Source organism: Pseudophryne corroboree, chromosome 3 (genome assembly GCF_028390025.1).
Source record: "Pseudophryne corroboree isolate aPseCor3 chromosome 3, aPseCor3.hap2, whole genome shotgun sequence".
NCBI classification, from domain to species: domain Eukaryota; kingdom Metazoa; phylum Chordata; class Amphibia; order Anura; family Myobatrachidae; genus Pseudophryne; species Pseudophryne corroboree.
In genome coordinates, this window is record NC_086446.1 from 372,239,417 (window position 1) to 372,361,312 (window position 121,896).

The 121,896-nt window shown below is 44.8% G+C and overlaps 1 protein-coding gene across 2 annotated transcripts; it reads left to right on the forward strand.

The window, feature by feature from the left end:
• Positions 1 to 65,939: 65,939 nt before the first annotated feature.
• On the forward strand, positions 65,940 to 121,614 carry MPP2 (MAGUK p55 scaffold protein 2). 2 transcript variants are annotated; one of them, XM_063959895.1, is made up of 13 exons: positions 65,940 to 66,030; positions 69,280 to 69,378; positions 73,437 to 73,528; positions 73,824 to 73,976; positions 74,981 to 75,130; positions 75,218 to 75,445; positions 75,774 to 75,905; positions 76,750 to 76,855; positions 86,953 to 87,021; positions 106,886 to 107,047; positions 112,092 to 112,294; positions 114,228 to 114,356; positions 116,505 to 121,614. In XM_063959895.1, exons 2-13 carry the CDS (start codon positions 69,342 to 69,344, stop codon positions 116,679 to 116,681), a joined length of 1,638 nt encoding a protein of 545 aa, XP_063815965.1. In that variant the 5' UTR covers positions 65,940 to 66,030; positions 69,280 to 69,341; the 3' UTR covers positions 116,682 to 121,614. The 2 variants fall into 2 exon arrangements, with proteins under 2 accessions (XP_063815965.1, XP_063815966.1); XM_063959896.1 differs by lacking the exons at positions 65,940 to 66,030; positions 69,280 to 69,378 and adding an exon at positions 72,208 to 72,534.
• Positions 121,615 to 121,896: the final 282 nt, after the last annotated feature.

Below are 121,896 nucleotides of genomic sequence, written 5' to 3' on the forward strand. Positions count from 1 at the left end.
TAGTATGTATGTATAAAGAAGAAAGAAAAAAAAACCACGGGTAGGTGGTATACAATTATGGACGGACTGCCGAGTGCCGACACAGAGGTAGCTACAGCCGTGGACTACCGTACTGTACTGTGTCTGCTGCTAATATAGACTGGTTGATAAAGAGATGTAGTAGTAGTATGTATGTATAAAGAAGAAAGAAAAAAAAACCACGGGTAGGTGGTATACAATTATGGACGGACTGCCCAGTGCCGACACAGAGGTAGCTACAGCCGTGGACTACCGTACTGTACTGTGTCTGCTGCTAATATAGACTGGTTGATAAAGAGATGTAGTAGTAGTATGTATGTATAAAGAAGAAAGAAAAAAAAACCACGGGTAGGTGGTATACAATTATGGACGGACTGCCCAGTGCCGACACAGAGGTAGCTACAGCCGTGGACTACCGTACTGTACTGTGTCTGCTGCTAATATAGACTGGTTGATAAAGAGATGTAGTAGTAGTAGTATGTATGTATAAAGAAGAAAGAAAAAAAACCACGGGTAGGTGGTATACAATTATGGATGGACTGCCCAGTGCCGACACAGAGGTAGCTACAGCCGTGGACTACTGTACTGTACTGTGTCTGCTGCTAATATAGACTGGTTGATAAAGAGATGTAGTAGTAGTATGTATGTATAAAGAAGAAAGAAAAAAAAACCACGGGTAGGTGGTATACAATTATGGACGGACTGCCCAGTGCCGACACAGAGGTAGCTACAGCCGTGGACTACCGTACTGTACTGTGTCTGCTGCTAATATAGACTGGTTGATAAAGAGATGTAGTAGTAGTAGTATGTATGTATAAAGAAGAAAGAAAAAAAAACCACGGGTAGGTGGTATACAATTATGGATGGACTGCCCAGTGCCGACACAGAGGTAGCTACAGCCGTGGACTACCGTACTGTACTGTGTCTGCTGCTAATATAGACTGGTTGATAAAGAGATGTAGTAGTAGTATGTATGTATAAAGAAGAAAGAAAAAAAAACCACGGGTAGGTGGTATACAATTATGGACGGACTGCCGAGTGCCGACACAGAGGTAGCTACAGCTGTGGACTACCGTACTGTACTGTGTCTGCTGCTAATATAGACTGGTTGATAAAGAGATGTAGTAGTAGTATGTATGTATAAAGAAGAAAGAAAAAAAAACCACGGGTAGGTGGTATACAATTATGGACGGACTGCCGAGTGCCGACACAGAGGTAGCTACAGCCGTGGACTACCGTACTGTACTGTGTCTGCTGCTAATATAGACTGGTTGATAAAGAGATGTAGTAGTAGTATGTATGTATAAAGAAGAAAGAAAAAAAAACCACGGGTAGGTGGTATACAATTATGGACGGACTGCCGAGTGCCGACACAGAGGTAGCTACAGCCGTGAACTACCGTACTGTGTCTGCTGCGACTGGATGATAAATAATGATATAAAAATTATATATATATCACTACTGCAGCCGGACAGGTATATATTATATAATGACGGACCTGCTGGACACTGTCTGTCAGCAGAATGAGTTTTTTATAGAATAAAAAAAAAAACACCACACAAGTGAAGTCACACGACGAGTGTTTAACTTTTTCAGGCAATCACAATATAGTATACTATACTACTAACTATACTGGTGGTCAGTGTGGTCAGGTCACTGGTCAGTCACACTGGCAGTGGCACTCCTGCAGCAAAAGTGTGCACTGTTTAATTTTAATAATAATATGTACTCCTGGCTCCTGCTATAACCTATAACTGGCACTGCAGTGCTCCCCAGTCTCCCCCACAATTATAAGATGTGTGAGCTGAGCACAGTCAGATATATACATAGATGATGCAGCACACTGGGCTGAGCAGTGCACACAGATATGGTATGTGACTGAGTCACTGTGTATCGTTTTTTTCAGGCAGAGAACGGATATATTAAATAAAACTGCACTGTCTGGTGGTCACTGTGGTCAGTCACTAGTAAACTCTGCACTCTCTACAGTTCTACAGTACTCCTAAGCTCCAGTAAATCAGGTCAATCTCTCTCTCTTCTAATCTAAATGGAGAGGACGCCAGCCACGTCCTCTCCCTATCAATCTCAATGCACGTGTGAAAATGGCGGCGACGCGCGGCTCCTTATATAGAATCCGAGTCTCGCGAGAATCCGACAGCGTCATGATGACGTTCGGGCGCGCTCGGGTTAACCGAGCAAGGCGGGAAGATCCGAGTCGCTCGGACCCGTGAAAAAAAACATGAAGTTCGTGCGGGTTCGGATTCAGAGAAACCGAACCCGCTCATCTCTACCTGAAATGCTTTTTCAAAAGTAGGCAAGTATGGGTTAATGTGCTAAATTAAAAATAAGAATTTACTCACCGGTAATTCTACTTCTCGTAGTCCGTAGTGGATGCTGGGAACTCCGTAAGGACCATGGGGAATAGGCTGGGCACTCTAGAAAGAATTATGACTACCTGGTGTGCACTGGCTCCTCCCACCATGACCCTCCTCCAAGCCTCAGTTAGGACACTGTGCCCGGACGAGCTGACATAATAAGGAAGGATTTTGAATCCCGGGTAAGACTCATACCAGCCACACCCATCACACCGTACAACTCGTGATACTATATCCAGTTTTACAGCATGAAAACAACAGAGCCTCTCAACAGATGGCTCAACAATAACCCTTTAGTTAACAATAACTATTTACAAGTATTGCAGACAATCCGCACTTGGGATGGGCGCCCAGCATCCACTACGGACTACGAGAAATAGAATTACCGGTGAGTAAATTCTTATTTTCTCTGACGTCCTAGTGGATGCTGGGAACTCCGTAAGGACCATGGGGATTATACCAAAGCTCCCAAACGGGCGGGAGAGTGCGGATGACTCTGCAGCACCGAATGAGAGAACTCCAGGTCCTCCTCAGCCAGGGTATCAAATTTGTAGAATTTTGCAAACGTGTTTGCCCCTGACCAAGTAGCTGCTCGGCAAAGTTGTAAAGCCGAGACCCCTCGGGCAGCCGCCCAAGATGAGCCCACCTTCCTTGTGGAATGGGCATTTACAGATTTTGGCTGTGGCAGGCCTGCCACAGAATGTGCAAGCTGAATTGTACTACAAATCCAGCGAGCAATAGTCTGCTTAGAAGCAGGAGCACCCAGCTTGTTGGGTGCATACAGGATAAACAGCGAGTCAGATTTTCTGACTCCAGCCGTCCTGGAAACATATATTTTCAGGGCCCTGACAACGTCTAGCAACTTGGAGTCCTCCAAGTCCCTAGTAGCCGCAGGCACCACAATAGGCTGGTTCAGGTGAAACGCTGACACCACCTTAGGGAGAAACTGGGGACGAGTCCTCAATTCTGCCCTATCCATATGGAAAATCAGATAAGGGCTTTTACATGATAAAGCCGCCAATTCTGACACTCGCCTGGCTGAAGCCAAGGCCAATAACATGACCACTTTCCACGTGAGATATTTCAGATCCACGGTTTTTAGTGGCTCAAACCAATGTGATTTTAAGAAACTCAACACCACGTTGAGATCCCAAGGTGCCACAGGAGGCACAAACGGGAGCTGAATATGCAGCACTCCTTTCACAAATGTCTGAACTTCAGGTACTGAAGCTAGTTCTTTTTGAAAGAAAATCGACAGAGCCGAGATCTGTACTTTAATGGAGCCTAGTTTTAGGCCCATATTCACTCCTGCTTGCAGGAAATGCAGAAATCGACCTAGTTGAAATTCCTCTGTTGGGGCCTTTTCGGCCTCGCACCATGCAACATATTTCCGCCATATGCGGTGATAATGATTTGCCGTAACATCTTTCCTGGCTTTAATAAGCGTAGGAATGACTTCCTCCGGAATGCCCTTTTCCTTCAGGATCCGGCGTTCAACCGCCATGCCGTCAAACGCAGCCGCGGTAAGTCTTGGAACCCACAGGGCCCCTGCTGTAGCAGGTCTTGTCTGAGCGGCAGAGGCCACGGGTCCTCTGAGATCATCTCTTGAAGTTCCGGGTACCACGCTCGTCTTGGCCAATCCGGAACCACGAGAATTGTGTTTACTCCTCGCTTTCTTATTATTCTCAATACCTTTGGTATGAGAGGCAGAGGAGGGAACACATAAATCGACTCGTACACCCACGGTGTCACTAGAGCGTCCACAGCTATCGCCTGAGGGTCCCTTGACCTGGCGCAATATCTTTTTAACTTTTTGTTGAGGCGGGACGCCATCATGTCCACCTGTGGTTTTTCCCAACGGTTTACCAGCATCTGGAAGACTTCTGGATGAAGTCCCCACTCTCCCGGGTGGAGGTCGTGTCTGCTGAGGAAGTCTGCTTCCCAGTTGTCCACTCCCGGAATGAACATTGCTGACAGTGCTAGTACATGATTCTCCGCCCATCGGAGAATTCTTGTGGCTTCTGCCATTGCCATCCTGCTTCTTGTGCGGCCCTGTCGATTTACATGGGCGACTGCCGTGATGTTGTCTGACTGGATCAGCACCGGCTGGTGTAGGGATTTTGCTTGACTTAGGGCATTGTAAATGGCCCTTAGTTCCAGAATATTTATGTGAAGGGAAGTCTCCTGACTCGACCATAGTCCTTGGAAGTTTCTTCCCCGTGTGACTGCCCCCCAGCCTCGAAGGCTGGCATCCGTGGTCACCAGGTCCCAGTCCTGTATGCCGAACCTGCGGCCCTCTAGAAGATGGGCTCTCTGCAGCCACCACAGTAGAGACACCCTGGTTCTTGGAGACAGGGTTATTAAGCGATGCATCTGAAGATGCGATCCGGACCATTTGTCCAACAGGTCCCACTGAAAGATTCTTGCATGGAACCTGCCGAAGGGAATTGCTTCGTAAGAAGCTACCATCTTTCCCAGGACCCGCGTGCAGTGATGCACCGATACCTGTTTTGGTTTCAGGAGGTCTCTGACTAGAGATGACAACTCCCTGGCTTTCTCCTCCGGGAGAAACACTTTTTTCTGGACTGTATCCAGAATCATACCCAAGAACAGTAGACGTGTCGTCGGAACCAGCTGTGACTTTGGGATATTCAGAATCCAGCCGTGCTGGTGCAGCACTTCCTGAGATAGTGCTACTCCCACCAACAACTGTTCCTTGGACCTCGCCTTTATTAGGAGATCGTCCAAGTACGGGATAATTAAAACACCCTTTTTTCGAAGGAGTATCATCATTTCCGCCATAACCTTGGTAAATACCCTCGGTGCCGTGGACAGTCCAAACGGCAGCGTCTGGAATTGGTAATGGCAATCCTCTACCACAAATCTGAGGTACTCCTGGTGAGGATGGTAAATGGGGACATGCAAGTAAGCATCCTTGATGTCCAGGGATACCAAGTAATCCCCCTCCTCCAGGCTTGCAATAACCGCCCTGAGCGATTCCATCTTGAACTTGAATTTTTTTATGTATGTGTTCAAGGATTTCAAATTTAGAATGGGTCTCACCGAACCGTCCGGTTTCGGCACCACAAATAGTGTGGAATAGTAACCCCGGCCTTGTTGAAGTAGGGGTACCTTGATTATCCCAATAAAAAGAATTAATAGAGGCGCTCATAAATTCCACACTCCATGTATTCACAGATTCAAAGAACAACCAAAGAATCAATTAAATATAAAAAGAGGGTATACAGTTTTTATTTTTCACAATAATTGATAAAAAACCTTCTGGTGTAGATAATTATTAATAGTAGCTATCGTAATTACCACATGCATATGTTTATAGATATAAAATTGCATAGGTTATCTATGCTTTAATCAATTATATGTATAACATTCAAATTTCCACTAAACTAAAATAAATTAAAATAAATTAAAGTTCCAGGTAATGTCCCAGTGACTGCACGTTTTGGGTGTGCACTTCAATCAGAATTATTGTATAAATGACGGTGTGGAATTTAAGGTATTACCTCTCCAGAGGGGCTGGTGAACCCGAGCGTCCCCGGGTGAGTCCAAATTTTGCCCTGTAGATAATACAGCTGGAGGGTGCGTGAGATGAATAACGTCTCCACTTGCTGCAGAATTTGGCTCAGTTACCTGATGTTCCAATGTAAGCCGTGCAGGCAGGAGCATACGGCAAACGGAAAGCCAATCTGGTGTAAGCCGTCCACAAAGATCAAGCAGCACTGTGATATTTCTTTCGGACTGCCTGGACGTGCACCGTCCGCCGACAGTCAGCAGTGTAGAAAGATGGTGAGGCCAATTTTAGCCGCCGTGCAGATCCCACAGTTGGATTATCTTCAAAAAGAGTAGTCACCTCTTACTGCCGCTGATAGAATACAGGCAGGGGGATCTGCGTGCCAAAGGTACCTGGATAGGTGTTCAGTGGAAAAGACGTGGGGGAGGAGTCCTGACGCGTTTCGTCACGTGACCCGTGACTTTCTCAAAGATGACTCCTACTGCAAAGTGCATAGTATTTAAAGGGCTCTTAATTGGGCCCATACATGTGGATTTAATCAATTTAATAATACACAGATGGTTACACACAACTAGTACTTGATTCTCTGGTTGTTAAAAGACACCTGTATCTTAGGTCATCTATAACAAATATAGTATGCTAATATAAAACATAATTTTGTACACATAGAATAAAATAAATACAGATAAGAATAAAAAATAAAATAAAAAAAATTAAATAAAAAGCAATGGCGGAGTTAACTAAAAAATAAATTGTCATAGGCACTTAACAAAGTAAAATTGAGACCAATAAATTTAAATCCAAAACAAAAAAACACAGAGAAATAATACGATATCTGTCCTAGCTATATTAATCAATGCACGATGTGAGTGCTAGGATTTACACATATATTAGAGTCCTGGCTCCTTATATATACACCAAGATTTAGTTATCTCTAATAACATTCCAGATATGAACTATATATAGTAAATTATGGATAAATGAAGAGATAGTTGTTCCTAAATATATCATTAGCAATTATTAACCTGTCATATCTCTAAATTATTAGTCCATAACTATTGTAGTCATATCTTGAATTGAAGTACCACAATAATCAGCATTAAAAAGACCATCAGAGATGATACTTCCTACCGAATCAATACTTTTAAGACCTGCAAAAAATAATAAAAATAAAAAAGAGAGATACCAGGGAGACCATGATCAATGAATACACACAGTGTGCATAAGGACACTAAGACTACACTATCAACAGAGCTATATGACCCCTATTATGGTTACATAGGCGCAAAGCACAACCAACTTTTGATTGTATTCATATAGCCTGAAATTACTATAACTAAATGGGTGGGACATGTTATTAATCTATCTCGATACACTCATTGAGACCACCTGGAACAAGTGACCTCAATTTGTGTATCCAGAAGTTCTCTCTATGGCAGAGCCTGCCAAATCTGTCTCCCCCTCTACAGGTGGGGCTGATGGTCTCAATGCCTATTACTTTAATGCCTTTAGGATCTCTATTGTGAGAATATAGAAAATGCTTAGAGACCCCATGATTCACAAAACCTTTTATAATGTTTCGTCTGTGTTCTAAAAACCGAACTTTTAGCTTCCGTGTCGTTCTCCCTATATATTTAAGCCCGCAAGGGCAAATTAACATATAAATAGTGTATTCACTATTGCAATTAATAAATGATTTTATTGCAAATTCTTCTTTCTGAGAAGATTCAAAAAAATGTGAATTGTTCTGAATATATAGACATGTGGTGCAATTTCTTGCGCCACATCTATAACAACCATTGGGTCTACTTATAAGCCAGGGGACTGACGAATTTTCTAACTTCTTATCCGTCGTTCTCTTATCAATAAAGAGACTCGGGGCGAGATGATGTCTCAAATTTTCTGATTTTTTAAATATAACAGACGGAGAAGGACCTATAATTGGTTTGAGAATCTTATCTGTCAATAAAATGGGGAAGTTGTTAGACAAAACCTTTTTGATTTTTCCTGAAGCACTGTTATATTTAGAGAAAAAATGCGGTATATCCTCTTTGAAGGATACATTCTCTGTCTTATAACTAAGAAGCTGTGCCCGATCTAATTTATTGGTTTTTTCTAACGCAGAATTAACTAGATCTGCAGGATAACCTCTATCTTTAAGTGCAGTCATAAGTTCAAAAGCTTGTGCATCAAAATCTTCCTGTTTACTGCAATTGCGTCGTAATCGGCGTAGTTGTCCTGATGGAATGTTTCTCATCCAGGGTTTAAAGTGCATACTTTCAAAGTGAAGAAAGTTATAATTGTCCACTTCTTTTCTGAAAGTCTTGGTCACTATATTCTCTTCCAATATAGAAAGAGTGATATCGAGAAAGGAAATGGACCTTCTATCTGTTGTGCCAGTGAACTGTAAATTAAACTCGTTATTATTAAGAAGTGAAGTGAGATTAGTGCAGAGTGAATAATCCCCATCAAAAATGAAAAATAAATCATCTATGTAACGGCCATAGAAGACGAGGTCCGCACCCAAGTTCCTCCCCCACACATGGGCGTCTTCAAAGGCGCCCATGTATAGGTTGGCGAAACTGGGCGCGAACCTCGTCCCCATGGCCGTCCCCAGTGTCTGTAAATAATAAGTGTTATCAAAGAGAAAATAATTGTGCGATAAAATAAACGATATTGAATCTACAATGAATTTTTGCAATTTTTCCGATAAAAACTCGGATTTCTTCAAATATTGTTCAATAATGGCTACCCCATTGATATGGGGAATGTTTGAATAAAGTGCACTGACATCACAAGTGACAAAAAAATATGTATCTTTCCATTTAATTTCAGAAATTAAATTTAAAAAAGAAGTGGTGTCTTTTATGTGAGAACGTAGTGAAGTAGCTAGTGGTTGCAAAAAAAAATCAACAAAATGTGATAAATTAGCTGTGAGGGACCCAACACCAGAAATAATAGGTCGACCCGGGGGTGTGGTAAGTGATTTATGAATTTTTGGAAGGTGATAATATGTGGGAGTGATGGGATGTGAAGGAATCAAATAATTCATTTCCTCTCTCGTCACAACTCCATCATTAAATGCATCCTGTACCAACATGGTGAGAGAATTCAGATAGACCTTAGTGGGATTCCCCATCAATTTAGTGTAAAAGTTGGTGTCACCCAACTGTCTTTTTGCCTCTAAAAGGTAATCAGCTGTATCCTGAATAACGATACCCCCTCCCTTGTCAGCTGGCTTAATAACAAGGGAGGGGTCTCTCATTAATTTCTGTAAAGACTTTCTTTCTCTTATATGTAAATTCTGTTTGTATTTAACAATTTTTGCCTCCCTGGAACATAAGGCATCAAGATCATCTAAGGTCTTTTTATAGAATATGTCTATCTGGGGGCTCTTAGAGTGCAGTGGAAAGAATTGAGACCTATTTTTGAATTTATTATGTCTCTCACCGGATCTAACTGTACTAAATAACGGCGTCAGACCTGAAGAGACATTGCTCTCTAATTGTAATGACTCAAGTAATTCAATGGCAGTGTAATCTTGATCATCTAATATAATAGATGAGCCTGTTATTTGCATTTTGTCTAATTTCTTAGAAGCAAAATATCTTTTTCTCGTTAATGAACGAACGTATCTATTCAAATCAACAAATAAATTAAACAAATCTGGAGGTTTAGTCGGGGCAAATTTAAGACCACGACTCAGAAGTTTATGGTCATCCAGACTTAGCTCTGTTGAGGACAAATTATATATGTTGGATTTTTTCAATACTTCAAGTCTCTCTTTTTTCCTCTGCACTCTAGACCCTCCTCGTTGGCCTCTATGCTTGGGTCTCTTCCTCTTTTGGGGGTATTTATACATAATGCATTGTACCTGTTCTGATGGTAATATGGGGACAGAGCTTTGTCGTTTTGTCCCTGTTGTTCTAAAAAAACTGAGCTATTTTTATATGTTGTTTGTATTGAATTTACAGCATTGGTGTTGAGACGGAAATTTTGTTTCGGCCTCACCACAATTGCTTCTGCTTGATACACATCCTGTGTATTTTGAGATGATCTTTCTCTTTGATAATTATCAGATTGTCGTCTCTGAAAAGAACGTGAATTAGAGCGATTGGTCTGTTGTTGCCTCCAATTTGATTTGCTTCTAGGTCTTCCTCTATAGTTCTGTTTCTTATTATATGTTCGTACCTGATTACTAGTGTAATCGTCATTATCTCGTTCAAACTTACGGTTTTTCCCATCTATAATATCCCTCTCAAATACTTCTAGTTTATGGTTTAATTTTTGATCATTATGCTTATATTGTGGGTGTTCTGAATGGGTTAGAAATAACTTTTTAGTTTCCTCTATTTCTTTGGAAATTAAATTAATTTTGTCACTACGGTAGTTTATGAGTAAACCCATCAGGGAAAAAGAGCACCCATCAAGTAGGGTATCCCATTTTTCCTTTAAACTAGGATCATCTATAAAGGATAAAGTTTTAAATATCCTTAATCCTCTAGGGATTTTTTGGCTTTTGACATATTTTTGTAAAGTTACCATATCCCACCAGTGACGTGTCTCAGCCTTTAACAAATCCTCCAATTTATAAAACAAATCATTAAATTCTTTATCTCTGTCTGTTGGTATTGTGGAAGAAATCATGGTCTCACTGGTATCATTGAGTTCCTCCACATACTGCTGTCTCCTTTTGAGACGTTCAGAAAAACAAGTTAACTCCGCCATTTGTTAATTAATAAACAATATAAAAATTTTTTTTTATATATAAGTAACCAATTACACAATAATTTAAATTCAATTTACACTGGCTGCTGCAAAAACAACGCAAAAAACCATACAAAACAAGTGAGAGAGAACCTCTTTTGCTGCGCCTGTGTTGAACTATAAACGAATCAATCTCAAATGAGATGAACCTGGAACTGATAGTGTGAATATACGTTCGCCGCTATAAGGAGATATGCGGAACTCCTATCAAATTTAGCCCAATAAAAAGAATTAATAGAGGCGCTCATAAATTCCACACTCCATGTATTCACAGATTCAAAGAACAACCAAAGAATCAATTAAATATAAAAAGAGGGTATACAGTTTTTATTTTTCACAATAATTGATAAAAAACCTTCTGGTGTAGATAATTATTAATAGTAGCTATCGTAATTACCACATGCATATGTTTATAGATATAAAATTGCATAGGTTATCTATGCTTTAATCAATTATATGTATAACATTCAAATTTCCACTAAACTAAAATAAATTAAAATAAATTAAAGTTCCAGGTAATGTCCCAGTGACTGCACGTTTGGGTGTGCACTTCAATCAGAATTATTGTATAAATGACGGTGTGGAATTTAAGGTATTACCTCTCCAGAGGGGCTGGTGAACCCGAGCGTCCCCGGGTGAGTCCAAATTTTGCCCTGTAGATAATACAGCTGGAGGGTGCGTGAGATGAATAACGTCTCCACTTGCTGCAGAATTTGGCTCAGTTACCTGATGTTCCAATGTAAGCCGTGCAGGCAGGAGCATACGGCAAACGGAAAGCCAATCTGGTGTAAGCCGTCCACAAAGATCAAGCAGCACTGTGATATTTCTTTCGGACTGCCTGGACGTGCACCGTCCGCCGACAGTCAGCAGTGTAGAAAGATGGTGAGGCCAATTTTAGCCGCCGTGCAGATCCCACAGTTGGATTATCTTCAAAAAGAGTAGTCACCTCTTACTGCCGCTGATAGAATACAGGCAGGGGGATCTGCGTGCCAAAGGTACCTGGATAGGTGTTCAGTGGAAAAGACGTGGGGGAGGAGTCCTGACGCGTTTCGTCACGTGACCCGTGACTTTCTCAAAGATGACTCCTACTGCAAAGTGCATAGTATTTAAAGGGCTCTTAATTGGGCCCATACATGTGGATTTAATCAATTTAATAATACACAGATGGTTACACACAACTAGTACTTGATTCTCTGGTTGTTAAAAGACACCTGTATCTTAGGTCATCTATAACAAATATAGTATGCTAATATAAAACATAATTTTGTACACATAGAATAAAATAAATACAGATAAGAATAAAATATAAAATAAAAAAAATTAAATAAAAAGCAATGGCGGAGTTAACTAAAAAATAAATTGTCATAGGCACTTAACAAAGTAAAATTGAGACCAATAAATTTAAATCCAAAACAAAAAAACACAGAGAAATAATACGATATCTGTCCTAGCTATATTAATCAATGCACGATGTGAGTGCTAGGATTTACACATATATTAGAGTCCTGGCTCCTTATATATGTAACGATTTCTAGAGTTCTCTGTGTGTACGTGCTTGGAAAGATGTCAGCTGAAGCCAGGTGAAAATTAAGTAAAGTTTATTGTGGAAAAAGTGGTGGTAAAAATAAATATAAACTGGATGCTTGATTACATGGAACAAAACACGATAAATGGAATATTTCAGGTTAAACATAGATGCAAAATAAACATGAAGAAATCCGGGTTTAAATCAAGCAGGGGAAAAATAACATACCAAAAATGAAGTGATCAGGCAGGAATGGAAACAAACTGCAAATAATAGTCCAGAAATGTAGATGTTGAACTGGCAGGGTAAGAAGTCCAGAAGCAAGGCACATGCGTTTTAGCAAACTGCAGGGAAGTCTCCAAGAAGCAAATAAGGCAGAATCTGGACAGGGTTACTGGAGAGAGCCCAGTCTCACTCCATACGGAACCGCAATGATCTGCAACTAAGTGCCTGTGAGCTGGAGTTAAATAGCAGCAGGGTGTTGGGCTCCAGGTGCACACAATCAGGTAATTACCCTGCAGAGGCAGTGTGCAACTGCCATTCAGACCTGAGGCAACAAGTGAGACCCCTAGAGGCAGGAATGAGGTAATGCAAGGCAAAACAAAACACAAATATTCCTAACATTATCCCCCCCTTAAACAGGCGGATTCCAGACGCCTCAAAGTTCACCTTCTCTTCTTTTTTCCTTTTTTCTTTCTGGGTTGCCTAACCCTATTTGAAGGTGTCACAAAGACACTATTAGGCAATACAGGTCCATCAAAAACGAGTCTCGGATCATCCAGAAGCTCACTCTCAGAGTCGGAGCCACCACCCAGCGGTAGAACTGACCTCTTATTTTCCTGGATGGAATCAAGAGCGGATGGTAAACTTGTAGATGTTAAACTTGCCGAGCAATCTGCGTGAACACCTAGAGATACCTGCCCACATCTGAAAAACTGAGGGTGCTCCCCAGACTGCAAAGGCAGGTTCTCAGAGGGGCACACCTTAGTAGATTCATCTAGGAGCGTGAGGACAGTTGGTGGACTGAATCTTTCGGTCACAGCCTTGAGGAAACCGGGCAAATCTTGTAACACTGGATCTCCCTTATCTATAAGACCATTTACCCACTTCAAGGCCCTCCCTCTGAATCTCATACATACGTTAGCAATGATATCAATAGGGGACAAGTCATCAAAACTCAGATAATATCTGAAGAGAGCTAAACAGTGAGAGATATTTCCATAAAAGTAAGGCAGATCCTCGGGCAAATCTTGGATCTCGGGCATGGCAGGCACCTCTATCTGGTGTTGGACAGGCGGAACCCCCTCCTGGGGCTGGACAGGCAGAACCCCCTCCTGGGGCTGGGCAGGCGGAACCCCCTCCTGGGGCTGGGCAGGCGGAACCCCCTCCTGGGGCTGGGCAGGCGGAACCCCCTCCTGGGGCTGGACAGGCGGAACCCCCTCCTGGGGCTGGACAGGCGGAACCCCCTCCTGAGCTGGACAGGCAGAACCCCCTCCTGGGGCTGGACAGGCAGAACCCCCTCCTGGGGCTGGACAGGCAGAACCCCCTCCTGGGGCTGGACAGGCAGAACCCCCTCCTGGGGCTGGACAGGCAGAGCCCCCTCCTGGGGCTGGACAGGCCTTGGCCGGACCTCTGGCAAGGTGGACACCTCTCGGACCTCTGGCAAGGCGGGCACCTCTCGGACCTCTGGCAAGGCGTGGACCTCTGGCAAGGCGGGCACCTCTCGGACCTCTGGCAAGGCGAGCACCTCTCGGACCTCTGGCAAGGCGTGGACCTCTGGCAAGGCGGGCACCTCTCGGACCTCTGGCAAGGCGGGCACCTCTCGGACCTCTGGCAAGGCGGGCACCTCTCGGACCTCTGGCGAAGCGGGCACCTCTCGGACCTCTGGCGAAGCGGGCACCTCTCGGACCTCTGGCGAAGCGGGCACCTCTCGGACCTCTGGCGAAGCGGGTACCTTTCGGACCTCTGGCGAAGCGGGCACCTCTCGGACCTCTGGCGAAGCGGGCACCTCTCGGACCTCTGGCGAAGCGGGCACCTCTCGGACCTCATGCCGTGAGGCAAGGGCAACGGGGACCTCATGCCGTGAGGCAAGGGCAACGGGGACCTCATGCCGTGAGGCAAGGGCAACGGGGACCTCATGCCGTGAGGCAAGGGCAACGGGGACCTCATGCCGTGAGGCAAGGGCAACGGGGACCTCATGCCGTGAGGCAAGGGCAGCAGGGACCTCATGCCGTGAGGCAAGGGCAGCAGGGACCTCATGCCGTGAGGCAAGGGCAGCAGGGACCTCATGCCGTGAGGCAAGGGCAGCAGGGACCTCATGCCGTGAGGCAAGGGCAGCAGGGACCTCATGCCCGAAGGCAAGGGCAGCAGGGACCTCATGCCCGAAGGCAAGGGCAGCAGGGACCTCATGCCCGAAGGCAAGGGCAGCAGGGACCTCATGCCCGAAGGCAAGGGCAGCAGGGACCTCATGCCCAAAGGCAAGGGCAGCAGGGACCTCATGCCCAAAGGCAAGGGCAGCAGGGACCTCATGCCCAAAGGCAAGGGCAGCAGGGACCTCATGCCCAAAGGCAAGGGCAGCAGGGACCTCATGCCCAAAGGCAAGGGCAGCAGGGACCTCATGCCCGAAGGCAAGGGCAGCAGGGACCTCATGCCCGAAGGCAAGGGCAGCAGGGACCTCATGCCCGAAGGCAAGGGCAGCAGGGACCGACACCCCTCCTGGGGTCGCAGGGCCGGACACCCCTCCTGGGGTCGCTGGGCCGGACACCCCTCCTGGGGTCGCTGGGCCGGACACCCCTCCTGGGGTCGCTGGGCCGGACACCCCTCCTGGGGTCGCTGGGCCGGACACCCCTCCTGGGGTCGCTGGGCCGGACACCCCTCCTTTCGAAATTTGAGCACCACAGTGGCATAACTGAGCAGAATTTGGCACTATGGCAGAATGAGGAAAGCTCTTTTTATGTTTGCGAGCAGGACATAACTGAATAAAATGTCCCGACCTGCCGCAATAAAAACAGAGCTTCTTATCCCTTCTATGTCTCCTTTCTTCCTCAGAGAGACTGGGTCGTGGAAAACTCCAAAACTTACCTTTGCTTACGCTAGAAAAACAGCAGCCAGAATTGAGAGTACCAGACTGATCTTTTCCCCTTTTTTCCTGCGTCTCCTTAAAGGGAGCAGGTAACCTTACTGAATCTTCAGGCAGAGCAGACAGTATCTCTGAAGATAGGATTTGAATACCCTCCAGTTTCTCTCTGAAATCCACCAGCAATGCAGAACTCAAAAACGGCAAAAACTTGAGAGGCAGGGAACCTTTCTGAAGTGAAGCCATTTTATGAGATTCAGCTGAATCAAAACAAAACTCCTGCACACGTTTATTTTGGCAGATCATTCTGTAACGATTTCTAGAGTTCTCTGTGTGTACGTGCTTGGAAAGATGTCAGCTGAAGCCAGGTGAAAATTAAGTAAAGTTTATTGTGGAAAAAGTGGTGGTAAAAATAAATATAAACTGGATGCTTGATTACATGGAACAAAACACGATAAATGGAATATTTCAGGTTAAACAGATGCAAAATAAACATGAAGAAATCCGGGTTTAAATCAAGCAGGGGAAAAATAACATACCAAAAATGAAGTGATCAGGCAGGAATGGAAACAAACTGCAAATAATAGTCCAGAAATGTAGATGTTGAACTGGCAGGGTAAGAAGTCCAGAAGCAAGGCACATGCGTTTTAGCAAACTGCAGGGAAGTCTCCAAGAAGCAAATAAGGCAGAATCTGGACAGGGTTACTGGAGAGAGCCCAGTCTCACTCCATACGGAACCGCAATGATCTGCAACTAAGTGCCTGTGAGCTGGAGTTAAATAGCAGCAGGGTGTTGGGCTCCAGGTGCACACAATCGGGTAATTACCCTGCAGAGGCAGTGTGCAACTGCCATTCAGACCTGAGGCAACAAGTGAGACCCCTAGAGGCAGGAATGAGGTAATGCAAGGCAAAACAAAACACAAATATTCCTAACAATATATACACCAAGATTTAGTTATCTCTAATAACATTCCAGATATGAACTATATATAGTAAATTATGGATAAATGAAGAGATAGTTGTTCCTAAATATATCATTAGCAATTATTAACCTGTCATATCTCTAAATTATTAGTCCATAACTATTGTAGTCATATCTTGAATTGAAGTACCACAATAATCAGCATTAAAAAGACCATCAGAGGTGATACTTCCTACCGAATCAATACTTTTAAGACCTGCAAAAAATAATAAAAATAAAAAAGAGAGATACCAGGGAGACCATGATCAATGAATATATCTATAAACATATGCATGTGGTAATTACGATAGCTACTATTAATAATTATCTACACCAGAAGGTTTTTTATCAATTATTGTGAAAAATAAAAACTGTATACCCTCTTTTTATATTTAATTGATTCTTTGGTTGTTCTTTGAATCTGTGAATACATGGAGTGTGGAATTTATGAGCGCCTCTATTAATTCTTTTTATTGGGCTAAATTTGATAGGAGTTCCGCATATCTCCTTATAGCGGCGAACGTATATTCACACTATCAGTTCCAGGTTCATCTCATTTGAGATTGATTCGTTTATAGTTCAACACAGGCGCAGCAAAAGAGGTTCTCTCTCACTTGTTTTGTACCTTGATTATCACCTGCTGGGAATACAGCTTGTGAATTGCCGCTATCACCGCCTCCCTGTCCGAGGGAGCAATCGGCAAGGCAGATTTTAGGAACCGGTGGGGTGGAGACGCCTCGAATTCCAGTTTGTACCCTTGAGATACTATTTGAAGGATCCAGGGATCCACCTGTGAGCGAGCCCACTGATCGCTGAAATTCTTGAGGCGGCCCCCCACCGTACCTGGCTCCGCCTGTGGAGCCCCACCGTCATGCGGCGGACTTGGAAGAAGAAGCGGGGGAGGACTTTTGCTCCTGGGAACCTGCTGTTTGTTGCAGCCTTTTTCCCCTACCTCTGCCTCTGGACAGAAAAGACCCGCCTTTTCCACGCTTGTTTTTCTGGGTCCGAAAGGACTGAACCTGATAAAACGGCGCCTTCTTAGGCTGTGAGGGGACATGGGGTAAAAATGCTGACTTCCCAGACGTTGCTGTGGAAACTAGGTCCGAGAGACCATCCCCAAATAATTCCTCACCCTTATAAGGCAAAACTTCCATGTGCCTTTTAGAATCTGCATCTCCTGTCCACTGGCGAGTCCATAAGCCTCTCCTAGCAGAAATGGACAATGCACTTACTTTTGATGCCAGCCGGCAGATTTCCCTCTGTGCATCTCTCATATATAAGACTGAGTCTTTGATATGGTCTATGGTTAACAGGATCGTGTCTCTGTCTAGTGTGTCAATATTCTCTGACAGTTTATCTGACCACGCAGCGGCAGCACTGCACACCCATGCTGACGCAATAGCTGGCCTAAGTATAATGCCTGAGTGTGTGTATACAGACTTCAGGATCGCCTCCTGCTTTCTATCAGCAGGTTCCTTGAGGGCGGCCGTATCCGGAGACGGTAGTGCCACCTTTTTAGACAAACGTGTGAGCGCTTTGTCCACCCTAGGGGGTGTTTCCCAACGTGACCTATCCTCTGGCGGGAAAGGGAACGCCATTAGTACCTTCTTAGGAATTACCAATTTTTTATCAGGGAAAGCCCACGCTTCTTCACACACTTCATTTAATTCATCTGATGGGGGAAAAACTACGGGTAGTTTTTTCTCCCCAAACATAATACCCTTTTTAGTGGTACCTGTATTTATATCAGAAATGTGTAACACCTCTTTCATTGCCTCAATCATGCAGTGAATGGCCTTAGTGGGCATCAGGGTAGACTCATCGTCATCGACACTGGTGTCAGTATCAGTGTCGACATCTGCGTCTGCGGTCTGATGTAGCGGGCGTTTCAGAGCCCCTGATGACCTTTGAGACGCCTGGACAGGCACGAGCTGAGAAGTCGGCTGTCCCACATTTGGCATGTCGTCAAATTTCTTATGTAAAGAGTCTATACGTGCACTCATTTCTTTCCATAAGCACATCCACTCAGGTGTCTGCCCCGCAGGGGGTGACATCCCTCCTAAAGGCATCTGCTCCGTCTCCACCTAATTATCCTCATCAAACATGTCGACACAGCCGTACCGACACACCGCACACACACACAGGGAATGCTCTAACAGAGGACAGGACCCACAAAAGCCCTTTGGGGGGACAGAGTGAGAGTATGCCAGCACACACCAGAGCGCTATATAATGCAGGGACTAACTGAGTTATGTCCCCTATAGCTGCTCTTTCTATATAACTGTATACTGCGCCTTAAATTTAGTGCCCCCCCTCTCTTTTTTACCCTTTTCTGTAGTGTAGACTGCAGGGGAGAGCCAGGGAGCTTCCTTCCAGCGGAGCTGTGAGGGAGAATTGGCGCCAGTGTGCTGAGGGAGATAGCTCCGCCCCTTTTCCGCGGACTATTCTCCCGCTTTTTTCTATATTCTGGCAGGGGTATTTTCCACATATATATCCTCTGGGGCTATATATTGTGGTATTTTTGCCAGCCAAGGTGTATTTATTGCTTCTCAGGGCGCCCCCCCCCCCAGCGCCCTGCACCCTCAGTGACCGGAGTGTGAAGTGTGTGTGAGGAGCAATGGCGCACAGCTGCAGTGCTGTGCGCTACCTTGGTGAAGACTGATGTCTTCTGCCGCCGATTTTCCGGACCCCTTCTTGCTTCTAGCTCTGTAAGGGGGACGGCGGCGCGGCTCCGGGACCGAACACCAAGGACTGGGCCTGCGGTCGATCCCTCTGGAGCTAATGGTGTCCAGTAGCCTAAGAAGCCCAAGCTGGCTGCAAGCAGGCAGGTTCGCTTCTTCTCCCCTTAGTCCCTCGCTGCAGTGAGCCTGTTGCCAGCAGGTCTCACTGAAAATAAAAACCTAATTTCTATACTTTCTCTCTAAAGGCTCAGGAGAGCCCCTAGTGTGCATCCAACCTCGGCCGGGCACGAAATCTAACTGAGGCTTGGAGGAGGGTCATGGTGGGAGGAGCCAGTGCACACCAGGTAGTCATAATTCTTTCTAGAGTGCCCAGCCTCCTTCGGAGCCCGCTATTCCCCATGGTCCTTACTGAGTTCCCAGCATCCACTAGGACGTCAGAGAAACATGGTTGTGTAGATGGCCATGGGAAGAAGTCCCCATATTTGATACCTTACACTGAAATTTGCAAATTCAACATATATTTACCTATCTCAACATATTCACAGGAACGACACAACAACGCCAGCAGGCATAGGTTCAGGTATATCGGAGTGAAGAGGACCTGGAAATTATTTTGGAGCGAGTGGAGGAATTTCCTGCAGAAGAGCAAACAACACAGGCATCCATTACAGAAAGACAACCCACTGTCCTGGAAACCCAGCATATACAAAGCATACCACCACCCCTACTGCCGACCAACTTGCAAGGTCATTAGACACTTTTAAAACAAAACAGCTTGATTTCATGGCCACCCAAAGCCAACAAATGCTCCACATGCAGGGCTACCTTAAAAATATGTGCCAGCAACTACATAAAGTAGCACACACTGAAAGAGTAGCTGAGGGTACCAGAATCCGGATGGCAACATATCTAGATACGAAGCTATCAGAAATTATTAATGCACTAAGGGCCCAAACAGATGCCATTAGGGCACAAAATGAAACAATTGGGGCCAAAACAGATGCCATAAGGTCACAAACAAATGCATTAGTTTCCCTACACACACACCTTACTGCTGAAGGCCAACCAATAATTCTGAATGCACCTTCAACTATAAGTAGTGTCTCAAGTACATCTATAAGTACCTCTCCTACTGCTACCCCACGCCGGAGTGTAAGAACAAGGGGTGGGGTCCCAAAAGAAGGCAAGTCTGCTTGCAGCGGGTCACAAAGCAAAAAATAATGTGCCTCAACATTTAAGATGAAGGATTCTGTCTTTTTTGTATTGTGTTTTTCTATATTTGTAATGTTTAAAATTTGGGACTTGTAATCTTTGTACCCAGGTGCAGGGCCGAAACTAGGATTTTCGTCACCCGGGGCAAGGCAATAGTTTGCGCCCCCCCAGAAAAAAACAAAACAACAACAGTAAAACAAACTCTGTCAGACTAAAATATCAGATTGACAGGAAATTTGAAAAAAGGAGATACTATTGGACAATATTCTCCTATGTGCATCAAATGCCCTACAGTATGCATCATATGCCCTGCCAGCGTGTTCAACTACATGATCCACTGTGTGTCTCCATACATTGCACTATATCATAACACTTCATCACTGCACTACATTCTCCCACCCACTGCACTATGGGGGTAATTCCAAGTTGATCGCAGCAGGATTTTTGATAGCAATTGGGCAAAACCATGTGCACTGCAGGGGAGGCAGATATAACATGTGCAGAAAGAGTTAGATTTGGGTGGGTTATTTTATTTCTGTGCAGGATAAATACTGGCTGCTTTATTTTTACACTGCAAATTAGATTGCAGATTGAACACACCCCACCCAAATCTAACTCTCTCTGCACATGTTATACCTGCCTCCCCTGCAGTGCACATGGCTTTGCCCAATTGCTATCAAAAATCCTGCTGCGATTAACTTGGAATTACCCCCTATATCACTATACTACATCCCCTACACGCTGAACTACATCACTACACTACATGCCCCTATGCTCTGCACTACATATCCTATATGCTACACTACATTACTACACTACATCCCCTTATATGCTACACCACATCAGTGCCCTACATGCCCCTATATACTGCAATACATTACTACACTGCATACCCTATATCAGAGGTTCTCAAACTTGGTCCTCGTGGGCCCACACAGTGCATGTTTTGCAGGTCTGCTCACAGAATCGCAAGTGAAATAATTAGCTCCACCTGTGGACCTTTTAAAATGTGTCAGTGAGTAATTAATACACCTGTGCACCTGCTGGGTTACCTGCAAAACATGCACTGTGTGGGCCCACGAGGACCGAGTTTGAGAACCTCTGCCCTATATGGTACACTACATCACTACACTACATCCCCTTATATGCTACACCACATCAGTGTACTACATGCCCCTATATACTGCAATACATTACTACACTACATACCCTATATGGTACACTACATCACTACACTACACCCCCTTATATGCTACACCGCATCAGTGTACTACATGCCCCTATATACTGAAATACATTACTACACTACATACCCTATATGGTACACTACATCACTACACTACACCCCGCTATAAGCTACACCAAATCCCCCCATCTGGGAGGCAAAGTGGAGCTTGATACTGCTAACTGAGAGCACAGTGCGCTTGTATAGCTTGTACAGTGCACTGCACGCTAGTCGCAGCACTGCATGGCAAAGAAGAGCGTTTAAGACAGTAGCCAGCATAGAAGAGATCCCAGGTACTGGAGCTCACCTGCGCTGCATTGGAGCCAGCTGTGGGCAGACAGGTGGGTCAGAGACATTGCCAAGGGTGCTGTCTGGTGCCTCACTGGAGCAGCACAGCACTGCCGGTAAAAAAAAAACCTACAAAAAAAAACCCTGTTCCTCTGTAACTTCTTGGCACCCCCTCAAATTCTGCACCTGGGGCGCATGCCCCCTTAGACCCCCCCTAGTTACGGCCCTGCCATGTGTATGCACAACAATTACTTTACAGTAAAAAGTTTTGGAAACCACACATATGCATTTTGAGTTGACTAAGTAATTTTAGCGGTACATTTGGCAAATGTAGGTTGTTTCTTACTGAAAAAAGCAAGGCCAATGTGGAAGCACGTACATAACAGAGTATGGGTTAAAATCCATGTCAATACAGGTTGAGTATCCCATATCCAAATATTCCGAAATACGGAATATTCCGAAATACGGACTTTTTGGAGTGAGAGTGAGATAGTGAAACCTTTGTTTTCTGATGGCTCAATGTACACAAACTTTGTTTAATACACAAAGTTATTAAAAATATTGTATTAAATGACCTTCAGGCTGTGTGTAGAAGGTGTATATGAAACATAAATGAATTGTGTGAATGTACACACACTTTGTTTAATGCACAAAGTTATAAAAAATATTGGCTAAAATGACCTTCAGGCTGTGTGTATAAGGTGTATATGAAACATAAATGCATTCTGTGCTTAGATTTAGGTCCCATCACCATGATATCTCATTATGGTATGCAATTATTCCAAAATACGGAAAAATCCCATATCCAAAATACCTCTCGTCCCAAGCATTTTGGATAAGGGAGACTCAACCTGTACTAACATTTAATCAATGTTTAAGATTTACATATGTAAAAACAATAACTTACCAGCATGTATGTATACAAGCAAGCAGCAGATATGGGTGAACTTCTTAGGGGTGGGCCACATTACCCTACATATTTGGAGCGGGGGGGGGGGGGGATCTATGTTAATGGACATTGATTGTAAGAAATATGGGGTTTTTTGTTTTTAAAATGAAGCAAGGAAATTCGAGCAAATTACCTGAGAAATACCGTTGTATATTCTCATTCTGAATCACATCCCACGACTGCTGCAATGCCTTCCTCTGCATAATTGTCTTGGACCAGGGCAATGTTATACAGCATGCAGCAAGCCTGGATGATCATCGCTACTTTGGCTGGTTGAAACGACTTTTCAGCACCCCAAAAGTGTGTTCCACAACATTGCGGGTGGCAATGTGTGCATCGTTATATTGGTGCTGTGAAGGGCCTTGTGGATTATGCGGAGGTGTCATGATCCACGGTAGACACCCATACCCTGAATCCCCTACAAAACATAAGTTGTGGTTGTAAATGATTAATTACAGTTGTTTTTAAGCATTTGTTACACATTAAGGTATAGTTAATTACCAGACCCTAACAGTCAGTTATTACTACACATAAGCACAATCATTAGAGGAATGTAAGTTGACTTCATGCACAAATAAGTATGTTACTGACCAAATAAGCACACCATTATGGGTCAGGGTCATGCTGCATTGTTAGACATTAAAACAGTACTTTTAAAAGGACATATTAGGAAACACATTAAAAGATAACTTGAATGTACCTACCAAGTAGCCATCCCTCAGGCATGGTGTGGTGCTGGAAGCGTTCTCAAAGGGATGAGTGACGCAGGATATAGGCACCATGGCAAGACCCTGGGTAACCTGCAACCACAATGAGAATTCTAAGGTTAGCGTCACACACCACCTGCACATTGAGGGAGTGATGCCCATGTCTGTTGACAAAGACATACCCCCTCACGTGTGGTGCCCGAATCCCAATGTGGATGCAGTCTATGGGCCCCAGCACATTAGGGAATGCTGAGAGCCAATAGAATGCCACCTTCAGGTCCTGCCACTCGGACTCAGAACTTGGGAATGTGATATATGTGCGCCACAGCTTCTTCAGGGCATATAACACTGGAGTTAAATGCCTTGAGAAAGTGGCTTGTGTAACCCCCAGCGACCAAGAGCCTGCAGACTGAGTGGTGCCTGTGGCAAAAAAGTGCAGGGCACATATTCATTTTTGCAGCCCAGACACTGCATAGTTGGCAGAGCCATATAGCTCCAAATCATGTTTCACCTGCTCATATAAGCTTAAGAGGTTTGTGCGGTTCATACGAAACATCTCCACCACCTCTTAATCTGAGAGGAAGTCCAGGTACAATCTCGCACGGTACCTACGTGAAGCAGGAAGTGGTCTGGGGACCTGGATCTGGTGCGCAGCCTGCGCCCTCCTCCTGTGCAGCTCCTCCAAACGTGCAATATCACATACACACAGCTCAACTCCTGACTGCAAAAACTCCATTGCTCAATCCCTCACAGGTGCCCTGGATAATGTAGGGGTATTTGTAAGGGTGTTTCTGATGAAAGTATGGCTCACCTGTGCAAAATGTCACCCTTTGGGTGACATGTAATAGGATGAGATTTTTAGACTTTTGAGACTTTTAGTCAAAAACAGCTGAAATCACCTGTTTTGGATGGTGGAAGTACTCCAAATCGCCTATCTCTACCTGGTCTGTTTTGTGTGCGGTTTTTAGTCAATTTTTAAGTGCGATTTCCAAAATTGCATCCTATTACATTTGCAAGTTGTATACTTTTGAATGGGAAAACATCTGGATGCGATTTGAAATGCGAAATGAAATCGACAGGTGAAAACATGCTATTTTCTCTGGGAAAAAATGCAAATTAAAGTGCAATTTGCATCCTATTACATTTGCAATTTACTCAAAACAGACGATTTTGGCCGTTTTTTGACTAAAAATCTCAAAAGTCTAAAAATCTCATCCTATTATGTCACCCTATGTATAATGCATAATTTGAACTAGAGATGAGCGGGTTCGGTTCCTCGGAATCCGAACCCCCCCGAACTTCAGCCTTTTTACACGGGTCCGAGGCAGACTCGGATCTTCCCGCCTTGCTCGGCTAACCCGAACGCGCCCGAACGTCATCATCCCGCTGTCGGATTCTCGCGAGGCTCGTATTCTATCGCGAGACTCGGATTCTATATAAGGAGCCGCGCGTCGCCGCCATTTTCACACGTGCATTGAGATTGATAGGGAGAGGACGTGGCTGGCGTCCTCTCCGTTAGAATAGATAGAGACACTTGAGTTGATTACTTAGTAATTTTGGGGAGCATTAGGAGTACTCAGAGTGCAGAGTTTTGCTGATAGTTACTAGTGACTGACCACCACCAGTTTTATTTATTATTTAATATAATCCGTTCTCTGCCTGAAAAAAAACGATACACAGTCACATACCATATCTGTGCTCAGCCTCAGTGTGCTGCATGACAATATCATCTATATGTATATCTGACTGTGCTGAGTGCTCACTGCTCACACAGCTGAATTGTGGGGGAGACTGGGGTGCAGTTATAGCAGGAGTACAGTGCACACTTTTGCTGCCAGTGTGACTGACCAGTGACCACCAGTATATTGTCTGCCTGAAAAAGTTAAACACTCCTGTGGTGTTTTTTTTTTTTATTCTATAAACGCATTCTGCTGACAGTGTCCAGCAGGTCCGTCATTCATTATATTATATAAATATTTACCTGCAGTAGTGTTATATTTTTTTTGTTCATCTCTATCATCTTTATCATCTCTATATTAGCAGACGCAGTACGGTAGTCCACGGCTGTGGCTACCTCTGTGTCGTCAGTGCTCGTCCATAATTGTATACCTACCTGTGGTGGGGGTTTTTTTTCTATCTTCTTCATACTAGTAGTTTAGGAGTCTGCTGACAGTGTCCAGCAGGTCCGTCATTATATTATATATACCTGCAGTAGTGATATATATATATATTTTTTATATCATTATCATCTCTATACTAGCAGACGCAGTACGGTAGTCCACGGCTGTAGGTACCTCTGTGTCGTCAGTCACTCATCATCCATAAGTATACTAGTATCCATCCATCTCCATTGTTTACCTGAGGTGCCTTTTAGTTGTGCCTATTAAAATATGGAGAACAAAAATGTTGAGGTTCCAAAAATAGGGAAAGATCAAGATCCACTTCCACCTCGTGCTGAAGCTGCTGCCACTAGTCATGGCCGAGACGATGAAATTCCATCAACGTCGTCTGCCAAGGCTGATGCCCAATGTCATAGTACAGAGCATGTAAAATCCAAAACACAAAATATCAGTAAAAAAAGGACTCAAAAATCTAAAATAAAATCATCGGAGGAGAAGCGTAAACTTGCCAATATGCCATTTACCACACGGAGTGGCAAGGAACGGCTGAGGCCCTGGCCTATGTTCATGGCTAGTGGTTCAGCTTCACATGAGGATGGAAGCACTCAGCCTCTCGCTAGAAAAATGAAAAGACTTAGGGGTATATGCAATTCACGGCGAATCGCGGCAAATTATCGCCGTTTTTTAATTCGACACAATTCGACAGGTGAATTCCGGCAGGTGGCTGCCGTAATTCACCATATTCAATGAAAAACGGATTCGACATTCCCGCGGGCGAAAAACGGCCAATTTGCCGGATTTTGCCGCGATTTAAAAAAATTGGAAAAAACGGGAAAAAATGGCGTGGGGTCCCCCCTCCAAAGCATAACCAGCCTCGGGCTCTTCGAGCTGGTCCTGGTTCTAAAAATGCGGGGGAAAAATTGACAGGGGATCCCCCGTATTTTTAAAACCAGCACCGGGCTCTGCGCCTGGTGCTGGTGCAAAAAATACGGGGGACAAAACGAGTAGGGGTCCCCCGTATTTTTCACACCAGCATCGGGCTCCACTAGCTGGACAGATAATGCCACAGCCGGGGGTCACTTTTATACAGTGCCCTGCGGCCGTGGCATTAAATATCCAACTAGTCACCCCTGGCCGGGGTACCCTGGGGAAGTGGGGACCCCTTCAATCAAGGGGTCCCCCCCCCCCAGCCACCCAAGGGTCAGGGGTGAAGCCCGAGGCTGTCCCCCCCATCCAATGGGCTGCGGATGGGAGGCTGATAGCCTGGAGTAAAATGTCTGAATATTGTTTTTTCCAGTAGTACTACAAGTCCCAGCAAGCCTCCCCCGCAAGCTGGTACTTGGAGAACCACAAGTACCAGCATGCGGGAGAAAAACGGGCCCGCTGGTACCTGTAGTACTACTGGAAAAAAAATACCCAAATAAAAACAGGACACACACACCGTGACAGTAAAACTTTAATTCATACGTCGACACACACATACTTACCTATGTTCACACGCCGACATCGGTCCTCTTCTCCATGTAGAATCCACGGATACCTGAAAAGAAAAGATCAATATACTCACCTCAGCCAGGGTCCAGAGATAAATCCAGGTACTTGGCAAAATAAAAAAACGCAAAGACCCGATCCTGCGGACTGAAAGGGGTCCCATATTGACATATGAGACCCCTTTCCCCGAATGAGCCGGGACCCCACGTGACTCCTGTCACTAAGGTCCCTTCAGCCAATCAGGAAGCGCTACTACGTGGCGCTCACCTGATTGGCTGTGCGCTGTCTGAACTCAGACAGCGCATCGCACAGCTCCCTCCATTATATTCAATGGTGGGAACTTTGCGGCTAGCGGTGGGGTCACCCGCCGGTCAGCGGCTGACCGCGGGTAACCCCCGCAGACGGCAAAGTTCCCACCATTGTAAGTAATGGAGAAAGCTGTGCGATGCGCTGTCACAGCACAGACAGCGCACAGCCAATCAGGTGAGCGCCACGTAGTAGCGCTTCCTGATTGGCTGAAGGGACCTTTCTGTGACAGCTGTCACGGAGAGGACTCTCAGCATTCGGGGTAAGCACTGACGTGCGGTGGGGTGAGGCAGGTGAGGCAGAGCCTTTCCTGTGATACTTTCGTTTGTGCCAGAGTTTTGACTATATAAAGTATATGGAAAATCCAAAGAATTTGTTTGAAATATCTTCTTTGCATTATTCTTATCCTTTTTATAGCCAAAACTCTGAAGTAAAAAGTTTATGGCAGGTGAGGCAGTGCCTCACCTGTGTATCCTTTCCACACATCTCTAATCAAAACTCACCAGATTTCCAGGAGTTTATAATGCTGCACCTGTGTATAATGCCCAGATGTACGCTTTGAATCATATATTGTGTGTAAATCTGGCTCTGGTGCTAGCAAGTGCCTCCTGAGCCATTTAGCTCACCGCACGTCCCTGGGGGTAAGGGGTCCCATGTGTAAGCATGGGACCCCTTTCAGTCCGTTTGGTCGGGTGTCCGGTTTGTTGTTTTTTTACAAGTACGTGGATTTATCTCTGGACCCTGGTTGAGGTGAGTATATTGATCTTTTCTTTTCAGGTATCCGTGGATTCTACATGGAGAAGAGGACCGATGTCGGCGTGTGAACATAGGTAGGTAAGTATGTGTGTGTCGACGTATGAAATAAAGTTTTACTTTCACGGTGTGTGTGTCCTGTTTTTATTTGGGTATTTTTTTCCCAGTAGTACTACAGGTACCAGCGGGCCCGTTTTTCTCCCGCATGCTGGTACTTGTGGTTCTCCAAGTACCAGCTTGCGGGGGAGGCTTGCTGGGACTTGTAGTACTACTGGAAAAAACAATATTCAGACATTTTACTCCAGGCTATCAGCCTCCCATCCGCAGCCCATTGGATGGGGGGGACAGCCTCGGGCTTCACCCCTGGCCCTTGGGTGGCTGGGGGGGGACCCCTTGATTGAAGGGGTCCCCACTTCCCCAGGGTACCCCGGCCAGAGGTGACTAGTTGGATATTTAATGCCACGGCCGCAGGGCACTGTATAAAAGTGACCCCCGGCTGTGGCATTATCTGTCCAGCTAGTGGAGCCCGATGCTGGTGTGAAAAATACGGGGGACCCCTACTCGTTTTGTCCCCCGTATTTTTTGCACCAGCACCAGGCGCAGAGCCCGGTGCTGGTTTTAAAAATACGGGGGATCCCCTGTACAATTTTTTCCCCGCATTTTTAGAAGCAGGACCAGCTCGAAGAGCCTGAGGCTGGTTATGCTTTGGAGGGGGGACCCCACGCAATTTTTTTCAGGGATTTTACCATCCATCTATAAAAAAATAAAATAAAATAAAAATATATTATTTTAAAAAATATATAAATATTACTTGTGCCTCCAAAAAAGACAAACCAAGTACCTAATCCCTTCTAATATAAATAGATCTGATATTACCAAGAAAAAAAAAAAAAAAAAAAAACATGTTTTAATTTTTTTTTATTGGTTTCACCCTCCAAAGTGTGGCGGATTGGGCCAGGTGTTTGTGTCGGCCACTTGGGTCGCTTAGCTTAGCCATCCAGCGACCTCGGTGCAAATTTTAGGACTAAAAATAATATTGTGAGGTGTGAGGTGTTCAGAATAGACTGAAAATAAGTGGAAAATATGGTTATTGAGGTTAATAATACTTTGGGATCAAAATGACCCCCAAATTCTATGATTTAAGCTGTTTTTTAGGGTTTTTTGAAAAAAACACCCAAATCCAAAACACACCCGAATCCGACAAAAAAAATTCGGAGAGGTTTTGCCAAAACGCGTTCGAACCCAAAACACGGCCGCGGAACCGAACCCAAAACCAAAACACAAAACCCGAAAAATTTCCGGTGCACATCTCTAATTTGAACTGACAGCACTACAATGTGGCATAATATGAATTTGGAGGGACCTTGATCTGAAGGGTACCAGTCAAGTCTGCCCTGTAATGTGGACAGCATTTTTATTAGGGGACAAATTGTAATGCCAAAATTTACCAGATAGATGAACCAAATTTGTTTAACCCTAATGTACATACTGCAGAATGAAAGCAAAGGTATTAGGGGAGGTGAGGCTAATGTGAGAAGGCCGAAGTCTCTGTATACAAGTATGGTCTATCACTTGACAGCTCCAAGCCCATGCAGGCAGGCAGGCTAATCAAGAGAAACGTTTATATCTGATACTATGTGATATTATAACACTAAAATGATCCAGCTATGTCTAACTCAGCAGTTTAAATCTAAACAGGCATTTAATTTCAAATGAAATCGTGATGATAACAAGCAACAAAAATTGGGTGAAGACAAGACAACATTCTGGAAAGGACTAGGCCAATTGACTGCTAGCTACTCACAGGCTGACGTTGTCCCTCCACTTGAGCTACATTCCACAAATGCAACTGAACGGAAAATAATATGGTAGAAAAGGAACTTTAATAAGTGATCATTGATGATTGCAGAGTGTGTACACCTACTGGCAGGGGAATATACCATATTAAAAGATGCTTAATAATATTTTTCTTTTATTCGTTTAGGTGTCTGTGGGGGGGGGGTTCAGGTTACGGGAGATCTTTATTCAGTTTGACATTTTAAAAAGTGGTTCAGCCATGAGGTCTATTCTAAATAAACCCAACCATTGTATTTCTGCAGTGACAGGATCTTAGGACATAATAAGCATTGATCTCCCAAGTCAGTCTTATTATCACATAAGCGGACACAGATAACAAGGATGTATGCAGCAGGAAGGGACATTTCTGAAGGGATGCTGCAAATGGTGCCATGGCAGAATATGAATATGGTTGAGAAATAGCTCAAAGGGGGGCAGAAATTATCAGTGGACTGCAGAGCGACATTTAGGAATCTCCTATACAGTCTGCATTTTCCACATATACTGTACATACTGTACCCTCCATTAAGTCCGCATCTGCCACATTTACTGTACATACCCTCCATCAAGTCCAACTGTAAATGTGTGGTCAAAGTAAACTATACCCACAATTTTCTATTTGTCCTAACCAGGGCCGGACTGCCCATCTGGCAGTTCTGCCAAATGCCAGAAGGGCCGATGGACTGGTCTGGTCACACAGAGAACCGGAAAGGGCGGGCACAGTGCAGCCTCCAGCTCTCTGGTCTGGCCCACGTCCTTCCCCCACCGCCCCCTGAAGTATGTGACTCCATGAAAATGGGGGCATGCCGCAAGTCCATGCCCCCCTGACACATGGCACTCGTCCATGTGCCACGCTGCATGCACCCACCTGATTTTCGGCACCAGCACGTCCCTGGACGGTCCTAACCATGCTTGCGTATTCATTCAGAGCATGTCCCTTTTCTGAAGGCTGCACTCTGTGGTTGAAGAAACGTGGGACTGCCTCATGAATATTGAGGTATAACTGTGTAAATCAAAGCAGATAAATAAAAATTGTTATAGTGCTCTAATTTACTCTTAAGCTGGCCATACACTGGAATGAATTTAGGCATGAATGCACAATTTGGACTCCTCGATTGATGCATCGTGTGCACATTGTGCATTATTTGGGCATGATTCCGATTTGATGCGAGGTCCTGTGGGTCAAATATATCCTATGATCATACGTGTAGCCCATATTATCTGTCGGGATTGTATGCACAGCGTATCATGTCTTATGCACATACAATGCATCCTTTGATGGATCGTTCGATCGGTGTCGAGTGTATGCTTTTTGTGAGTCATACGATGGATCATGAGATGATCCATCGTATAGGTGCATGATGGGTCGTAAGATCGTATGCACATCGTGTGGCATAAAAACACCAAATCATGAGTCCGGGACTAACATCTGACGCTGGTCATTCTAATGTATGGCCAGCATTATATATATATGCTGGCTGGTCATTCTAATGTATGGCCAGCATTACTTATTTTTTTATCCTGCAGGAGAAATTGAATTGGCAAGTGTGCTGGCGTGGCAACGTGTCATCATGGACCTGCCCCTGCCTCTACTGTATATAGCTGTGGTATAATTATGGTTTGGAGCATTGGGTAGCTGGGCCAAGGTGATGTGATTCACTGTTACTAACATAGCAGGTTCCTGTTCCTCCCATTACTAGGGAAGCAGGTGGGAAGCAGGAGAGTGTGCTGCTTTTTCAGGAGACTGGGAGTATGACCAATATTCTGTCAGGATGTGGGATGGTGGCAAGTATGTTTTGTCTATTTTGCAGAACACAGAAAGAACTGTATAATCATTAAAAAGAAACCTCATTATTGTTATATTGGAAATCCAATCGTTATAGGAATTACATTCTCTCCCATTCCTTCTTTAATGGCAGAAGCCAAACAGGACCATAGGGTCACCATAGGGTTCATACTGTACAGCCATGCATGCAACAGTGCCTGTAGGAGAAGGTTCAGATTCTTTTGCTTTTTGCAAGCTGTGGGGGCTGGTTCTGTGTCAGATGCAAAGTGGCTGTATTTGCAGGATCCCAAATGTACTACTTTATGCTAATATGAGACTACATTCAGCTAATGCGAGGCTACGTGCACCTGCAAAGCGTTCTGCAGAGCCACCCAATGATTTTACAGCAGATGCCGGAGTTATCATAATTAGTATTAGCGCAAAGCTTTAGCTACAGTACATACCCATGAAACTACCATGTCAAACCAACAAGTCAGGGCGGGTCCTTGTAATCACACCGTAGCTGCCCAGTTCCCGTCATGACAAACCCAATTCATGGAATGACAGATCCAGACAAGTTCTGTCCAACTTAGAGTAGGACGAACATAGGCAAAAATGATAAAATTTGCAACTGCTCATGTGCTGTGTGCAAAATCTCACCATGTGCACCCACCGAGATCCAGGGCCGGCGACAGGAGGGGGGTCAAAGGGGACATCTGTACCGGGCCCAAGGATCAGAGGGGCAAAAGTATATGCCACCTAGTGTCTGGCAGGGATGTGAGCCGTCTTGTCCAAATAGGGCAATGAGCTGCAGGCAGTGTGGATGCAGCCTCTTAGTGACAGGAGCCTCTCAGACATAGTGACTGTGAGGTACGGGTGTGCACCAACTCTAGAGGGTCCAGCTCTGTTCCAGGCAATTACAGGACATGGCAGAAGCTCCGCTGGCTAGGATTCCCATGCCCTGTGCCAGCCGCTTCAGGTGGAGAGTGAGGGCCGCATGGTTCCTGCTGTGCAGTGCTTGGATCTGGATTTTGGGGAGTGCAGCGCAGGCGAGTCTCACCCTGGCATAAGAGTGGATTGGTGAGGGGATACAGGGCTTTGGGATGGGGGAGCCGGGAATGCAGCATGGAATTATTGGGGAGAGACAGACTGTGGGATGTGTGGGGGAGGAAGGAGATATTTATATATGTGTATACTGTAGATAAATATATATACAGTTGATTATATAGCGCAGCAAACTCTGTTACACTTTAATATATATATATATATATATATATATATATACTGAGGAGGCCCCAGAGATATCATTGTACCGAGCCCCTGGATTTCTGTTGCCGTCCCTGCAGAGATCCATCTGATTCAGAATCTAATTTACATTATGGAGTCAGTTAAGTGACAACTGGAATACAGACCCCTGAGAGAACTCACCTAAATTCAGCAGTTTTACGCCTGTCTGGTTGTTCTGGAAGCAGGAAGTCAACAACTGTAGGGAACAGCATTGGACCACCTTGAATATTGGCTGTACACAGGACCATATGGCCCATGGTAGATAAGCCAGTGCTTTCTGCATAGGTTAGTGAGAGCAATCCGTTACCTAGGCAAATACAGGTTGAGTATCCCATATCCAAATATTCCGAAATACAGAATATTTTGAGTGAGACTGAGATAGTGAAACCTTTGTTTTCTGATGGCTCAATGTACACAAACTTTGTTTAATACACAAAGTTATAAAAAATATTGTATTAAATGACCTTCAGGCTGTGTGTATAAGGTGTATATAAAACTAAAATGCATTCTGTGCTTAGACTTAGGTCCCATCGCCATGATATCTCATTCTGGTATGCAATTATTCCAAAATACGCAAAAATCCGATATCCAAAATAATTCTGGTTCCAAGCATTTTGGATATGGGATTCTCAACCTGTATATATTTTGGTAAAATGTTAGCAGCATTCATCTATTCATCTACTAACAGCCAATTGTTAGAATATACATTTATTGCACTTTACATGCTTTGTAATGATTTAGCTTATGAAGCGTGCAAAATAATAATAATGGATACAGAAGGACTATTTCGTTTTTCCAGATGAAAGAGAGGGACAAAAGCTTTTAGGGAATACTGGGACTGTCCTTGAAAACTAGACACAGTTGGCAACTATGTAATTAATTATATGGCATATGTCAACCAGAGTTTTAGATTCATTGCAGCTTTATTTGTTAAGCAATTTGTCATTTAAACCTAAGTTCAAATCTGCACAGAAGTAAGGCCGCAGCTGTTTCTAAAATGTAAGTGTAAATTTGGTGTGTAGAATATATATATATATATATATATACACACACACACACACACATATAGTCATACACATACGGGAATCCACGGCACTCACCATTCCCAGGAGAGGGGTGCACTCATGTTGGGGTTGCAGTTTGGGTTGGTTTGGGGTGCAGTGGGCTTTGACCACATGCTCAAATATATATATGCAGAGAACATGGCAATCTCCTTAGTAGTTTCATTCACCTTCATGCTTTCATATACAACTGGATAAACAATGGGGTTTTAGTTAATGAATTGTACAATGCTTTCAAGCTTGCAGCCCACTCCACGGGACCTAATTTCACCTCTATCACATAAATTTTCATATAGATTTTTTTGAGACCTGGCAACTGCTATCTCATAGGGGAAAATGTGCTTACCTGGTTTTAAATATATATTACTAGTTTAATGCTATTTTCTGTGTAATGTATTTATATGCCGCACATGCATTTTTAGAGATCTGGAGGTATATTTACTAAATGTCAGTTTTAATCTAAGTCGACCTTAATCAATGTTGTGTTTCACGGGCTAAAACGTAAATATACTAAAAGACAATTTTTCTTTTTAATATCATTTTTTTTTTATTTTTATGTTAGTAAATGTGCATTTTATCCCCTGAAACACAACATTGAATTAGATTGATTTGAAATGTATTAAAATCTATATAAATGCACCTGTACTAAACATACCCCCTTCTCTATATTTTTTTCTCATTTCATTTGCAATTTATTTTTTCACCGTAGACTAGACAGTGGACAGAATATATCAGAATCCTGTAATCTTCTGCATTTCAGTTGAAAAATAGCATACATCACTCTAAACTGTTTCATTTAATGACAGATAATCCTGGGATTACTAGTTCCCAACATTGGCCTATGGGTACTAGCCACGTGCTGTAAACACCTAATTTTGTAAAGAACTGCACAGTGGGGGTAATTCCAAGTTGATCGCAGCAGGAAATTTTTTAGCAGTTGGGCAAAACCATGTGCACTGCAGGGGAGGCAGATTTAACATGTGCAGAGAGAGTTAGATTTGGGTGGGTTATTTTATTTCTGTGCACGGTAAATACTGGCTGCTTTATTTTTACACTGCAAATTAGATTGCAGATTGAACACACCCCACCCAAATCTAACTCTCTCTGCACATGTTATATCTGCCCCCCCTGCAGTGCACATGGTTTTGCCCAATTGCTAACTAAATTCCTGCTGCGATCAACTTGGAATTTGACAACTGTGTCATTTGACTGGGTGTGGATTATTAGATCTACTCTACAACTGTGTCATTTGACTGGGTGTGGATTATTAGATCTACTCTAAAAAGGTCTACAGTCAATAGGTCTACCTAGTATGTACACATGCATTAGGTCAACAGAGTCAAAAGGTCATCAGGGTCAAAAGGCCGACATGTAAAAGGTAGACAATTCAAAAGGTCGACAGGGTCAAAAGGTTGGTAGGGTCAAAAGGTTGACATGACAATGGTTGACCTAATGACTGTAGACCTTTTTAGTGTAGATCTATAGACCAGATACCCATTTGACTACCATACAACTACAGTCCCATGGCACATGGTATAATGAGCAGGGAGGCTTTAGTATACTAATCTGAACTTAGTTGGCAGCCATGCTTGTCTACCCTCCAGAGAGATTTTGAAATGGAGATAATTTGAAAAAAAGGACCATCACATGACTGCTTAACCATTCACTGCAGAGGACGAGTGGGGCTCATCTTTGCATATGCACCAACACAGTGGCGGAACTAGTGAGCGGTGGTCCCAGGTGCGACAAACTGCTTTGGGCCACCCCCCATCCCATCCAAGTCCACCCACTCACCCCTGGAGAGGATCTGGTGAGGGGGACCTGCTTAGGGCCAGAGAAATGGATACCTAGCAACAATGCCGTAACGAGACATTTTAGCGCTGTTTGCAAGAAACTGCATCAGAGCCCCCTCCCCCACTCTATGGCATGGTTTCGTCGGGAAGGGATGTGGCCACAAAATAATACCAATTCATATAACGGTGCACAGTAGTCTCCATTAATCAAATTACGACGCACAGTAGCACCACTACACCAGGTAGAGCCCCTTTTACACCTTGCGGCGGACAGATTCCCCTTTTTACACATTACGGTGGACAGCATCCCCTTTTTACACATTACGGCAGACAGCGTCCCCTTTTTACACATTACGGCAGACAGCGTCCCCCTTTTTACACATTACGGCGGAGAGCGCCCCCCTTTTTACACATTACGGCAGACAGCGTCCCCTTTTTACACATTACGGCAGACAGCGTCCCCTTTTTACACATAATGGCAGACAGCGTCCCCTTTTTACACATAACAGCAGACAGCGTCCCCTTTTTACACATAACGGCAGACAGTGTCCCTTTTTACACATTACAGCAGACAGAGTCCCCTTTTTACACATTACGGCCGACAGTGTTCCCTTTTTACACATAACAGCAAACAGCGTCCCCCTTTTTACACATGAAGAAAGAAAGGAAGCAAGAAAGAAAAGATTATACTTACTGTCTCTGCTGGCAGTCAGGCTCCTCGTTGCAGCTTCTTCTGGCAGAGATCTGGGCAGGGGAGAAGGAGGAGGAAGGAGGAGGAAGGAGGGGGAGGAGCCGCAGTAGCGCAATGTAATTGGTGGAGGCGCTGCTGCTGTCCCTCTCCTTCACCATAGGCTGTCCTCCGCCGCTGTGAATGCTGGGATGCGCTTTCCAGCATTCACAGCGGCGGACAGCCTATGGTGAAGGAGGGACAGCAGCAGCAGCGCCTCCACCAATTACACAGCCCTGCTGCAGCTCCCTCCTCCACCTCCCTCCTCCTTCTCCCCCGTGGCCGCTGTGCTCTTCTCTCTTTGGCGGGTGGCTGTGTGCTGCGGGCGGCGGTGGACCGCAGTACTAAGCGGCATGTAATGAGTCAGTTTGATTCATTACATGCCGCGCTGCTTTGGGCCCCTTGACAGTGGCGGGCCCCAGTGCAAGGGGCCCACTGCTTGCACTGGCGGTAGTTCCGCCACTGCACCCACAGTACGGAGGATGAGCCCCACTCATCCTATCCAGTGGTGGGTATAGTGCACCCCAAAACAAAATTATCTTGTCCTACGACGGTCCAGATGGCCAGAGGGGTCACTGTTGCTGACAGCCCTGAAATCAGGAAAGTGCTGCAGGTTCACACATGCTGGCATCACTGTTGGGCAACTTTTTTTTTTTTTACAAAATGGTAAGGAGAAGAGCTTTAAGTCTCTCTATCTTCCCACCATATAATATAGTAAGATGAGGATTCCCTCATGTAAAAGAGCTGGGTTCCCTCTTACAAACTTTGTGCCCACATAAAAACAAATGTCTGGTGATCACCAGACATTGGGCCTAATTCAGACCTGATCGCTAGCAAGCGATTTTTTGCATTTCTGCGATCAGATAGTCGCCGTCTACAGGAGGAGTATATTTTAGCTGTGCAAGTATGCGAACGCATGTGTAGCTGAGCTGTACAAACTGATTTTGTGCAGTCTCTCAGTAGCCCAGGACTTACTCAGCTGCTGCGATCGCTTCAGCCTGTTCAGGACCGGGATTGACGTCACACACCCGCCCTGCAAACGCTTGGACAAAATACTTCCAGAAAATGGTCAGTTGACACCCACAAATGCCTCTTCCTTTCAATCACCTTGTAAACACCCGTGCGAATGTAACATTCGCACAAACCCATCGCTGAGCGGCAATCCGCTTTGTACCCGTTGCCTGTGCATTGTGGTGCATACGCATGCGCAGTTTAGACCTGATCGCCCGCTGTACAAAAATGCAGCCTAGCGATCAGGTCTGAATTAGGCCCATTAACTCCCTGCACTACAGAAAAATAATGTACTTCAGGTGTGGCTTCAAATAATTAAAGTGCACCCAATAAAATGAACCCCCCCAAAATTTTCCTTTTTTATAAACATCACTAATAAATAATTTGTTTCTTTTGTTTCAACATGAATCCTCTTCCAATAACAAACAGCAGGCTTCTACATGTAGGTTTACACCAAAAACAAATCTGCACTTTAAATTGATTTTGTATTTTTTGCTAATTTTTTCCATCTCAATTTAAACTATTACTATCGACCTTAGTCATGTTGAGCACGATCACATACTGAGGGCCGCCCAGCACTGGGCAAGGCTGGCCAGCATGCGAAGTCCCGCCCAGCGATGCTATCGCAAGTCAACTGGGATCGAATTGTAGAACAAGAAATTCGGAAGGACCCCCTGCATACCCAGCATGGCTGTATATCACCATTGCCATCTTTTTCATCAGAGCGGCTGTGTATGATATGTCATACACAGCCACCCCGAAAACAGTCGGGACATGCCTCCGATGTCCGGACCACTCTCCAAAAATGCAGCATCGACACCTCCCCCCCTGACAGCCACTTCAGTCAATCAAAGTGCAATTGCAATCGCAGCACATGCACAATACTTCGAAAATCGCCTGTTTGCGATTTTCAGAGTTTACCGATCCAAGCTGAATGAGGACCTGTTTGTACAAATAATATGGTAGCCCATTAAGACCTATTATTTTTTATAAACGTCCTACTGCATTAAATGAGGGGACCCCTTTCAGATGTGGTTGCCCCTACGTTTAAAGATAGAATTTTTAAGACAATTTAAAAAATACTGCAAATGCTATCGTTTTAAGCAAGTTATTATTCTCCACTTTGGAAAACACCTCTCTACAAATAACTTCTCATATACTGTATAAATTCTACTATTAAGTACAGTATGTCCCTGCTCTTTTTGTCTAAGTGCTGTGTGTCGTCCTTTGTGTCTTTAGTGTATTTATGGCTGTGCAGGGATACATTGTTGCATGTTATGATATGCCTGTTGCAGCTTTAACTGTACTATAACGCTGGTCATCCAATAATGTAATAAACTTAATTATAACCTTATGTTACCTGGATTACCAGATGTGGTCTGGTGTGGGGGTGTAATTGAATAATTTACTTATTCACTGAATTTCCTATGTACTATAATGTTAAAGATCATAATGATATTGTTTTAGGGAACAATATATTAAAAACTATCTTCATGTCATACTAATAATTTGTTCCAAACTTAAGGCCCATACACACTGGGCGATTTTGAGCTCAAAGTAGCTCACTTTTGGCATTTTGAGCTATTTTGAGCTCAAACTCGGCCAGTGTGTATGGCCGGGCGAAGAGCGGTGAGTGCTGGTGCGCGCTCACGCATCATCGCCAGCCGCCGCTGTCCGTTGGGCTGTTTGAATAGCCAAGTGAAGCACTTTCCACAGTCTCCTACTGTGGAAAGTGCTTCACGCCCGTGAACATCGCTGGGCACAGGGAAAATAGCTCAGTGTCTATGCACTGAGCTATTTTCCTGCCAGCGATGTTCACGATCACCGCTGTGCATACACGCTGGGCAAAAACACCCAGTGTGTATATGCACCTTTACTCTCCTGTGCAGACACTGGTGGCAGCCATTGTCATGGGCTTAACCAATCACTTCACTGGTGATATCACTAATTCCTATTGAACAAATAGACTGCATTCTTCTGAATAATTGTTCCTCATAGAAAATGGCTGCCTCCTATATAAACAATAACATGCTAATGCCAGTGTATAAAAGATGCAGGCCAGGCTAGGCCAACCTGTAGCTCTCCAGCTGTTGTGCAACTACAAGTACCATCATGCCTTGCCACAGTTTTGCTATTAAGGATTGCTAAAACTGTGGCAGGGCATGCTGGGATGTGTAGTTTCACAACAGCTGGAGAGTCACAGTTTAGTCAGGCCTGATGTAAAGGAAACATTAAGCTTTTGGTTAAGTAGTGTATAGCAGTGGCATCACTAGGACGGTGCCTGTCCACACCTGGGTGTCATCCTCTGTGGGGTGACACCAAAATGCCAACTCCTTCCTGACAGTGTAGGAGCTGGCAGCACAGCCAGACGAGTCTCTAGGGCCAGCCCAGCATCTCTGGAGATGATGGCATGCCTCTGGTGTGATGAAAATGGAGTTCGAGCGACTAAGCCATGCCCCCTTCCCAAGAGGTCATGCCCCCTTTGCAGTCATAGTGCATTCAACACCCGTGGGTTTTTTTTTACCGTGCATCAGTGTCACTGGCCCCAGTGAGGCACTTGGTGTAAAGTAAGGCGATGTAATCAGAGTGTCGACATTCAGGAAGATGACTGAATTGTGAATGTCAACAGTCAGAGTGTTGACAAGTGAAATAAGGGATAGGCTGCAATTAGGGGTCAGGTTATGCTATATAAATATCTTTGTCAACAATCTGACTGTTGACATTCACAATTTCAGTGACGACATTGTGAAAATATTCTGAACATGTTGACAACCTGAATGTCGGCATGTCATACAGTACCTTACCCAAAGACAGATGCATTCCATTACTACTGAAGCTTTAATGGGACATATTAAAAATATAACATAATTTCTGTGTTTGACTTACACAGACTCAGTTGCAAATGTGTGGTAAGTCCAAAATGGTGTAAGTAGTGGAGGAGCTTGAAAAATCCAATTCTGGCCCATGCATATGCTGAAACAGCTCATTATCAGTGGAGGCTCCAATGAGAGCTTAGAGGGCTCTGGATGTTGTAGTGGCATTGATAAGTCCATCCCCAAATATTAGAAATTGTGCTTGATGGTGTGCTGTTCTACACGAGTAAAACAGTACCACCATTAAAAGCCACACAAGGTGCAATCAAGGCCAAATGACCACGTTGTGAAGTCTCCTTCCTGCTCTATTTCCTGGTCAGTGACTCTTTATGAATGTCATTGGAGATGTGTGGCCAACATAATTTTCTCTGCTTTGCACAATAAAATCAGGTTATATTTTAATAATACTAGAGAATAATTGTTTGACTGGAAATACATATTGTCAATGATGATTACCTCAGGGGTTTTAAACTGAATTACTTAAGTACTCCCTTAATGTATTTTTAGGATTTTTATCTATGTTGTTGACTCAGCAATCAACCCACCTGTTTTTCCAGACAGTAATACAATGCTACAGGGCTGTCCTTAGGGGGGTACTGGGTCAGCCGTCCCGGGCCTGGCAGCTGTCCCGGGCATAGCCTCTCTTTCACAGAGAGGAGGGCCCGGGCCGCTCATGCCACCGCCTGCCTGCCCACCGCCGCCCCCGCCGTTCCGCTGCTATTCTCCGTCCTCCAGCAGCTGTATTAAAAAAAAAGTCCCTCCCAAAATGGCTGCCACCACAGACAGAGGAGACAGTTATTGAATATACTAGAGGAGCTCTCCAGTATCTTTAGTAACTGTCTCCTCTGCAATAGATTGAAGCATGAAGCAGGAAGGTGGCAGGCGGCAGACCCTCAGCAGCACACCCACAGCGGCAGCGGCGACCGGGGGAGGGAGGAATCCCCTGACAACAAGCAGAACCCCTGACAATGAACAGAACCCCTGACAATGAGCAGGCACTTGCATAGTAATTGTTAAATCTCTTTCTGCGAGGTACACTGGGCTCCACAGGGAATGACAATGGGGTGTGTAGAGTAGGATCTTGATCCGAGGCACCAACAGGCTCAAAGCTTTGACCTTCTTCCCAGAATGCATAGCGCCACCTCCTCTATAACCCCGCCTCTGTGCACAGGAGCTCAGTTTTTGTTAACCAGTCCAATGCAGTAGCAGGCAAAAGAGACGACAACTGTTAGTAGCCACATACACCACAGTCTCACGACAGGAGAAAGTGTCAGCAGCTAATGCCATACCAACCCAAAGAAGCTAAGTGTGTCAGGGTGGGCGCCCTGTGGAGCCCAGTGTACCTTGCAGAAAGAGATTTAACAATGATAAGGTCTTACCATAAATCTCGTTTTCTGCTGCGGTGTACACTGGGCTCCACAGGGAATGACATTGGGGATGTCCTAAAGCAGTTCCTTATGGGATGCGATGGACTGTAGCGGGCACAAGAACCCGGCGTCCAAAGGAAGCATCCTGGGAGGCGGAAGTATCGAAGGCATAGAACCTTATGAACGTGTTCACTAAGGACCACGTAGCCGCCTTGCACAATTGTTCAAGGGTCGCCCCACGGTGGGTCGCCCAAGAAGGTCCAACCGACCGAGTAGAATGAGCCTTTATGGTAGCAGGAGCTGAAAGGCCAGCCTGTACATAAGCATGTGCAATCACCATTCTAATCCATCTGGCTAGGGTCTGCTTGTGAGCAGGCCAGCCACGTTTGTGAAAACCAAATAGAACAAAGAGAGAATCCGACTTCCTGATGGAGGCAGTTCTCTTCACGTAGATACGGAGAGCCCGTACCACATCCAAAGACCACTGTTTGGAAGACAAATCAGGAGAGGCAAAGGCCTGAACCATGATCTCCTGATTAAGGTGGAAAGAAGACACCACCTTCGGTAAATACCCGGACATGTTCTAAGAACTACCCGATCATGGTGAAAAATTAGATATGGTGACCTACAAGATAAGGAACCCAAATCCGACACCCGTCTAGCAGAGGCAATAGCCAGCAGAAACAACACCTTAAGAGAAAGCCACTTAAGGTCTGCAGATTCAAGAGGCTCAAATGGAGACCCTTGCAAGGCCTCCAAAACCACCGACAAGTCCCAAAGGGCCACAGGCGGGACACAGGGAGGTTGATTCCGCAACACACCCTGAGTGAAAGTATGTACATCAGGTAACGTTGCAATTTTTCTCTGGAACGAAACCGACAAGGCAGAAATATGAACCTTGATGTAGGCCAGACGAAGGCCCAAGTCCAGGCCTTGTTGTAGAAAGGCCAAAAGTTTGGCTGTACTAAACTTGTAAGCGTCATGATTGTTAAGCAAAGTAAGAATTCCAGACCCTATGGTAAATCCGAGTAGAAGCCGGTTTCCGGGACTTCAACATAGTTTGAATGACTGCCTCAGAAAAACCTTTGGCCCTCAAGACGGAAGCCTCAAGAGCCACGCCGTCAAAGCCAACCGGGCTAAACCCTGATATACACAGGGGCCCTGAACAGGGAGATCTGAGTGCTGTGGAAATAGAAGGGGACTCTCTATCGAGAGACCCTGAAGGTAACTTCAACCATGCACAGCTGTGCATGTCAGCTGTGCGTTCCAATACTCAAAGCGTTCCTTCTCTAAGCGTCTTGAAAATGAACAGTTAAAAAAACAGTTCCTGCATTGGACTGAACTTAACCATCTTCCTTTTTCTTCTCATCCTCAGGTATGTTCAAATCTCCCCATGTAATCTGCCTATTGCTATCTGCACCTATGCAAATCATCTATATTCCAAATGTATGTTCAAATCTCCCCATGTAATCTGCCTATTGCTATCTGCACCTATGCAAATCATCTATATTCCAAATGTATGTTCAAATCTCCCCATGTAATCTGCCTATTGCTATCTGCACCTATGCAAATCATCTATATTCCAAAATGTATGTTCAAATCTCCCCATGTAATCTGCCTATTGCTATCTGCACCTATGCAAATCATCTATATTCCAAATGTATGTTCAAATCTCCCCATGTAATCTGCCTATTGCTATCTGCACCTATGCAAATCATCTATATTCCAAATGTATGTTCAAATCTCCCCATGTAATCTGCCTATTGCTATCTGCACCTATGCAAATCATCTATATTCCAAATGTATGTTCAAATCTCCCCATGTAATCTGCCTATTGCTATCTGCACCTATGCAAATCATCTATATTTCAAATGTATGTTCAAATCATTTGTTAGACAGTTTTGTGATTTATGCTTTTGTTTGTAATTTAAAATACCTGCGTTTCAAAGCTTGGTCAGTGCCGCATATTTAATTAAGGCTCACTGGGCTGGTGTTTGTTTAGTCAATCACTGTGTAATGTAACACCTTTGATTAGTGGGACATTTGCCTCAGCTGTAGTTGGGTCAATTTCCCATAGTATATCTGTAACTTCAGCCATGCACAGCTGTGCATGTCAGCTGTGCGTTCCAATACTCAAAGCGTTCCTTCTCTAAGCGTCTTGAAAATGAACAGTTAAAAAAACAGTTAAACAAACATTAAACAGCATCAAGAAAGAAATCTGGAACATTATGTGGCCTCTCCTCACCTCTGCCATGAGAACACCAGGACCAATGCCTACTACTTCTGTGTCCAAGAACATCATGACTGCCCCCGGGACTACCCCTCAAGCTCATCAGGGAACTGTGGGACGTGCGCATCAGGACCAGACTTTGCTGGGTCAGTTCCATTGGAAATTAGTGTGCACCCCACATTCTCACACCCACCCGCACTGCTCTCATGAGACCAGGACATTTATCTTTTTCACAAAATAATGTTAGTACAGTTTTCCTGCAAATGTGTCTTTCTCTTCTCTTTCTTCTTACACGGTACTTCCACCCCACTGTGTGCTATTCCCGTAATGTGTACCTCCATTGGTTGCACACCCTGCCAGCAGTAACCTATGCAGTGCGCCCCACATGGCTGCCTCGGATGGTTCCCCTGTGGGCGGGGTGTGCTTCATTTGGATCTTTCCATGCAGGGTATAGCATACTCCTACACACGTGTCAGTTCTCCCATACATGCATTTGGCCCCTGTATGGCTCATCTCCCACTGTGTAACCTTGTAGTGCGCCCAACATGGCTGCCTTATCTGGTGCGCTTGTGGATGGGATGAAAAATGCGTGGACCTAATGTTTTTATTGGAACCCTACTCTGAACTTAAGGACTCTGCAATCTCCCCATTTTGTGTTCTCTTCTAGGGGTGGACTATTCCACCCTGGGTAATCCTACGCAGTGCGCCTAAGATGGCTGCCGCACCTGGTGCCTTGTGATGGTGGAATACACAACCCCTGGAGGTTATTACTCAAAATGCATACACCAATCATGCATTATTCTTTCTGTGTCTTTGTCTGTGTGGTTTATCTTTTGATGTAATACTTAAATCTTCTGTATTATGTGCATTGTGTGAGTTCTAGTTGGCGCCGCGGATGGCTGCCTCGGTGCTGCTCTGCCAAGCAGCCTTAGTTTTCAGTCTTAAATGTATAATATGTCTACTGTACAGTTGCATATGTGCAGTATGAACTCATATGTGTAATGTTTGTAATGTATGCTACGTTTTTTTCCTCCATGTTGCTGCTTGGCGATGCATTGTACCACAAATATTTCCTAGTGTACGTGAGTACACCTGGCCAATAAAGCTGATTCTGATTCTGATTCTGGTCTGAGAACCAATGCCATCTGGGCCACGCGGGAGCAGGAGCGATCAGAAGTAAAATTCCTCCTTCTTGCTTGAACGTCCTTATTACTCTGGGCAGGACATTGCAATGGGAATATGCAGGTAAGCATCCTGTATATCTAGGTAAGCATCCTGTATATCCAGGGAGATCCAGAACAATAGAGTGAAGAGTTTCCATACGAAACTTGGAGACCTTCACAAATTTGTTCAAAGGCTTGAGATTGAGAATGGGCTGGGATGACCCATTCGGTTTTGGGACAAGGAACAGCGGTGAATAGTACCCCTTGCCTCTCTGAGCCAGAGGCACCTGTACTACCACTCCTGTGTCCAGGAGGGACTGTACCACCGAATGAAGAGTGTTTGCCTTCACCTGATCCGAAGGGACGTCTGTCAGGGAAAATCGATGAGGTGGATGATTTTTGAAGGCTACGGCGTAACCTCAAGTGACGACTTCCCGTACCCAGGCATCGTAAGTGCTCTTCAACCATTCCTGGGTATACCCTAGAAGTCGGCTCCCCACCCTGGGATCCCCCAGAGGGAGGCCCGCCCCATCATGCGGCAGGCTTATCAGTCTTGGAAGCAGACTGATGGGTAGCCCAGGGCCGTTTGGGTTTGGGCTTATTGGGTTTGGAAGTGCGAGCCTGTTTCGGGTACGCCTGAACTTTGCTTTCCCTGAAGGACGAAAGGAGCGAAAGGAAGTACTCCCTTGCCTTCGGTACCGAAAGAGCAGTACTTGGTAGACAAGCTGTTTTAGCAGAAGCTAAGTCAGCCACAATCTTGTTGAGGTCTTCTCCGAAAAGGATGTCTCCCTTAAAAGGGAGTACCTCCAGGGTTTTCTGACAGTCCAGATCCATGGACCAGGACCGCAACCATAGAATCCGGCGAGCCAGTGTGGACGTAGTAGAAGCCTTGGCCGCCAGGATACCGGCATCAGAAGCCGCCTCTTTAATGTAATGAGAAGTGACAATATATGATAAGCATTGTCTAGCATGATCAGAAGCATTGGAAGACATCTCAGCTTCCAACTCCTGAGCCCACGCTTCAATAGCCTCTGCAGCCATTGTCGCTGCAATGGTAGGCCGATGCGCAGCACATGCTAAGGTGTAAATCGCCTTTAAACAACCCTCCACACGTTTATCCGTCGGTTCTTTCAGAGACATGACGGTAGTTACAGGCAGAGCAGAGGATACCACCAACCGCGCCGCCTGCGAATCCACTGGCGGGGGTGTCTCCAAATTTTTACTTAGCTTCGCCGTGAGGGGATAGCGCGCCAGCATCTTCCTGTGAGGCGTGCATTTCTTTCCTGGATTTTCCCAGGATTCCTGACGTATGTCAACTAAATGGTCAGAATGAGGTAAAACTTGTTTAACTACTTTCTGACGTTTAAATCTATCTGTTTTTTTAGGGGCAGCATCAGGCTCCAGGTCATCAGTAATCTGAAGAATGAGCCTGATAGCCGCCAACAAGTCAGGAATATCCACCTGTGAAACAGATTCCCCATCAGAAGCGTCAGGACCAGAATCTGTGGGGTCAGTATGAACGCCATCCTAATCAGACGAGGTGTCTGGGATGTTGGTGGATTGTGAGGAAGTAATGGCCCGCTTAGAGGACCTCTTGGTCTTAGGCGGGCAAGGGTTAGGACTTCTGAGTAGTCAGTGATTGGTTCAATTGCTGTAACTGAGCAGACAGTTGATCTGCCCAAGGCGGGTTAACCACGGAGACCATAAGCGGTTGTACCGGCAGAGGAGGTCCCATAGGGGGCGATAATCTAGTTTCCAGCGTATTCAAAAGCGTGGAGAAAGTAGCCCAAGGTGAGTCATTTTGAACCCCCATTGCTACGGTCCCAATGGGGGGGTAAGGAGCCCCCAGAACCTGAACCCTCAGCTGCTATATTTTCCTCAAATGCGTCTGCAGCGTCTCCACCACGCACTGTGGGATCAGCCCCAGCTCCGTTGCCCCTTGAAAGCTCAATGCAGGGCAACCCAGTAAAGTATCAGCAGCACAATACCTGACAAGAACCCCCTGTGCGGTGTAACAGCACAAACAGGGAATTCTAGAAGTATATGGTGACTAAAAATCACAGAGAAAAATACACACTGAGTATATATTGTGAAACACCTATATTAAATAATAAACCTGACGCACTTAGCCCCCTCAGGTTATAGAATATAGGGATAGCAATCTGAGTGAGATACACAAAATGGAGGTCACACAGCAGCTATATGCACACACACATAGTCACATTACACAATGCAGAAATTATGACATGCAATAAAACTGCACTGGACTAGCAATACAAAGTAGTACTAAGTTTAGTTATACACTCAATAGATATAACAATGCACAGTAAAGACTGGATGTATATCACAGGGAACTTGTACTATATAACCCTGACTAAATGCACTATTTATTAACTAACACTGTCAGCAGACATGTAGAATACTTAAGTGTCCTGTAAAATGCACAGTGCTGACATGCAGGCGGCTTTACAGAGGAGGATTTGCCCAAACAGTCCCAGGATCAGCTCAGCTTGTCCTAATGGCGCCCAAACACTGACAGGGAGTGAGGGAGAGAGAGATATGCAGCTCCAGTGCGGGAACATTTGCTCTAAATGGTGCCCTGGGGCTGGGGGAGGGGCTACAGTTCAAAGCCTTATCCCACACCGGGTACTGTGGACTTATAAAAATGGTTTATGAGAAGAAACTGACCTGTGCCCTTGCCCTGGTGGTCTAGTGGGGTTCCTGTACTGCCACAGTGTCCACGCCAGCGTGCGCGGGCCGCCTCCCACCGTGCGGGATTTACAGCGGGTCCCACCGAGGGGATCCACTTACCTCCTCCCTGAGTGCGGCCACGCGATCCTGGAGAACAGCGGTAGTGTGTGTGTGACTAACTGGAAGAAACTGGAGCCTCCGCTGTAAGTACCCGGTAAGCAGGTCGCGGGAGGAGTATACAGCGCCGCTGGGGGAGGTGTTGGAGCTGCAGCAGGAGATGTCTGACTGACATCTAACACAGTCAGTGTCTCTGCTGCAGCCCTTAAAGTCTTCATTTTTCATTAAAAGCTTCTTCTCAAGGCTGCTGGAGCAGCCCCCCTGTTGTATGCTGCTTACTGCATGGCACCAACTACAAAACTGAGCTCCTGTGCACGGAGGTGGGGTTATAGAGGAAGCGGCACTATGCATTCTGGGAAGAAGGTCAAAGCTTTGAGCCTGTTGGTGCCTCGGATCAAGATCCTACATTACAGCCCATTGTCCTTCCCTATGGAGCCCAGTGTACCCCGCAGCAGAAATGGTGACATGGGCATTAATGTGGTGGCATAATATGGTGTCAGGGACATTACTGTGTGGGGCATAATATGGTGATAGGTGCATTACTGTACGGACTTAATATGGTGCAAGGGGCATAATATGGTGTTGCCCCGTGTGTGCATAGAAACAACATTTTTTTATTTTAAAAAATATATATATTTATTTTTATTTAACTTTTTTTGTGTAGACTATTTTCGGGGGGGGGGGTCATTTTGTTAGTCCGGACCCCACAATTTCTGATGACAGTCATGGGGCCGTAACTAGGTGTGTGCGGAGGGGTCACTGCACAAAGCACTCTGCAGGCTAGTGGGCGCAGTTGACGGCACTTGTCAATTATCTTTTTTAATTACTTTCACTTGCAGCTTCCCCTCTTTTTGAAGCCCAGCAACTCCTGACCACCCCTGTCTACTACCCTGACCCCATCTGTTGCTAATGGGTGATCTTCAGGTTGCCGGCGGCCAGGCTCCCGGCAACCACCATACCAGCGCCGGAATCCCGACCGCCGGCATACCAACATCTTTTCTCCCTCCTGGGGGTCCACGACCCCCCTAGAGGGAGAATAGATAGCTTGGTGCGCATAGCACGCCACCGTGCCCGCAGCGTGGCGAGTGCAGCGTGCCTACAAGGGGCTCATTTGCGCTCGCCCAGCTGTCGGTATGCCGGCGGACGGGATTCCGGTGCCGGTATGCTGGTCGATGGGACCCCAACCGCCGGCAAACCATACCACACCCGTTACTAATACCTATGCAACATTCATGAACTCAACTTGAGATTTCTTTATTATTCAGTCACACTGTCCTTTATTACATTTCAAGATGCTGACATACCCAGGATTCTAACCCATTGCCTGTGGCATTGCAGTCAGCCAATCTATTCATTGAGCTATTTGCCCTTGCATAGAAAGGATAGATAATTCTAAGCTAGAGAATTCTAACTATTTGAAGCTTACATTGTACTGTACTTTATGAAAAAATTATCAGCATTGCGGCTGAGCAGATCTCTGTAGTGTGTACCAGTAGCTTCATATAGTGTTCATAGTTTTTATGCAGGATTAAATAGCTCAATGAGTAGGGTCTTTGATTAGAATTTAACAGGTTATAGGTTCGAATCCTGGTTATGGCAGTGTACTGAAATCTTTTATTTAATAAAGGGTATTGTAACTAAATAACGAGCTGTTAAGTTACATGATGAATGTGGTGTAAAGAGGATTTGTGTCCAAATCCATTTTCTTGCAGTGTTCTGTAAATGTGTCTGTAAAAAAAGTCCATGCTATTGAATAGGGCGAATCCATATTCGCCCTAGAGAAAATCAAAAAGTGCAGCTTTTTCGCCTGGGCAAAAACCAGCCCAAATTGAATACCCCTAGATCTTTTTTTAATAGGTCTACCCCCAGACCTGTAGTTCCTTTATATTATTTTTGGCACATGATTAAAACTACATAAACTAATAAGCAACATTAATCATGTTTGTACAATCAAAAACATATTTGTTTTTATCCAATAAACATTACTGATATTTAGTTGAAAATCATTTTGTGGTAACATTGTTATCATGTTGTAAACTTAATTGTAAAAGTTTAAACATCAGAATCTGCATGCTGCAAATAAGTGTGGATAATGCAATGCATTTTATATGTTTCGTCCTATGGCCCTCATTCCGAGTTGATCGGTCGCAAGGCGAATTTAGCAGAGTTACACACGCTAAGCCGCCGCCTACTGGGAGTGAATCTTAGCTTCTTAAAATTGCGACCGATGTATTCGCAATATTGCGATTACTAACTACTTAGCAGTTTCAGAGTAGCTCCAGACTTACTCTGCCTGTGCGATCAGTTCAGTGCTTGTCGTTCCTGGTTGACGTCACAAACACACCCAGCGTTCGCCCAGGCACTCCCACCGTTTCCCCGGCCACTCCTGCGTTTTTTCCGGAAACGGTAGCGTTTTCAGCCACACGCCCCTGAAACGCCGTGTTTCCGCCCAGTAACACCCATTTCCTGTCAATCACATTACGATCGCCGGAGCGAAGAAAAAGCCGTGAGTAAAAATACTTTCTTCATAGTAAAGTTACTTGGCGCAGTCGCAGTGCGAACATTGCGCATGCGTACTAAGCGGATTTTCACTGCGATGCGATGAAAAAGAACGAGCGAACAACTCGGAATGAGGGCCTATGTCTTTATAGCTCCACATCAGAGAAGGGGTCCTGCTCCACAGAGGCGCCAACGTGTTGGGCTGAATGATGAAGCTGCTGGTGAGTTTATCCTGTAAAAACGATACAGATTATCATTATCTTTAAACGTTAATCTGCAATATGCTTTCAAGTTAACTTGGAATTCTTTTTTTTTGTATCTTTTAAAAAACAAAACAATTTGTGTCATCTAGAAAAGAATGTATCACATAGTCACAAAGCATATGTCCATGTTAAAATGGCAAAATAAAGCATGGTTGTGTAGAGGAGTATAGGAAGATGGCACCATAATTGATGACTGTACATATATTTACTAGAGATGAGCGGGTTCGGTTTCTCTGAATCCGAACCCGCCAGAACTTCATGTTTTTTTTCACGGGTCCGAGCGACTCGGATCTTCCCGCCTTGCTCGGTTAACCCGAGCGCGCCCGAACGTCATCATGACGCTGTCGGATTCTTGCGAGGCTCGGATTCTATCGCGAGACTCGGATTCTATATAAGGAGCCGCGCGTCGCCGCCATTTTCACACGTGCATTGAGATTGATAGGGAGAGGACGTGGCTGGCGTCCTCTCCGTTTAGAATAGATTAGAGAGACACTTGATTTACTAATTTTGGGGAGCATTAGGAGTACTCAGTACAGTGCAGAGTTTTGCTGATAGTGACCAGTGACCACCAGTTTTATTTATAATCCGTTCTCTGCCTGAAAAAAGCGATACACAGCACACAGTGACTCAGTCACATACCATATCTGTGTGCACTGCTCAGGCTCAGGCCAGTGTGCTGCATCATCTATTATCTATATATAATATTATATATATCTGTCTGACTGCTCAGCTCACACAGCTTATAATTGTGGGGGAGACTGGGGAGCACTACTGCAGTGCCAGTTATAGGTTATAGCAGGAGCCAGGAGTACATAATATATTATATAGTGAGTGACCACCAGACACACAGTGCAGTTTATTTAATATATCCGTTCTCTGCCTGAAAAAAGCGATACACACAGTGACTCAGTCAGTCACATACCATATCTGTGTGCACTGCTCAGGCTCAGGCCAGTGTGCTGCATCATCTATATATATTATATATCTGTCTGACTGCTCAGCTCACACAGCTTATAATTGTGGGGGAGACTGGGGAGCACTACTGCAGTGCCAGTTATAGGTTATAGCAGGAGCCAGGAGTACATAATATTATATTAAAATTAAACAGTGCACACTTTTGCTGCAGGAGTGCCACTGCCAGTGTGACTAGTGACCAGTGACCTGACCACCAGTATATATAATATTAGTAGTATACTATCTCTTTATCAACCAGTCTATATTAGCAGCAGACACAGTACAGTGCGGTAGTTCACGGCTGTGGCTACCTCTGTGTCGGCACTCGGCAGCCCGTCCATAATTGTATATACCACCTAACCGTGGTTTTTTTTTCTTTCTTTATACATACATACTAGTTACGAGTATACTATCTCTTTATCAACCAGTCTATATATTAGCAGCAGACACAGTACAGTGCGGTAGTTCACGGCTGTGGCTACCTCTGTGTCGGCACTCGGCAGCCCGTCCATAATTGTATATACCACCTAACCGTGGTTTTTTTTTCTTTCTTTATACATACATACTAGTTACGAGTATACTATCTCTTTATCAACCAGTCTATATATTAGCAGCAGACACAGTACAGTGCGGTAGTTCACGGCTGTGGCTACCTCTGTGTCGGCACTCGGCAGCCCGTCCATAATTGTATATACCACCTAACCGTGGTTTTTTTTTCTTTCTTTATACATACATACTAGTTACGAGTATACTATCTCTTTATCAACCAGTCTATATATTAGCAGCAGACACAGTACAGTGCGGTAGTTCACGGCTGTGGCTACCTCTGTGTCGGCACTCGGCAGCCCGTCCATAATTGTATATACCACCTAACCGTGGTTTTTTTTTCTTTCTTTATACATACATACTAGTTACGAGTATACTATCTCTTTATCAACCAGTCTATATATTAGCAGCAGACACAGTACAGTGCGGTAGTTCACGGCTGTGGCTACCTCTGTGTCGGCACTCGGCAGCCCGTCCATAATTGTATATACCACCTAACCGTGGTTTTTTTTTCTTTCTTTATACATACATACTAGTTACGAGTATACTATCTCTTTATCAACCAGTCTATATATTAGCAGCAGACACAGTACAGTGCGGTAGTTCACGGCTGTGGCTACCTCTGTGTCGGCACTCGGCAGCCCGTCCATAATTGTATATACCACCTAACCGTGGTTTTTTTTTCTTTCTTTATACATACATACTAGTTACGAGTATACTATCTCTTTATCAACCAGTCTATATATTAGCAGCAGACACAGTACAGTGCGGTAGTTCACGGCTGTGGCTACCTCTGTGTCGGCACTCGGCAGCCCGTCCATAATTGTATATACCACCTAACCGTGGTTTTTTTTTCTTTCTTTATACATACATACTAGTTACGAGTATACTATCTCTTTATCAACCAGTCTATATATTAGCAGCAGACACAGTACAGTGCGGTAGTTCACGGCTGTGGCTACCTCTGTGTCGGCACTCGGCAGCCCGTCCATAATTGTATATACCACCTAACCGTGGTTTTTTTTTCTTTCTTTATACATACATACTAGTTACGAGTATACTATCTCTTTATCAACCAGTCTATATATTAGCAGCAGACACAGTACAGTGCGGTAGTTCACGGCTGTGGCTACCTCTGTGTCGGCACTCGGCAGCCCGTCCATAATTGTATATACCACCTAACCGTGGTTTTTTTTTCTTTCTTTATACATACATACTAGTTACGAGTATACTATCTCTTTATCAACCAGTCTATATATTAGCAGCAGACACAGTACAGTGCGGTAGTTCACGGCTGTGGCTACCTCTGTGTCGGCACTCGGCAGCCCGTCCATAATTGTATATACCACCTAACCGTGGTTTTTTTTTCTTTCTTTATACATACATACTAGTTACGAGTATACTATCTCTTTATCAACCAGTCTATATATTAGCAGCAGACACAGTACAGTGCGGTAGTTCACGGCTGTGGCTACCTCTGTGTCGGCACTCGGCAGCCCGTCCATAATTGTATATACCACCTAACCGTGGTTTTTTTTTCTTTCTTTATACATACATACTAGTTACGAGTATACTATCTCTTTATCAACCAGTCTATATATTAGCAGCAGACACAGTACAGTGCGGTAGTTCACGGCTGTGGCTACCTCTGTGTCGGCACTCGGCAGCCCGTCCATAATTGTATATACCACCTAACCGTGGTTTTTTTTTCTTTCTTTATACATACATACTAGTTACGAGTATACTATCTCTTTATCAACCAGTCTATATATTAGCAGCAGACACAGTACAGTGCGGTAGTTCACGGCTGTGGCTACCTCTGTGTCGGCACTCGGCAGCCCGTCCATAATTGTATATACCACCTAACCGTGGTTTTTTTTTCTTTCTTTATACATACATACTAGTTACGAGTATACTATCTCTTTATCAACCAGTCTATATATTAGCAGCAGACACAGTACAGTGCGGTAGTTCACGGCTGTGGCTACCTCTGTGTCGGCACTCGGCAGCCCGTCCATAATTGTATATACCACCTAACCGTGGTTTTTTTTTCTTTCTTTATACATACATACTAGTTACGAGTATACTATCTCTTTATCAACCAGTCTATATATTAGCAGCAGACACAGTACAGTGCGGTAGTTCACGGCTGTGGCTACCTCTGTGTCGGCACTCGGCAGCCCGTCCATAATTGTATATACCACCTAACCGTGGTTTTTTTTTCTTTCTTTATACATACATACTAGTTACGAGTATACTATCTCTTTATCAACCAGTCTATATATTAGCAGCAGACACAGTACAGTGCGGTAGTTCACGGCTGTGGCTACCTCTGTGTCGGCACTCGGCAGCCCGTCCATAATTGTATATACCACCTAACCGTGGTTTTTTTTTCTTTCTTTATACATACATACTAGTTACGAGTATACTATCTCTTTATCAACCAGTCTATATATTAGCAGCAGACACAGTACAGTGCGGTAGTTCACGGCTGTGGCTACCTCTGTGTCGGCACTCGGCAGCCCGTCCATAATTGTATATACCACCTAACCGTGGTTTTTTTTTTCTTTCTTTATACATACATACTAGTTACGAGTATACTATCTCTTTATCAACCAGTCTATATATTAGCAGCAGACACAGTACAGTGCGGTAGTTCACGGCTGTGGCTACCTCTGTGTCGGCACTCGGCAGCCCGTCCATAATTGTATATACCACCTAACCGTGGTTTTTTTTTCTTTCTTTATACATACATACTAGTTACGAGTATACTATCTCTTTATCAACCAGTCTATATATTAGCAGCAGACACAGTACAGTGCGGTAGTTCACGGCTGTGGCTACCTCTGTGTCGGCACTCGGCAGCCCGTCCATAATTGTATATACCACCTAACCGTGGTTTTTTTTTTCTTTCTTTATACATACATACTAGTTACGAGTATACTATCTCTTTATCAACCAGTCTATATATTAGCAGCAGACACAGTACAGTGCGGTAGTTCACGGCTGTGGCTACCTCTGTGTCGGCACTCGGCAGCCCGTCCATAATTGTATATACCACCTAACCGTGGTTTTTTTTTTCTTTCTTTATACATACATACTAGTTACGAGTATACTATCTCTTTATCAACCAGTCTATATATTAGCAGCAGACACAGTACAGTGCGGTAGTTCACGGCTGTGGCTACCTCTGTGTCGGCACTCGGCAGCCCGTCCATAATTGTATATACCACCTAACCGTGGTTTTTTTTTCTTTCTTTATACATACATACTAGTTACGAGTATACTATCTCTTTATCAACCAGTCCTATATATTAGCAGCAGACACAGTACAGTGCGGTAGTTCACGGCTGTGGCTACCTCTGTGTCGGCACTCGGCAGCCCGTCCATAATTGTATATACCACCTAACCGTGGTTTTTTTTTCTTTCTTTATACATACATACTAGTTACGAGTATACTATCTCTTTATCAACCAGTCTATATATTAGCAGCAGACACAGTACAGTGCGGTAGTTCACGGCTGTGGCTACCTCTGTGTCGGCACTCGGCAGCCCGTCCATAATTGTATATACCACCTAACCGTGGTTTTTTTTTCTTTCTTTATACATACATACTAGTTACGAGTATACTATCTCTTTATCAACCAGTCTATATATTAGCAGCAGACACAGTACAGTGCGGTAGTTCACGGCTGTGGCTACCTCTGTGTCGGCACTCGGCAGCCCGTCCATAATTGTATATACCACCTAACCGTGGTTTTTTTTTCTTTCTTTATACATACATACTAGTTACGAGTATACTATCTCTTTATCAACCAGTCTATATATTAGCAGCAGACACAGTACAGTGCGGTAGTTCACGGCTGTGGCTACCTCTGTGTCGGCACTCGGCAGCCCGTCCATAATTGTATATACCACCTAACCGTGGTTTTTTTTTTCTTTCTTTATACATACATACTAGTTACGAGTATACTATCTCTTTATCAACCAGTCTATATATTAGCAGCAGACACAGTACAGTGCGGTAGTTCACGGCTGTGGCTACCTCTGTGTCGGCACTCGGCAGCCCCGTCCATAATTGTATATACCACCTAACCGTGGTTTTTTTTTTCTTTCTTTATACATACATACTAGTTACGAGTATACTATCTCTTTATCAACCAGTCTATATATTAGCAGCAGACACAGTACAGTGCGGTAGTTCACGGCTGTGGCTACCTCTGTGTCGGCACTCGGCAGCCCGTCCATAATTGTATATACCACCTAACCGTGGTTTTTTTTTCTTTCTTTATACATACATACTAGTTACGAGTATACTATCTCTTTATCAACCAGTCTATATATTAGCAGCAGACACAGTACAGTGCGGTAGTTCACGGCTGTGGCTACCTCTGTGTCGGCACTCGGCAGCCCGTCCATAATTGTATATACCACCTAACCGTGGTTTTTTTTTCTTTCTTTATACATACATACTAGTTACGAGTATACTATCTCTTTATCAACCAGTCTATATATTAGCAGCAGACACAGTACAGTGCGGTAGTTCACGGCTGTGGCTACCTCTGTGTCGGCACTCGGCAGCCCGTCCATAATTGTATATACCACCTAACCGTGGTTTTTTTTTCTTTCTTTATACATACATACTAGTTACGAGTATACTATCTCTTTATCAACCAGTCTATATATTAGCAGCAGACACAGTACAGTGCGGTAGTTCACGGCTGTGGCTACCTCTGTGTCGGCACTCGGCAGCCCGTCCATAATTGTATATACCACCTAACCGTGGTTTTTTTTTCTTTCTTTATACATACATACTAGTTACGAGTATACTATCTCTTTATCAACCAGTCTATATATTAGCAGCAGACACAGTACAGTGCGGTAGTTCACGGCTGTGGCTACCTCTGTGTCGGCACTCGGCAGCCCGTCCATAATTGTATATACCACCTAACCGTGGTTTTTTTTTCTTTCTTTATACATACATACTAGTTACGAGTATACTATCTCTTTATCAACCAGTCTATATATTAGCAGCAGACACAGTACAGTGCGGTAGTTCACGGCTGTGGCTACCTCTGTGTCGGCACTCGGCAGCCCGTCCATAATTGTATATACCACCTAACCGTGGTTTTTTTTTCTTTCTTTATACATACATACTAGTTACGAGTATACTATCTCTTTATCAACCAGTCTATATATTAGCAGCAGACACAGTACAGTGCGGTAGTTCACGGCTGTGGCTACCTCTGTGTCGGCACTCGGCAGCCCGTCCATAATTGTATATACCACCTAACCGTGGTTTTTTTTTTCTTTCTTTATACATACATACTAGTTACGAGTATACTATCTCTTTATCAACCAGTCTATATATTAGCAGCAGACACAGTACAGTGCGGTAGTTCACGGCTGTGGCTACCTCTGTGTCGGCACTCGGCAGCCCGTCCATAATTGTATATACCACCTAACCGTGGTTTTTTTTTCTTTCTTTATACATACATACTAGTTACGAGTATACTATCTCTTTATCAACCAGTCTATATATTAGCAGCAGACACAGTACAGTGCGGTAGTTCACGGCTGTGGCTACCTCTGTGTCGGCACTCGGCAGCCCGTCCATAATTGTATATACCACCTAACCGTGGTTTTTTTTTCTTTCTTTATACATACATACTAGTTACGAGTATACTATCTCTTTATCAACCAGTCTATATATTAGCAGCAGACACAGTACAGTGCGGTAGTTCACGGCTGTGGCTACCTCTGTGTCGGCACTCGGCAGCCCGTCCATAATTGTATATACCACCTAACCGTGGTTTTTTTTTCTTTCTTTATACATACATACTAGTTACGAGTATACTATCTCTTTATCAACCAGTCTATATATTAGCAGCAGACACAGTACAGTGCGGTAGTTCACGGCTGTGGCTACCTCTGTGTCGGCACTCGGCAGCCCGTCCATAATTGTATATACCACCTAACCGTGGTTTTTTTTTCTTTCTTTATACATACATACTAGTTACGAGTATACTATCTCTTTATCAACCAGTCTATATATTAGCAGCAGACACAGTACAGTGCGGTAGTTCACGGCTGTGGCTACCTCTGTGTCGGCACTCGGCAGCCCGTCCATAATTGTATATACCACCTAACCGTGGTTTTTTTTTCTTTCTTTATACATACATACTAGTTACGAGTATACTATCTCTTTATCAACCAGTCTATATATTAGCAGCAGACACAGTACAGTGCGGTAGTTCACGGCTGTGGCTACCTCTGTGTCGGCACTCGGCAGCCCGTCCATAATTGTATATACCACCTAACCGTGGTTTTTTTTTCCTTTCTTTATACATACATACTAGTTACGAGTATACTATCTCTTTATCAACCAGTCTATATATTAGCAGCAGACACAGTACAGTGCGGTAGTTCACGGCTGTGGCTACCTCTGTGTCGGCACTCGGCAGCCCGTCCATAATTGTATATACCACCTAACCGTGGTTTTTTTTTTCTTTCTTTATACATACATACTAGTTACGAGTATACTATCTCTTTATCAACCAGTCTATATATTAGCAGCAGACACAGTACAGTGCGGTAGTTCACGGCTGTGGCTACCTCTGTGTCGGCACTCGGCAGCCCGTCCATAATTGTATATACCACCTAACCGTGGTTTTTTTTTCTTTCTTTATACATACATACTAGTTACGAGTATACTATCTCTTTATCAACCAGTCTATATATTAGCAGCAGACACAGTACAGTGCGGTAGTTCACGGCTGTGGCTACCTCTGTGTCGGCACTCGGCAGCCCGTCCATAATTGTATATACCACCTAACCGTGGTTTTTTTTTCTTTCTTTATACATACATACTAGTTACGAGTATACTATCTCTTTATCAACCAGTCTATATATTAGCAGCAGACACAGTACAGTGCGGTAGTTCACGGCTGTGGCTACCTCTGTGTCGGCACTCGGCAGCCCGTCCATAATTGTATATACCACCTAACCGTGGTTTTTTTTTCTTTCTTTATACATACATACTAGTTACGAGTATACTATCTCTTTATCAACCAGTCTATATATTAGCAGCAGACACAGTACAGTGCGGTAGTTCACGGCTGTGGCTACCTCTGTGTCGGCACTCGGCAGCCCGTCCATAATTGTATATACCACCTAACCGTGGTTTTTTTTTCTTTCTTTATACATACATACTAGTTACGAGTATACTATCTCTTTATCAACCAGTCTATATATTAGCAGCAGACACAGTACAGTGCGGTAGTTCACGGCTGTGGCTACCTCTGTGTCGGCACTCGGCAGCCCGTCCATAATTGTATATACCACCTAACCGTGGTTTTTTTTTCTTTCTTTATACATACATACTAGTTACGAGTATACTATCTCTTTATCAACCAGTCTATATATTAGCAGCAGACACAGTACAGTGCGGTAGTTCACGGCTGTGGCTACCTCTGTGTCGGCACTCGGCAGCCCGTCCATAATTGTATATACCACCTAACCGTGGTTTTTTTTTCTTTCTTTATACATACATACTAGTTACGAGTATACTATCTCTTTATCAACCAGTCTATATATTAGCAGCAGACACAGTACAGTGCGGTAGTTCACGGCTGTGGCTACCTCTGTGTCGGCACTCGGCAGCCCGTCCATAATTGTATACTAGTATCCAATCCATCCATCTCCATTGTTTACCTGAGGTGCCTTTTAGTTGTGCCTATTAAAATATGGAGAACAAAAATGTTGAGGTTCCAAAATTAGGGAAAGATCAAGATCCACTTCCACCTCGTGCTGAAGCTGCTGCCACTAGTCATGGCCGAGACGATGAAATGCCAGCAACGTCGTCTGCCAAGGCCGATGCCCAATGTCATAGTACAGAGCATGTCAAATCCAAAACACCAAATATCAGTAAAAAAAGGACTCCAAAACCTAAAATAAAATTGTCGGAGGAGAAGCGTAAACTTGCCAATATGCCATTTACCACACGGAGTGGCAAGGAACGGCTGAGGCCCTGGCCTATGTTCATGGCTAGTGGTTCAGCTTCACATGAGGATGGAAGCACTCAGCCTCTCGCTAGAAAAATGAAAAGACTCAAGCTGGCAAAAGCAGCACAGCAAAGAACTGTGCATTCTTCGAAATCCCAAATCCACAAGGAGAGTCCAATTGTGTCGGTTGCGATGCCTGACCTTCCCAACACTGGACGTGAAGAGCATGCGCCTTCCACCATTTGCACGCCCCCTGCAAGTGCTGGAAGGAGCACCCGCAGTCCAGTTCCTGATAGTCAGATTGAAGATGTCAGTGTTGAAGTACACCAGGATGAGGAGGATATGGGTGTTGCTGGCGCTGGGGAGGAAATTGACCAGGAGGATTCTGATGGTGAGGTGGTTTGTTTAAGTCAGGCACCCGGGGAGACACCTGTTGTCCGTGGGAGGAATATGGCCGTTGACATGCCAGGTGAAAATACCAAAAAAATCAGCTCTTCGGTGTGGAGGTATTTCACCAGAAATGCGGACAACAGGTGTCAAGCCGTGTGTTCCCTTTGTCAAGCTGTAATAAGTAGGGGTAAGGACGTTAACCACCTCGGAACATCCTCCCTTATACGTCACCTGCAGCGCATTCATAATAAGTCAGTGACAAGTTCAAAAACTTTGGGTGACAGCGGAAGCAGTCCACTGACCAGTAAATCCCTTCCTCTTGTAACCAAGCTCACGCAAACCACCCCACCAACTCCCTCAGTGTCAATTTCCTCCTTCCCCAGGAATGCCAATAGTCCTGCAGGCCATGTCACTGGCAATTCTGACGAGTCCTCTCCTGCCTGGGATTCCTCCGATGCATCCTTGCGTGTAATGCCTACTGCTGCTGGCGCTGCTGTTGTTGCCGCTGGGAGTCGATGGTCATCCCAGAGGGGAAGTCGTAAGCCCACTTGTACTACTTCCAGTAAGCAATTGACTGTTCAACAGTCCTTTGCGAGGAAGATGAAATATCACAGCAGTCATCCTACTGCAAAGCGGATAACTGAGTCCTTGACAACTATGTTGGTGTTAGACGTGCGTCCGGTATCTGCCGTTAGTTCACAGGGAACTAGACAATTTATTGAGGCAGTGTGCCCCCGTTACCAAATACCATCTAGGTTCCACTTCTCTAGGCAGGCGATACCGAGAATGTACACGGACGTCAGAAAAAGACTCACCAGTGTCCTAAAAAATGCAGTTGTACCCAATGTCCACTTAACCACGGACATGTGGACAAGTGGAGCAGGGCAGGGTCAGGACTATATGACTGTGACAGCCCACTGGGTAGATGTATGGACTCCCGCCGCAAGAACAGCAGCGGCGGCACCAGTAGCAGCATCTCGCAAACGCCAACTCTTTCCTAGGCAGGCTACGCTTTGTATCACCGCTTTCCAGAATACGCACACAGCTGAAAACCTCTTACGGCAACTGAGGAAGATCATCGCGGAATGGCTTACCCCAATTGGACTCTCCTGTGGATTTGTGGCATCGGACAACGCCAGCAATATTGTGTGTGCATTAAATATGTGCAAATTCCAGCACGTCCCATGTTTTGCACATACCTTGAATTTGGTGGTGCAGAATTTTTTTAAAAACGACAGGGGCGTGCAAGAGATGCTGTCGGTGGCCAGAAAAATTGCGGGACACTTTCGGCGTACAGGCACCACGTACAGAAGACTGGAGCACCACCAAAAACTACTGAACCTGCCCTGCCATCATCTGAAGCAAGAAGTGGTAACGAGGTGGAATTCAACCCTCTATATGCTTCAGAGGTTGGAGGAGCAGCAAAAGGCCATTCAAGCCTATACAATTGAGCACGATATAGTAGGTGGAATGCACCTGTCTCAAGTGCAGTGGAGAATGATTTCAACGTTGTGCAAGGTTCTGATGCCCTTTGAACTTGCCACACGTGAAGTCAGTTCAGACACTGCCAGCCTGAGTCAGGTCATTCCCCTCATCAGGCTTTTGCAGAAGAAGCTGGAGGCATTGAAGAAGGAGCTAAAAGGGAGCGATTCCGCTAGGCATGTGGGACTTGTGGATGCAGCCCTTAATTCGCTTAACAAGGATTCACGGGTGGTCAATCTGTTGAAATCAGAGCACTACATTTTGGCCACCGTGCTCGATCCTAGATTTAAAGCCTACCTTGGATCTCTCTTTCCGGCAGACACAGGTCTGCTGGGGTTGAAAGACCTGCTGGTGACAAAATTGTCAAGTCAAGCGGAACGCGACCTGTCAACATCTCCTCCTTCACATTCTCCCGCAACTGGGGGTGCGAGGAAAAGGCTCAGAATTCCGAGCCCACCCGCTGGCGGTGATGCAGGGCAGTCTGGAGCGACTGCTGATGCTGACATCTGGTCCGGACTGAAGGACCTGACAACGATTACGGACATGTCGTCTACTGTCACTGCATATGATTCTCTCAACATTGATAGAATGGTGGAGGATTATATGAGTGACCGCATCCAAGTAGGCACGTCACACAGTCCGTACTTATACTGGCAGGAAAAAGAGGCAATTTGGAGGCCCTTGCACAAACTGGCTTTATTCTACCTAAGTTGCCCTCCCACAAGTGTGTACTCCGAAAGAGTGTTTAGTGCCGCCGCTCACCTTGTCAGCAATCGGCGTACGAGGTTACATCCAGAAAATGTGGAGAAGATGATGTTCATTAAAATGAATTATAATCAATTCCTCCGCGGAGACATTGACCAGCAGCAATTGCCTCCACAAAGTACACAGGGAGCTGAGATGGTGGATTCCAGTGGGGACGAATTGATAATCTGTGAGGAGGGGGATGTACACGGTGATATATCGGAGGGTGAAGATGAGGTGGACATCTTGCCTCTGTAGAGCCAGTTTGTGCAAGGAGAGATTAATTGCTTCTTTTTTGGGGGGGGTCCAAACCAACCCGTCATATCAGTCACAGTCGTGTGGCAGACCCTGTCACTGAAATGATGGGTTGGTTAAAGTGTGCATGTCCTGTTTTGTTTATACAACATAAGGGTGGGTGGGAGGGCCCAAGGACAATTCCATCTTGCACCTCTTTTTTCTTTTCTTTTTCTTTGCATCATGTGCTGATTGGGGAGGGTTTTTTGGAAGGGACATCCTGCGTGACACTGCAGTGCCACTCCTAGATGGGCCCGGTGTTTGTGTCGGCCACTAGGGTCGCTAATCTTACTCACACAGTCAGCTACCTCATTGCGCCTCTTTTTTTCTTTGCGTCATGTGCTGTTTGGGGAGGGTTTTTTGGAAGGGACATCCTGCGTGACACTGCAGTGCCACTCCTAGATGGGCCCGGTGTTTGTGTCGGCCACTAGGGTCGCTAATCTTACTCACACAGCTTCCTCATTGCGCCTCTTTTTTTCTTTGCGTCATGTGCTGTTTGGGGAGGGTTTTTTGGAAGGGACATCCTGCGTGACACTGCAGTGCCACTCCTAGATGGGCCCGGTGTTTGTGTCGGCCACTAGGGTCGCTAATCTTACTCACACAGCTACCTCATTGCGCCTCTTTTTTTCTTTGCGTCATGTGCTGTTTGGGGAGGGTTTTTTGGAAGGGCCATCCTGCGTGACACTGCAGTGCCACTCCTAGATGGGCCCGGTGTTTGTGTCGGCCACTAGGGTCGCTAATCTTACTCACACAGCTACCTCATTGCGCCTCTTTTTTTCTTTGCGTCATGTGCTGTTTGGGGAGGGTTTTTTGGAAGGGACATCCTGCGTGACACTGCAGTGCCACTCCTAGATGGGCCCGGTGTTTGTGTCGGCCACTAGGGTCGCTTATCTTACTCACACAGCGACCTCGGTGCAAATTTTAGGACTAAAAATAATATTGTGAGGTGTGAGGTATTCAGAATAGACTGAAAATGAGTGTAAATTATGGTTTTTGAGGTTAATAATACTTTGGGATCAAAATGACCCCCAAATTCTATGATTTAAGCTGTTTTTTAGTGTTTTTTGAAAAAAACACCCGAATCCAAAACACACCCGAATCCGACAAAAAAAATTCGGTGAGGTTTTGCCAAAACGCGTTCGAACCCAAAACACGGCCGCGGAACCGAACCCAAAACCAAAACACAAAACCCGAAAAATTTCAGGCGCTCATCTCTAATATTTACCAGGCTCAACATATTCACAGGAACATCACAGCAACTCCAGCAGATACAGGGTCAGATACACCAGAGTGAAGAGGACCAGGAATTGGTTTTGGAGCCAGTGGAGCCATTTAATGTTGAAGAAGAAACAACACAGGCATCCATTACTGAAAATCCACCCACTGTCTTTGAAACCTAGCATATTTCAAGCACACCACCACCTCCTACTGCCGACCAACTAGCAAGGTCATTAGATTCATTTAAAACCAAACAGCTGGATTTCATGGCCACCCAAAGCCAACAAATGCAACATATAAAGGGATATCTAAAAAATGTGTCAGCAACTACGTAAAGTAGCCCACACTGAACGAGTAGCTGAGGGTACCAGAATACAGATGGCAGCAACTCTAGATACCAGGCTATCTGAAATGACTCAATCACTAAGGGCACAAACAGATTCCATTAGGGCACAAAATGAATAAATTGTGGTACAAACAGATGCCATAAGGGCACAAACAAGTGCATTAGCGACTCTACACACACACCTTACTTCAGAAGCACAAACAAACACACAAATTGCACCTTCAACTATAAGTAGTGTCTCAACTACGCCTATAAGTACCTCTCCAACTACTCCCCCACGTCGTAGTGTAAGAACTAGGGGTGGTGTCCCAAAAGTTGGAAAGTCTGGCTGCAGCAGGTCCCAAAGCCAAAAATAATGTTTAACAACATTTCATTGTGTTTTTTTTATTATTATTGTGACGTTTGAAACGTGAAATTATCGTATTTGTGCAATCTTTGTATTGTTTTGGCACATGTTTATGCACAACATTTAATTTACAGTAAACATATTACTGAACCACATGCATTTTGTCCATTTTTTTGTAGACTTACATTTGGAAAATGTAGGTGGGTTATTATTGGAAAAAAAAAAACACAGGAAAATGGTGAAGCACATATATAACAGAGTATGGGGTTTTATCCATGTAAATCCTGACATGTAATCAATGTATATGTTTTATTAAGTACAAACAAAAACTTATCCGCATGTTTTTAGGAGTGTTTATGATGAAAGTATGGCTCACCTGTGCAAAAGGAAACACTTTGCATGTTTTTTGCTGATGGTGGAACTCAAAATTGCCTATATCTACCTGGTCTGTTTTGCGTGCGATTTTTAGACACTTTTTAAGTGCGATTTCAAAAATCGCATCCTATTACATTTGCAATTTCTATACTTTAGAATGGGAAAACATCTGGATGCGATTTGAAGTGAGAAATGAAATCGACAGGTGAAAAAGTGCGATTTACTCCACAAAAAATGCAATTTCTAGCGCAAATCGCATCCTATTACATATGCGATTTTGGACATTTTTTGCCTAAAAGTCTCAAAAGTCTAAAATCTCCTCCTATAACATATCACCCATTATATGCATTATATACTATTTGAAATACTCGATACTAAATACAATCTTGCACAGAATTTAAACTTTAGGAGTCTTGCTCTGAGTAATAAGATGTCACCACCAGTAATTCAAATATGATAGAAGTCAAAATGAACTGTCTCTCCGTTGTGTCTCACAATACCCCTCTAAATCCCCCTTTGCACTGGATGGCCCTGTTACTGGCATTGCCCTTTTAAAAGCCAGCAGTTTCTAAACTGAGCCACAGCTGGGTGATAAGAGACATATCAGAGATAGATCACTGCATAGGCACTTCAATCTGCCTATATACAGACATCCTTACCAGAGGTGGGTATAGTGTGTGTGTGTGTGTGTGTGTGTGTGTGTGTGTGTGTGTGTGTGTGTGTGTGTGTGTGTGTGTGTGTGTGTGTGTGTGTGTGTGTGTGTGTGTGTGTGTGTGTGTGTGTGTGTGCGCTTATGTGTGTCTATAATTTTATGATATTAGTATTTATAGATCTGTGTTTCGTTCAATATACCTGTGTGAGCTCTTATGTTTGTATGTAAGCATATGTCTAATATTCACTATTTACACTATTTTGTTTTGTGTAACATATAAATAAATAACATACAGTACTTATATGTGTTTAATGGACCAATCCTCTACTGGTATTTACAATGTATCTGAGTACAAGTGTTCTTGGTTTGAAACAGATGTTAGTTGTCAGACTATTATCTAATGTGTTTACAGTGTATTCTCACTTGTCAGAATGTTGCATTCATGTTACGTAATATAGACACAGTTTCACTCAATAATAAATCTGACAGACTATATGCATGGTTTTATGTGTCTCCATATACTTGGAGTGGATTCTAGCTTAGCCTTTTTGAAAAAATAAGTCTACTACTGTTAGTAAGACCACCACACTCTAAAGCACATACCAACATAGAAAGTCTACGCCACAATGAAAAGGACAATAGTACATCATAAAGTATATTATATCATTTACTACGCAGTGGGTTTGAAATCCCAGCGGTTTTGCTGTAGTTTACCCTCATTATTAGTGTATTGTGATTCATCATTATAATGGTTGCCCTCATCATAAGTGAATTGTGTCTTCTCTCCTTCTGATTGGTTAGATAGATGCCGTTTATGTCAGTTTTATTCAAAGCACCTTGAAAAAACTACAACAAAACCGCTGCAATTCAGATGAATACTGACAGCAAATCCCATCTATACTGTTGAAAAGTAAATTCAGTAGTTTGATGCTTCAATGTGCCAGCAATATGTAGGGGTTACCCCAAGACATCTTTCCTGTGCCCAAATCTTTACCTCCAGAGTGCTATAATCCTTGGGGTATACTTACAAAATTGCAGCTTTTCAAAGCTGCCACCTGTGCTCTTTCCATGGGATTTAAAAGAGCAATAATATAAAATGCAAACTTAGGAGAATTCTGCATTGTATATTATTTACCTCAGCAAGAATCACCAGATGCTGGTAAATAAATAGGCCCTACTGACTTCTGGAGGTGTCCACAACATTACAATCTGATTATTCAATACAATTGTGAAATAATCAGGCCAATCTAGCCCCAGCGATATCGATGCGTGGGGCTGCGCATCGCTATCGCTGTGGGGGGTACACACGGAGTGATCATGCTTAACATTTAAGCAATCTAGTCAGATTGCTTAGATTATCGCTCCATGAGTACCCCCCTTAACTCTCTTTGCACATGTTATATCTGCAACGTGCAACGTGGTTTTGCCCATTAGAGAAAATTTTTGCTGCTGCAATCAGGTCTAAATTAGGCCCTAGGTTAGGTAGAACATTTTGATTAAGTGTGCATATTCTAAATATTAGAATATTGTACAATTAAAATCTAATGATCTTACAAATGTCCTACATGGCACAGGATTTTAATGTGTGTGAAGGAATGATCGGAATAAAATCTCATGGAATAAAAAAAAAAATTACAAGTTTAAAAATTGCTTCCAGTTGTGTTGAATGCAAAAGATATGAACAGCTGTAAAGACCTGAATGACTTTGATGAGGACCAAACTTTTATGGGGAGCTGACTGGGTCAGAGCATTTCCGAAAAAGTGAGGCCTGTGAAGTGCTCAAGGTCAACCGTGGTGAGTTCAAACCAACAGTGGTTCAAGGAAGGAAGTAAACACAAAATGCTTATAGGGTGCAAACCAATAAGAGGCCTACTGTGACACAAAATGCTGAACACTTTAATGATGGTGATGGGAGTAATGTGTCACGACAGACCTAGCATCAAGCCCTTCTGGTTATGGGGCTAGCAGCAAAGATAGCGATGTGCAGGGATGCGCATCGCTATCGCTGTAGGGGGTACAAACGGAGCGATAATGCTCATATTCTAAGCAATCTAGTCAGATTGCTTAGAATATTGCTCCGTCAGTACCCCCCTTTAGGCCAGTCAGAGGTCCCCTGCTGTCCCCTGTCCACTAATGAAAGCACATACAATGTGCAAACAAGCATCTGAACTGGACCTTGGATGAATAGAAGGAGTTTGTCTGGTCTGATTAATCCTGTTTTCTATTGCATTACTTGGATGACCAGGTATGTGTAAGTAATGTTTCTATGGAATTTATGGCACCAGGATGCATTGTGTGAAGATAACAAGCCAGCTAAGGGAATGTCATACTTTGGGCACTATCCTGCTGGGAAACTAATCATTCATGTGGACATTAATTTGATATGTACCCCCAGTTGTGTACATACTTTCATGGCAACATTATGTTTAGGTGAAATCTGCCTCTTTCAGCATGATAATGAACCCTGCCACACTGCGGAGGTGTGAGAGAATGGTTTGAGATACTTGATGAAAAGTTTAAGGTGTTGTCCTGTCATCCAAATTCCCCAGATTTCAATCCAATCAAGCATTTGTGGTATATGTTGGATGGTGGACCAACAAGCCCAATCCACTGAGGCTTCAGCTTATAACTTACTGAAGTTAAAGAATCTGCTGGTTTCAGATTCTGCAGACACCCATAGAGGTCTTTTGGAATCTGTGTCCAGGACTGTAAATAGGGGTGTGCGGCTGGTGTCATCACACAGAGAATAGGTCGGCACTGTTGCTGCCCCATGGTCCCTACAACCGGGGGTCACTGCTTCAGTGATGCCCATAGGGTCCTTTGGACTCTTCAGATATACACACTGCAACCTGTACAGCCCCTGAGGATGGTACATGCAGTGCTGTTCTCCCCTCAGCATGATGTAATGACACGGGTAGCTGTAAAGCCCTGTTACCGCGCTGTCTTTGCCTAAGCAGGTCAGAAATATTGATATCACATGGAGGAGCAACAATATATTAAACAATTGATCATAATAATTTGCCTCAGAAGTACATGTAACTCAGTTGTATATTGATATGACTGCACAGAAATGCAATATTTAATTTAGAAACAAATAAAATATTTAGAAAATGCCCTCTATAAAGCCCTAGTCTGCCCTTGATGTGCTTGTTCCTCTGCCATTGTGCCCTGCTCAACTGCACAATTTGTCACCTTAGACCAAAGCTTACAGTTCAAGTCTGGCAAACTCTAATACCTCCTCACCCCCCTCTTTTATTTCAGGACTCTTCAATTCTATTTGAACATCTCCCAAGCCCCTGTCTTTATTATCTCTTGGGTTCTCAATGCCTGTCGCTGTCCCTTCTATCAACTCTGATTGCGGTAAGTTAGTATGTAGGTGCTGATAGAGAAGGACATAGGTCCTAAAACACATAAGTGACCATGATACAATGTGTGTCTGTGTCTATATTTAGATACATACATTATTATTATTATTACATTTTATTTATAAGGCGCCACATGTGTTTCGCAGCGCCGTACAAAGGACAGTACAGGGAGATAAAACATAGCATTACAGTAAATAAATAACAGGAAGAGAGTACAGGTAAAATAGAGCACCACACGTTCTAAAGACATAATACAGCTAAGATGTAAGTATTGATGGAGTGCTCATCGTACTACTAGAGGCTGATGGTCATAGATAGAAATGAGCCTTTACTAGCAGGATAAAGATGGTCGTTGAGTAGGGGAGAGCTGCGAGTGAAATGTGTCGAGACGAGGGCTTAGATAACAAGAGGAAAGAGGGCCCTGCTCTGAAGAGCTAACAATCTAGTGGGGAGGGGCGACAGACAGATGACAAGAGGTGCAGGCAAGTGGGAGGTAGCCTGACGGCAGTATGCAAGCACAGCTGAGATGTTCACGGCATGAGGCAGGGGGTGGAGGCGCGGCTTCAGCACTGGGTTATGCATCGGGAGGGTATGCTTTGATGAATAGGTGGGTTTTTAGTGCCCGTTTGAAGCTTTGCAAGGTCGGGGAGAGTCTAATGGAGCGGGGGAGTGCGTTCCACTGAAGGGGCGCAGCACGGGCAAAATCCTGAACTCGTGCATGGGAAGCAGTGACCAGGGCGGTGGAGAGGCGACGGTCATTGGTCGACCGTAGGGGGCGGGAGGGAGTATGAAGGGAAAGGAGGTTGGAGATGTAGGGAGCAGTGGAATTAGAGATGGCCTTGTATGTGAGGGTGAGGAGCTTGAAGAGGATTCTGTAGGGGAATGGGAGCCAGTGTAGATTTTGTCGAAGGGGAGTGGCAGATGTGGTGCGGCGGGAGAGGAAGATAAGCCTAGCTGCGGAGTTCAGTACAGATTGGAGGGGAGCAAGATGGGAGCAAGCGAGGCCAGTGAGGAGAACATTGCAATAATCAAGTCGTGAGATGACCAGTGAGTGGATGATGAGTTTAGTTGCACTCTGGGAGAGGTATGGCCTGATATGAGCAATGTTGCGTAGCTGGAAACAACAGGACTGTGCCAGAGCTTGGATGTGGGGTGCAAAGGAGAGGGAGGAGTCAAGAGTGACGCCCAAGCAGCGGAGTTGGGGAACGGGGGAGATGGTGGTGTTGTCAACAATGATGGAGATATTGGTCGGGGGTGTTGCTCTGGATGGGGGTAAGATGATGAGTTCAGTTTTGTCCATGTTGAGCTTCAGAGAGCGTTCAGACATCCAGGAGGAGATTGCGGAGAGACACTGGAAACCTGAGAGAGGACAGAGGGGGACAGATCAGGAGAGGAGAGGTAGAGTTGTGTGTCATCAGCATAGAGGTGGTATTGAAGGCCAAATGAGTTATACATATGTATATTTCTTGTAATACAAATAGACTGTATGCTAAATAAAAGGCTTGCATAGCTTGAAAAAAAGAATATATAAATAAATCACTTGGATTATCTATTTTAAATCTGAAGTGCCATTCTTCTTGTTGCATATAATATATATATATATATATATATATATATATATATATAGCAAGAACAGCAGGTCCGGCACTCCAATGATTTGAAACAACGTTATTCAAGGATAACAACATTTCAATGCCCTGACGAAAATGCCACAAAATAAAGGGCATTGAAACGTTGTAATCCTTGAATAACGTGTGTTCAAATCATTGGAGTGCCGCACCTGCTGTTCTTGCTGACTATCTCCCTGTGAAGGCACCCAGTGTGGTAACTATTTAAGTGGCTGTGCCGGACCCTTGCCGATTCTCTCTCTCTCTCTCTCTCTCTCTCTCTCTCTCTCTCTCTCTCTCTCTCTATATATATATATATATATATATATATACACAAAGATACATACTGTAATTAGTTGCACACATACACACACACACACACACACACACACACACACACACACACACACACACACACACATTACTGTACATATAAAGCTAGATAGACACAAATACTGTATTAATATGTATTTATATATCTATAAATATAATTTATTCCTGCTTCTCTCTCCCAATGTCACACTGTACATTTTGTTGCTGTTTTTTTTTTCCCTCGGACATTCGCACTCAAGATACTGCTCCTCACTTCCTATATATACGCTTCTCCCTGGTTTGTTATTATCACAGCTATCCTCTTTGCTTCTTTCTGTGTGCATGTCACATTGCACAACATCTCTCTGTGACATCCCCCCTCCATTGATAGGAGGTGGAGCCTGGGCACTCACATATTAATACGCCTGTCCTATTTAATTGCTGTATTTTGTATGTAAATAAAACATACATCATATTGTTTCCTATAACTGTAAAGATGCAGTTAATAGTTATCAAAAGCCTAAACTGCATATCTTAGATATTTTGATTGTGCAAGGGTTAACCAACGCATCATCTTAGCTGGTACCCATCCTGTGTAATCCTTTGGTTACCATGGAAACTAGATTGTGATGTTCAAAGCACCAAGCCTTAAAGGGGCCTTTCCATGAAAGTGTTGTCCTTTGCAAACATTGAAGCAGATAAACCACTTGTATTCCCCCTCCCTTCCAGCCCATAGTATTTACACCTTTTGGCCCTGGCCAACCAACTTGCAGCATGCCTTTTTGCCCTGTATTTTTACTGGTTAAGCATCTCTACTGTTTTTTAACCCTTCGTAGAGTGCACTGAGAGGCTGTGTAAGCGTCTGATGGCTTCTATTACCACAATCTAACCTGATGCTGTCATTATACTGTCCATATCTCCCTGTGCCATTATCCAGCTTTTTTCAGCCACAGCATCTGGCTGTAATTTATTCAGACTGGTGTGGTGACACAGAGGGCGGGAGAAGATAAGGAGGGGGATAGGAGTAGAGTGCAGAGAGAGAAAGAGAGAAAGCGAAAAGGGAGGCAAAAAGACACAGGAGTTATAGTGGGAATGGAATAGAGAGGCAGTGGGGAGAGGAAATAGAGGAAGAATTTCATAGTGAGGAATCATTGCGAGCAGACCTAAGAGGGGAGTGTTAGTATTTTGGGTTTCTTTGGATTCTTCAGAGGAGTCTAATTTACAAAGAGAAGGTAACTTATTGCTAGACCTTTACATACCATTGTCTTGTTGACATAACCATTAATTTTCATCTATATCACCTTCCAACAGTCTCTCATAACCACCTACTGCGGCCCTACAGGTGCTCAGTAAGCATTGGTCATCTACATCCACATACAGTATTCATTTCATTTCCTTTATGTTATCCCTCATTTTCCCTATAGTAAATACACTTTTTAGATTCTCTTTATCAAAACGTAATCACTGTCTTGTACAGTCATCTGTCATTTTCCTTTATTTAACACTATAATCTCATAGAATGTACTTTTCTGAGTTTACCATAATACTCAGAGGCATTTCAATTAACAAGACAAAACTTCTGTAGATTGACACATGTAAGTCACTGCATATTGTTGCAACAACTAAGGGAGTATAGTTATAGCTATTTACTGTACAGTGTAATGCTAGTTCTTCCCCACCAACTGATACATTAATAACATTGTCTAATTAATTCACTTCGACTTATCTGGACCTCATAGGTTGCAACCTATAATAACTGATTGTCCTAGTTCAGCAATATCTTAATCATTTATATATATAATCCCCAAATCTCTTGTTTCCTAATTGCGTCACATTAATTGTTGTCATTACAAATGCCTACTTTGCATTGCACTCCTCTACAGTCTGTCTCTGCTACAGGTGCTCTAGAATTATCTGTTTAAACTGTGGAGCTTCTCATTTAACCGTCTGACACTCATATTACATTCTTTCTGAAGATGTTCTAGGATTTTGTTGAACTCTCTCTCATATCTCACACAGTCTCAGGCCCATACAGACTACCAAGGGGACATGCACAGATGTCTATATTTGTCTCTAATATTGATGCGTCTGCCTAACTATATAGTAAATGTCTCTGATGCTTTCTGTCTTGCAGCCATGCAGCAAGTCCTACAGACATATCCTGATCTCCCTCCATCCTCTGACCTGGATCTAATCTTCCTGAAAGGAATAATGGAAAGTCCAATGGTAATAAACCTCAGAAGGAGAAAAACAATCTTAATTAGGATTAAGTTACATTTTAGAAGAATAAGAAAGAGAGAAGTAGAAGAGAAGCTGCCCTGATGCGAGAGATCATTAAGATGCAGAATTGTTAAATTGCTGACATGCTTTTAGTGAGGAGATAATGCTGAAGGATGACTAAATAGAGACTTGTGTATAGAGAGATTGGCAGGGCACACTATACCAATGTTCAGCACCATCATCTAAATACTGGGTTCTTTTATTTCTGTTTATTTTTTACATGTACTTATTAATGACACAGGCTCATGAGCGAATGGAGGAGACCCGGCTGGAAGCTGTGCGGGAGAATAACCTGCAGCTGGTACAGGAGATCCTCCAGGACATGGCAGGAGTAAGGGATCCTAGTGGAACAGCATCTGAGCTACAGAGGATCCTACAGGAACCTCATTTCCAGGTAATATAGAAACAGCTTCATATTTCTTCCTATGGTTCATCCAACACATTCTATTCTCATGTTTCTATCCCTCACTCTCTATTCTCTCTCTCTCTCTCTCTCTCTCTCTCTCTCTCTCTCTCTCTCTCTCTCCTTTTATGCAGATAAATGCACTTCTTTCATTATTCAGCTTCAGGAGTGCTGCCTTTATTACCATGGCTAGTATAACCAACGTGTCACATAAATCAGAAGGGCACTCTCCCATATTCAGCTTAAATGTCTTTGATTATTTTCATCACAATCCAGGTGTAAACAGGTTATAACATCCCAACAGGTCCTCAGCAGCATTTCAATTAGCAGAAACTTCAAAGCAAATACTTATGGGCCAGCTAACTTCGGTACCCTGCCAGACCATTCAGAGACATCCAATAATACTTCAGCTGCAGAGCCACACAATGAGAGTTTGCTAGTTAAAGGAGCATGGTCTGTGGTGATTTGAAAACTGCTGCGGAAGAATTAAAATGTCACATTTACCATTATGGCATTTATTACACATTTATGGCAATTTAATCTTTTCCCCTTATTGGTACCAATTTTCTTTCAGCATCACAATGTGACCTTTTCCATCACCTGCACACAAGCCCTCTGGTCAATTTCAGTAACTGACCAGTGAACATAGACCTAATCTTGTTATATCCTATTTTGTCCATTGCTTTCTTCCTTCCAATGTTTCATGTGGCTTCACACAATTAAGCCAATGAGGTCTGGATTTGACATTACATTAATGTACTGTATACAGTAGGTGGAGTGCTTGACTTATCATTACATAATCTTCTCCCATTTTCCACAATAAAAAGTTGCATTACTAGCATCAGGAGGATGTCACATTTTTACTGATGATCTCTTTCAACAAACTTCCAATGTTTTGTTATACAAACCAATAGCTTATCTCTATCAGCCAGTAACTATGCTGTGTCTAATGAACACCATTAACTTCTATTTATATTTATTTCTTTCCCTTTTAGTCACTTTTACAGACTCATGATTCCGTGGCATCCAAAAATTACGAGACTCCACCTCCAAGTCCAGTGCTGGATCCTACCCTGAGCAGCCAACCAGTTCCACCCGATGCAGTGCGAATGGTGGGAGTAAGAAAGAGCGCAGGGGAGCATTTGGTAAGCTGGAAAACAGCCCTTCAACTTGTCACAATAATTATATCACTGTCATTGTTATAGAGCTTATCCTTTGTCTCCTGTCACCAGGGAGTAACTTTCCGAGTTGAAGGTGGTGAGCTAGTAATTGCCCGTATCCTTCATGGCGGTGTGATTGATCAACAAGGCCTACTGCATGTGGGCGATGTGATTAGGGAGGTGAATGGAAAGGAAGTAGGGAGTGACCCACAGGCTTTGCAGGAAATGCTACGGGATGCCAGTGGAAGTGTGGTGCTTAAAATACTTCCCAGCTACCAGGAACAACACCCCCTGCGACAGGTACCCTAGGATAGATTACATGTATGTGTGTGTGTGTGTGTGTGTGTGTGTGTGTGTGTGTGTGTGTGTGTGTGTGTGTGTGTGTGTGGAAAGGGGGTTAAGTGTTCTATTGTATAATATACAGTATATTGATCCTTTTTGTGGATTAGTAGTATAAGAAGACACTAATGACTAATCTATTGATACCTTGTACTCAAGTTAATTAATGATTACCCCAATAGCAAGATACAACTTTAATTGTGTAGCATACACAGATGTGTGTGTCAGGTTATGGGAAAGTGTTAGAGAATAAGATATCAAGATTTTTTTATTTATTTTTTATTTTTAGGTATTTGTGAAGTGCCACTTCAGCTATGATCCTTCCAGTGACAGTCTGATCCCCTGTAAGGAGGCCGGCTTGCCTTTCCGAGCAGGGGACCTTCTACAGATCGTCAACCAGGAAGACCCTAACTGGTGGCAGGTGAGTAACAACTGGTGACACCACAGGATGAGTAGATGCTGGCTTCCTCTTCTGTGAGTTTGAACTCTTTTACATTTCCACTACAATTTAAGTACTTTGAGAACACTTGCCCGCTTTTACACATATCCCATAATTCATCCATACATTCATTTGATTGCATATGCCCAAACATAAATATTGGCTAACATAATATACTGACCTTTTTAGATTATGAACAGCATAAATTCACTGTTAGAACCTTCCCTTTGTCTTGTAACAAGCTTGTGGTTGGGTGGCAACTATAACTGTCTTGCACAGTTCCTTGATGAGGGTATAAACCTGTGTTTTAATTTGCTTACCAAATTAATTACTGGTTTTCTGTATAGAGAGGGGCTTTCCATTAGCTTACATAATGCTGCTGCGGAGACCAGAATCTTTATCATTATCTTGTACAGATCTAGACAGACAAAAAAAGGTCAAATAAAACTGCATTACAGCTTTTATCTATAATACAAGAACCATGGCTAGACTAACAATAGGTCAGATGGATCTACAGTTCCTGGGCTCCACATAAAAATAGGCCCATCATCATTACAGTAGTCAAACTGAATTTCTCTTTTGTTTTTTTCAATTTACAATTCTATTTTTATATATTTAGGGAGACAGTGGGGCTAGTACTGTGTGTGGTATACACACCCCTGTGATTCTGGTCACACCCACCCAGCACTTCCCCTTCTCAGTATTGGCCTTTGGACATTTACATTTTCAGCCCTAGGTTAATGACATAAACTGCAAAGTAATTTATTTGTATTGAATTAATACAGCCAACTGATATTTTCTTAATTTCATCATTCCTCTTGTCCAGGCATGTCTAGTGAAGGGTGGTACGGCTGGTCTTATTCCCAGCCAGTTACTGGAGGAGAAGAGGAAAGCATTTGTTAAAAGGGATGGAGAGCTGACCCCGAACTCCAGTGAGTAACCTGCAGTAGAAACTAGAGATGAGCGCCTGAAATTTTTCGGGTTTTGTGTTTTGGTTTTGGGTTCGGTTCCGCGGCCGTGTTTTGGGTTCGAACGCGTTTTGGCAAAACCTCACCGAATTTTTTTTGTCGGATTCAGGTGTGTTTTGGATTCGGGTGTTTTTTTCAAAAAACACTAAAAAACAGCTTAAATCATAGAATTTGGGGGTCATTTTGATCCCAAAGTATTATTAACCTCAAAAACCATAATTTACACTCATTTTCTGTCTATTCTGAATACCTCACACCTCACAATATTATTTTTAGTCCTAAAATTTGCACCGAGGTCGCTGTGTGAGTAAGATAAGCGACCCTAGTGGCCGACACAAACACCGGGCCCATCTAGGAGTGGCACTATAGTGTCACGCAGGATGTCCCTTCCAAAAAACCCTCCCCAAACAGCACATGACGCAAAGAAAAAAAGAGGCGTAATGAGGTAGCTGTGTGAGTAAGATTAGCGACCCTAGTGGCCGACACAAACACCGGGCCCATCTAGGAGTGGCACTGCAGTGTCACGCAGGATGGCCCTTCCAAAAAACCCTCCCCAAACAGCACATGACGCAAAGAAAAAAAGAGGCGCAATGAGGTAGCTGTGTGAGTAAGATTAGCGACCCTAGTGGCCGACACAAACACCGGGCCCATCTAGGAGTGGCACTGCAGTGTCACGCAGGATGTCCCTTCCAAAAAACCCTCCCCAAACAGCACATGACGCAAAGAAAAAAAGAGGCGCAATGAGGTAGCTGACTGTGTGAGTAAGATTAGCGACCCTAGTGGCCGACACAAACACCGGGCCCATCTAGGAGTGGCACTGCAGTGTCACGCAGGATGTCCCTTCCAAAAAACCCTCCCCAATCAGCACATGATGCAAAGAAAAAGAAAAGAAAAAAGAGGTGCAAGATGGAATTGTCCTTGGGCCCTCCCACCCACCCTTATGTTGTATAAACAAAACAGGACATGCACACTTTAGCCAACCCATCATTTCAGTGACAGGGTCTGCCACACGACTGTGACTGATATGACGGGTTGGTTTGGACCCCCCCCAAAAAAGAAGCAATTAATCTCTCCTTGCACAAACTGGCTCTACAGAGGCAAGATGTCCACCTCATCTTCACCCTCCGATATATCACCGTGTACATCCCCCTCCTCACAGATTATCAATTCGTCCCCACTGGAATCCACCATCTCAGCTCCCTGTGTACTTTGTGGAGGCAATTGCTGCTGGTCAATGTCTCCGCGGAGGAATTGATTATAATTCATTTTAATGAACATCATCTTCTCCACATTTTCTGGATGTAACCTCGTACGCCGATTGCTGACAAGGTGAGCGGCGGCACTAAACACTCTTTCGGAGTACACACTTGTGGGAGGGCAACTTAGGTAGAATAAAGCCAGTTTGTGCAAGGGCCTCCAAATTGCCTCTTTTTCCTGCCAGTATAAGTACGGACTGTGTGACGTGCCTACTTGGATGCGGTCACTCATATAATCCTCCACCATTCTATCAATGTTGAGAGAATCATATGCAGTGACAGTAGACGACATGTCCGTAATCGTTGTCAGGTCCTTCAGTCCGGACCAGATGTCAGCATCAGCAGTCGCTCCAGACTGCCCTGCATCACCGCCAGCGGGTGGGCTCGGAATTCTGAGCCTTTTCCTCGCACCCCCAGTTGCGGGAGAATGTGAAGGAGGAGATGTTGACAGGTCGCGTTCCGCTTGACTTGACAATTTTGTCACCAGCAGGTCTTTCAACCCCAGCAGACCTGTGTCTGCCGGAAAGAGAGATCCAAGGTAGGCTTTAAATCTAGGATCGAGCACGGTGGCCAAAATGTAGTGCTCTGATTTCAACAGATTGACCACCCGTGAATCCTTGTTAAGCGAATTAAGGGCTGCATCCACAAGTCCCACATGCCTAGCGGAATCGCTCCCTTTTAGCTCCTTCTTCAATGCCTCCAGCTTCTTCTGCAAAAGCCTGATGAGGGGAATGACCTGACTCAGGCTGGCAGTGTCTGAACTGACTTCACGTGTGGCAAGTTCAAAGGGCATCAGAACCTTGCACAACGTTGAAATCATTCTCCACTGCGCCTGAGACAGGTGCATTCCACCTACTATATCGTGCTCAATTGTATAGGCTTGAATGGCCTTTTGCTGCTCCTCCAACCTCTGAAGCATATAGAGGGTTGAATTCCACCTCGTTACCACTTCTTGCTTCAGATGATGGCAGGGCAGGTTCAGTAGTTTTTGGTGGTGCTCCAGTCTTCTGTACGTGGTGCCTGTACGCCGAAAGTGTCCCGCAATTCTTCTGGCCACCGACAGCATCTCTTGCACGCCCCTGTCGTTTTTTAAAAAATTCTGCACCACCAAATTCAAGGTATGTGCAAAACATGGGACGTGCTGGAATTTGCCCATATTTAATGCACACACAATATTGCTGGCGTTGTCCGATGCCACAAATCCACAGGAGAGTCCAATTGGGGTAAGCCATTCCGCGATGATCTTCCTCAGTTGCCGTAAGAGGTTTTCAGCTGTGTGCGTATTCTGGAAACCGGTGATACAAAGCGTAGCCTGCCTAGGAAAGAGTTGGCGTTTGCGAGATGCTGCTACTGGTGCCGCCGCTGCTGTTCTTGCGGCGGGAGTCCATACATCTACCCAGTGGGCTGTCACAGTCATATAGTCCTGACCCTGCCCTGCTCCACTTGTCCACATGTCCGTGGTTAAGTGGACATTGGGTACAGCTGCATTTTTTAGGACACTGGTGACTCTTTTTCTGAGGTCTGTGTACATTTTCGGTATCGCCTGCCTAGAGAAATGGAACCTAGATGGTATTTGGTACCGGGGACACAGTACCTCCAACAAGTCTCTAGTTGGCTCTGCAGTAATGATGGATACCGGAACCACGTTTCTCACCACCCAGGATGCCAAGGCCTCAGTTATCCGCTTTGCAGTAGGATGACTGCTGTGATATTTCATCTTCCTCGCAAAGGACTGTTGAACAGTCAATTGCTTACTGGAAGTAGTACAAGTGGGCTTACGACTTCCCCTCTGGGATGACCATCGACTCCCAGCGGCAACAACAGCAGCGCCAGCAGCAGTAGGCGTTACACGCAAGGATGCATCGGAGGAATCCCAGGCAGGAGAGGACTCGTCAGAATTGCCAGTGACATGGCCTGCAGGACTATTGGCATTCCTGGGGAAGGAGGAAATTGACACTGAGGGAGTTGGTGGGGTGGTTTGCGTGAGCTTGGTTACAAGAGGAAGGGATTTACTGGTCAGTGGACTGCTTCCGCTGTCACCCAAAGTTTTTGAACTTGTCACTGACTTATTATGAATGCGCTGCAGGTGACGTATAAGGGAGGATGTTCCGAGGTGGTTAACGTCCTTACCCCTACTTATTACAGCTTGACAAAGGGAACACACGGCTTGACACCTGTTGTCCGCATTTCTGGTGAAATACCTCCACACCGAAGAGCTGATTTTTTTGGTATTTTCACCTGGCATGTCAACGGCCATATTCCTCCCACGGACAACAGGTGTCTCCCCGGGTGCCTGACTTAAACAAACCACCTCACCATCAGAATCCTCCTGGTCAATTTCCTCCCCAGCGCCAGCAACACCCATATCCTCCTCATCCTGGTGTACTTCAACACTGACATCTTCAATCTGACTATCAGGAACTGGACTGCGGGTGCTCCTTCCAGCACTTGCAGGGGGCGTGCAAATGGTGGAAGGCGCATGCTCTTCACGTCCAGTGTTGGGAAGGTCAGGCATCGCAACCGACACAATTGGACTCTCCTTGTGGATTTGGGATTTCGAAGAATGCACAGTTCTTTGCTGTGCTGCTTTTGCCAGCTTGAGTCTTTTCATTTTTCTAGCGAGAGGCTGAGTGCTTCCATCCTCATGTGAAGCTGAACCACTAGCCATGAACATAGGCCAGGGCCTCAGCCGTTCCTTGCCACTCCGTGTGGTAAATGGCATATTGGCAAGTTTACGCTTCTCCTCCGACAATTTTATTTTAGGTTTTGGAGTCCTTTTTTTACTGATATTTGGTGTTTTGGATTTGACATGCTCTGTACTATGACATTGGGCATCGGCCTTGGCAGACGACGTTGCTGGCATTTCATCGTCTCGGCCATGACTAGTGGCAGCAGCTTCAGCACGAGGTGGAAGTGGATCTTGATCTTTCCCTAATTTTGGAACCTCAACATTTTTGTTCTCCATATTTTAATAGGCACAACTAAAAGGCACCTCAGGTAAACAATGGAGATGGATGGATTGGAAACTAGTATACAATTATGGACGGGCTGCCGAGTGCCGACACAGAGGTAGCCACAGCCGTGAACTACCGCACTGTACTGTGTCTGCTGCTAATATATAGACTGGTTGATAAAGAGATAGTATACTCGTAACTAGTATGTATGTATAAAGAAAGAAAAAAAAACCACGGTTAGGTGGTATATACAATTATGGACGGGCTGCCGAGTGCCGACACAGAGGTAGCCACAGCCGTGAACTACCGCACTGTACTGTGTCTGCTGCTAATATATAGACTGGTTGATAAAGAGATAGTATACTCGTAACTAGTATGTATGTATAAAGAAAGAAAAAAAAACCACGGTTAGGTGGTATATACAATTATGGACGGGCTGCCGAGTGCCGACACAGAGGTAGCCACAGCCGTGAACTACCGCACTGTACTGTGTCTGCTGCTAATATATAGACTGGTTGATAAAGAGATAGTATACTCGTAACTAGCATGTATGTATAAAGAAAGAAAAAAAAACCACGGTTAGGTGGTATATACAATTATGGACGGGCTGCCGAGTGCCGACACAGAGGTAGCCACAGCCGTGAACTACCGCACTGTACTGTGTCTGCTGCTAATATATAGACTGGTTGATAAAGAGATAGTATACTCGTAACTAGTATGTATGTATAAAGAAAGAAAAAAAAAACCACGGTTAGGTGGTATATACAATTATGGACGGGCTGCCGAGTGCCGACACAGAGGTAGCCACAGCCGTGAACTACCGCACTGTACTGTGTCTGCTGCTAATATATAGACTGGTTGATAAAGAGATAGTATACTCGTAACTAGTATGTATGTATAAAGAAAGAAAAAAAAACCACGGTTAGGTGGTATATACAATTATGGACGGGCTGCCGAGTGCCGACACAGAGGTAGCCACAGCCGTGAACTACCGCACTGTACTGTGTCTGCTGCTAATATAGACTGGTTGATAAAGAGATAGTATACTCGTAACTAGTATGTATGTATAAAGAAAGAAAAAAAAAACCACGGTTAGGTGGTATATACAATTATGGACGGGCTGCCGAGTGCCGACACAGAGGTAGCCACAGCCGTGAACTACCGCACTGTACTGTGTCTGCTGCTAATATATAGACTGGTTGATAAAGAGATAGTATACTCGTAACTAGTATGTATGTATAAAGAAAGAAAAAAAAACCACGGTTAGGTGGTATATACAATTATGGACGGGCTGCCGAGTGCCGACACAGAGGTAGCCACAGCCGTGAACTACCGCACTGTACTGTGTCTGCTGCTAATATAGACTGGTTGATAAAGAGATAGTATACTCGTAACTAGTATGTATGTATAAAGAAAGAAAAAAAAACCACGGTTAGGTGGTATATACAATTATGGACGGGCTGCCGAGTGCCGACACAGAGGTAGCCACAGCCGTGAACTACCGCACTGTACTGTGTCTGCTGCTAATATATAGACTGGTTGATAAAGAGATAGTATACTCGTAACTAGTATGTATGTATAAAGAAAGAAAAAAAAACCACGGTTAGGTGGTATATACAATTATGAACGGGCTGCCGAGTGCCGACACAGAGGTAGCCACAGCCGTGAACTACCGCACTGTACTGTGTCTGCTGCTAATATAGACTGGTTGATAAAGAGATAGTATACTCGTAACTAGTATGTATGTATAAAGAAAGAAAAAAAAACCACGGTTAGGTGGTATATACAATTATGGACGGGCTGCCGAGTGCCGACACAGAGGTAGCCACAGCCGTGAACTACCGCACTGTACTGTGTCTGCTGCTAATATATAGACTGGTTGATAAAGAGATAGTATACTACTAATATTATATATACTGGTGGTCAGGTCACTGGTCACTAGTCACACTGGCAGTGGCACTCCTGCAGCAAAAGTGTGCACTGTTTAATTTTAATATAATATTATGTACTCCTCCTGGCTCCTGCTATAACCTATAACTGGCACTGCAGTAGTGCTCCCCAGTCTCCCCCACAATTATAAGCTGTGTGAGCTGAGCAGTCAGACAGATATATCATATATATAGATGATGCAGCACACTGGCCTGAGCCTGAGCAGTGCACACAGATATGGTATGTGACTGACTGAGTCACTGTGTGTATCGCTTTTTTCAGGCAGAGAACGGATATATTAAATAAACTGCACTGTGTGTCTGGTGGTCACTCACTATATAATATATTATGTACTCCTGGCTCCTGCTATAACCTATAACTGGCACTGCAGTAGTGCTCCCCAGTCTCCCCCACAATTATAAGCTGTGTGAGCTGAGCAGTCAGACAGATATATATAATATTATATATAGATAATAGATGATGCAGCACACTGGCCTGAGCCTGAGCAGTGCACACAGATATGGTATGTGACTGAGTCACTGTGTGCTGTGTATCGCTTTTTTCAGGCAGAGAACGGATTATAAATAAAACTGGTGGTCACTGGTCACTATCAGCAAAATTCTGCACTGTACTGAGTACTCCTAATGCTCCCCAAAATTAGTAAATCAAGTGTCTCTCTAATCTATTCTAAACGGAGAGGACGCCAGCCACGTCCTCTCCCTATCAATCTCAATGCACGTGTGAAAATGGCGGCGACGCGCGGCTCCTTATATAGAATCCGAGTCTCGCGATAGAATCCGAGCCTCGCGAGAATCCGACAGCGTCATGATGACGTTCGGGCGCGCTCGGGTTAACCGAGCAAGGCGGGAAGATCCGAGTCGCTCGGACCCGTGAAAAAAAACATGAAGTTCTGGCGGGTTCGGATTCAGAGAAACCGAACCCGCTCATCTCTAGTAGAAACACCATTTTGCACTTGTCTTTAGGGACAAACACGGCCATGCTTGGACTGGCCCACAGGGGTACAGGGGAAACCACCCCACTGCATTCCCCCAGTGGGCCCTACATGCCCCAGTCCGACACTGAACACGGCACTCGCAGCATGGCAGACTAGTGCTGGACATTGTGTCAATTAAGAAAGTAGCAAAATGTTCCTTGTTAAACATGTAAAAACCTTATTTCTTTAGAGCCATTAGGACTCCTGTAAAGCTGGATACATTTGCGCTACAGTACATACAGAAGGAAATACACATGAAAAGCACAATTATGTGTATACAGTATATTCTATTAGATGCATGTGAAAATACATCTAGCTGTATATCAGTAGCCATCTGTCCTACTGTATGTGTACGTCAGCAGTAACAGGAGTATATACTCCGGCAGAAGCGTAGAGGAAGCATAGGATGTGACTTAGAAGTATTAGTAGTAAATGCTACTTTTGCAAGAAGTTATTAATAAATATGTACTTTTATTTATATAGCACCATCATATTCTGTTACGCTATACAGCTGTGATGCGAAAGTCCCATTTGCCATATAACATATAATTGAATATAGACACAAATAATATATAAGCATCTGTTGTTTTTCCTTTTGAAGTCAAAAGAGAACTTTATTTCAATATATCAGTTAAGTATTGTACTTAGATAGCCATGACGTCATCTAATAGAGCAGCCAGACTATAATGATTTACACTAAGTACTATCAGCTGGAGGGGTCCGTATGCAAAAAGCCAATCAGAAGCCAATAGCTAGCGCTGTTGATTGTAACCATCATCATTATTGTATTTGGCATCAGCCCTCCAGCATCCACAAGAGATGAGCACCTAACAAGGGTGTGTGCTTCCAGGTCTTCTCCAGCCAGTATTAGGTGAACATGCCCTAATTGTGGTCAGCCTACGCCTACACAGTCACACCCCTTCTATTTCCTGTTTTTTCTCTCGAGTTGTTAGAAGTATAGTCGTGAGGGTGAGATGCAGCAAAATCATCATACAGGTGTATGAATACTTTTTCATACTCATGCGCATTAGAAGAAAATATATATTTTCCACAAAAGAAACAGACGTAGAGTCAACTGAACATGAGTCCTATTGTCTGTAATACACAACACTCATAACCCATAGCATAAAAGGCCTTGTCTTTGTTTTGGTAAAGCATATTTCAATAACAAAATTCTGTGTGTACTGTGAATCTCTGTGCCATGTAAATAGATTTGTGCTTGTTTAGTGATCTCCGTAATACATGTCTGTAGGTTGTGCATATAACAGATTGTAATAGATGCATTCTCCTTCTTTTCAGGCATGTGTGCAATCATTTACTTTATATTCCCCTTTATGTTAAATAAAAACTATTGTTCTGTATTTTATACCCTCACAAACATTATGCTCTGGTGCAGCAATCATATAGCCTGGCCAGTGAAATGGTTTTGTGGTAAGCTAGGACAAGGGAGACAGGATAGCCGTGACGATAGAGGTTCATCATCATTATTGTTCCTTTCTGTAGACAAGGTGAAACACATATCTTAAGTAGGGGGGCAGATGGAGCTGCGGGGAGGCAGGTAGCAGCAGAATTGGGATGAACATAGAAGCTGATGGTTAGCAACCACTGAAGCTCCCGATCCAATTGAGATATTTTGTTCATCAAAATGTGTGCATTTGATGGGAAGCTGTGTCCGTAGCTCAGTTTATGTGTACTTGTGCAATGCTCGACTGCTTGTGCGCATGCTCACATAGTACCCATCGATAGTTATCCCATAGAATGTTTATGATGTGAGGGATAGTAGCCAAAGCATCCCTTGTTTTGATGTCAGAAGCCCGGCAACCATTCATTTCCGGGTTTTCGATGCTCATTCCTACAGCAGAGAGGATAATGTTGGGGGCAGGGCCGAGCGGGGAAGGGGGGGAGAAGGGGGGGCCAGGCCGAAGTGGTCCGTCATATGCCGAGTCTGTTGTATTAGTTTTATATATCAGTACAAATTCAGTATACGCTTGGTTGTTTTTTTTTACATTATTATTATTATTATTATTATTATTATTATTATTAAGGCAAAACACACTTAAAAGGACATTGGGCCTAATTCAGACCTGATCGTAGCCGCAACTTTGTTAGCAGATAGGCAAAACCATGTGCACTGCGGGAGGGGGGGGGGGGGGTTCAGATATAACATGTGCAGAGAGAGTTAGATTTGGATGGGCTGATTTATTTCTGTGCAGGGTAAATACTGGCTGCTTTATTATTACACTGCAATTTCTCCCCCTGCAGAGCACATGGTTTTGCCCATCTGCTAACAAAGTTGCTGCTACGATCAGTTCTGAATTAGGCCCTATGGGCGTCATTCTGACCCGATCGCACGCTGCAGTTTATCGCAGTGGTGAGATCGGGTCAGTACTGCGCATGTGCCAGTGCCACAGTGCGCCAGGGCATACCAGTCGGCCGTAATCCGTCGTTGCCTAGCGATCGCCTCTGCCTGATAGACAGGCAGAGACGGTCAGTGGGTGGGAGGGGGTGCGGTCCGGCCAACGTAGACGTGGCCGGACCATTGGGGGGGGTGGGCCGCAGCGGCTGCGTGACGTTACACGCAGCCACTGCGACCTGGCCAGCGCAGAGGTTCTCCCGGCCAGCTGCAGGAGCTGCGCTGGCCGGGAGGTACTCCTGAAATGCAAAAGTATCGCCGCTGTGCGATGCTTTTGCACTTCTGTGGGTGAGCCAGCACTGACATGCGGGGTGGACTAGCCCTGTGCTGGGCGTCCCCCCGCATGACTGAGTGCCTGATCGTAGCTGTGATAAATTTAGCACAGCTACGATCAACTCGGAATCACCCCTATAAACAAATAACTGAGATAACTTTTAACTAATAACTTTGCACTAATTGAATTGTCCATGAATTGTTCATAAATGTGCTTTGTGCAACAAATTGTGTGTTAATAGGTGCTCTTTGTGGAAGTATTGGAGGAAAGAAAAAGAAGAGGATTATGTACGTAACCACTAAAAATGCAGGTAACAATTTGTATTAACACCCACTAACTAATGTATACATTGCAATGTCATACTCAGCCTACCAACATTCCAGCGCATGTATTAGGTACCGAACAGGACATGCAACTGTTCCCCAGGCCGCGCCCAATCTGCCTAATCCATGCCCTCATTTGTCAAATAGCACTCAAATTAATTTATTATTGCTTAATAGTTTCTTATATAGCGCAGCATATTCCGTTGCTCTTTACAATTGAAACAACAGTGATTACATAAAACTAGGTAATAACAGACAGACATAGAACTAGGAAGGCCCTGCTTACAATCTATAGGGAATAGGCAAACATACAAAAGGATAAGTGTTACCTATTATATACTGGTCAAGCCAGATTGCACAGTTTCTTAGTGGGCTGTATGATATAGTCACAGCAATGTTGGCCAGAGGTCCAATGAATTTGGCCACACATTTTCGATCTTGAAATTAGGAATAGTGTCATGAAAGTCAGGCTGTTGGCAGGAATGCTATAGGCTATTCAGAGCAGTCTGAAATCAACCTAATACAATTACTATTGCCCAAAATACACAGAAAGCCTGATTCAGAGGTGTACAATAACGGCACGCAATGGCAGTGTTTGAAAACAGCTACAGCGTATGCATTACCCTGACTGTACACACAAAGTCGCTGTTGGAAATGAAAGCGCTGACATCAGAAACCAAATCAACGTCTCATTGGGCATGTAATGAGAATGTCACGTGTGTGCAGGGGTGTATCTACTATCTAGGGGTCTGGGCACCCCTGAAAAAGTAAGGGACTGGCACTCCCCAAATTTGAAATAGGGAAGGTGCGTGAAAAAAAGGGACATGAGCTTGTGGGAAAGGGGCATGACCATACAATAGTTCCCCCAATTCAAATTACGCTACACAGTAGTAACCTTATACACATTATGCCCAAACAGTAGCAGTTCTTTTTACACATTATGCCCACATAGTAATTCTTATAACACTGAGGAGACATCAGCAGTGCCTGGCCTGGCTGAGGAGGCAATGCCACCCAAGGCCAGGTAGTATAATCATATAGTAGTGCAAAGAAGTGTAGTGCAGCGCACTACCCAGTGTTGCAAGTAGAAAAAAATCTTAGTGGTACTGTGCATGCCAAAAAATTGGTGTGGCCACATGCCACATGGGGCGTGGCCAATGAAAATGAGGGCATGATACACATATGACCCGATAGTGCAGTGCCAGATACACATATGCCCCCAATAGTGCCAGAAACACACATGCCCCCACAGTGCCAGATAAACACATGCCCCCACAGTGCCAGATAAACACATGCCCCCACAGTGCCAAATATGTCCCCATGGGGCTAGATACAGCCCCACACTGCCAGATACACATATGACCCCACAGTGCTAGATATGCCACCACAGTGCCAGATACACATATGCCCCCACAGTGCCAGATATTCCCCCACATTGCCAGATATGCCCCAACATTGCGAGATACACATGCTCCCATGGTGCTAAATATGCCCTCAACATGCCAGATATGCCCCCACGGTGCCAGATACACATATGCCTCCACAGTGCCAGATAAGCCCCCACAGTCATAGTCCCCATCACCCTCCCAGCACAAAGCCATAGTCCCCTCCCAGTAAATAGCCACAGTCCCAAACTCCCCAAGCAATAGCCGTAGTCCTCCCAGCACATAGCCGTAGTCTCCACCTCTCCCAACAGTCATACAGTAGTCCCCACCACCCTCCCATCACATAACAATAGTTCCCTGCCAGCATAGACAGCCATAGTCCCCCTCCTTGCACATAGCCCCTCACCTCCCCAAGCACATAGCCATATTCCCCATCCCCCTCCCAGCACATAGCTGTAGACCGCCCTTACCACATAGTAGTAGTCTTCCCCACTCCCAGCACATACATAGCCTCCCCATACAACACATAGCCCTATCCCCCACCCCACAACATCCCAGCAGATAGCCATTGTGTCTGGCAATACCAGCTGTGCTGAGCAGCCTGGTATGGAGGGCAGAGTATCGCCCAGCAGGCAGGAGCTGGCGCTGGTGTCCGGCACCGCACCAAACTACGTGAAGAAATTGAAAATAAACTACAGCTCCCAGCAGCCCTTGCCGCTGGAAGCTCCCAACAGCAATGGTTGCTGGGAGTTGTAGTTTATTTTTAATTTCTTCCCTGTAGTGCATTGCGGTGCCGGATACCAGCGTCAGCTCCTGCCTGCTGAGCGATCCTCTGCCCTCCATCCCAGGCGATGTACAGGCAGCTCTGCACAGCAGGTATTGCCAGACACTATGGCTTAAGGGATTCCACCCATTGGCCGAGGGTGGCACTGTCGGTGGCGCCCCCTACTCAGCTGGCGCCCCTGGCGAGTGCCATCCTGGCCAATGGGTAGATACGCCCCTGCGTGTGTGTCCTGCTTTCTCAGGCGCAGAGCTGCTGCCACTAAGGCTTTGTTCAGATGGATGACTGCACCTGCCATAGGCAGGTACAATTGTTGATGCTGGACATGAAGGTGCGCTGATGGTGAACAGTATGGAGTCACCGATGGTGCTACTGTGCATAGGGGACATAAAGTGGATGTCTCAGGGCTTGCACATTCCGGCACAGGCATCTGCACCAGAGGAAGCTTTAAATAGCATTTGCATATTATAGCTGCATGACTACACATACTGACACAAGTACGGACACAGCCGCATTTCCCTTTGAATCAGGCCTAGAAAGTGGGAAATAAAGATGTAGTACCACTTATAACCACCAGATGATGACACAGAGCACTTTCATTCAAGATTGATAAACAATATTATTATTATTATTATTATTATTATTATTATTTATTTAGATAACGGCACTATATTATGCAGTGCTGCAAAATTTTTATATATATATATATATCATTCATATCAGTCCCTGTCCTACCTGAGCTTACAGTTTAAATTCCCTAACATACAGACATGTACACATGCACACTAGGGCCCACTTTTAGTCAGTAGCCAATTAACTTATTAGTATGTTTTGGGGGGTTCTGCACGATTTTCTGATGTACGGGATGTTGGCGGTCAGGATAGCGGGATCCCACCCATCAGAATCCCGACAGCCCCCTCAAAAGTCCCCTAACTCTCCCCTGCCCCCTACACTAATCTTCCCTTGTGGGTGCCTAAACCCAACCCTCCCGGGTGGTGCCTAACCCAAACTCTTTCTTCCCCGTTGCCTAAACCTAACCCTCCCCACTTGATGCCTAACCCTAACCTCCCCTTTTAGGTGCCTAAACCTAACCCTCCCTCCATGGTCCCCAACTCTAACATTCCTGTTCGTGCACCTTAACTCTAACCCCCCTTCTCCTGCCTAAACATAACTCCCCTGGTGCGGCAGGATGCCAGCACGTTCCTCTGTCAGGGTGATCGAGATGCTGGCTGTCGGTATTGTGATGACTGTATCCTGTGCGGTGTCGGTATCAAGATGCCCGAATTGCATCCTCCGTCGGTATATTGAACATCAGGATCCCATCCAATTTTTGGCTTTTTGGAGAAACATGGGCATCCAGAGAGAACCGGCGTAAACGCACCCATATACAGGGAGAAATGCAGAAAAATAAATAAAAAAATCTAAAATAATAAATACAGCAATACACTAAAATACTGAAATAGCAAAATAAAAACAGCTAATGAAATAAAATACAGTTGCATAAAATAGTACTAAGCAGTCCTGCGTATACCTGCCACATAGGGGGTAATTCCAAGTTGATCGCAGCAGGAAATTTTTTAGCAGTTGGCCAAAACCATGTGCACTGCAGGGGAGGCAAATATAACATTTGCAGAGAGAGTTAGATTTGGGTGGGTTATTTTATTTCTGTGCAGGGTAAATACTGGCTGCTTTATTTTTACACTGCAATTTAGATTGCAGATTGAACACACCACACCCAAATCTAACTCTCTCTGCACATGTTATATCTGCCTCCCCTGCAGTGCACATGGTTTTGCCCAACTGCTAACCAAATTCCTGCTGCGATCAACTTGGAATTACCCCATAATGCAGTCCAATTATGAGCAGTAGCAGAGCATTGACTTTGTATAATGATTTTCAGCTATAGCAATGGGTGGTGGACAGTTAAAAGATTTAATTAATAGTGATAAAAACAATATAAACTATACAATTAAGTTCAGGATACAAGTGTGATGTACAAGATATAGGCACTACCTAGGCTTCAAGAGGTAAGTGGAGGAGTGTAGGAGAGATGGGTAGTCTGCCCCAACAAACTTTAAGATGCTCTTTCTCTCTCTCATGATGTAAGTAGCCTTAGATGGAGTTCAAAAGCCTGATGTGTACAACAATGGCTCCCAGCATTGTGTAAGTGAAATTCCTGTGCATTTCCTCAGTATGCTGACATTTTCAGGAGATTAACATCAATGTGTGAGTGATCATGAGTTACTACTTAGTATTTCTGCCTCACAGCACAAGGAGCATAGGCTGGATTCCCTATATGGATGGGGTTTGTATTGTTCAAGTTTCCTCTGGGTGCCCCGTTTTCCTATTACAAATCAAACACATACTGGTAGGTTAACTGGATTCTGATGAAATTCATCTGAGTGCATAGATATTCTGTGGTAGAACAGAATGTAAGCTCCACTTGGTCTACTGTAATTGTATTAGTACTATCAATTTAATTTATGCACGCAAAGTGCAGGCATTGTGTCCAGAGGCAGGCAGGTCTTAAACACAAAAATAAAAATGGGTAAACATTAGAGATGAGCGCCTGAAATTTTTCGGGTTTTGTGTTTTGGTTTTGGGTTCGGTTCCGCGGCTGTGTTTTGGGTTCGACCGCGTTTTGGCAAAACCTCACCGAATTTTTTTTGTCGGATTCGGGTGTGTTTTGGATTCGGGTGTTTTTTTCAAACAACCCTAAAAAACAGCTTAAATCATAGAATTTGGGGGTCATTTTGATCCCAAAGTATTATTAACCTCAAAAACCATAATTTCCACTCATTTTCAGTCTATTCTGAATACCTCACACCTCACAATATTATTTTTAGTCCTAAAATTTGCACCGAGGTCGCTGTGTGAGTAAGATAAGCGACCCTAGTGGCCGACACAAACACCGGGCCCATCTAGGAGTGGCACTGCAGTGTCACGCAGGATGTCCCTTCCAAAAAACCCTCCCCAAACAGCACATGACGCAAAGAAAAAAAGAGGCGCAATGAGGTAGCTGTGTGAGTAAGATTAGCGACCCTAGTGGCCGACACAAACACCGGGCCCATCTAGGAGTGGCACTGCAGTGTCACGCAGGATGGCCCTTCCAAAAAACCCTCCACAAACAGCACATGACGCAAAGAAAAAAAGAGGCGCAATGAGGTAGCTGACTGTGTGAGTAAGATAAGCGACCCTAGTGGCCGACACAAACACCGGGCCCATCTAGGAGTGGCACTGCAGTGTCACGCAGGATGTCCCTTCCAAAAAACCCTCCCCAAACAGCACATGACGCAAAGAAAAAAAGAGGCGCAATGAGGTAGCTGACTGTGTGAGTAAGATAAGCGACCCTAGTGGCCGACACAAACACCGTGCCCATCTAGGAGTGGCACTGCAGTGTCACGCAGGATGTCCCTTCCAAAAAACCCTCCCCAAACAGCACATGACGCAAAGAAAAAAAGAGGCGCAATGAGGTAGCTGACTGTGTGAGTAAGATAAGCGACCCTAGTGGCCGACACAAACACCGGGCCCATCTAGGAGTGGCACTGCAGTGTCACGCAGGATGGCCCTTCCAAAAAACCCTCCCCAAACAGCACATGACGCAAAGAAAAAAAGAGGCGCAATGAGGTAGCTGACTGTGTGAGTAAGATAAGCGACCCTAGTGGCCGACACAAACACCGGGCCCATCTAGGAGTGGCACTGCAGTGTCACGCAGGATGTCCCTTCCAAAAAACCCTCCCCAAACAGCACATGACGCAAAGAAAAAAAGAGGCGCAATGAGGTAGCTGACTGTGTGAGTAAGATAAGCGACCCTAGTGGCCGACACAAACACCGGGCCCATCTAGGAGTGTCACTGCAGTGTCACGCAGGATGTCCCTTCCAAAAAACCCTCCCCAAACAGCACATGACGCAAAGAAAAAAAGAGGCGCAATGAGGTAGCTGACTGTGTGAGTAAGATAAGCGACCCTAGTGGCCGACACAAACACCGGGCCCATCTAGGAGTGGCACTGCAGTGTCACGCAGGATGGCCCTTCCAAAAAACCCTCCCCAAACAGCACATGACGCAAAGAAAAAAAGAGGCGCAATGAGGTAGCTGTGTGAGTAAGATTAGCGACCCTAGTGGCCGACACAAACACCGGGCCCATCTAGGAGTGGCACTGCAGTGTCACGCAGGATGTCCCTTCCAAAAAACCCTCCCCAAACAGCACATGACGCAAAGAAAAAAAGAGGCGCAATGAGGTAGCTGACTGTGTGAGTAAGATAAGCGACCCTAGTGGCCGACACAAACACCGGGCCCATCTAGGAGTGGCACTGCAGTGTCACGCAGGATGGCCCTTCCAAAAAACCCTCCCCAAACAGCACATGACGCAAAGAAAAAAAGAGGCGCAATGAGGTAGCTGACTGTGTGAGTAAGATAAGCGACCCTAGTGGCCGACACAAACACCGGGCCCATCTAGGAGTGGCACTGCAGTGTCACGCAGGATGGCCCTTCCAAAAAACCCTCCCCAAACAGCACATGACGCAAAGAAAAAAAGAGGCGCAATGAGGTAGCTGACTGTGTGAGTAAGATAAGCGACCCTAGTGGCCGACACAAACACCGGGCCCATCTAGGAGTGGCACTGCAGTGTCACGCAGGATGGCCCTTCCAAAAAACCATCCCCAAACAGCACATGACGCAAAGAAAAAAAGAGGCGCAATGAGGTAGCTGACTGTGTGAGTAAGATAAGCGACCCTAGTGGCCGACACAAACACCGGGCCCATCTAGGAGTGGCACTGCAGTGTCACGCAGGATGTCCCTTCCAAAAAACCCTCCCCAAACAGCACATGACGCAAAGAAAAAAAGAGGCGCAATGAGGTAGCTGACTGTGTGAGTAAGATAAGCGACCCTAGTGGCCGACACAAACACCGGGCCCATCTAGGAGTGGCACTGCAGTGTCACGCAGGATGGCCCTTCCAAAAAACCCTCCCCAAACAGCACATGACGCAAAGAAAAATAAAAGAAAAAAGAGGTGCAAGATGGAATTGTCCTTGGGCCCTCCCACCCACCCTTATGTTGTATAAACAGGACATGCACACTTTAACCAACCCATCATTTCAGTGACAGGGTCTGCCACACGACTGTGACTGATATGACGGGTTGGTTTGGACCCCCCCAAAAAAAGAAGCAATTAATCTCTCCTTGCACAAACTGGCTCTACAGAGGCAAGATGTCCACCTCATCATCATCCTCCGATATATCACCGTGTACATCCCCCTCCTCACAGATTATCAATTCGTCCCCACTGGAATCCACCATCTCAGCTCCCTGTGTACTTTGTGGAGGCAATTGCTGCTGGTCAATGTCTCCGCGGAGGAATTGATTATAATTCATTTTAATGAACATCATCTTCTCCACATTTTCTGGATGTAACCTCGTACGCCGATTGCTGACAAGGTGAGCGGCGGCACTAAACACTCTTTCGGAGTACACACTTGTGGGAGGGCAACTTAGGTAGAATAAAGCCAGTTTGTGCAAGGGCCTCCAAATTGCCTCTTTTTCCTGCCAGTATAAGTACGGACTGTGTGACGTGCCTACTTGGATGCGGTCACTCATATAATCCTCCACCATTCTTTCAATGTTGAGAGAATCATATGCAGTGACAGTAGACGACATGTCCGTAATCGTTGTCAGGTCCTTCAGTCCGGACCAGATGTCAGCATCAGCAGTCGCTCCAGACTGCCCTGCATCACCGCCAGCGGGTGGGCTTGGAATTCTGAGCCTTTTCCTCGCACCCCCTGTTGCGGGAGAATGTGAAGGAGGAGATGTTGACAGGTCGCGTTCCGCTTGACTTGACAATTTTCTCACCAGCAGGTCTTTCAACCCCAGCAGACTTGTGTCTGCCGGAAAGAGAGATCCAAGGTAGGCTTTAAATCTAGGATCGAGCACGGTGGCCAAAATGTAGTGCTCTGATTTCAACAGATTGACCACCCGTGAATCCTTGTTAAGCGAATTAAGGGCTCCATCCACAAGTCCCACATGCCTAGCGGAATCGCTCCGTGTTAGCTCCTCCTTCAATGTCTCCAGCTTCTTCTGCAAAAGCCTGATGAGGGGAATGACCTGACTCAGGCTGGCAGTGTCTGAACTGACTTCACGTGTGGCAAGTTCAAAGGGCATCAGAACCTTGCACAACGTTGAAATCATTCTCCACTGCGCTTGAGACAGGTGCATTCCACCTCCTATATCGTGCTCAATTGTATAGGCTTGAATGGCCTTTTGCTGCTCCTCCAACCTCTGAAGCATATAGAGGGTTGAATTCCACCTCGTTACCACTTCTTGCTTCAGATGATGGCAGGGCAGGTTCAGTAGTTTTTGGTGGTGCTCCAGTCTTCTGTACGTGGTGCCTGTACGCCGAAAGTGTCCCGCAATTCTTCTGGCCACCGACAGCATCTCTTGCACGCCCCTGTCATTTTTTTAAAAATTCTGCACCACCAAATTCAAGGTATGTGCAAAACATGGGACGTGCTGGAATTTGCCCATATTTAATGCACACACAATATTGCTGGCGTTGTCCGATGCCACAAATCCACAGGAGAGTCCAATTGGGGTAAGCCATTCCGCGATGATCTTCCTCAGTTGCCGTAAGAGGTTTTCAGCTGTGTGCGTATTCTGGAAAGCGGTGATACAAAGCGTAGCCTGCCTAGGAAAGAGTTGGCGTTTGCGAGATGCTGCTACTGGTGCCGCCGCTGCTGTTCTTGCGGCGGGAGTCCATACATCTACCCAGTGGGCTGTCACAGTCATATAGTCCTGACCCTGCCCTGCTCCACTTGTCCACATGTCCGTGGTTAAGTGGACATTGGGTCCAGCTGCATTTTTTAGGACACTGGTGAGTCTTTTTCTGAGGTCCGTGTACATTTTCGGTATCGCCTGCCTAGAGAAGTGGAACCTCAATAAATTGTCTAGTTCCCTGTGAACTAACGGCGGATACCGGACGCACGTCTAACACCAACATAGTTGTCAAGGCCTCAGTTATCCGCTTTGCAGCAGGATGACTGCTGTGATATTTCATCTTCCTCGCAAAGGACTGTTGAACAGTCAATTGCTTACTGGAAGTAGTACAAGTGGGCTTACGACTTCCCCTCTGGGATGACCATCGACTCCCAGCAGCAACAACAGCAGCGCCAGCAGCAGTAGGCGTTACACGCAAGGATGCATCGGAGGAATCCCAGGCAGGAGAGGACTCGTCAGAATTGCCAGTGACATGGCCTGCAGGACTATTGGCATTCCTGGGGAAGGAGGAAATTGACACTGAGGGAGTTGGTGGGGTGGTTTGCGTGAGCTTGGTTACAAGAGGAAGGGATTTACTGGTCAGTGGACTGCTTCCGCTGTCACCCAAAGTTTTTGAACTTGTCACTGACTTATTATGAATGCGCTGCAGGTGACGTATAAGGGAGGATGTTCCGAGGTGGTTAACGTCCTTACCCCTACTTATTACAGCTTGACAAAGGGAACACACGGCTTGACACCTGTTGTCCGCATTTCTGTTGAAATAATTCCACACCGAAGAGCTGATTTTTTTGGTATTTTCACCAGGCATGTCAACGGCCATATTCCTCCCACGGACAACAGGTGTCTCCCCGGGTGCCTGACTTAAACAAACCACCTCACCATCAGAATCCTCCTGGTCAATTTCCTCCCCAGCGCCAGCAACACCCATATCCTCCTCATCCTGGTGTACTTCAACACTGACATCTTCAATCTGACTATCAGGAACTGGACTGCGGGTGCTCCTTCCAGCACTTGCAGGGGGCGTGCAAATGGTGGAAGGCGCATGCTCTTCACGTCCAGTGTTGGGAAGGTCAGGCATCGCAACCGACACAATTGGACTCTCCTTGTGGATTTGGGATTTCGAAGAACGCACAGTTCTTTGCGGTGCTACTGCTTTTGCCAGCTTGAGTCTTTTCATTTTTCTAGCGAGAGGCTGAGTGCCTCCATCCTCATGTGAAGCTGAACCACTAGCCATGAACATAGGCCAGGGCCTCAGCCGTTCCTTGCCACTCCGTGTGGTAAATGGCATATTGGCAAGTTTACGCTTCTCCTCCGACAATTTTATTTTAGGTTTTGGAGTCTTTTTTTTACTGATATTTGGTGTTTTGGATTTGACATGCTCTGTACTATGACATTGGGCATCGGCCTTGGCAGACGACGTTGCTGGCATTTCATCGTCTCGGCCATGACTAGTGGCAGCAGCTTCAGCACGAGGTGGAAGTGGATCTTGATCTTTCCCTAATTTTGGAACCTCAACATTTTTGTTCTCCATATTTTAATAGGCACAACTAAAAGGCACCTCAGGTAAACAATGGAGATGGATGGATACTAGTATACAATTATGAATGGACTGCCGAGTGCCGACACAGAGGTAGCTACAGCCGTGGACTACCGTACTGTACTGTGTCTGCTGCTAATATAGACTGGATGATAATGAGATGTAGTATGTATGTATAAAGAAGAAAGAAAAAAAAAACCACGGGTAGGTGGTATACAATTATGGACGGACTGCCGAGTGCCGACACAGAGGTAGCTACAGCCGTGGACTACCGTACTGTACTGTGTCTGCTGCTAATATAGACTGGATGATAATGAGATGTAGTATGTATAAAGAAGAAAGAAAAAAAAACCACGGGTAGGTGGTATACAATTATGGACGGACTGCCGAGTGCCGACACAGAGGTAGCTACAGCCGTGGACTACCGTACTGTACTGTGTCTGCTGCTAATATAGACTGGTTGATAATGAGAAGTAGTATGTATAAAGAAGAAAGAAAAAAAAACCACGGGTAGGTGGTATACAATTATGGATGGACTGCCAAGTGCCGACACAGAGGTAGCTACAGCCGTGGACTACCGTACTGCACTGTGTCTGCTGCTAATATAGACTGGTTGATAATGAGATGTAGTATGTATAAAGAAGAAAGAAAAAAAAACCACGGGTAGGTGGTATACAATTATGGACGGACTGCCGAGTGCCGACACAGAGGTAGCTACAGCCGTGGACTACCGTACTGTACTGTGTCTGCTGCTAATATAGACTGGTTGATAATGAGATGTAGTATGTATAAAGAAGAAAGAAAAAAAAAACCACGGGTAGGTGGTATACAATTATGGATGGACTGCCAAGTGCCGACACAGAGGTAGCTACAGCCGTGGACTACCGTACTGTACTGTGTCTGCTGCTAATATAGACTGGTTGATAATGAGATGTAGTATGTATAAAGAAGAAAGAAAAAAAAACCACGGGTAGGTGGTATACAATTATGGACTGACTGCCGAGTGCCGACACAGAGGTAGCTACAGCCGTGGACTACCGTACTGTACTGTGTCTGCTGCTAATATAGACTGGTTGATAATGAGATGTAGTATGTATGTATAAAGAAGAAAGAAAAAAAAACCACGGGTAGGTGGTATACAATTATGGATGGACTGCCGAGTGCCGACACAGAGGTAGCTACAGCCGTGGACTACCGTACTGTACTGTGTCTGCTGCTAATATAGACTGGATGATAATGAGATGTAGTATGTATAAAGAAGAAAGAAAAAAAAAACCACGGGTAGGTGGTATACAATTATGGATGGACTGCCGAGTGCCGACACAGAGGTAGCTACAGCCGTGGACTACCGTACTGTACTGTGTCTGCTGCTAATATAGACTGGATGATAATGAGATGTAGTATGTATGTATAAAGAAGAAAGAAAAAAAAACCACGGGTAGGTGGTATACAATTATGGATGGACTGCCGAGTGCCGACACAGAGGTAGCTACAGCCGTGGACTACCGTACTGTACTGTGTCTGCTGCTAATATAGACTGGTTGATAATGAGATGTAGTATGTATAAAGAAGAAAGAAAAAAAACCACGGGTAGGTGGTATACAATTATGGATGGACTGCCAAGTGCCGACACAGAGGTAGCTACAGCCGTGGACTACCGTACTGTACTGTGTCTGCTGCTAATATAGACTGGATGATAATGAGATGTAGTATGTATGTATAAAGAAGAAAGAAAAAAAAACCACGGGTAGGTGGTATACAATTATGGACGGACTGCCGAGTGCCGACACAGAGGTAGCTACAGCCGTGGACTACCGTACTGTACTGTGTCTGCTGCTAATATAGACTGGTTGATAATGAGATGTAGTATGTATAAAGAAGAAAGAAAAAAAAACCACGGGTAGGTGGTATACAATTATGGACGGACTGCCGAGTGCCGACACAGAGGTAGCTACAGCCGTGGACTACCGTACTGTACTGTGTCTGCTGCTAATATAGACTGGTTGATAATGAGATGTAGTATGTATGTATAAAGAAGAAAGAAAAAAAAACCACGGGTAGGTGGTATACAATTATGGATGGACTGCCGAGTGCCGACACAGAGGTAGCTACAGCCGTGGACTACCGTACTGTACTGTGTCTGCTGCTAATATAGACTGGATGATAATGAGATGTAGTATGTATAAAGAAGAAAGAAAAAAAAAACCACGGGTAGGTGGTATACAATTATGGATGGACTGCCGAGTGCCGACACAGAGGTAGCTACAGCCGTGAACTACCGTACTGTGTCTGCTGCGACTGGATGATAAATAATGATATAAAAAATATATATATATCACTACTGCAGCCGGACAGGTATATATTATATAATGACGGACCTGCTGGACACTGTCAGCAGAATGAGTTTTTTATAGAATAAAAAAAAAAACACCACACAAGTCACACGACGAGTGTTTAACTTTTTCAGGCAATCACAATATAGTATACTATACTGGTGGTCAGTGTGGTCAGGTCACTGGTCAGTCACACTGGCAGTGGCACTCCTGCCTGCAGCAAAAGTGTGCACTGTTTAATTTTAATAATATGTATGTACTCCTGGCTCCTGCTATAACCTATAACTGCTCCCCAGTCTCCCCCACAATTAAGCTGTGTGAGCACAGTCAGATATTATACATAGATGATGCAGCACACTGGGCTGAGCACAGATATGGTATGTGACTGAGTCACTGTGTATCGTTTTTTTCAGGCAGAGAACGGATTATATTAAATAAAACTGCACTGGTGGTCACTGGTCAGTGGTCAGTCACTAGTAAACTCTGCACTCTCTAGTACTCCTAAGCTCCAGTAAATCAAGTGTCTCTGTCTCAATCTCACTCTCTCTCTTCTAATCTAAATGGAGAGGACGCCAGCCACGTCCTCTCCCTATCAATCTCAATGCACGTGTGAAAATGGCGGCGACGCGCGGCTCCTTATATAGAATCCGAGTCTCGCGATAGAATCCGAGCCTCGCGAGAATCCGACAGCGTCATGATGACGTTCGGGCGCGCTCGGGTTAACCGAGCAAGGCGGGAAGATCCGAGTCGCTCGGACCCGTGTAAAAAAACATGAAGTTCGGGCGGGTTCGGATTCCGAGGAACCGAACCCGCTCATCTCTAGTAAACATAAAATGTCATGCTATGGCCAGATAAATAATGCAGTGTGCAAACTATATATTGGGGGTAATTCAGACCTGATCGTTCCCTAGTTGTTTTTTGCTGTCCTGCGTTTGCATAGTCACCCCCACCGGGGGAGTGCATTTTAGCTGTGCAAGTGTGCGATCACATGTGCAGCCGAGCGGTACAAAAAGATCTTGTGCAATTTCTGAGTAGCCCAGGACTTACTCAGCCGCTGTGATCACTTCAGCCTGTCCGGGACCGGAATTGACGTCAGACACCCGCCCTGCAAACGCTTGGGAATGCCTGCGTTTTTCCAAACACTTCCATTAAACGGTCAGTTGACACCCACAAACGCCTTCTTCCTGTCAATCACCTTGCGATCGCCTGTGAGAATGGATTCTTTGCACAAATCTACTGCACGGCAAAGAACCGCTTTGTATCTGTGCAACGCGCCTGCGCATTGTGGTGCATATGCATGCGCAGTTCTGACCTGATCGCAGCGCTGCAAAAAACGCTAGCGAGCAATCAGGTCTGAATTACCCCCATTAAACACCAATTTGTGGACTTTTGCAAGGAGGTACAGGGCCATGTTGTTGCAAATCATTTGGCTACATACCCACACTTTCACCCTGGGCCAGCAGAGTACTGTCTAGCGGTGCAATAGGTACCTGGGCCAGCAGAGTACTGTCTAGCGGTGCAATAGGTACCTGGGCCAGCAGAGTACTGTCTAGCGGTGCAATAGGTACCTGGGCCAGCAGAGTACTGTCTAGCGGTGCAATAGGTACCTGGGCCAGCAAAGTACTGTCTAGCGGTGCAATAGGTACCTGGGCCAGCAGAGTACTGTCTAGCGGTGCAATAGGTAGCTGGGCCAGCAGAGTACTGTCTAGCGGTGCAATAGGTAGCTGGGCCAGCAGAGTACTGTCTAGCGGTGCAATAGGTAGCTGGGCCAGCAGAGTACTGTCTAGCGGTGCAATAGGTAGCTGGGCCAGCAGAGTACTGTCTAGCGGTGCAATAGGTACCTGGGCCAGCAGAGTACTGTCTAGCGGTGCAATAGGTACCTGGGCCAGCAGAGTACTGTCTAGCGGTGCAATAGGTACCTGGGCCAGCAGAGTACTGTCTAGCAGTGCAATAGGTACCTGGGCCAGCAGAGTACTGTCTAGCGGTGCAATAGGTACCTGGGCCAGCAGAGTACTGTCTAGCGGTGCAATAGGTACCTGGGCCAGCAGAGTACTGTCTAGCGGTGCAATAGGTACCTGGGCCCGCAGAGTACTGTCTAGCAGTGCAATAGGTACCTGGGCCAGTAGAGTACTGTCTAGCGGTCCAATAGGTACCTGGGCCAGCAGAGTACTGTCTAGCAGTGCAATAGGTACCTGGGCCAGCAGAGTACTGTCTAGCAGTGCAATAGGTACCTGGGCCAGCAGAGTACTGTCTAGCAGTGCAATAGGTACCTGGGCCAGCAGAGTACTGTCTAGCAGTGCAATAGGTACCTGGGCCAGCAGAGTACTGTCTAGCAGTGCAATAGGTACCTGGGCCAGCAGAGTACTGTCTAGCACTGCAATAGGTACCTGGGCCAGCAGAGTACTGTCTAGCAATGCAATAGGTAATTGGGCCAGCAGAGTACTGTCTAGCAGTGCAATAGGTAGCTGGGCCAGCAGAGTACTGTCTAGCAGTGCAATAGGTACCTGGGCCAGCAGAGTACTGTCTAGTGGTGCAATAGGTACCTGGGCCAGCAGAGTACTGTCTAGCAGTGCAATAGGTACCTGGGCTAGCAGAGTACTGTCTAGCGGTCCAATAGGTACCTGGGCCAGCAGAGTACTGTCTAGCAGTGCAATAGGTACCTGGGCCAGCAGAGTACTGTCTAGCAGTGCAATAGGTACCTGGGCCAGCAGAGTACTGTCTAGCAGTGCAATAGGTACCTAGGCCAGCAGAGTACTGTCTAACAGTGCAATAGGTACCTGGGCCAGCAGAGTACTGTCTAGCAGTGCAATAGGTACCTGGGCCAGCAGAGTACTGTCTAGCAGTGCAATAGGTACCTGGGCCAGCAGAGTACTGTCTAGCAATGCAATACGTACCTGGGCCAGCAGAGTACTGTCTAGCAGTACAATAGGTAGCTGGGCCAGCAGAGTACTGTCTAGCAGTGCAATAGGTAGCTGGGCCAGCAGAGTACTGTCTAGCAGTGCAATAGGTAGCTGGGCCAGCAGAGTACTGTCTAGCGGTGCAATAGGTACCTGGGCCAGCAGAGTACTGTCTAGCGGTGCAATAGGTACCTGGGCCAGCAGAGTACTGTCTAGCAGTGCAATAGGTACCTGGGCCAGAGTACTGTCTAGCGGTCCAATAGGTACCTGGGCCAGCAGAGTACTGTCTAGCAGTGCAATAGGTACCTGGGCCAGCAGAGTACTGTCTAGCAGTGCAATAGGTACCTGGGCCAGCAGAGTACTGTCTAGCAGTGCAATAGGTACCTGGGCCAGCAGAGTACTGTCTAGCAGTGCAATAGGTACCTGGGCCAGCAGAGTACTGTCTAGCAGTGCAATAGGTACCTGGGCCAGCAGAGTACTGTCTAGCACTGCAATAGGTACCTGGGCCAGCAGAGTACTGTCTAGCAATGCAATAGGTACCTGGGCCAGCAGAGTACTGTCTAGCGGTGCAATAGGTAGCTGGGCCAGCAGAGTACTGTCTAGCGGTGCAATAGGTACCTGGGCCAGCAGAGTACTGTCTAGCGGTGCAATAGGTAGCTGGGCCAGCAGAGTACTGTCTAGCAGTGCAATAGGTACCTGGGCCAGCAGAGTACTGTCTAGCGGTGCAATAGGTACCTGGGCCAGCAGAGTACTGTCTAGCAGTGCAATAGGTACCTGGGCCAGCAGAGTACTGTCTAGCAGTGCAATAGGTACCTGGGCCAGCAGAGTACTGTCTAGCAGTGCAATAGGTACCTGGGCCAGCAGAGTACTGTCTAGCAGTGCAATAGGTACCTGGGCCAGCAGAGTACTGTCTAGCAGTGCAATAGGTACCTGGGCCAGCAGAGTACTGTCTAGCAGTGCAATAGGTACCTGGGCCAGCAGAGTACTGTCTAGCAGTGCAATAGGTACCTGGGCCAGCAGAGTACTGTCTAGCAGTACAATAGGTAGCTGGGCCAGCAGAGTACTGTCTAGCAGTGCAATAGGTAGCTGGGCCAGCAGAGTACTGTCTAGCAGTGCAATAGGTAGCTGGGCTAGCAGAGTACTGTCTAGCAGTCCAATAGGTAGCTGGGCCAGCAGAGTACTGTCTAGCAGTGCAATAGGTAGCTGGGCCAGCAGAGTACTGTCTAGCAGTGCAATAGGTAGCTGGGCCAGCAGAGTACTGTCTAGCAGTGCAATAGGTACCTGGGCCAGCAGAGTACTGTCTAGCAGTGCAATAGATAGCTGGGCCAGCAGAGTACTGTCTAGCACTGCAATAGGTACCTGGGCCAGCAGAGTACTGTCTAGCAGTGCAATAGGTACCTGGGCCAGCAGAGTACTGTCTAGCAGTGCAATAGATAGCTGGGCCAGCAGAGTACTGTCTAGCACTGCAATAGGTACCTGGGCCAGCAGAGTACTGTCTAGCAGTGCAATAGGTACCTGGGTCACCAGAGTACTGTCTAGCGGTGCAATAGGTACCAGCAGAGTACTCTGGGCCAGCAGAGTACTGTCTAGCGGTGCTATAGGTACCTGGGCCAGCAGAGTAATGTCTAGCGGTGCAATAGGTACCTGGGCCAGCAGAGTACTGTCTAGCGGTGTAATAGGTACCTGGGCCAGCAGAGTACTGTCTAGCGGTGCAATAGGTACCTGGGCCAGCAGAGTACTGTCTAGCGGTGTAATAGGTACCTGGGCCAGCAGAGTACTGTCTAGCGGTGCAATAGGTACCTGGGCCAGCAGAGTACTGTCTAGCAGTGCAATAGGTACCTGGGCCAGCAGAGTACTGTCTAGCAGTGCAATAGGTACCTGGGCCAGCAGAGTACTGTCTAGCAGTGCAATAGGTACCTGGGCCAGCAGAGTACTGTCTAGCAGTGCAATAGGTACCTGGGCCAGCAGAGTACTGTCTAGCAGTGCAATAGGTACCTGGGCCAGCAGAGTACTGTCTAGCAGTGCAATAGGTTCCTGGGCCAGCAGAGTACTGTCTAGCAGTGCAATAGGTACCTGGGCCAGCAGAGTACTGTCTAGCAGTGCAATAGGTACCTGGGCCAGCAGACTACTGTCTAGCAGTGCAATAGGTACCTGGGCCAGCAGAGTACTGTCTAGCAGTGCAATAGGTAGCTGGGCCAGCAGAGTACTGTCTAGCAGTGCAATAGGTACCTGGGCCAGCAGAGTACTGTCTAGCAGTGCAATAGGTACCTGGGCCAGCAGAGTACTGTCTAGCAGTGCAAAAGGTACCTGGGCCAGCAGAGTACTGTCTAGCAGTGCAATAGGTACCTAGGCCAGCAGAGTACTGTCTAGCAGTGCAATAGATAGATGGGCCAGCAGAGTACTGTCTAGCAGTGCAATAGGTACCTGGGCCAGCAGAGTACTGTCTAGCAGTGCAATAGGTACCTGGGTCACCAGAGTACTGTCTAGCAGTGCAATAGGTACCTGGGCCAGCAGAGTACTGTCTAGCAGTGCAATAGGTAGCTGGGCCAGCAGAGTACTGTCTAGCAGTGCAATAGGTACCTGGGCCAGCAGAGTACTGTCTAGCAGTGCAATAGGTTCCTGGGCCAGCAGAGTACTGTCTAGCAGTGCAATAGGTACCTGGGCCAGCAGAGTACTGTCTAGCAGTGCAATAGGTACCTGGGCCAGCAGAGTACTGTCTAGCAGTGCAATAGGTAGCTGGGCCAGCAGAGTACTGTCTAGCAGTGCAATAGGTAGCTGGGCCAGCAGAGTACTGTCTAGCAGTGCAATAGGTACCTGGGCCAGCAGAGTACTGTCTAGCAGTGCAATAGGTACCTGGGCCAGCAGAGTACTGTCTAGCAGTGCAATAGGTACCTGGGCCAGCAGAGTACTGTCTAGCAGTGCAATAGGTACCTGGGCCAGCAGAGTACTGTCTAGCAGTGCAATAGGTAGCTGTGCCAGCAGAGTACTGTCTAGTAGTGCAATAGGTACCTGGGCCAGCAGAGTACTGTCTAGCAGTGCAACAGGTACCTGGGCCAGCAGAGTACTGTCTAGCAGTGCAATAGGTACCTGGGCCAGCAGAGTACTGTCTAGCAGTGCAATAGGTACCTGGGCCAGCAGAGTACTGTCTAGCAGTGCAATAGGTACCTGGGCCAGCAGAGTACTGTCTAGCAGTGCAATAGGTACCTGGGCCAGCAGAGTACTGTCTAGCAGTGCAATAGGTAGCTGGGCCAGCAGAGTACTGTCTAGCAGTGCAATAGGTACCTGGGCCAGCAGAGTACTGTCTAGCAGTGCAATAGGTACCTGGGCCAGCAGAGTACTGTCTAGCAGTGCAATAGGTACCTGGGCCAGCAGAGTACTGTCTAGCAGTGCAATAGGTACCTGGACCAGCAGAGTACTGTCTAGCAGTGCAATAGGTACCTGGGCCAGCAGAGTACTGTCTAGCAGTGCAATAGGTACCTGGGCCAGCAGAGTACTGTCTAGCAGTGCAATATGTACCTGGGCCAGCAGAGTACTGTCTAGCAGTGCAATAGGTACCTGGGCCAGCAGAGTACTGTCTAGCAGTGCAATAGGTAGCTGGGCCAGCAGAGTACTATCTAGCAGTGTAATAGGTACCTGGGCCAACAGAGTACTGTCTAGCAGTGCAATAGGTACCTGGGCCAGCAGAGTACTGTCTAGCAGTGTAATAGGTACCTGGGCCAGCAGAGTACTGTCTAGCAGTGCAATAGGTACCTGGGCCAGCAGAGTACTGTCTAGCAGTGCAATAGGTAGCTGGGCCAGCAGAGTACTGTCTAGCAGTGCAATAGGTACCTGGCCATTGTCTTATTCTTTCAAGTTTCAGGCATTTGTGTTTACTTGGGAACTTCGCCGTAAGTAAAACTTCTACAGATTGCTATAACGCTATTATAGTATGGTATAGCCTTGTTCACTGAGCAAATAATTACATTTTGTGTGGTAAATATAAATGAATGAGAATACTGTAGACAGTAATGAAATTGTGTGCCTTATACAGTATATCAGTAGTGAGTTGATAGGTTGCACTCTCGTGAATATTGTTAAGCCCATAAAATGTCTGCCCCTACTTTCTGCTGCTTTATGGTTCACCTTAATTTGCCATTCCTTTCTGTCCCACAGAGTTTGACCGTCATGAACTGCTGATATATGAAGAGGTTGCAAAAATGCCCCCCTTCCGCAGAAAGACCCTCATTCTCATCGGTGCACAGGGAGTAGGGAGGAGAAGCCTGAAGAACAAACTGCTGACATCTGATCCATTAAGATATGGCACCACCACACCATGCAAGTGTTTTTTTTCACCTACTGTAGCTCCAGTAAATTGTTGATTTTGATTCACAGTGTTTAAATATTCATATTTGTATTAATTAAATTAACATACATAAATCAGGTTAAACAAAACCCTGCCTGTAGACCTCTATGCGGAAGGCGGCTCAGGATGGTATTATCCATTACCTGTTAATGGGGACCAAAGAAGCCAGAGAGGCTTTGCTGAATTTTCTTTTTCAAATCACTATGGGCCTAATTCAGACCTGATCACAGCAGCACATTTTTTAGCTAATGGCAGCGGTGCAAGTATGCGGGTACGCTCGGGTACGGAGTACCCTTAAGAATTTGGCAGCGGGTACGCAGTACCACCTGCCACACACTTTGCCCTTACCACAATTATAATGTGCCTCAAAGCAACAAGACCATGGTGCTTGGCAGCATGACGGCTCCTCTCACTTTGTCATGGTTTCTGGGAGTGCGACATTGGCTGTATTTTCCTGTTATAATGGAGGCATTACTATATATTGTTATTAAATTGGGGGCGTTACTATATATTTCTATTATACTGGAGGCATTACTATATATTTTTAGCCTTGCCTCCAGATTCCCCCCAAAAAGGGCTGTCGTGTGGCCACGCCGCTAGTGTCATGTAGCCACTCCTATAGCAGCATGTGGCCATGCTCCCTCACAACACATGACCACGCCCATTTTTCAGCACTCAGTACCACTAAGAAAATATTTCTACTTGCACCACTGGCTAATGGGCAAAACCATGTGCACTGCAGGTGGGGCAGATATAATATGTGCAGAGAGAGTTAGATTTGGGTGGGGTGTGTTCAAACTGAAATCTAAATTGCAATGTAAAAATAAAGCAGCCAGTATTTATCCTGCACAGAAACAATATAACCCACCCAAATCTAACTCTCTCTGCAAATGTTATATTTGCCACACCTGCAGTGCACATGGTTTTGCCCAACTGCTAACAAATTTGCTACTGCGATCAGGTCTGAATTTGGCTCTATGTGCACTGGTCACTCAGGCTGCCGATGAAACTAAGAAAATCTCAGCTTAGAAGCTAAGTTTCACCAAGAGCCCTGGATTGATAAATAGACAGAAACTGTGTGATACAGAACTCTAATGATAAATAGATGCCTTAGGACCTGATTCAGAAGTGGACGATACTGCATCCTCAGCAGTGGCCACTGTCAGAACTACAGGAGCGATAATATGCAAATGCTAATATGGGGTGGAGAGGACAAATACTGAGGCACCCACTTTTATTGTCTGTGTTTAGCGCCACTGCGTCGGTGATTCTGAACACTCCACCATCTGCGCACCATCACTCGCACCACTGACACTTGCAACAGCCTATGGCTTGCCTAGTCTTACCATCTGAAATTCATCTAAACATGGCCTCTGTGGCTGTGGATCTGCATTTAGGAAAGCAGATGGATTCACTGACGTGCCCGTGATAATCCCATAACATGCCTTTGAGATGGCCTTTTTTGTGAACACTTCAGGCCATCTCCCTGCCACCTACCAGGAATGCCCATGGATGTGCACCTCCTGCTCTATTTCAAGCGACTCCGGGCCTAATTCATGTTTGTATGGATTGCACAGCTGCAAGGAAGTGGTTGTGCAATTCCGTGTACTTAAAATGCAAAGGCAGTATGAGGTGCCTGTAGAAGATAGACGCCTCCTGCATGCATTTGTCTGCGGACACAGCCTCGGATCACCATCGTGACTATGGTCGCGATTCACAATGTTTTTAGGCATCGATCAGTCTGTGTAAGCTGGCTGTCAGATCCGGTAAGTCTGTTTCCGATGACGTAGACACTGGACCCGTCACGTCTACAAAATGGGGCTGGACACGTCCCTGTTTTATAGAACAGTGCTGGGTGCTGCCCCAAATCTGCCCCCCAAACACCGCAGAATGTCACTAATGTGGCGGCTAATAGGGGGCTGCTAGCGATATTTTAAGATCGACTTTGCACATGTGCAGAATGGGTCTTGCGCCTGCTCTGACCCCACACCATCAGATATGTACAAAAACCATGGGTTTACATGAAATATTCTATTAGGCAATCTGTACGCAACATCGTGTCTGTGTAAAGTCAGGGAAACAAATGCTTTGTAGGGGTTTTCTGGAGTTTTCACTCATGTGCAGTAGCAAAAAATTGCTCAACTGTGCAAATATCTGATTTTTTTCATATACAAGGGTTGCAGCAACTGTCTTAGTGCAGCAACAGTACATCTGCTAATGAGTCATGACACAAACATTTTAATGTTTAATTTCATTTACTTCTTCACGTGAATGTACAAAGTCCTCAGCATGTTAGTGCACACAGAAACTGTAGGATTTGCAGATCAGTTTACTCGACACAGCAATAGTCTGTATTCTGCAGACCTGTCGTATTTAAACACTGTCTGCTGTGAAATCAATGGGTATGACAGAAATATGAGCACAGTGTGCAGGGATCTGAAGATGCCTTTGAAGAGAAAATATGAAAAAAAAAACTTCCCCTGTAGGCTACACTTTCTAAAGCTATCAAGAAGTAAAGTTAGCTATTGGGCCATAAGTTTAGCGTTTCAGAGCTTGGTTTACTGCTTAATGTGGCTGAGGATGGATCAAGCACTGCAGATACAGTACAGTATATCCGATACCCTCTTATTAAATTACCCCAATACATTAATAATGTAGAAATCCTCAGAAATCTGCCATTACTCCAATTGTATATTAATAAATAGGCACCTTAGTGCAATATAAACATGTAGCGGCACAGCACCTGACTTCACCTTAGAATAGCCTGTCGCTCACATAAAACAAACTGAAAAAACCCCTTGCGCTATTTAATTAAAGGCAACATGACATGAATACACTCAATAAAATAATTATAAGATCATTTTAATATCTAAAAGATCAATCATGTATAGGTTACATAGACATAATCATAAAAAATTGAGTTAATTAGTATGCGCATACAAGTAAAAAAGCTGAATGTTAAACCTATTAATTGAGCATAAGAGGTGGATCATATAGCTACTAGTGACCACATAGGGCTAATTCAATAATCATAAGTTGACAATGTCCTTATTTCTGTTCTCCGAATAGGACAGTCCCATTAGATGTGCTCATAGATATTTCATGATTAAATATCATGTGGTGTGATAAAAATAAAAATGGAGCCTTAGTTTAGGTATATACCAATAAATGAGTTTAACCAATTGCTCATATATATGAATAGTTCTTTACATGTGGAAAAGCTATCCAGAATACATGGAGGAAATTTGTATATCACCCGGGGCTTGGTGCACAGCAAGCACCTGTAGAAGAAAGCTCCCGTCTTCCACAGTCCGTAATTGGCGTCCTCCGTCTCCCACTGTGTCTGGCTCTTATGCACACACCTTTGATCGCTTTGAGAGAGAGAGGGATTGGTCCGGCTCCCGGAGCTCTGCGCACCGCAGGCACTGATCAGTTGATTTTGCTCCCGTCTTCAAGCCGCCGCATATAGCGTCCTCCCGTCTCCCGCTTGTCAATCTCGAGCAGCGCTGCACATCAATGTGGACCTATAAGCAATGTCCACTGGGTCACATAGGGCACCTTCTCTGACGCGTTTCGCTTCTAATTGAAGCTTCCTCATAGAGTCACATAAAACAACATTAGACAGTCATTAGTTACAGTACTGTAGCCACATTTCCTATTAACCAGTTTTCCACATAACTGCATCTTCTCAGCACTGAACTCTGCACCTTTTCTGGTACAAGGACCCACCTGTACTCAGCATGGGACCATGTGACACAGAACTAACCATGAATCAGGTGTTTGGACTGGGTGATTGCCAGGTCTGCCTCTGGCTGGGACTGTCTGTGCAATGTAAACATTGACCTGTTTGCCAAGTTAATCACTGTCAGCGCTTGCACGGAAATATATGTCCGAGTTCACAAAACACAGGTTATTGTAATAGTCTAAAACGTTCTCTTTTAAATAATCTGCTGCATTCTCACTGCCTAAATGGAAAGAACAGTGCCGGAAAGCATAATGTAAAAAGTAACTATTTCAAACTCACTATATTGAGCAGAAACAATTTATTTAAAATATATCAAAAATTAAAGGTCCATACACACTAGACGACATTGCTCTATGAGTGACATCGTCTAATGTTTCCCCTCTCGGCGCAGCCGGTCTGCAGCCGCCCGTACAAACTGAGTGATATGACCGCTCATATCGCTCAGTGACATCATGCAGCCGCCGGCTCTGCATGAGCTCCTGGACGACAGTCCAGATCAAGCATGCATGCGCATCAGTCGTCGCTGGCGGCATACACACTTGCCAAGAAAATTAGCGACTTTGCTCAGGAAGGGGGAAAATGAGCGACATCGCTCATTTTCTCGGCAAGTGTGTATGGGCCTTTAGACAAATTATATAGTCAGATAAAAAAATAAAAATAAACAACTCTCATGCATAAATTCTACCTGCAGCAGAGTAATTAATACTCCCCAAAACTATATACTCAAAGTTATTAATCAAAATGGTTAATAAATGAAATGGCCATAGAGAAAAGGAAAAACGTTTTCAGCATGTTCTGCAGGGTGTGCCATGCACACTGGCCTCTCAGAAAAGGGGGTGCACACCCTGTACCCATTGCAATTACTTACCATACATTGGGGCATATGTATTAACCTGGAGAAGGCATAAGGAAGTGATAAACCAGTGATATGTGCAAGGTGATAAACCCACCAGCCAATCACCTCCTAACTGTTAATTTACATATTGGAGCGGATTGGCTGGTGCCTTTATAACCTTGCACATGTCACTGGTTTATGACTTCCTTATGCCTTCTCCAGGTTAATACATCTGCCCCATTCTCCTCTGAGGCAGCACATGAAGTAAATGAAGAACTTTTCCAGCAGTGAAGCGTCACAATCTTACTCTATGGTTCATAAATGATAGCATAGCAGGGAAATTCAGATAATAATCCAGAGAATTGATTCCCCTCAACATGTATGCTTCCCTTCCGATTTCCTCCCGTACAATATATTGCATTCGCTTTCCCTACAGACACCTCTAGGAAAAGGAAGGAAGGAGAGTGGGATGGTCAGGCGTATTCCTTTGTATCACGTGCAGAGATGGAGCAAGACATAAAGGCTGGCCGGTATTTGGAGCATGGAGAATATGAGGGCAATCTTTATGGAACAAAGATCAGCTCAATACAGGAAGTGGTGGCATTAGGAAAAATGTGCGTCCTGGATGTCAATCCACAGGTGAGAAAATGTACAGCTATGGTATCATGGTTCCATTCTACGACTAGCATTATATCTTTACCTAAACTTTTATAGGGGCATATTTATTAAAGTATTATTATGAGGAATCCCGACAAAATCTAAGCATCCCCAGGGCTTAAAAGGAGGAGCCACAGCTGATTTCTCCCACAGTCACTCCATATCTAACCCCAATGACAGCCTCCATAGGTTTTTATGTGGGACGCTATACTGGTGTTTGGCCTCAACAGATGACAGCTAATGCCATTTGAAGATGGCATTAGCTCCAGTGTTATTGAGGCCTTCTTGGAGACTCACCAATTGGGTCATGCAAGTCGGGTGCCTTCTGATGAAGACCCTGGCCTCATCACTCCCATCACTCCCACAAAACAGCTGCAACACACCTCCATTTTGGGAAATGGAGGTCGTTCCTGCTCCTTCCCTGTCCTCAAATGGCAGCAGACTCCCAATCACTTACAGTCTGTTGATGATCTGCATCCAGTGTAGCAGACCCACATGCGCAGTATTGGTCCAACACAAAGTGCCAAACATTGGCGCAGGCAGTACCTCCAACCACCTCTAATTTAGGCCCTTTGAGCACAGTAAACATTGATCGCATATGGTGAACTTCAAACATGAACACCAAACTTAAAATGCAAGTGGTGAACTGCCAATGTCATTTACAAATTTCATACAATCTCAAAGAGAGGTCTATAGACATTTGTATAACAGATATGTCTGTTTCAACTTTATGGGGCTGATCCAATTCACTGTAGATCGTTTGGCTCATTCTGAGTTGGGAGCAAATCGAAAACAAAAGGAGTAACTTTGCACCTGGGCAAACCATGCTGTAATATAAGGGACATAAATTCAATGTTTTTGTATGCAGGGTAAATACTTGCTGCATTTGCATGTAGCCCACAAATGCTTTATTGTTCACTGCAGTTTATATTTCAGTTTATCTTAAATCTAAATACCTCTGCAACATGGTATTGGCAAGGTGCTGTACCCCTAACTCTGAATCATCCACAATGGGGGTCATTCAGATCTGATCGTTGCTGTGCATTTTTGCACAGTGGGCGATCAGATCCTAACTGGGCATGCGTATGCACTGCAATACGCAGACACGTTGGACATCAGCAACAGGCATCGCCGGCCAACGACGGGATGGTGCGAAAAAGCAGATCGCACGGGCGTTTGCAAAGTGATTGACAGGAAGAGGCCATTTGTGGGTAGCAACTGACCGTTTACAGGGAGTGTCTGGAAAAACACAGATGTATTCAAGCGTTTTCAGGGAGGGTGTCTGACGTCAGCTCCGGCTCCGATCAGCAGGAATCAATCGCACTGGAAGAGTAAGTCCTGGGCTGCGCAGAGACTGCACAAACTGATTTTTATCAGCTCTGCTACATATACGATCGCACACTTGCACAGTGAATATACACTCCACGTGTAGGCGGCAACTATCTGAACAGAGAACAGCTACAAAAACGCAGCCCAGCGATCAGATTTGAATGACCCCCAATATGCAGTATAATGAAGTCAGGTTTTACTTTTGCAGATGTGACAATTCCATCAAGATCTAAAAATATGCAAAATACCATTTATCTAACAATCAAAATGTAGAATGGAAGCAGAGCATGTACTTATATGCACTGGGTGGCAAAATCAGGGCAACAATGTCAGAAGAAATTAGTTGTACAGCTAATTTTTTTTGACTTGTAAATGTAGAGTATCCACGGAAAAAATGAAGACTGAGGAAGGAGAGACAGTGATTTTGGCTAGAGAAGTAAAGGTGTAGTATAGGAATAATATGTGACCAAGTAGACATTGTACATGTAATTGTACACCTGAAATACCTATACTGTCAATAATCTAAGTAGCAGGTTTCAGCATTGGTTGTTTCTCTAGGTAACACCTCCATTAATTTCTTCCTCAGGCTGTGAAAGTCCTCAGGACTGCTGAGTTTGTACCATATGTTGTGTTTATTGGGGCTCCAGACTTTGAGACCTTGAAATCAAATAATCAGGGTGCAGTGGAGGCCGGTTTGACAGCCAAGGAATTATCGGTAAGTGTCAGTGCACTTTGAACATGTCTGTTTTATGTTTATAGTGTGGTAATGTCACCTCTTATTCAAAAGAGCATACACATTAATGTGCATTTTATTTTAAGCACTAATAGGACCTTATTCAGTAAGGATTGTAAATTCTGCTAAACAGTAGAATTTACAAACCCTTTGCTCGCATGCTGAGGGCCATCCATCGCAGGGATGCGTTATTGCTGTCGTCTGGCTGCCATTTTTCACATGACAGTGGCACCGACACACAACGGCACCGACACGCAGAGGCACCGATAATGCCCACACCATGCCAACATTCGCAGAGGCACCGATAACGCCCACACCATGCCCCCATTCGCACCGCCACGCCTGTTTCCCTGCCACAGCCACCACAGAAACGGTGCGTTGCTGCCCCACGAACGCCTCTGCTTGTCAATCAGGCAGAGGTGTTCGTAAATACTGCGGGGAACCTGTATTAAATGAGGGTGCCTGCGTAGACTGGGACCTGGCCATGTGCCCGTGGGGCAAACGCAATTATTGCAGTTAGATCACGATTTGCGATCCAACCTGAATTAGCCCCTTAATCACAATTTCCCTGTTCTGTCGCTAGTCCTCAGTTTTGCTTGCCACTACTTCATGCCAATGTGTACTGAATCTGAATTACACTGGTTGCCTACAAACAAAGGGACTGATTTACAGTTTGGTACAAACCATGCAAGTGTACAGAATTTGCAGCCAAGCACTGTAAGCGGTGCAAATGCCAGACAATATTTATACATGCAGGCAGGGACAGAACAATGCAGAAAGACACTTAGCAAAACAAAAGGTACGAAAGATATTTTATTATACAGTATACTGAATATATGAATATTGGCCCTGGTGAAAGACATTGGTGCTGTTTCAGAGGTGACTGAAAACAAGACCATGGCCATATACCTGTGACTTTATACAGATGCTGCTACAAAGTCCTTCCTTGGTGTACACCCATGCGTATGCATGTACAAGGACTGAGATGCCCTCTTTCAGTGTACATGCTGTAATCCCAACTGGTGCATCTGTAGACACCACAATTGGTAACATGATCAATACTTGCACCAGCCTTATGACAGGTGCAGATTTAGTGTCGTAAGTATGGAATCCAAAGTGAAGGATTGAGCATCTGAGTAGGCAAATACTTCAGACTACACATGCCCCCAACACACCCATAGCACTCCCATAAGGCGGACCATCTAATTGTGTCTGTTTAGTGTCTGTGTGCCTGTTTAGCCACCTCCCTGTCACCAACCAGGAACGCCCAGAACTCTTTAAACACATCTCTGAAACGGAGTGTCTGAATCTCAACAGCGACTATGGGAGACATCCAGACCCGATCTGTACGCAGTGGCTGCATTCGGGTCGTCTGGCTGCAGTGCGCGACCTTACACATTATGGCTGCATCCCGGAAGGATGCGGCCACAGTGTGAATGACAGCAGCAGACATTCGTGGGGAGGTGCGGTGGCATTGGGGGGGGGGGGGGGGGGGGGGGCATGGCAGACCAAACAACGTTGGCCGGGAGCATTTTCGGGGCAGCTGCGTGATGTCCCATGCAGCTGCTCCGATTTGAAAAATGGCGGCAGACCACCTGACAGCGTAGCCAGGCTGCACTGCCAGGGGTTATCCTTACTTCTATGCATCTGCATCCGCCACCTGTCACATATGCTGGGCAGCCTTGGCCTGTGCTGGGCGTCCCCCAGCGTGTGAGTAGATGGACACAGATCTTGCTGCGGGAAGTATGATCTGCGTCCATCTCTGAATAACCCCCTATGTGTGTACACTCTGAGTAACGCATGCGCTATAACAGTTTTTCGGGTTTTTCACACACAAGCAGTAGCAACAAAAGATCACTCAACATCAGCATGGTATAAGACTCTGAATCAGGCCCCTTGTGCATAGGTGACAGTGCACTGTAAATTCTAGATAAACCCTACCAGTCTCCAGGCCGTGTCCATTTTTATCATGTTATTATGTCTTTCGCTTTTTCTCTTTAAATCCTTTGAAAGTTCTCCACTTCTCCCTCATCTTCTTTTACATTCTACTTTATATTTGACTGCAATATTTGCTTCCCTATCACTATTTGAATGTCTCCATGACGTAAGACAATCATGCTTCTCTCATAGGATGGTGAGCTTCTGCGTATTGTAGAGGAGAGTGAACGTCTACAGCTAGCCTATTGCCATTATTTTGATCTTAGTTTGGTCAACTCGGATTTGGATCAAAGTTTTCAGGAACTTCAAGTGGCCCTGGAGAAGCTGCGCACTGAGCCCCAGTGGGTCCCTGTCAGTTGGGTCTACTAGAACTCTTACTATCCTCATACTCAGTCAATAACCGATTCCTAAAGCCAGGTGACAGCAGCAATTTGGACGCACATCTGGATTATACCTCCACCAAAATCTTGCTCCTCAATTTGAACACACATTATATATTCAGTTGCCATCATCCACTTCCTATATTTCCTCTCTCATTCTCTGTCTTGTTGATGGTGTCTACAGATACCCACTATTTACATAGCTGGCCCTAGGTGGGGTAAAGGTGTGTGGTTTACTGTGCATCTCCCATTAGTAGCAATTTCCTGAAAGGTTGTATTCTAAAAATAATTTTCTCTCACAGTGATAATGTTGTAAACTCAATGAAGTGGTGTTATATTCCCTTAGATATATCCATTGTGTTTCCTAATAAAAGAGAAGATTTGTAGGAGTAAAAGATTAAAGAAGTAATCTGCTACGTGGAGGATGTCTATCTATAGGACGTGATAGATATTATCAACATGCATAATGCTGATACTGTATGAGAATGTTGATATGGTTGTAATGCTTGGCATGTTGGCATTGACCACACCAGTATTTATCATATCGACACCAGTGAAATGTCAACATAATTAGAATGTTGACAAAACATTCCTGGTGGTCTAGTGGTGACTTACCTGGTTTGGCAGGTCCTGTGGCTCGAGCAAGATCTTTCGAGTCAGGCTGATGAGGGCTTCCGGCTGATCTTGCATCACTTCTGGCAGCAAGTATAACCCTAGCCCTGCCCCTAGTGCCTAACCCAAACCCTACCCTTCCTGTAACCTAACCCTAACAATACCCCCAATGCCTAACCCAAACACTACCCTTCCTGTAACCTAACCCTAACAATACCCCAATGCCTAACCAAAACCCTACCCTTCCTGTAACCTAACCCTAACAATACCCCCAATGCCTAACCCAACCCCTACCCTTCCTGTAACCTAACCCTAACAATACCCCCAATGCCTAACCCAAATCCTACCTTCCTGTAACCTAACCCTGCCCCTAGTGCTTAACCCTCACCCTCCCATAGCCTAACCCTAACCCTGACCCTAGTGCCTAACCCAAACCCTACCCTTCCTGTAACCTAATCCTAAAAATACCCCCAATGCCTAACCCAAACCCTACCTTCCTATAACCTAACCCTCACAATACCCCCAATGCCTAACCCAAACCCTACCTTCCTGTAACCTAATCCTAACAATACCCCCAATGCCTAACCCAAACCCTACCTTCCTGTAACCTAACCCTAACAATCCCCCCAATGCTTAACCCAAACCCTACCCTTCCTGTAACCTAACCCTAACAATACCCCCAATGCCTAACCCAAACCCTATCTTCCTGTAACCTAACCCTGCCCCTAGTGCCTAACCCTCACCCTCCCATAGCCTAACCCTAACCCTGCCCCTAGTGCCTAACCCAAACCCTACCTTCCTGTAACCTAACCCTAACAATACCCCCAATGCTTAACCCAAACCCTACCTTCCTGTAACCTAACCCTAACAATACCCCCAATGCCTAACCCAAACCCTACCTTCCTGTAACCTTACCCTGCCCCTAGTGCCTAACCCTCCCCCTCCCATAGCCTAACCCTAACCCTGCCCCTAGTGCCTAATCCAAACCCTACCTTCCTGTAACCTAACCCCAACAATACCCCCAATGCCTAACCCAAATCCTACCTTCCTGTAACCTAACCCTGCCCCTAGTGCCTAACCCTCACCCTCCCATAGCCTAGCCCTAACTCTGCCCCTAGTGCCTAACCCCAACCCTACCTTCCTGTAACCTAACCCAGACCCTGTCTCTACTGCCTAACTCTCACCCTCCCATAGCCTAACCCTAACCCTGCCCCTAGTGCCTAACTCAAACCTTACCTTCCCGTAACTTAACCCTAACTCTCCACTGCCACACCCTAACCCTGTCCCTCCAAACCCTGCAGAATTTTGACATTTCACATGTTGACATTGTGAATGTCAACATTCTGCAGATGTTGACATGTTCAAAGTCGATATCTCGACAATGTAGACATCATAACTGTCGACATTGTCGTGTCAACATTATGAATGTCAACACTGTGAATGTCAACATTATGACTGCCTCCCCTAGCTATATGCTAGATATGAATTATGTTATATTATTTCCCAGGGTATGGAAGTAGACCTATACTTTTTTAAAAAAATCCTTACTAAACAAAAAAATCACTAAAAATTATTTTGTTCAGTTCAGTACTTAATAACAATGTTTAGAATATAGTGCTTTTCTCCAAAAGGACTGAAAACAGGAAAGAGACCTTATTACATAGGAAGCAACTATCTTAGGTGTAATACAGTGATTGCAGTGGTTGAATATAAAATCTGAAATACAAAGTACAAGATACTAGATAACCACAGAATCACAGTTCATAATTGTTCATCCCACCCATAAAAGTACCAAACTAGGCAGCCATCTTGATCACACTACACAGGTTATATTGGGTGGGATAAGCAATACGTGGAGATGTAATTACACTTTGGTTAAGTACAACATCCAAAATACAATATATAAACACAGATTATCAGTTCCTGTGGGTTGATTTTCCCGCCCATGTAAGAAGCCATCTTGGATGTATTGCATAGCTTGCAATGCTTGAGATTGTAACTGCAGTATGTGGAGATATCATACATCAAATCACCACTGATACACATTGGGGAACATTTGTAGTAGAGTAGACATAGTACAAAATCATATAGGTCAGTAAACAGAATATAATGCCGGATGTGGATATGCTCCTGATGATGGGTTGCTGAAAGAAGTGGTGATTATGAGGCAGACTAAGTTGAGGAGGTCTAGAAGTAGATTGTGTAATGGGTGCATAATTTGGAGCTGGGGGCAAGCTGGTGATGTGAAAGTGTCCTCGAACTTTGTGGTTATATGTGATGAATAGGCTCCTCAAGGGTGAGACTACACTGACAGTGAGCCCGTAAAATAGCCGTATTACCCTTTCTGCTAATTCATTTTGCTGCCAGTCAGTCTTTCCACCCTTTGATACATGGGCCCCTTAGTCTTAAATTGTTGAAGAAATTGCATTAAAAAAAACAGAAATTTAATTTGTTTAAGGAACATTTTGTATGTCTATTGCAAATATATGTGACACTGGGTGTACGACAGGAGTAAAGGAGGAGTAAAATGACAACAAAGAACATTCATTTAATTTTGCTAGGAATTTGATCTGTTTTGATCTGTTTCTGAAATCTTGATAGGATTAAGAAAGGCTAACTACCAGTCATCATAGGCACCTTATAATATTCAGCAAGTCGAGTAGGTTCTTTATGGGTACCCATCACCTCTATACAGCCATCATGTCACTCGATCCATAAGAAGTAGTCTATTCTATGGTCCACCTTTTTAAAAAGTAAATTAGATCCATTGTTCTATAAATGAAAGTAATTGATTTCTGAAAAATTATCACAAAAGCTAGTGGTAGTGATTGAGGAGCAGGGCTGAGGGAGGAAAACAGAGGTACTGTATAGAAACTGATGCAGTCAGTATTGCATCATGTACAGTACATTCAGAGAATACAGTTTTATGTGGTAGTAAGCAGCACAGAAATAGAGCAAGTAGAGGACATTAGAAGATAAGGTATTGCTTTATATGAGAACAGTATTATACATACTGTATTTATTGATTAGCAAAAAATAAGAAATGACAGAAAATTTGGGAGGTTGAGCTATAAAATTGTGTGTAATCAATGTTCACACCTATCCCCTAATAATGCACTTACTAGTGCTTAAAAAGCCTATTTCATGTTTACAGTTTTAGAATGTAGTTCACCCAGTTCCTAATTTTTTTTGTGGCTATTAGTTTTTAATAGATTGCATTGGTAAATGTGCAACACATAAAAAGTATATGGAATATGCTTTAGATATGTATTATTATTATTATTATTATTATTATTATTATTATTATTATGTTTTTTATTATTATTATTATTATTATTATTATTATTATTATTATTACATTTATTATTCATCTAAAGTGTGCATTATGCATGAGGAAAGTTTATAAGGTATTAGCTCCTGTGTGAACAAGCCCCAAGTCTCTATCTCTCTTGTGTTATGTTGTCCCTATTTATTTATTTATTTTATTTTTTGTCTAGAGTGTTGGAAAGCAGAGGCTTCTGTATAGATAATATAAGTAAATTTTTTGTTCTAAAGATGTTGAAAAGGAAATTCTTTCTTGCAGAAATGTTTTTATAGTATATACTGTACATTGGCCTGTCATGGAGTAAAGAATAGGTATTATTTTGGTCAGTATTATAATTGCAATGAAAGTCTTGAAGCAGTCTGACATTTACACAAAAATATGCAATGATCACACTAATTGTTTTGTCTAACATTGCGCAGAGCAGAGGTACTGTACATTGCAATGACGTCAAATAGATGTACACTCGGCCATATACTGTTCTAAGATTGCACAGTTGCCAACATTCTAAAATAGTTCTAATAGTAAGGTTAATCATAATCACACTGTTTAATACACACACACACACACACACACACACACACACACACACACACACACATACATATAATATGTATTTACAATTTCCGAGTACTGCAACATTTTAAGTTTATACATGTTGTTAATTTGTTAATTTTACTACATGTTTTATTACATTTTTCCACATTATTTGTCAGTCTAGCCAAAGGTGAATTCTTCTGCCATACGTTTACTAACAAGCTACTGGCTACTGTATGTAGGTGAATGATGACTGTGGTGAAGTGACCTCGTTTAGAATCTACCTGTCTTGTTTTACTTAATAACTCCACAGCAAAACACTGCCAAATAAACATGTATGGTTTTTAATTCTCCAACATATATCTCCCCAATATATAAATAGTTAAATCTTTTTGTGTATTCGTGTTCTGTGCTGTACATTTCTGATTAAATAAAATAATATATATATATAGATGTGGCTTTTGTGTAATAATATTTTACTAATGCTAGATGTTCAGTATACAACATTATGACTGATGTTTATTCGTAATGGGAAATTTACCTAACTGGTTGGAAACCCCAGCGGAATCGTGGTGATTTATTATGCTCAAGGCTGCCGCAAAAATGCATAAAACTCACAATTTAGTACAGAAATGGCAATTTGACACCCACCACAGAAATCCGTCAAAAAAAGGAGTTTCCTCTGAGAGGCATTTGTGTAAACTGCTGCACAGATCGCTATGATCTGTAATTA

Bases quoted from the DNA above. Each gene is read 5' to 3' on its own strand.
- MPP2 (XM_063959895.1), top strand. From the start codon at position 69,342: ATGCCTGTCGCTGTCCCTTCTATCAACTCTGATTGCG. The intron at 73,977-74,980 runs GTAATATAGAAA...TTTCCCTTTTAG, and splicing joins TACAGGAACCTCATTTCCAG to TCACTTTTACAGACTCATGA. The intron at 76,856-86,952 runs GTGAGTAACCTG...GTGTGTTAATAG, and splicing joins AGAGCTGACCCCGAACTCCA to GTGCTCTTTGTGGAAGTATT.